The sequence below is a fragment of the Engystomops pustulosus genome, chromosome 4, assembly GCF_040894005.1.
Source record: "Engystomops pustulosus chromosome 4, aEngPut4.maternal, whole genome shotgun sequence".
Lineage (NCBI taxonomy): Eukaryota > Metazoa > Chordata > Amphibia > Anura > Leptodactylidae > Engystomops > Engystomops pustulosus.
The window spans coordinates 137,290,779-137,434,957 of NC_092414.1; the positions used below are offsets into that span (position 1 = coordinate 137,290,779).

The 144,179-nt window shown below is 41.4% G+C and overlaps 6 protein-coding genes and 1 long non-coding RNA gene across 17 annotated transcripts; 5 read left to right on the plus strand and 2 right to left on the minus strand.

Moving 5' to 3' along the window:
* The first annotated feature begins 6,377 nt into the window (after positions 1 to 6,377).
* LOC140127205 (uncharacterized) lies at positions 6,378 to 30,317 on the plus strand. Its single transcript, XM_072147607.1, has 16 exons — positions 6,378 to 6,699; positions 11,660 to 11,749; positions 13,256 to 13,354; positions 14,732 to 14,839; positions 17,100 to 17,195; positions 18,138 to 18,248; positions 18,348 to 18,467; positions 18,661 to 18,741; positions 20,615 to 20,818; positions 22,027 to 22,120; positions 22,211 to 22,374; positions 23,555 to 23,669; positions 25,351 to 25,499; positions 27,703 to 27,777; positions 28,132 to 28,245; positions 29,082 to 30,317. The coding sequence occupies exons 2-16, from the start codon at positions 11,720 to 11,722 to the stop codon at positions 30,297 to 30,299; spliced, it is 2,778 nt and encodes a 925-aa protein (XP_072003708.1). The 5' UTR covers positions 6,378 to 6,699; positions 11,660 to 11,719; the 3' UTR covers positions 30,300 to 30,317.
* A 5,889-nt stretch (positions 30,318 to 36,206) lies between these two features.
* LOC140127206 (protein tyrosine phosphatase domain-containing protein 1-like) lies at positions 36,207 to 57,236 on the plus strand. Of its 4 annotated transcripts, none has more exons than XM_072147608.1 (12): positions 36,207 to 36,309; positions 40,781 to 40,980; positions 42,497 to 42,577; positions 43,242 to 43,360; positions 44,205 to 44,342; positions 46,063 to 46,610; positions 47,621 to 47,737; positions 52,111 to 52,233; positions 52,835 to 52,933; positions 54,539 to 54,616; positions 56,749 to 56,859; positions 56,950 to 57,236. In XM_072147608.1, exons 2-12 carry the CDS (start codon positions 40,802 to 40,804, stop codon positions 57,118 to 57,120), a joined length of 1,764 nt encoding a protein of 587 aa, XP_072003709.1. In that variant the 5' UTR covers positions 36,207 to 36,309; positions 40,781 to 40,801; the 3' UTR covers positions 57,121 to 57,236. The 4 variants fall into 4 exon arrangements, with proteins under 4 accessions (XP_072003709.1, XP_072003711.1, XP_072003712.1 ...); XM_072147610.1 differs by having other exon boundaries at positions 43,242 to 43,357; XM_072147609.1 differs by having other exon boundaries at positions 36,237 to 36,309; positions 40,799 to 40,980.
* Positions 57,237 to 63,630: 6,394 nt separating this feature from the next.
* On the minus strand, positions 63,631 to 85,912 carry TYMP (thymidine phosphorylase). 2 transcript variants are annotated; one of them, XM_072147612.1, is made up of 11 exons: positions 85,609 to 85,912; positions 83,485 to 83,515; positions 81,830 to 81,955; positions 74,208 to 74,410; positions 73,714 to 73,812; positions 70,989 to 71,118; positions 67,844 to 67,962; positions 67,577 to 67,739; positions 66,632 to 66,844; positions 65,465 to 65,605; positions 63,631 to 64,763 (listed from the first exon to the last, which is right to left on the minus strand). In XM_072147612.1, exons 2-11 carry the CDS (start codon positions 83,513 to 83,515, stop codon positions 64,570 to 64,572), a joined length of 1,419 nt encoding a protein of 472 aa, XP_072003713.1. In that variant the 5' UTR covers positions 85,609 to 85,912; the 3' UTR covers positions 63,631 to 64,569. The 2 variants fall into 2 exon arrangements, with proteins under 2 accessions (XP_072003713.1, XP_072003714.1); XM_072147613.1 differs by lacking the exon at positions 83,485 to 83,515.
* Positions 84,051 to 86,039, plus strand: LOC140127209 (uncharacterized). The gene is made up of 2 exons (XR_011854963.1): positions 84,051 to 84,206; positions 85,845 to 86,039. It is a non-coding gene; the product is annotated as an uncharacterized lncRNA (long non-coding RNA).
* Positions 86,040 to 111,895: 25,856 nt separating this feature from the next.
* CIMAP1B (ciliary microtubule associated protein 1B) lies at positions 111,896 to 122,636 on the plus strand. Its single transcript, XM_072147614.1, has 7 exons — positions 111,896 to 112,041; positions 116,363 to 116,513; positions 118,681 to 118,884; positions 119,547 to 119,648; positions 120,662 to 120,783; positions 121,531 to 121,671; positions 122,454 to 122,636. Exons 2-7 carry the CDS (start codon positions 116,405 to 116,407, stop codon positions 122,544 to 122,546), a joined length of 771 nt encoding a protein of 256 aa, XP_072003715.1. The 5' UTR covers positions 111,896 to 112,041; positions 116,363 to 116,404; the 3' UTR covers positions 122,547 to 122,636.
* Positions 122,637 to 124,972: 2,336 nt separating this feature from the next.
* Positions 124,973 to 133,220, minus strand: NME6 (NME/NM23 nucleoside diphosphate kinase 6). 5 transcript variants are annotated; one of them, XM_072147620.1, is made up of 7 exons: positions 133,022 to 133,220; positions 132,392 to 132,523; positions 131,820 to 131,925; positions 130,740 to 130,842; positions 130,388 to 130,427; positions 127,510 to 127,670; positions 124,973 to 125,348 (listed from the first exon to the last, which is right to left on the minus strand). In XM_072147620.1, exons 3-7 carry the CDS (start codon positions 131,910 to 131,912, stop codon positions 125,200 to 125,202), a joined length of 546 nt encoding a protein of 181 aa, XP_072003721.1. In that variant the 5' UTR covers positions 131,913 to 131,925; positions 132,392 to 132,523; positions 133,022 to 133,220; the 3' UTR covers positions 124,973 to 125,199. The 5 variants fall into 5 exon arrangements, with proteins under 5 accessions (XP_072003721.1, XP_072003722.1, XP_072003720.1 ...); XM_072147621.1 differs by lacking the exon at positions 133,022 to 133,220 and adding an exon at positions 132,631 to 132,796; XM_072147619.1 differs by lacking the exon at positions 132,392 to 132,523.
* Positions 133,221 to 133,237: 17 nt separating this feature from the next.
* On the plus strand, positions 133,238 to 142,694 carry RABL2B (RAB, member of RAS oncogene family like 2B). Of its 3 annotated transcripts, none has more exons than XM_072147615.1 (9): positions 133,238 to 133,388; positions 133,752 to 133,923; positions 135,593 to 135,634; positions 137,851 to 137,930; positions 139,053 to 139,132; positions 140,146 to 140,257; positions 140,570 to 140,667; positions 141,356 to 141,439; positions 142,272 to 142,694. In XM_072147615.1, exons 2-9 carry the CDS (start codon positions 133,817 to 133,819, stop codon positions 142,350 to 142,352), a joined length of 684 nt encoding a protein of 227 aa, XP_072003716.1. In that variant the 5' UTR covers positions 133,238 to 133,388; positions 133,752 to 133,816; the 3' UTR covers positions 142,353 to 142,694. The 3 variants fall into 3 exon arrangements, with proteins under 3 accessions (XP_072003716.1, XP_072003719.1, XP_072003717.1); XM_072147618.1 differs by having other exon boundaries at positions 133,240 to 133,388; positions 135,605 to 135,634; XM_072147616.1 differs by lacking the exon at positions 133,238 to 133,388 and adding an exon at positions 133,507 to 133,654.
* The last annotated feature ends 1,485 nt before the right edge of the window (positions 142,695 to 144,179 follow it).

The following is a 144,179-nucleotide window of genomic DNA, read 5'->3' on the forward strand; positions in this document are numbered from 1 at the left end:
GAGTCATGTTTGTGTTGCAAAATCTACAGAAACAAGTCGTGGTCAGAAGAAGTTGACATCGCTCTTAGACCTTTATTTGTCACCAGATTTCCAGCAAGTGCTTGTCACGGGTGCTCCCGAGATCCCTGTCTCGGATCGCGGGCGCATCCGTGCTCCTCCGTGTGCCCCCGCTGCAGCCCAGTCTCCTCACTCACCTCTCCTGGCTCCTGCTCTTCCCCGGACTGCCGTGCGCGCGGCTCCTGCCGAAAATTTAAAGGGCCAGCGCACCGCTAATTGGTGCACTGGCTGAACACCTCACCTTTAAGAATCCTGCCTCTTCCTGTGTCCCCTGCCGGATCTTTGTGCCTCATAGCCTTAGAGAAAGCTTCCAAGCGAGTATTCCTGCGTTCCTGTGTATTCCTGCGTTCCTGTGTATTCCTGCGTTCCTGTATATTCCTGCGTTCCTGTGTATTCCTGCGTTCCTGTGTGTTCCCGTGTGGCCGTGTTACCCGAGTTCCTCCGTGTTGCTGTGTTCCGTGTGCCTGTGTTCCCGTTCCCACCTGCCTGGACCTCCTGTTGCTGACCCCGAACTTGGACTTGACGTTGCATCTCTGCCACCTGCCCTGACCCTGTGCCTGAACCTGAGTACGAGATTGTCATCCGCTAAGGTACCTCGACCTCGGCTGCCACCGTGGGCTAGTCACGCCTGGGAACGACCTAGTGGTATCCTGCCGCAGCAAGTCCAACCCGCTTTGCGGCGGGCTCTGATGAATACCAGGTGCCGCTGGGTTCCGGTTCCGGGTGTTGGCTAGTTCCAGAGGATCCACTGATCCTAACAGTGCTTGTATTACCCTCTGCTGCTGCATCTCCTCTGTGCTGTGATTTTTTATTTCTCTTATGAGGGAGAGCTGCACTAGAACTTTTGTAATTCAATCTTTTTGGTTCTTCTGCAGAATTTATGGGGTGTTATAGAACTGTCTTGGTCTTTAAATGAAAACCTTTAGATCTATAACTAAATAATCTATACAGGTAGATAAGTGAAAAATTTTATTACCGTATTTTTCGGACTATAAGACGCACAAAAAATCCTTTCATTTTCTCAGAAATCAAAGGTGCGCCTTACAGTCCAGTGTGAATTATATATGAACCATCCTGACAGACAACAGCTGCCTTGAACAGTGCACAGGTCTGCCACCTGCTGGTCATTCATCCTTATAATCAGGTGCGCCTTATAATCCAGTGCGCCTTATATATGAACCTAGACGTTTTAGCAGGCATTTATTGATGGTGCGCCTTATACTCCGGTGCGCCTTATACTCCGAAAAATACTGTAAAAAATACTGTAATTGAGGTTATAAAGTTGAAAATTCGAAATTAAATCAGAATTTTTAGTTCTCCCTCCTTAAAAAAAGGGAACCTGTTTGGAATAAACATTCCTATTAAGGTTTGTCTGGACTGATTTGGCAACTTCTGTGCAGCGCAGCGTAATCTGTGTGTGCTATATAAATAAAGGAATTATATTATGTCTGCTTATCATCTGCAGGGGCCACATTTGGAGGGGCTTGCACAAACATTGGGGCACATTTACTTACCTGTCCGAGGAGTTCACCCGAAGTGCATTGTTCTGACGATAATGCACTCGGGCGCGCTTCGCTAAGTTCATGCGCCCCATATCCTGCATCTGTCGTTTCCCCGCTCAGGTCCGCCGGAGGTCACCTTCTTCCTGGTGCATGACTTGCAATAAAATTTTAAAGTTAAATCCCGCGGATCCATCGGATCGTCAGACGACCCGTCCCCCGATTCTGGCGCATGAAAGCCGCCGCGATTGCACCAAAATCCGATTGTGTGCGACACAATCTCCTTCTAAATATCTGTCCCAGCCATGCAATCTCCGTAAACGCCAGGAAGTCCAACAGAAATGCGATCCGCAGACCCTTAGTAAATAAGCCCTATTATGTGCAAGCCCCTATGCTACACATTATTTGAGGATACACTGCTGACTACATCTGGATTGGTAATGGGGGGCTGCTCTGCTACTTTGCAATGTTACATATGAATTAATGGGCGTACTGCTTAGGTGAATGTAATAATGAAAAGGTGCTGGTGCTGTATATGAATTGGAACTGCCGCCTGTGTGCCTGTGTCTCCTCATGCATTCTCCCTCTCTTTCACGCCATCAGCTTCCCTCTCCTGTTTGCTTAATGCACATGACTCACCACACACTGCTGGGCAAATGTCTTAAAGGGGAGCTTCTGGTATATTCAACTTGCCTGCAGCATTGCAGTATTTTATCACCTTTTCACGCCCCTATACAGGTCATTTTCTTTTTATATATGCTGCTGTGCACTAATAAAGATTGTAAGTCTGATTTTTTTAATAGACTGGAGTGTGTGTCGTGGTTTCTGCTCTCATCCCGGTACTGGTAGCCATTTTCGTTATAGCAGTTAATTTGGAAATCATCTTACAACTGAGAAGGGCTGTTTGAGCTAGATAAAGATATTTAAAAATGGGGATTTAAGTCTATAGGAGAATTCCTTGTCATTGTTTGGGATAAAATAGAAGGTATAAAGAGAACAGTCCATGTCCCTAGGGTCTTGCAGTTAGCTTGGTGCCAGTCTACCTGAATAACCAGAAAAAGAAACTGAGATGGGGATACTCTACCATTGACCCTGTGCTCCTAGCAAAGATATAGCTAGGGGTTCAGTATAGGGCAATCTAGTGACTTATTGGAAACATCTCTGTACTCTTACACATGTCCTGTCGCTTCTGTCTGTCAGTGCCACTCTGACTTCTACCAGCACCATCTTGGATTTGTTAAAGAGAACCTGTCAGGTGGATTTGGGACACTAAACCGCCCACAGGGCCTTATGGGGTGTTTATACTGAGCTAGTTGTGAGTTTTACCTAGGACTGTCCGATGAGGCACAGCCCCAGAGTGCACGCTGCATACCTACAGTGCTTGTGCAGTGAAGCCAGGGCGCACTACTCCAGCCCCAGAGTGCACACTGCATACCTACAGTGCTTGTTCAGTGAAGCCAGGGCGCATTACTGCAGCCCCAGAGTGCACGCTGCATACCTACAGTGCTTGTGCAGTGAAGCCAGGGCGCATTACTTCAGCCCCAGAGTGCACGCTGCATACCTACACTGCTTGTGCAGTTTAGCCAGAGTGTACTACTCTGGCTTTACTTGCAGCATCACAAAGGTGATGAGAGCCCTGGACCAAGAGCAGCCACAAAGAGGGCAACACTAAACCACCAGGCCATAAAGGCCTGTGGGAGTTTAGTGTCCTGTATCCACCTGACTGGTTTCCTTTAAGTTTACAAAAATATATATTTAATGAAAGCAATAGTACTGAACTGTGCCCGTGTATATATGATAGGAGAAGTACTGCTGTTCTGTGCCCATATATAAAGGATAGGAGTAGTAGAACTGAGCTGTGCCCACAGTAGTAATAATAATAATATTTACAGATCATAATGGACATTTACAAATGAAATAGTACATTACAGAGTAGAAACATAGGAGTGAGGGGTTTGCATTCAAGAGCTTACAGTTTGCCAATTAAGCCTGCCTTATAGGTGTGTGGAGACTTATAGCCATTCATGCTAAGGGATTCTGGGAAATATGAAAATATGTTTTCAAGGGTGGGAAAAGGAAAACAATGCATCCTCTATCCACCTTGAAAGGCAGCTCCCCCTACACCAAGCATTACCCACAAGAAGCTCACTTACATGGTGTCGGACAAAGCCAAACCAGTACATCCACTCCAGAAGGAACAGACCCCCAACTGTACACAGCAGTGCATGGACCCAGCTAGACCTCCCCACCACAGTGCAGGGAACGGGCTTGGCTGAGTGAGAGGCTGGGCACCGACCAGGAATAGGAAGCAAGAGTTCTCCCAATGGAAAGCCCAACAACCAAGGCCTTAATTGGCAAACTCACAAGGAGTAATCCCAACCCCACAGGGCAGGATTATAGGGAGGGTGCACGGGGCGTGAGCCCCGGGGCCCCCACCACTTTGCCCTTAACGGGGGCAACATCCTCCCACCCAGCCAAACCAATATATAAAGAATATAATTAATAGTACTAAGCTGTGCCTACAGATACAAGATAGGTGTAGTAGTACTGAGCTGTGCCCATATATACAAGAAAGGAGTAGTAGTACTGAACTGTGCCTGTATATACAGGGTAAGAGTGGTAGTATTGAGCTGTGACCATATACACGGAATAAGAGTAATATTCCTGTGTTGTGTCCGTATATACAGGATAGGAGTAGCAGTGCAGATATATATATATATATATATATATATATATATATATATATATATATATACATACACAGTATTATTGCTCTGCTATACAGTATAGGAGTAGTAGTACTATGCTGTATACATATATACAGGATAGGGATAGGCGTAATGAGCTCATATATACAGGATAAGAAAAGTAGTTCAGTGCTCTGCCCATATACAAGATATGAGTAGTAGTACTGTGCTGTATAAATATATACAGGGGAGGAGTACTGTGTAGTAGTGCTGTAGTGTTGTTTAGGATATTTGTGGTACTGTTGTGCTATGATCTAGTGTAGGATAGGTGTAGAAGTAGTGGAGACAGAAACACATGTGCTCCGTCTCCCCTCAGCAGTGCTGCATGAGTATGACCTATCAATGACTTATCTCACAGGTCCTTAAAGGACATCTACCACCAGGATAAAGGGATTGTAAACCAAGTACACTGGCAGAATCCACTCTTCTTTAATTTTCCTATACTCTTGTTTTTAAGAAAAAAGGCTAAAAAAATATGCAAAAGGGGCTGAGGGGTACTAGTCTCCAGCTTGGAGCCCATCAGATTAATTTGCATAATTTAAAAAGACATTTTGTTGTAAAAACTAGGACATAAGAAGCTAAAAGAAGAGCAGATCCTACTAGAGTGAGCACACACCAGCATGTCATTGTGCTTTGTTTACAAGCCTTCATTCTGGTGGTAGATGTCCATTAAAGATCAATATTAATACAATTGTGTTGGGAACCAGCACACATGTATTACTATAGAGAGCAGAGTAGTGTTGCGATAGTCCATGCATTCAATTATGTGTCATAGGGACAAAGATAGAGCTGAAAGCTCCTCAGTAGGTCCCTCATAGTCCGGGGCCCCAGAGCAAGGGGTGCAGCTGCCATGAGACAAGTTGCGAATCTCACCTCAGGCGGCGTGCCTCAAGCTGCACAAGGGGGCGGTGTTGTGTTCCCCCTGCCGGCTGGCACATCACCCTGCTCCCGGCACATCCTCATTACTGCCAACACATCTACCCTCCCATCAGCTGGCACATCTACCCGCCGGCCGGAACAGCTATCCCACGGTTGGCCGGCACATCCTCCGTCCCGCCCGACGGCACATGCACCTGGCCGCCTGCTGGCACATCCTTCGCCCGACACATGCACCTGCTCGCCCCAGCCGTGGCCGTTGGCCAACACATCTACCTGCCTGCTGGCCGTAACAGCTACCCCCTGGCCGGCGCATCCTCCTTCCCGCCGGGTGGCACATCCCTATTATGGCCAGCACATCCGCTGGCACATCCACCCTCCAGCCAGCCGGCACATCCACCCTCCCGCCGGCCAGCACATGCACCTGCCTGCCCGAGCCCAAAGTGGCCCCAGCCCGGTGTGGCACGCTGTATGCATTTTATACTACATGGTGGCATGCTGTATGCATTTTATACTACATGGCGGCATGCTGTATGCATTTTATAGTACATGGTGGCACTCTGTATGCATTTTATACTACATGGTGGCACACTGTATGCATTTTATAGTACATGGTTCACCCCTGACCAGAGCCACCCTCCTCTCCCCCTCATGTAGCTATGCCTTTGGTTTCTAGCCTTTAGCCAGGGCTTTCCTGAGCATAGAGTACGTTTTCTGTCAGGGAGAAGATTTTAGAAGCTTTGCTATGCTTTGATTGTATTGCTTTGTACCTGAATTTCTTTGGTAATGAGGTTAACTGTTCACTGCGGACACTGAATCTTTGCATTTTGGGGTAGACCATTGGAGTGCATCACGCTTTACCATCCATTTGGATGGTGTCTGGCAGACCCAGCATAGTGTTGGGGCCATCTCTAATCAGGGCACTCCATTGGCAGGGAGTCATGAGATGATTCAGAATGATGACGGTAAAGGCATAAAAAAGCATAGCATTGGCTATTGGAACCTGTCACTAGCTAAAGATCACATTCCTAGTGACAGGTGCGCTTGAATGTCCCGTAGGCTAGGGAGGACAAGCACATACAGCAGGTGGAGCACCCAAGAATTTTGAAATGAAACCAAAATCTGGTAGGATAATCCACATGTTGAAGAAGATGCAGGGAGAAATACAGCAGGGAGAAATACTCCAGCTCTTACAAGAAATCTACAATGAAGAGCAGTCTGCAGCTATTACCCAACCCATAGCTGTGGTGTTCAGTTACAGGCAGAGGAAAAGGAAGTATGTAGAATCACTACTTTATTTCACCCATATATCTGTCACAACTGCTCACAGTACAGAAATACTGAAGCTTCCTCGGGCAATATCCTGCTAAGTGAGCAGGGCGGGAAAGTGAGAGGAAAGTCCCATCTGGGATACACTGCAGCACCCGCACTGAGATTGCTGAGGATCTGCTGAAGAGAACCTTGTTGGATCTTCTGCTGAGGAAGGTGCATTGTCACTGCAGGGACCACAGGCTGTCAAGGTAGGAGCTGTACAAAACCTGTATGATGTAGCTACATAAGACTTTCGAAGACCAGCCTTATTTGCGTCCACAATTTTACTCTTCTGTACGTGTGTATACATATTATCATGTTATTTGTCATTGTGGAATAATCGCAAATTCTCGCGCAGTAGCGAATACGCCACCTCCACGCTAAGTGGGCATGGAACGGCATAGCGGATCGCAGAGGCCGGTGGAGGGGGCCGACGTTCCCACACCGTGCCTGCGTTCTTTTGCAAAACCGCGAACTTTCGCATGCTGGTTTTTACGCAAAACTATGCCAGGTCTGACATGCCCTGCTGGCTAGGCCACCCGCCAGATATATCAAGGAGGGGGGCATGAAGCCTCTTGATGTAATCGGCTCAACGATGGGGGGGGGGGGCATGGCCTTTATCATCCTCCGTGCCCCTGATAAATCTGATAAATCTCCCACTATGACTATTATGTTTTTTTCATTAATTCTTTTATTAATCGGTATTGAATTACAGTACAATAAACTCTTACAGACAATAATGCAACCATCTTGAGATGCCATTTCTTATTCAAGAATATGGGGCACATTTACTTACCCGTCCCATTCGCGATCCAGCGGCGCGTTCTCTGCACAGGATTCGGGTCCAGACGGGATTTATGAAGGTAGTTCCTCCGCCGTCCACCAGGTGGCGCTGCTGCGCTGAAAATCATCTGAACGCACCGGAATACACCGAGCTGGACCAGGTGAAGGTAAGCGCTTCCCAAGCGACACATTTTCGGTTTTTAAATGCGGCGGTTGTTCCGAATACGTCGGGTTAGCATTGGCTATTGCGCCGATGGCCACAATCTGATCGTGTGCGCCAAAATCCCGGGGCAATTCAGGTACAATCGGCGCAAATCGGAAATTTGCGGGTAACACATCGGGAAAACGCGAATCCCCTATATCCTTTATACTGATAAAATGTTTATGATGTATTGCTGTACATAATGTAAAAAAACCCTATGCCCAGTTGATGCAAAGTATCAGTAGTTCCTAAACATGTATTTGGTCTTTTATAATTCTACGTATCTTCAAATCTGCCTTAAACACTCCTTTTTCTGAATATAAGGTTACATGTACACAATCTTTTTTTTTGGGGGGGGGGGGTTAGGACACTATCCCATGTATTTTAATGGGCTCAAACACACCGCTGTGGTTTTCACAGACCTGTGTATGAGCGGACTGTCGAAGCTGCAAATTATACAGCTGCAGGTCTTATCCCTGCCGTATTTGCTGTCTTTTTTATAGTCATTGTCGAGTGAGCGGACCTCAGATGCTGATTAAACATGGAGCACAAACAACAGGCGGGTAAAAAGACCTTTTTATATCCTGACATTCAGGCAATGAAGGATATCTAGCTGTATGAAGTGAACAGGACATACCTTCCAAGCCATTAACAGGAGACCTGCATATTAGAATCTAATCTAGCCCTAGTACTTTATCACAGAGTTGGGTTACAAAGTACGTATACATTTTGGTGGTGAAACTATTGACATGGTGTAATTCTAAGATATATGAACAAAGGTTATTTAGAAGCTATTTAAGAACTGAGAGTGTATGAAATTCCTCTTTCACATGCCCATGATCATATGTTGAGGTAACATTGCATTTATATTGCTTTAGCAATGTTACTTCAGCATGTGATCACTGTGATCACAAAACTCAATCAAATCGCACCCTGTGAACGGAGCCTTATGGAAGCTATCATCTGTGTTTGATCTCTTGCCCAAGAGCGAGTGTAGTCAGTGAAAACCGCTCAATGCACTGGAGGGATCTCCCTGACATGCTGAGTTCATTCCAGTGATCAGAGGTTCGGGTCGGCAGATCCTTTCAGCCCACACCGCAATTTTCACTGATGGAGGACTCTATGTACATGTTCAAGAGAGGCCTGGATGCCTTTCTGGAGAGAAAAAATATCACGGGGGTTTTGGGGATAAAACATTTATTTAATTCGTATGGACTTGATGAGTGTGAAAAAGCCCATTAAAAGAAGAAAAATCACTGAAGCCAGGAAGAGGAAAACAATCTGTATGTGTCCATAAGCCAGAATGGCTTTAGTGAAAAATCACTGATGTGAAAAAACGCTAATGTGATAGAGCCCTCAGCAGGGGCATTGCTAGGGTGGTAAAAGATCTGGGGCACGGGCCCCAATGCATTTGTATTAAATTGACAGTAGTGACCATTTTTATACATGACCCCCTCAAATGAGTTTCCCGCCAAAACCAATTGAAAATTCAGGAGAAATCCCTACTTATTCCATCGATTGCCTGCAGGTGATGTGTCCTCGGACTGTCGTTGTGCTCTATCTTCTCCATTAGCCCCAGCATCACCACGTCTCCTCTTCAGCCACATGTCCTCCCTGTAAAGTTTACCACACAGACATCTTATGTTCTTTATTGTTCCTATATCTTGGTCCCATAACACGGTTATCCTGCTGCTACCTCTAACACTCTACTTCCAAATACTGTAAGAAGACTACACGGAATACACAATTTATAGGCCTAAAATATTCTAGTTTACACATACTACACTATCCCCATTTTAGCCCCCACAATAACTGGCTCTCCACAATACATTGGCCCCATACGTTACATTACTTCCTCATTGTGCCACCCACCTGATAATGTTCCCTAAACATGGCCTAACACAGTGATGGCGAACCTTTTGGGGACTGAGTGCCGAAACTACAAGCAAAAGCCACATATTTTTCACAAAGTGCCAAATGCCAATTTAAAGTAACTAAGTACAGCAGAAAGAAGAAGAAATTCGGATTATTATTGTAGTTTCCCTCTAAGGTTCCTTAACAGGATCAATCACAGGTCCGGAGAAGGGTCTACAATGATAACACAGCTATGTCAGCACCTCCTGCACTTCTAGTGACTTTAAAATAGCGCTGAACATGGCACGTACTGGGCTGCCTGTGACTGCAGGAGAAGGTATTGAGTCCTAAATGGTGACCTGGGTGATGGCATGGGTGCCCACAGAGAGGGCTCCGAGTGCCACCTCTGGCACCCGTGCCATAGGTTCGCCACCACTGGCCTAACATGTAATAATGCACATAATACCAGTCGCCTCTGATAATGCCCCTGCAAAGTGACCCTTTCTAATTATCTAATTTGGAGCCACCGAATAATTCCCACACTAAATAATGCCCCCAAACACTGAATAAGGTATGTCCCCGCAGACCCCATTCAGTAATGTCCCCCACAAACCTCCAGTATATAATGTTATATATATAATGCGCAAATAACAATCCCCAAAGAAATTCATGTTCTCTGCAGCCCCCACGACAATGGATGTCCCTCCTGCCCTTTACACGAATTGATGCCCTCCCACCCCCTCCCAGTAATTGGTGTCCCCCAAAGCCCCCCAGCAATTGATGTACCCCCTTCAAAAAGGGATATCCCTCCCCAAAACCCCAACAATGGATACCCCTCAGAAATGGTTGTCCCCATCCCCAGCAATGCATGTGCCCCAAAGACACCCAGCAATTGATGTCCCCCCCACTTCAAGCAATTGATGTCTCCCACAAATCCCCCCAGAAATTAATGTTCCCATTAGCTCCCCATCAATGTATGTCATATACAGTCCCCCCAGAAATTAATATTCCACCCCAGCTCCCCAGAGCAATGGATGTCGTCCACACTCTCCCAAGCAATGGATGTCATTATCTGCCCATAACCTCCCAAGCAATGGATGTCATCCACAGCCTCCCCAGCCCCAGCAGGGATGCCCCCCCAGCAATGGATGTTCCTCAACCAGCCCCTCTCAGCAATCAATGTTCTCCCAGCCACCCCTTCAGCTATTGATGTCCCCCACATAACCCCCCCCCCAGAAATTAATGTTCCCATTAGCTCCCCAGTAATGGATTCCCCCCCAACAATGGATAATATCCCCACATAAATTGATATTCCACCCCCCCCCCCTCCCTTGAGAAATGGTCCATATACCCACATAAATCAAATTAATGTCCCCATAGCTTTCCAGAAATGATGCCCCCGGTCATTTAATGTCCCCCAGCCCCTGTCTCCCGAGCAAATTGGGGCCCCCTAGCAACTTCCTACACTGTGAATATAAAAAAAAACAACAACTTCATGCTCACCTGTCTTCTTACCTCTGTCCTCTTCTCGCTGTACGGGATTGAGTCGAGGTGACGTCATCACACCGCGTCTATGGCTCCCGGCACTGTAGTCAGCTGGTAGAAGCAGCAGACGGGTTTAATGACGTCACCTGCCTATGTGTAGTGAAGGACGGAGCTTATGGTTCCGTTCTCCACTGCAGCACTCGCCTCTATCTGTGTCCGGAAGGGACGCAGATAGAAGTAGGAGAGGGGTGAGGACCCGGACAGTGGAACAAGAGTCCCGCTGATCCTGGGCACAGGCCAAAAGATTTTAGCCTAGCGACGCCCCTGGCCCTCAGGCTGCGTTCACACGATGCGTTGCATCACATTGCGTCTCCTAAGGTTTCAGCCTTGATCACATGCTGAGGTTACATTGCGTTCCTTTACATTTGCTAAAACACAATATAACCTCAGCATGTCATGACGATTAAAGCCTTTGGAATGAACCAAAAACGCAACAAAGAACGCAATGCATTGTGTGAACACAGCTTCAGGCTTCAATGAGAATCACTGAAGCGCTGATGTGAAAAAGCAGATGAGCAAAAGAGCTCTTATCAAGGGAAAAAATGTGTTTGGAAATTTACTCCCAAATTATTACGAGGTTAAGGACCAAAAAGGGTGGTCATTAAGAGGTTAAAAAAGTTACAGATGCTCAAATGTAATGAGGCAAAAATAAAAAGACAAATATTCAGTCTGTCACATATTAAGTATGATAATCTTCAGTTTTCACGCCCTATTCTTGTTACTGGAGAATGTATACATTCATGGTTTTTCCTGTTATTAACCTACTGACTTATTCTCCTTTATAGATTCTTTTTTACCTCAGTTAGACCATATGTTGTGAAAACAGTAGAAATAAAAAGTGGAAGATGGACTGTATCAGCACTCAACCCGATCAGGTGGGGCTCTTCTTTAAATACCAGCAGCAGAATCATCCTCTGTGAATCTAGAATATTACTGAAAATACGTTAAAGGGGCCTTTAGGGCTAAAATATTAAAAACATATCCACAGAGTAGGTTCTCAATATCAGATTCTTGGGTTCCTAGTTTGGTTTCCTGTGTTGTGGTTAGACCAGAATGCTGCAAATCAGCTAAGCTACAGATACTCTGCTCCTGCCACTATACCAACAACACTGTTTTCCTGTGTCACTCAATGTTCATCAGGTGCTAATAACAGATTGGGGGTTACTGTGATACTTGGAAACAAATGCCAGATCTTCTAGGGTTATGCTAAGTTCATAACCATTACAAATGGCTTACATGCATTCTTGCTAGCTTGTTCCTCTGGTTTCTGTAGCTTGGGAACAAATATATAACTTTAAAGTAGTAAAATAAATTAAAGATAATGCTGTTTAATTGATGTTCAACGCATTTCAGAACGGTGCCAGTCTCTTCTCCTGTTGCTTACATCTGTTAGAGAAAAAAAGACAAGAATAACATCTTAAATCAGATAATTGTACAGCTGGATAAGGGGGTTGAGCTAGTTATCCTGTCCACTCCATCTTCATTTCACAAAGATAGAAGTTAAAGGGCTTGCCTCCTTAAATAATCGATATTGTTTGTGTACAATATATTTTACAGTTGAAATCAGAAGCTTACATACACATAAAAAAGACCCATATGCATGTTTTTCTCAGTATCTGACATGAAATAAGATTAACCCTTTCCCGTTTTAAGGTCAGTTAGGATTAACAAAAATATTTATATTTGCCATTTGCCAGAATAATGGCAGAGAGAGAATTTTCTAAGACATTTTTATTACTTTCTTCAAAATCAAAAGTTAGTTCATTAGTATTTGGTACCATTGACCTTAAACTGTAAGACTAGGGTCAAACATTGTGGATGTCCCGTTACCTTAGGGGTGATGGGGGACTCCTTCTGGCATGCTTCGGGCCGCGTTCTATAATTAAATATCGGCTTTTAAACTTTATGCAAATGAGACGGAGGCGTCCACATCTCGGCTAGCCGAGCATCAGGGCTGTCCTCGTCATTGGAAATCATTTCCTCAATACTCATTATGTAACCCAGATCATCCACCTACATGGAGGATCCTTAGCACAGCACAAAATGCTGTGCTAAGCCTCTTTTAACTGACTTATATGAGCTCTGGAAGATGGATAATAAGTCCACTTCAGGAACACATGGGATATCAGCCAGGAACAGACAAAAAGATAAGGAAAAAAACTCCAATAAACGCTTAACAGGGGGCACTCCCACCATATATGTAGCATAGAGCCACTGGAGACCATACACCTAAAATGCATCATATATACATTAGTAAAGCCTATCGCCATACTCACCACATGTGCTATACCCACATTTCATCTGTCCAGCAGCACAGGCATTTTCTATATTTTTCTGCTCACTCTTATGATGCACAATAAATTGTTTCTTTTCCTTTACAGTTTGGAAACACTCTACTACACTATGCAGCACATGCTGGAAACATTGATGAAGTTTATAGACTGATGCGTGATGGACATTGTGTCCTTAGCCCAAATGCAGTATGTATGGTTGCAGTAATTGAATTATGGATATGTAAAAGGAATTACGTAGAAAGGGCACCAAAGAAAGGGAATACAGGTAGTCCCCTACTTAAGGACACCTGTCTTACAGACGACCCCTAGTTACAGACGGAGTCCTCTGCCCACTGTGACCTCAGGTGAAGTTCTCTGGATGCTTTACTATTGTCCTAGATTGCAATAATCAGCTATAAAGTGTCTGTAATGAAGCTTTATTGATAACCGTTGGTCTCATTACAGCAAAACATTTTGAAACTCTGATTGTCACTGGGGCAAAAACATTTTTTGTCTGGATCTACAATTATAAAATATACAGTTTCGACTAACATACAAATTCAACTTAAGAACAAACCTATGGACCCTATCTTGTACGTAACCCGGGGACTGTCTGTATAGGGATCCCCGGGTAGATGGCAGAGGAATGTTAGTTGGAACCAGGGATCACACGAGGAGACAAGATGTAGAGCATCAGATGACAGTTCATTTAGTCCAGGACTTCAACGCAGCAACAATAAACAGGCTGAGGTAGTGTCCCATCTGTCAATTGTGGGGATCTTCATATATTTGTTATCCATGGTTCCTTCTAAAATAAACTTTTAAAATGATGCTAATGAACTATAAAAGGGCTTTGGAGGGCGTTACCAGAATTCCTTTGTGCTGTAGCTTCAAATGTTGCTACACTGTCTCACCTTCCCCCCTGCTCCCTTAGCACTTCCCCTTCTGCCTTCAAAAATCTCAGAGAAGCAGAGGAGGTTTCAGCACACAGATGGAGAGGGAAGTGCTCCTTGCTCACTGTAACAGCCTGTGAAGCTACAGTGCAGAGGGCTCTGGCAACCCTGGCCCTTATTTTAATAAATATGTGGCACAGCCTACCTCATTAGCTGATAGCAGAAGGTATCCCTCTTAGTAAATACAGTAGCAAACTGGGACAGTTCTGACTGGTAGACCAGGACTAAACTGGCTTAGTTTTTTGCTATAGAAGTTACTACTTGAATTGCAGTGTTGACACTTTGTAATAAATAAGTGGGTCTGGGTTGCAGTTTGGGCACTCAGTCTCTAAAATGTTCACCCTCGCCAGAGTATAGTAAATGTGGTGGACCATTCCCATCCCATCTCCGACCCCCACCTATTCCTCACTTACCCCCCACCTACTCCCAAAGTGGCATCTGGGTTGGAGAAGCATAAACACTGTCAGGGAGTGGGAGATTCATGTGCTTTCTTCACTAGGAAACTGGCAGAGAAGGCATAATGAATCTTCCCCAATGTCTTGCACCATTTGTGATGTTGAGTCGGAAGTGAGTGATGTATAAATGAGCACACATGAATTTTGTTTACACTTATTTGTATTTTTCCATACAGAGTGGTCTCACTCCTATCCACATGGCAGCCTTTGGTGGAAATGTGCAAGTACTAGAAATTCTTCTATCTTCACAGCCAGTCAACTCAATCAATCTAAAAAGCATTAAGGTATGTGTGTATATAACTGATACGTAAGGATATTTTATGAAGAAATAGGATTTACTTCACTTGTTTCATTTGTATCTTCTATTTTTTAGAGTAAATTATAATGCTGTTTGTTCAATGACTGTGTAGAGGCCTTTGAATTTACACAAGTATTTCCAATAGTCTTTTTTATGCAAAACTATGCAAAAATGGCAGGGATAGCACTGGTCTAAAAGGGGCGTAACTACAGTGGTAACAGCCATAGCAGCTTCTATGAGGCTTGCAGTGTCAGGGGGCCCCAGTATCTGACTTAACACATTAAAGAATGGAGGATGTGAACCATTATATACACGTTATGCTGCACATTATACAGAATAGTATGTATCTTCCACAGTACACAGCTTAGGCGGCAGCTCAGATAAGAAATGGGGAGAGGGAGGGGACTGCAGAACAACAGGACTAGGGATCTCTCATGTCTAATTCCTGGCATCTACTTCCCCCATGTGGTCAGCATCTACTGGGACAGATCTGTGTAAGTGTATAAATGTATATATCAGAGCATAAATGTGTATAAGAGAGTATAAATGTTTGAGTATACAAATATGCGTATTTTCTGAGAGGGCAGGGGGCCGCATTCAGAAGTCTACCTCTCCTAGTTACGCCACGGCAGGGACATACATGGAAAGATTGCTGTTTAGCTACAGTGGAAATAACGGTGGTAAATCTTCAGCTCTTTACATTAGAAAAATTATATAAATCTCATCCAAATGCTGCTGCAAAGAAAAACACATTGGCCTAAATATATTATTGTGTCTGCGCCAGTTTGCATGGCAAAAAGTGTCTTTGGATATGTGTTTGCACTACTATTGTGTTGTGGCTGCATTTTGTGTTTGTCTTTTAAATACTGTGCACCTAAAGGGGCGTGGCCGTGTGTTCCTTTTTTGCTCCACCTTTATCACTGCGCTGCTCCACAACAGCATGAAGCAAAACGCACCAAGGAAATAAAGGTACAACTGTTTGCACATCCTGAGAACAGACCAGATTAACTAAGAGTATAGGACACTATTAAATAATGTGGCGCAACGTGCACATTAGTGATGCAAACTGCACTAAAGCAGATTGCACCTGTTTTTATATATCTAGAGTAGAATGATTTACCACGCAAATATAGAATCTGCAGCATGCCAAATACTCCATGCACATTCTAACTGCAATGCAGACAAATAGGGGGTCATTTATTTTTAGCTTGGTAATTTGGGCCTGTTGCTGGGGTTGAGCTTGTGTCATTTATTTTACAGGGTGTTAAATCTGTCATTCAGTCTGTGATTGTTTATGACTTTCTTTAAAAGTCCAAATTTTTGCACAACCCATTCAACACTTTTCCCAAACTTTTTTTAAGCAAATCGACTCATTTGGATTAAGCCACATTTGAATTCTAGTGGTAAATCAGGCACAACAAAGGAAAACGCAGGCAAAACCAATTTTGCAAGGAGTATGTCTTTGCTGCAAAAAAATAAAAATAAAATGTAAATTCACCAATGCTCCAGAGAAGTTGCAGTAAGGAGAATAAAAGAAAATAAAGAGATAAATGCTTAGTATCCATTCGCAGATTATTTATACCATGCATCACCCACTCCTAATGACTTAATATTAATGGCCAGTCCTCAGAATAGTCCATCAATATACTGATTTCAGGAACCTTCTTCAAAAGAGTTGAGATATTGGGGGTCATTTACTAAGGGCCCGATTCGCGTTTTCCCGACGTGTTACCCGAATATTTCCGATTTGCGCCGATTTCCCTGAATTGAATCGGATTGTGGCGCATCGGCGCCGGCATGCACGCAACGGAAATTGGGGGGGCGTTGTCGAACGAAAACCCGACGGATTCAGAAAAACCGCTGCATTAAAAAAAAAAAAAGTGTTGCGGGACTCGCGCTCACCTTCACTCGGTCCGGCTTGGTGAAGATCAGTGCATTCCGGGGAACTTCAGCGCAGCAGCGCCACCTGGTGAACGTCGGAGGAACTGCCTTAGTGAATCCCGTCCGGACCCGAATCCACCGCAGAGAACGCGCTGCTGGATCGCGAATGGACCGGGTAAGTAAATCTGCCCCATTGTGCGTGAGATGCAACAATATCCACTTTCAGCATAGTGGATTGGACATGCTTGGTTTGATTCACAACATGTGATTTATTGCAGATTTCAACCAGTGCAATGTAAAAGCCCTGAGTAGCAATTAAAAAGATCTTCTGGGATTAGTTTATAGCTGTATATCCTTTTTTTCAGGACTTCACTCCTCTTCATGAAGCTGTCCGTGGTAGAAGCATTAAAACTGTTACGTTTCTCATAGAAAAAGGAGCAGACACTAATCTTCAAGACCAGGTATCTGAATTAAAGTCATATACATATCACTGTTATTCCAGGTCTGGCTGCTGGGGTCACTGCAGTTATCTAGCAGCCGGCTTCACAGATGCACTGCACATAACTTCTGTGCACAGCCCTGCTATGTGAGCTAGCTAACGGTGCTCGTGGCCTTCTACATCATATTCGCTTCCACTATACCGGCTGTTGCTGCCCAACCCCTGCTGTCGCTATAACACATAAGCTACGTTGGCATAGGTGCTGGGGGCGGGGTTAGAAGTCTGAGCGTCCGGGAGTAGATGGAGGGAGCTTAACTGCACCTTTGGGCTCCACTGCCTTCTTGACTTTATCTAAGAAAGAGAAAGCATGAATAAAATAGATTTTTGAAGGAATGTTTACCATCTATAAAAACAGAGACAGCAATTCAGAGTAGAAAACAAGTTAGTTTATGTGGATTGTAGGGGATATCCCCGTTCCCTTTAAGCATATTCAGAAGTTGCACAACTTTGCTTTTATATAGAACTTTGATTTAAAAAAAAAATGGAAAAGACGTTGCTGGGTATACACTGATAAAACTTGCCTGTGGCTAAGTCACAGTAATTTGCAGTCACAGCATAAGGGATGGAATGTATTAACTGCATGAAACTGTGGATGGTAAATTCACTACATATCCACTACATCCCAATACATTTTTATTCACATTTTCACTGATCCATTGATATACAAAATACATACCAAATTGATCAGGTTTTTTGACACTCATGAAAAATGGATGAACTCTTATGTAAAAGTGACATGAAAAACTGATTGAAATCTGATGGAAAATCATCACTGATTACTGCAACATTTGTGTGAAATTACATTTGTGTCGAACATACTAAACTTCCAGCTATTTTGTTGTTTTTTTCAATGCTGTTTATTTCATTTGATTTTGTATTGATATTTATTGTGTGTATTTTGTAGGAGGGTAACAGCCCTTTACACATGGCTTCTTACCTGAGACCAGCTTCTTTATCTACTGCTATTTGTCAAGCTCTTCTGAAAGGAGGTTCAGATCCAACCCTCAAAAATTTGGTACATATTAGATCAGAAAATGTAAAAGTCAGAAATTAAAAATCAAGCATCTAATTTAGATTTTCACATATATGTATCATTAATAAACTTTCTACACAGGCTGGAGAGAATTTTCTTTTTGCTGTATTGAGAGGAGCAGCAATGGAGGGATGCAAGGATTCACAGCTTCTCATTTCACTTGCCCTCAAACACAACCTGGACCTCCTGAGTCGAAACTGTGTAAGTATACATTCTGTTCTATGGGGGGGGGGGGGAGATTGCATCTTGTAGGTAATACTAACAGGTAGGTTTTGAGGTTTAGTTTGAAGGTTTGGAAGGTGGGGAGAGGCGGACACAGAGATTTGCAGTTTATGGGGGAAGCATCGGAGAACATAAACATAAAAATTGTGTATTTCTCTATATTTAAATTTAGAATGGTCTCACTGTCTATGATGAAGCAAGAAAAATATCTGCACCAATCACTGTTATCAGACTACTCAAGAAAAAGACCCAGGTATCAATAGTATGAAAGGATGTTGACATAGATATATATTTTTGTGAATTTACTTCCAGAACTGCCCTTTCTATCTCCTGCCAGTATAGTCATGGCCATAAGTTTTTGAGAATGATACAAATGTTAATTTTTACAATGTCTACTGCATCAGGTTTTATAATGGCATATAATTTGCATGTACTCCAGAATGTTATAAAGAGTGATCAGCTTAACAGCAATTAATTGCAAAGTCAATATTTGCCTAGAAAATGAACTTTTTTCCCCCAAAACACATTTCAACTTCATTGCAGGTCTGCCTTAAAAGGAGCAGCTAACATGATTTAGTAAGAATCACACCACTGGACACTTTAAAAGGAGGCTGGTGCTTGGCATCATTGTTTCTCTTCTGGTAACCATGGTTATCTGTAAAGAAACACATGCAGTCATCATTGCACTGCACAAAACTTGCCTAACAGGGAAGACTATCGCAGCTAGAAAGATTGCAACTCAGTCAACAATCTATCGCATCATCAAGGAATTCAAGGGAAGAGGTTCCATTGTTGCCAAAAAGGCTCCAGGGCACCTAAGGACCATCTCAGCTTCAGGATCAGGCTACCAGCAGTGCAGAGCTTGTTCAGGAATGACCGCAGGCCGGTGTGAGTGCATCTGCCTGCATTGTGAGGCGGAGACTCTTGGAGCAAGGCCTGGTGTCAAGGAGGGCAGCAAAGATGCCACTTCTCTCCAGAAAAAACATCAGGGACAGACTGATATTCTGCAAAAGGTACAGGGAGTGGACTGCTGAGGACTGGGGTAAAGTCATTTTCTCTGATGGGGTTGCTTCTCAGCCAAGGGAATCGATTCCCTCACATCTTGCCTAAAAACACATCCATGAATAAAGAATGGTACCAGAATGTCCTCTAAGAGCTATTTCTCCCAACCGTCCAAGAGCAGTTTGGTGATCAACAATGCCTTTTCCAGCATGATGGAGCACTTTGCCATAAAGCAAAGGTGATTAACTAAATGGCTCAGGGATCAAAACATAGAAATTTTGGGTCCATGGCCTGGAAACTCCCCAGATCTTGCAAGAATGGACTGCTATCAGTCAGGATTTGGTCCAGAAGTTAATTGAGAGCTGCCAGGGAGAATTGCAGAGGTCCTGAAGAAGAAGGGTCAACACTGCATATATTGACTTGCTACAATAACTCAATGGGGCAGATTTACTTACCCGGTCCATTCGCGATCCAGTGGCGCGTTCTCTGCGTTGGATTTGGGTCCGGCCGGGATTCACTAAGGTAGTTCCTCCGACGTCCACCAGGTGGCGCTGCTGCGCTGAAGTTCCCCTAGGCCCGCCGGAATGCCCTGAAGTGCACCGGCCTATTCCTGGTGAAGGTAAGCGCGAGTCCCGCGACACTTTATTTTTTTTAAATGCGGCGATTTTTCCGAATCCGTCGGGTTTTCGCTCAGCCGCGCCCCCGATTTCCGTTGCGTGCATGCCAGCGCCGATGCGCCACAATCCGATCGCGTGCGCCAAAATCCCGGGGCAATACAGGGAAAATCGGCGCAAATCGGAAATATTCGGGTAACATGTCGGGAAAACGCAAATTGGGCCCTTAGTAAATGACCCCCATTTTGTCAATAAAAGCTTGTGTTACTCATAATATGATTGCACTTGTATTTCTGTATGTGATAAAAACATCTGACAAACACACATAAAAACCAGGGGGCAACAGATCATGTGAAAATATAATATTTGTGTCATTCTCAAAACTTATGGCCATTGCTGTAGTTAAACAGCACCTTTTTAATAACTGTATAAAGGAATTACTGTACAAGTAACTGTGAAAACCAAGTCTTTTTTTGGTAGGTTACAAGCTTACCACTTCATTCTTTCTAGGAGCAGCAAAATGTTTTTCTAAATCAGCAAAACAGGAAATTATTAAACAATGTCACAATACAATATAACTGCAGACCAGATGAATCCCACAAAATGATTCCAATTCTGGATGTCGGCAGTTGGAAGCCTGGTAGAAAGGTTCGGCTCTTCATATGTGGACAAACTAGAGTAGGAAAAACTACCTTTGCCAACACACTGAAAGAGGTATTGTATTTTTTAATTGCTCTACTACTACTACTATAATTTCCCTGATGTGAGTGTATTTCTGGACTCTGTATAAATGCTTTTTCCCCTCTCTATTTACCATTATTACCATTATTGTATTATTACCATTTGTATTATTACAAATGGTATTATTATTATTATTGTATTATTACCATTATATGTATTATATACCATTATTGTATCAGCAAAAAGGTGTACCTGGAAAACAAAGTCCATAAAATACATCCACAGTGTATCGTTCAGCAAGAAAATGGTGGGTAAAAATTAAGTGCCTTTCGAGCAACTAAGGCTAAATTTACATGATGTATGCCTGCTGTACTGTAGTAAGGTGGGCATACATCGGTGCTGCTCACCCCCGCCCCTCTCCATAGGAATACACAGCGCACAGTGCCGTAATCCGGAGAAAGATAGGACATGTCCCGTACGGCGCCGTGAGGCTATAGAAGTGTGTGGGGGACGCATATACACTGTATATACAGCGGCCGTATATATACGTCCCCCATATGTTCGTGTGAATGTAGCCTAAGAAACGCTCTTACTCAAGGCAGTATAATTTAGGCCCCTTCCACACTTGCGTTTTCTGCACATGCTTTTGACGCGCAAAACTCGCATTGCACTCTGACCCATTATAATCAATGGGCTTTTTCAGACTTGCATTTTTTTTCAAGCACACACGCGCTGTTTTTTTAACGCGCATTTAAATCTCAGCATGCTCTACTTATGCAAGTCACGCGCATGAAAAACGCACCATACAAGTCTATGGAGACGCATCAAAAACGCATTGCACTCTGAGACACTTACAAGTGCAATTCGTTTTTCACGCATCAATTGCCATAGAAAAGATAGCGCTCAGTCCTGAGTCCTTTCACGCGCATTACCTGCACGTGAAAAACGCATTAAAAATTGCATTGAAGATGCATTGAAGACACTGAACAAACTCTGACTGAAAACTGATTGAACTCTGATGCAAAATGTCCCTTTTTCACTGACCAAACCCTGACAAATATTTGAAAGCTGTAAAAAAAAATCCCTTTTAATCAGCTAATTTTGAGCCATTGTAACAGGAAAGTAATGGAGGCCAGAAAGCAACAAGATACTTTTAATACATAATAAAAAGTCACAAAATTACCCAGATTTTTATCAAGATTTTTAATAACATGAGTTATGACTTTTTCTGTAATGAACAGACAGGGCCTCTGGCAACACTGCAGTATTACCTTACAGGTCCAAGAATCCCTTCTTCTACCAAAGGAGTTGTGTGTTCACAAGCTGGTTTGGAAGGTGAGGTTTTATGCATAAATCAATATGGCTGCTGTTGTTATAATATTAAAAATTAACTGCTATGTCTTTATTTTTCTGCCATTTGTGTAGGAACATCTTTGGTAATTTGGGATTTTGCCGGGCAAATGGAGTACTGTTTCACACACTCTCTACTCCTTAGTACTAGTGGACCCAATACAATATACTGTGTGATGTTCAGTTTAGAAGGAATTGAGAGTGATCAGTATGGAGGACAGAGGAGTGCTGTAGAACAGGTATGGAACAATTTAGAAAGTTGCGTGGTAAAAAGTTTATGGCCCCTGGAGCAATTCTGATCACTTCCTGGTGCCTCCAGCCTACAATTGAAAGCCACATTGACACATTGAAAAATTATACTAGGACTTCTAAGGTTTGCCTGAAACACTAGTAACTGATTACAGTGCTGATCAGACACAGGCAGAAGTGGGATCTAGCTAGTTATGGTCTATAATTCTGCCCCACTAGGTAAAGAACTTCATGTTAATGTCTCCCAGCCAGGACAGACAGGACATTTTCCAACACAGCATCTTTTTCATGAATACAGTCACTTCCAGTTTAGAGTGGCCGGGAATGCTCCACACTGTGTTCCAAAATATCAAATAATCATCACAATATACCTGCCATTTTTGTGTCCTCCTGCACAAATCACAAATTTCACTGACCATGTAGTCCCCTGATTATAAAACAAATACTGTGAACCTACAAAGCTTGACTTTAATGCTACATTCTCCACCTCCTTGACTTCATACAACCATTTTACATCTAACTTCCAAGATTATTTTATGCATGATGCCACCATGTAAGTCCATAAAAGGAGCATGATCTGGAAGGTATTACGCGGTTTCACAACAGACTGATTGCTTTATTAGGTCAATTTATGCCTAACGTTTCCCTTTAAATATAGTACTATAATAATATGGTATTATAATACTATTATATAGATATATATTTATATAATTTAGAAATATAATATACAGTATTATTATATTATATAAAGTTCCTCCCACCAAGATTAAATGTTATATACAGTACAATTCATAATATATAGCCCATTGAATTTACATATAGCAACCTCAAATTAGAATTGCTGCTATGCTGCTCTCACTAGCCTATCTAATGCACTGCCCACAGTGAAAAGCATGTAAAAGCATCTATAGCTTTTGTGCATGTAATGCACAGCTGTATTTAGATTTTTTACTTGTTTTTAAGGGTTTTGGGCTTATTGTGCAAAATACTAATGTATAAAATATCTTTTTAGTTTTGTTGGTATCTGAAAAGTAAAAAAATCTGAAAAAAAAAATTGTTGTAAAATATATATAACCCATTACAGCAGAGCAGCTGAGGGTGATGTATGTCCTACTTCAAATTTACTTTCCCAGAATTGCTTCTCTCAATTATTCACAATCTTATTTTCAGCTGTTGTTTTGGCTAAGATTCCTCAGTATAACTCACAGTTCTCAGTCGAAGCCTCATGTTATCGTGATTGGAAGTCACATAGATAGGCTACCACATGAAAACAGCACATTAATTGGTAGGTAAATATTTTTCTCTTTTGTCTTAATAGAACCTGACGCAACAAAAATGCTGTGTAACATGCTTTGCATGTTGTGGTGTAGATTGATGTATAGTTTTGAGAAGAGTACATGAAGGGCTGTCAGCCACTGGTAAGACCATCCCTTGACTTCAAAGCAGAGATTTAAAGAAAACCTACCACCACGGATCTATTAAGGTAGACCCGTTTGTAGGTGCATCGAACGTTTGTAAGGATAGCCCTTTTTAGGGCTAATCCTTTATACCAGTCTATCTTTTATAATCTTTTATCGGGGTGATATGCAAATTTTCTAAAAAGGTCTATCCTTAGATGCACCTACCACCGGATCTACCTTAACCCCTTAACGCTCTGCGCCGTAGCTCTATGGCGCAGAGGTATAAGGGATGGATGAAGAGGGCTCACGGGCTGAGTCCTGTTCATACAAAGGTGGGGGTTTTTGCATATTGCAGAAAACCCCCACCGCTAATAACCGCGGTCGGTGCTTGCACCGATCGCGGCTATTAACCCCTCCGTTGCCACGGGCAAAGTCGCCGGCGGCATTTAAAAGACGGCGGCGCGCGGGCGCCGCCATCTTTGTTATGATCGCCGCGCCCCTGAACGTCATCAGGGGGCGGCGATCGGTTGCCATGGTAGCCTCGGGTCTTCGTTTGACCCGAGGATACATGGCTTCTGCATATCCATTACAATGAGCCTGTGTAATGTATAGTGTGCAAAAATGCCATATATTGCAATACTGTAGTATTGCAGTATATGGTAGGAGCGATCTGACCATCTAGGGTTAATGTACCCTAGATGGTCTAAAAAATAGTGAGAAAAAAAAAGTTTAAAAAATAAAAAAAATTTATAAAAATGCCCGATCTATCAAAATATAATAACGGTTACGGGCGGCGGTGACCTCCGAGGCGGGAAATGGCGCCCAAATGTCCGAAATACGACTTTTACACCTTTTTACATAACATAAAAAATGAAATAAAAAATTATCAAAATGTCGCACAGACCTCAAAATGGTAGCAATGAAAACGTTGCCTCATTTCGCGAAAAATGACCCCTCACACATCTCCGTGCGCCAAAGTATGAAAAAGTTATTAGAGTCAGAAGATAGCAACATTTTTTTTCTTTTTTGTACACATTCGTTTAATTTTTGAAAATGTATTAAAACACAATAAAACCTATATAAATTTGGTATCACCGCGATCGCACCGAACCAAAGAATAAAGTAGGCATGTTATTTGGAGCGAAGAGTGAAAGTCGTAAAAACTGAGCCCACAAGAACGTGACGTGCATTTTTTTAAAAAAAAATTTATATTTGGAATTTTTTTTCAGCTTCGCAGTACACGGCATGTTAAAATAAATAACATTACGGGAAAGTAAAATTTGTTACGCACAAAATAAGCCCTCACACAGGTCTGTACACGTAAAAATGAAAAAGTTATGGATTTTTGAAGTTGGAGAGCGAGAAATGAGCCGAAAAACCCTGCGTCCTTAAGGGGTTAATAGACAGAATAAAAAAATAAAAGTGTTTTGTTGACAAATGCTACAAATGCAATGTTTCTTTTAGCTAGTTGCACAGATCTGCCCCATTGTATTTTTTGTGTAATGTATATATTTTTTAATAGTATTTAAAAAAAAATAGTAATTTTATTCACTCATTTCCATACAGCAAAACAGTTTTATGAAAATGTGATGAAACGAGAGATTGAGTTATTCAACTGTTTTCATGTGCAGTTTTTCCCCCTAAACTGCAGAAACTTGAGTGATGTCAATGCTATCAGAGAACCTCTTTCAAAGACAGTTTCACAGGTCCTGCAGGTAACAGAGTACACAAGTTTTTCTAAAAAGTTTTGTAGTGCAACTGTTTTTCTCCACTGTATTAACCACTTCTGGTGCGGTTGATTTAAAAGGTAGAAAAAAAACAAAATGCTGGTTGGTTGGTTTTTATTTGTCATCAGTGACGCGAGGGTTAACAATATAAAATAAAATGCGTGTTTTGTTTTTATGTCTATGCTATTATGATAATGCAGTGCCAATTTAAATGGGCGATATAAGCAACTTTCTAATATATCTGATATCCACATACTGAAACCTTTTCTCAAAGTTGTTTTTAGTGCTCATGTAACTCTTAATTAGAAAAACTGCCTCAGCAGCAAACAACATCTCCAAATTCTGCTCTCATAACCAACATTGAAAGTGTAAGGCCCCTTTCACACTTGCGTTTTTCACGTGCGTTTTCTGCGCGTGCTTTTGACGTGCAGAACTTGCATTGCACTCTGACCCATTGTAATCAATAGGTGTTTTCAGACTTCATTTTTTTTCACGCACCATACAAGTCTATGGAGATGCATCAAAAACGCATTGCACTCTGAGACACATGCAAGTCCAATGCGTTTTTCACGCATCAATTGCCATAGAAAAGATAGAGCTCAGTTCTGAGTCCATTTCACACGCATTTTCTGCGTGTGAAAAACGCATTGAAATTGCATTGAAATTGCATCAAAAACGCGCGTGAAAAACTGAGACACTGAACAAACTCTGACTGAAAACTGATTGCACTCTGATGCAAAATGTGCGTTTTTCACTGACCAAACCCTGATCGCACCCTGATCAAACTCTGACGTGATCTGCAACGCAAGTGTGGAAGGGGCCTTAGGCCCCTTCCACACTAGCGAGTGTGATGCGATGAACTCGCATCACACTCGCAACGCAAGCTGCCGGGAACGCACGGCCCGAACGCTGCACCGCGGGAGTGAACTCAGCATGTCAGTTCACTCCCGCGGTGCAGCGTTCGGGCCGTGCGTTCCCGGCAGCTTGCGTTGCGAGTGTGATGCGAGTTCATCGCATCACACTCGCTAGTGTGGAAGGGGCCTTACTCTCTCATGATTGTGACACTTTAGTAACTTGAATGTGATTTTAACTTTTGTTCTGTCTTCAGGATTTGGGTACTTATACAGATGTTGTTTGAAATAGAGCTCTGCATATGTCTCTTGAAACATTACTTGAATGTTTTCCACTTCTCAGCAATCTTTCTCGCTGTAGAATGATGCAATTCAAATGTTTGTAAATAAAAGTCTCCCAGATTGGTTCTCAATGGTCTTTCCTCCTTGACATTGGGTTTACAAACCCTCAGGGTGCGGTCACACGTTGCAGTTAAAACTGCATCGCAATTAGTTTTGGGTTGGTTTTAGGTGGTATTACTTATTTTAACAAGTAAAAGACATCAAATCAACAGGTGAATGACATTTGTGGAACAGCTTTCTCCTTCAAAATCAAATTCACCCATTCAGTCCATGTCTTTCACCTGTGAAATTGACAAAACTGCACCTAAAACCACCTAATAACTAATTGCGATGCAGTTTTTACTGCAACGTGTGACTGCACCCTCAAATGCTGCCGACCAACAAAATGCTAAATCTTCTCCTTTTACAGAGGTGGTTCCACTTGTTGATGATCAAGTCAAAGTAGTTGATGACCTGTATGCTGTGGTAACTTATTGACATCCCACCATTGCATGTGCACAGCTTCAGTGCTATCATCTTGGGGTCAAGTGTGTAAAGTGGCCTTTTTGTCAGACAATACTAGACATACAGTTGCATCATTGTTTTTTTGGCCCACAAGCAGATTTTCCGTAGGTGAGCCATTCTCAGAGTAGGGTATGAGTTCGGTTTGGTGGGGGTTTGAAATTTGGACCATTGTATAGTGATTGTACTTGTGTATTGCAGCTTCATTCCCTTTTCAGTTAATCCAAACAGAAATACAACTCCTTAATACGGTTGCCTTACAATGGAGCAGAGCTTTCTTGTATGACTATTGATTTCGGCACCCAGTGGCAGCTGAAGAAGGTGTTTAGTGCGGAGTCCAAGTTTCGAACCCCCAAGAATCACATCCTGATGACCTATCCCGAAGATGCTGCTTACTGGGCCTGGAAAACCAGTTGTGAAAGTTAATGTTGTAAATCAATTTTTATTAAAGCAGCAAGTTTGTGAATTTAAAAGTTATTCTATGTTTGCAATTATAGAATACAACAAAAGAAGTGATTCCTGAGATTTGCAAGCTGATAATGGAGCAGGTTTCTTATCTGCGCTTACAGAAGGTGGGTGAAAATCTGTGGTTGCTTCCAATTTTTTAAGGTCAAATGATTCAAACTATGGTAACATAAATGTGGCAATAATGTCAAATGCCAATGTTTCTATCAATGAATATACACTAAACATTGAAAAGCCTTAAAGGAACACTCTAGCCAAAGCTAATTCATTGAATAACGCATGGTGCAGAGCCTGAAGGGAGGTGCTTGACTAATTTTCATTTTATTCCTATAACCTGCAGTCATGCTCTTCCCTTCAGGCCCCACACAAAGGTACAATTTAATAAATCGGCTTTGACCGGAGTGTTACTTTGATGTGCCCATTTATCTTTGGATTACACCAAATACTTGTGTTTTTTTCAGGTGCGCTTTCAACGTTGGGAAGAATTTGCCAAGAGTATCCTACAGGTGTTGCCAAATCCAATTTACTCAACCACCCTTCTAACAGCTGTGGAATATCTACATAACATATCTGAGGTATCATCTGCCTGGTATTATTTTATCCAAGGCTAATTCAGAATAATGTTAGTTATGGGGGGGGGGGGGGGCACACCGCAAACTGCATATCGTCTGAAACTAGAAACACAGTTATAGTGTAATTTAAAATCCTCACATTTTGCACAAGAATTGTGTTTCTAGGTTCCAATGTTACATTTGTTGGGAATGTAATTTTCACATAGAACTCCCACTCCTGACTGTGTCTGTGGTATCTAAAACACGATCCTTTGCAATATAAAAGGGGAGGGTTTCCTTTTTAAAATGACACCAGAACTGTTTTCCCATGGTACAGAAGTATAGCTGTTTAAAATATCCCTCCTTCAGTCTGTCAGCTGAAGGCAGCATCTAGAAGGAAGTGAAAGAGGAAGCTGATAGATGCAGTTTGCTACAAGCAGAAACATACATGTTTATGAGGAGCTCTTTTAAAGAAAATACCATTTCTAGACATGTAACATTGGGGCAAATGATTATAAAGGTAATCGAGTAACAAGAAATTCACAATGGAATGGAGTTTGAAGAGTAAAAATTATGTTCCAGAAGATGATTGTAGGAGCAGCCTTTGATTTGGACCTTTGATTTGTTTGCACATAAGAACATATAGTTCTCCATCCCTATATCAGTACATTCACACCTGTGTTTGGAAAGCTCCATTAGACCTTCCTTTAATAGGTGCAAGAAGGTCCATTGAAGTCTATATTAAGTGGAAGGTGAACAGAACATTTCTTCAGGAATGAACAGGACTATCTAGATAGTTAGCCTGCAGTCTATAGTCACAATAGTATTTTTACTTACAATATGTGTATTCTTTCCAACAGCTGTTATTCCTGCCTCAGTACTTTTTACCAGGAAAACTGTTTGATACACATCCTGGGCAAAATATCTCTACTGAACTGCCTAATAATATGGTATCTGCCTTAATTATCTTGGACATGAACTGGTTACTTCAAGACATCTTTGGTGTATTTGGCAACTTTGCACTTAGTCCAGCATCTGGAACAAATAAGGAACGTTGGCATCGAGAAGAACTTGCCGCTGCCCTGAACTTAACAAATGGTGATGTAGAAGGTGCCCTGGATTTACTGGAAGCTTTTCAGCTAGTTTTTAAAACACAAGAAGGGGAATATGTAGTCCCTGGCTGGCTAAAGAAAGGAGGACCAGAAAGAAGTGGTGGATGTGAAAATATGCGAGGGATTGGATATCGCTGGAAAGATTGTAATAGGGGGATGTTTAGTCATTTTCTAGTGGGTCGACTTCAGATCCAGCTTATTTGCATGTTTGGAACAGAAAGATGTTCGTTTTGGAAGGGAGGAGCACTAGTTGTTACAAAGGCTCAGTTGAGGATTGAGGTCTCAGAGGACAGGAGAAATTTATACTTGATTGGGGGTTGGAGATTGAAAGATGCAGAAGGAGATTGTTACCACCTCCTGGAAAAGGTGGGAAAAGAAGTTGAAATTCTTCTTAGGAATGAACATGAGCAGCACTATGAGAAAATTCATCTTTGTCCTACTGAACTGCGGAATCTGACTGTCAGTTCTGAAGTTGCTGCACTTGTAGGCTTTGTCCGATCAGCAGGAATAATTGAAGAACTTAGTGGTTTTAGTTTTCAGCAAATCTTGGAAGCTGAAAAACAAAATGTACCTCTTTGTGGTAAGTGGAGTATGCAGCCCTGGGAGGTATTGTTCCCACAGCATGACACAAGAATATTGTCCAGTCTTGGAATGAGTTGTAGCTCACGCTGGCTTGAAGGCTCTACACTATCAACATTATGCAGTTTGCTAGACACCAGAAGTCCAGTAGAATTAGATTGGAAAAGGCTAGGAGAATTGCTTGGGAAAGCATCCAACAGTACAATAACAGAGGTCGAGGAAGAGGCAAGAAATAAAGGATTGTCCCCTACCAACCTTATATTAATTAAGTACCCTGTTATACTGTATCAACTTATACAATGCTTAACTCAAATGGACAGAGAAGATTGTGTAAGTGCAATTAATAACATGATGATGCAATTGAAAGATAAAGTTGAAAATCAATAAATTTATGTTCCGTACATGTATACGTTTTAAAGATTTTATTAGTAGTATTCTTTTTTAATTGAGAAAATAAATTAGCTTGTATAATAATGTTACAACCATGACAATAAAGGAATTCATCGAAGATAAAACAGTGCCTTATTTCTAAAGTAGATATTACAAAAATAAAGTAAACAAAGAAAAACATAGTGCTTTAATTTGCATAAATTCCATGGAATGAAAAATCCCCACCAATAATCCTGTCTAGTGCAGTATTCTTAGGAAAAACTGTCAAATGAGGAGGACAATGGAGAGTCACCACCTATCCCAAATTTCTCTGGGTGGTGCCTTTGAATATATACCACTTTCTAAAGAGGGACAATGGCATTGAGAAGTTTGATAACACTTAGGAGGGTTAGTATCCATCTAATAGCTAATAGCAACCACTTTACGTGCCAGTAAGAGTGTTTACTGTAAAATAATTCTGCTGTAGAGAGGCCGGAGTTTCTAGGAGGCCAAGGCTATGGACATGGCTATGTTGTGGACATAGACTATAAGGAAGAACTAAAATGCTACCGGATCTTTAATCAGTCCATTGATTTTGTTTCTGTTCTGTATGCTGGTCGCATATCCACATCACATGTCCTGCACCTGCCTGGGCAGGTCATGTAATCATCACTATGTTTGGCTGTAGTCTGTTGGTAGCAGTGCACCCAGGATGGCCAGGGTTGTGGCAAAATGTCATCTCATTGATGTAATGTGCAGTGATGGCAGTTACACATCATTACTATGGTAACAGAGCAAGGCTGTCTGTAAGATCATCACTGGGAGCAAAGCATAAGAGGGAGAAGCTGTTACTGAGAACTGCAGGATCATGGGACATGTAGTTGTATAACAAAATTAAATAATTGGGTTTGGGTCCCTTCTTACTTTATTTACATGTCTCACCACCAAGATTTTGTTTTCTTTTATGCATGTCACTAACTTTTGTCTTTATTTTCAAGTAAGTGATTTCTTGTTTGACCGGGAAATAATTTTTTATCACCACACCAAGATTGTTACCTTCATGGAAGCTCGATCTCTGAAGAACATCTGTCAAATATGCACAGTTATCCGTTTCTTTGATTCTACTTGTCCTCATTTTCTTTTATTATAGTGTAGTAAGTCAGGCGAGATTTCCTTATACTTATCCTTATACCTCTGTACATTAGATCTCTTGTTCTCTCTTGTAGCCTCTCTCTTGTCCATCGACATTCCTGTGCAGGAACGGTTCTTTTTCTATGTATTTTCATGTAGGTGACCCATTTAGCATGTTGGGTTTGCAATATTATAAATTCACATTTATTTATATGATTTGTTTTTCTACTTATTGGCTAATGTTTCATAGTTTGCTCTGGTGGGACGAAGGATTCCTTTTATACTGGCGCTTGCACATAAGAAATTATATTTTTTGTTTTGATATATGTTATCTAATATATTTTATTATTGCATATTAAAATTCCTCTAGACCACTTTTAGAAATTTGCACATCACAACTAGATATTTTAGTGTGAAGGTTTATATAGGAATTTGTTCATAGATAATTGTCATTTTTTGTGCATAGCATGTGATAGTCTGTACATATTGTGGGAGATTTGGCCCAGTAGAGACCGTGGTAGCGGTGATTCGTGATGCAGTCCAAGACAGTGACACCAAAGTTTAGTCCAAAACAGGTCTCGCCTGCGTTTATTGCAGCAGCAGGTACAAAATAAAACAGCTTTTACATTCAGGCATCAAACAAACAATATCCTACCCGTCTGGGTGCTAACTAAACAGAGTTCCTCTAACTCACCACTAAAACACAAAAGACGTCGCTGCTCCAGGCACAGAGGTCAGGGCTGTGTGCTCTCCAGCCTCCTTTCAGAGAGACAATGCTCTCAGCTCTGCTCAGCAGCTTTATGCAACCTGATTAAGCTGCTCCCACCAACTGTGTCCCAGGTGCTGGACAACACAAACTCAGCACTAAGGCCTTGCATAGTATGAAAACCTAGGGGAAACATATCGCCCATCCACAGTTAACCCCTTCAGTGTCTCACAATATCTACTTTTATGTTTTGATGCATCACATATTTGTTTATTATGTTTTCATTCGCTTTTTTATAAATTTTTTATGGCATGAATTTTCTGCAAATATGTGGATCTGTGCACACAAAGTGATCACTCGCACTTATTTATGTTTTGTTCTAATTAAATCACATTACTCATTTTACTTACCTCTGATAAATCACACTCTTTTACATGTATTGGCCGGTATATTATTGTAAAGCACATCACCTGTTTCTCCCTAGCGCTGCAATGCAGCGCTAAGAGTAATTGTTTTTTACCTCTATGCATTATTAATTGCACTTGCACTTTAGGTGACCTGGCACTTAATTTGCATATCAGTAGGACACACCATGTCCTAGACTAGTACTTACTTAGTTAATCCTTATCCAGGTCAGCCTGTGAATAAATATACAATTTGCATGCTTTATACTTTCCTTGATACTAAATATACTTATATTGTATTATTGTACTATTTCCCTGGGGAGTATTGAGCTGTCACACCCGAAGTGTGGGTGTTTTTAAGTGTTTTTTAATTTATCTTGTTAAGATTTAATAAAGTTGAGTCATTTTTTCCTCATACATCTATCTTTTTCTTTCATTTTGACATGTAGTTGTAGTTGGTGGCCATCTTGTAAATAACTCTGCCCATAAATTTTGTGAATCATAAAAGCAAACTATTTAAGCTCCATTTTGTGAATAATGACATTGAGTTCTGTTGTATGTATTATTTATAGCATTAGGGGTTTACCCTTTTAAGTAGAAGTGCAGCATACGAAACTTGCCTCACTGGTGAGGTGTCTTTACCTTGGTGAGGGGAAATTTGGAAAACAGTAACTTTTGAATTATTTTTGCTTCCCACTAGAATGAGATTAATTCAATTGGTAGTTTTAGGTAAGTCAACAAATGTAGGCCTCCCTGAACAAAACATAATGAGCCAGTGAATGGGACCCGCCAAGTTATATCATCGATTTCCAATCCTAAGGGTAAAACCCTAAACAATGTCTCAACTCCTGGAGTTTTCTCTTACTTATAAATTTGGAATTGGGGTAATGATTTCTAAAATTTTTCTTCAATTCATATGGGACCTTATGTGACCTCAGTTCTTGTAATCATGTTTAAACACATAAAGCTGGTTGTACACAAACTCACTACATAGTCACTCTGAGGGGTTTACCACCCGAATGTAGAACTACTAAACTGAACTGATATGTACTCGCTCAACAGCCAACCTGGGCATAAATTCTTGTTAATGCTTAAGGGATAATATAAATATACATTGATTGATTTTTGCAAGTAGAATTAAAAGTGAATGTAATCTGTATGTTTTTACCAACCAACAATCAAATGCAGTTAAGTTAATATGTGTGTTGTTAATAAACTGTTGGAAAATGAAACAGCAATCTAACATTTTATTGGCAATGGTAATAATAAACACACTGAATGTTCACTTAAAGCAAATCTGTCACCAGGAATGTCATTTTTAGTTGGTGACAGGTTCCAATAGCCTTTGATATGCTGATTTTAAAAATGCCTTTGTCAGCATTCTGAATCATTTCAGTACTCTAAAAATGTTTTTCTCACATTACCTAACACCCTGTCAGCAGCATGTGATGAGCAACAGGAGGCGGTCCCTCCCTTGCCTGCTTAATGCGCTTGACAGGATAAGGGAGCTTGCAGCTGTGAGCTGGGTGGGCGAATGGTGCAAAGGGAGCTGGATGCCTGAGGAGGAGAAGAATGAATGAGGAGACTGAGACACAGGCTGGTGGAGCTGCTCCTTACCTGGGGCTCACCACACACTGCTGGCAGGTATCTGTCCACGTGGAATCTGTTTGTCTGGAAGCTATGTAGTCTCCAAAGTATCTCCAAGGATTATCAGTGCTGGACACACTTCTTGATTTTCTTAATAAACTTATTTAATTCTTTTTTTTTAATCGTATCATCAAAAAAACATGATAATAAAAAGTCTCATAAAACATGGATGGGTTTAAATCTATACGCATTTCTAGTACTTTCCTGGACTCTTCCTCAGTTGCTATCTGGTCTCTGTCTGTTCCGCTGGATTTTTAGTCGTTCGTAATTCCCTCCCTTCAGCTAGCAGTCAATCTTGAGTGTTCCCTACCGATTGTGTGATATAACCCTCAAATTCATGATTTTTAAACTTATTTCTTTTTTTATTCCTTCTCACAGTTTAATGGGATATGTTATTTTTTGGAAATTTTTATTTTGTGTGGTTCTTTAGCGGCGATCTATCTGTGGGAGCCGTGTTTTTTTGACAGTGATTTATCTATGGAAGCCAACGTGGGACAAGGATAGGAGAAAACGAAGCCTCCCCTACACATCCCTGCACCGTCTCTGTCTCCTCAGCCTTATGTCTTTGAGTTTCCATTTAATTGGTAAGTATTAAATTAGCATCGTTTCTAATAACTCATTTAATCCTTCTGGTTGCAGAGTCTTTAATTTGAATATCTAGAAGATTTCTTGTCATTTTAATGTTTCAAATCTGTTTGTGTTTGTAACAGAAATAAGATCAATAGGGGTTATCCGGAATATATTTAGCCTTTGATGATGTTGAATGCAGTGACGGGTCAGACTGTGTTTTTTGTTTTTTTGACTTATATTGAACCTATGCTGGTTTAATCTACAATGAAGATGTTGAGTTGTTCGTCCAACATATTGTCGTTGACAAATGTAAAACCTGCTAACAGCTAAACACTAGATAGCTAAAGAATTTACTTTAAGTTTTTATACTTTACAGTTGTTCTTTAAGTTCAGTTTTTTCTCTATTGCATCAAATACCTATTTCATGTAGTAACATGCAAATTATTTATTTAAAAATCATACAATGTGATGTTCTGTCTTTTTTAGATTCTGTCTCTAACAGTTGAAGTGCACCTATGATACAAATTACAGACCCCTCCATTCTTTGTAGGCAGTGTATCAAATACTTATTTTCCCCACTAACGTATTGAGAAAAAATGTTCCCTTTAGCCCTAGTGTAGTGTATACTCTAGCCCCGTGGTGGCGAACCTATGGCACGGGTGCCAGAGGTGGCACTTGGAGCCCTCTCTGTGGACACCCAGGTCACCATTTAGGACTCAATACCTTCTCCTGCAGTCACAGGCAGCCCAGTACATGCCAAGTTCAGAGCTATTTTAAAGTGACTAGAAGCGCATAAGGAGCAGGGAGGTGCTGACAGAGCTGTATTATCATTGTAGACCCTTCTCTGGAGCTGCGATTGATCCTGTTAATGGACCTTAGAGGGAAACTACAATAATAATCTGAATTTCTTCTTCTTTCTACTGGATTGGTGTCCTCGGGACGCCAATACGTTTGAAACCTGTGAGTTACTTTAGTTACTTTAAATTGGCATTTGGAACTTTGTGAAAAATATGTGGTTTATGCTTTTAGTTTCGGCACTCAGTCCTCAAAAGGTTTGCCATCACTGCTCTAGCCCTACCCTGACAGTCAAGTTGTTAGACAAAGGCCGATTTTCTTTAATAGAAAAAACAGTCCTTCAAATGCCATAGTTCTGTTATTCTCTGACTTGTAAATCCAGCTGAGGAGAGGTTAAAGTATCTAAGAATTCTTAATTATCCCTGTCTGAATCTATGTAAATATAAGGTCCCCACTGCTTATATAGTTCATCAATATAAATACCCAACAGGTTGGTAGTCCATAAAGACAACACCCGCAGAACCTGATCATGTACTGCTGAAGGTGGGAGGGTATGAACATTTAGTCAAAGATGCTGTTGCATTTGTACAATCATAATATGTCCTTTATTAGGCCTGTTGGTTACAGTAACGCTGACAAGCTGAACCTACAGGCTAATGCATTATGCTAAGAAGATTACTTCAATCCAGCTGGAGGTTGAGATTTAGACTAGAAACCAGAGGGAAAGTGTCTAAGCAGAAAGTGCTTGAGATAGAAGAAAACCTAGCAATGCAAGGTAAATAACTTACTAACATTTCATTTTTGTACATTTTGTCTTTATTAATATAAATCTTTTAAAGAGAATGATAATGCTATTTTTATTTATAACGTATTACAAAGCTGATACATACATCATGTAATCAATCACGTAGTAAAGTTCAATAATATTTTATAGCCGTATTACAAAATGTTCAGTGTCCTATGAGCTTGTTTTTCAATGTGCATCCAAGATCATTTTGCCTGAACCTAATAAAATAATGTACACGATTCTTTATTATTTTTTACAGATTTACTTGCTTTTACATTATACAATAAGGATGTTGATTTTACTTTTATTGTTGCTTCATAAGTTTCAACAATTTTAAACAAATAATGAAACCCTTTTATATATTGATCTTCTCTTGCCCTTATAACCTTTATGATAATAATTTGTATGATGCACCTTGTTATGTTTTTGAGATGTTTTCCTAAGCGCAGTGTGGAAGGTTTACCATCCTTTCCGAATAGTAATACAGTGTAAACGTAGTTGGCTTAGACTGTTTGATACATTTGGTGCATCTTTAGACACTGTTAGTGATTGGCTTGCAAATACAATCCTTCCATTGTACTTTATTTTATGTTATAATAACCCATTGTCACATGCACTTTACTTTTACTATTTTTGTGCCCATGCTACTTTGTTTTTTCAAAATTGAAAATGATCATAATTAAACACTTCAAGCTAGACATAGGAGACACATTTTTTTTTGGTATAAAACTTGATACAAAATCTAGAAATATTATTTTGGTGCATACAATAAATAAGATTTAAAAGGAAGCATAATGGGCAAGATTTATCAAGAGTGTTGTAAAGTAAGATGCCAGATTTATGAAAGTGTGTGGTATAGTTTAAGAATGCCTCATTGCACTTATTAGCCAGCTTACATTAGCATAATTTTTGGTGAACAGTTTTTCAAGCAATATATTGCTAAAACCCTTGACAAATGTGGTGCAGACATTTTAAACAGAATTCTGTCATAAACAAATTGATAAATCTGCCACAGTGTTTTTCTATCATTGAACATTTGACAAGGTACATGGTGGATTAACGCACTGATTGGTAACAGTCTGACTTATCAATAGAATAAGGTTGTCATGTTCCTCCTATAAAATGATCAGTAAGCAGATTTTAACATTTGCAGAGGATCTATTACTTTCAAATCTAAATAAAGCCATACCTCATATTTACTTCCTTATTACACATGCATGTCACTGCTCTACGGAGATTACCAATCCGTGTGGATGAAGCAGCAATACACATGCATAAACTACTGAGGTAGGTCATAGAGGATAGGGGATGAGTGCAATCGTTGGACAATCCCTTTAAAGACAACTTAAAGGAGCATTCCCTAAGGAAGTTCACTCGCTGAGGGTTGAGAAGGTATATGATGTAAACTGTAGTGAAGATAATCTTCTTACCAGCTGAATTTGCAGAACGATCTGTTGTAGAATCTTATGGAAATCTGACCCTGCTCTGAATTGTCAAATCTCACAGATTTACACCTTAAACTTCATCTTTTGCAATATAGTGGGTTGAGGTCGGATAGTTACAGATATTTACAGTAGTATTCAGATTATCCACAGCCTCTGGACTTACCCTATTGACATTTATACAACTGTCTCCTGGCTCACTGCTTACATCGCTAGAGGAAGCGACAGAGGGCGACAGAGCCTTAGTGGGCCCCTTAGTGGGCCTCATCCTAGTAGCAAGACTGTTCCCCCCCGCAGAAACCACACTGTCCCGCACCCCGTAGACACACTGTCCCTCCTACACAGCCACGCTATCTCCCCTATGTAGCAACACATTCCCCCCATAAGCCACATTCCATTAGCCCCCCTGCCCCCCTATGTTGCCACACTGTCCCCCCATATGTAGCCTCACTTCCCCCCTACATAGCCACACTGTCTCTCCACATTCTATAAGTCACACTGTTCCCTTCCAATTAGTCACACTGTTCCCCCCATAGGTAGTCATACTGCCCCCCCTACATAGACACACTGTCCCCCCCCTACATAGCCACACTGCCCCCCCCACCCATAAGGCAAACTGCCCCCTCCCCCGTAGTCACACTCTCCCCCTAACCCATAAGGCACACTGACCCCCCCCCATAATAGCGACACTGTTTCCCCCACCCATAAGGCATACTGCACCCTACCCCTGTAGCCACATTGTCCTCCCCCACTCTGGGAAAGAAAAAAAGCTCACCTTTCATCGCTCCCCCTGCAGCTGCATTCTTTCTTCGGCATGCTCCTTCTGTATGCGCCGGCTCTGAAGCTGCCACACGTGATGACATCATCATGTGCCCCAACTTCAGAGGTGTCGCATACAGTGCGGAGCGCCGCTTTGGGGGGGACGAGGAAAGGTGAGTTATGGATTCTGTCTCTGTCCTGCTGCCTCCCGACAAGCGCAGCATAAAGGCAGAAAACTACACTATCTGAAAGGTGATCATTTGTACCAGTGTCTTAAAGCTACATGGTACAATTGATCCAGGGGCAGAAAAATTTTTCCGGCGCCCGAGTGGGCCCCTCCAGCACCCTTAGGTCCCGGCACTTGCCGGGGTAAGGTGGGTGCTGGCATCGATCCTGGGTGGACACAACAACATCATCTTTCATGGTAAAACCACGTTATTGGTCTGATGTGTATCCTGAGAGCTAGAGGGTTGAGAACCACTGATGTATGTTATTAGTAAAATATAAAAACATTGGTTGTGACTTACATTTTTCGTCCACTACTGGGGGGCATGGACAAGTACTAAATGAAAACCCTAATTGCAAGAGTGAACAAGTTTTACAAACTGGAGACTCGCAGGAAAACCAGCTGATTTGATATGTCTGCTTACTGCCTAGACAATGGGGTACAGATAGGGTCGGACTGGCCCTGCGTAGGACCGGAGGATCCTCCGGAGGGCCCCACTACCTGTCTCTGTGGCAGGGGCCTCTGTTCCCACAGACGTGTCACCTGTGAGGTAACAGATCCCATTGGAGCTGACATCTACATCCCTGGTCAAAGCTCAGCCCCAGCAGGGAGCCCAGGAAACCAGGAGTAAGGCTGCATTTACATGGACCTGTGCTCGCTGCAGTGGAGGAGGGATGAGTGCTGCTCAACCCTCCCCTCTGCATAGGAGATTGAAAAGCACAGCTGTTCTCAAGGCCAAAGATAGAAAAAGGTCTATCTTGTGTGCAGCCACGGCGCAGAACGGTAGTCACATGTTGTGCTCACCATATCAAGCCTGGGCGCCATAGCCGTCTATGGGAGACGTATATCTGGCCATAAATTTTCAGCCGGATATAAGTGTCCATGATGCTTGTGTGAATGTACCATAACTGTTATAACATCCCCCAACATTAATGCCCTGACATTTGGTCATTGCAGCCTCAGTTTACAAATAGAGAGCTGTGCACTGGAAGAGAGAGAAGGAGAATTCTGTATTAGGCATTTCACTTCCTGCCCACCAGTACCTAATAATTCCTGGATCTCAGACTCTTGCAATGGTAATGTTTCTATGTAGCAGTACGGTAGGCCCTCAGAATCAATTTCTCTGATGGGCCCTAGGCACCCGAGCCCGACCCTCAAAATCCCTGTCACCTACCTAACAGGCTTAGCAAATTGTAATGGTGAGGTACTTCTGATTGACATTCCCTTCGCTGACATTGGGGAAGGAACACAGGATCTTGATGACACCATAACAGGGTTCAGGTCATGTGTGGGGATTATGAATCAGACCGTTATATAGACAGGACATTGTTCTGGACAGGTTCTGTTACGCTTTCTGCTGGGGGTAAAGAGGATTCCGGTTCAGCCTGGGGGTACAGAAGGTTGAGGCTCAGGTTGGGGGTACACAGGATTCCAGCTCAAACTGGGGGTACACTTGGTTATGGCTTAGGCTGGGAGTACACATGGATGAAGCATAGGCTGGGGGTTACACAGGGTTCCAGCTCAGGCTGGGGGTACACAGGGTTTCAGATAAGGCCGGGGTTATACAGGGTTCCAAATCTGGAGGATACTGGTTCTTAGAACTGGCAGGATACAGGGTTCCAGAACTGGCAGGATACAGGGTCCCATATCTGGCTGGATCAGTGCTTACCACAGGTCACTGAAGAAAAAACGACCAGCCCTGAATGAACTGAGCGATAGCAATTTATCCTGAATGGCTGGGCCCTACATTACTCAACCCCCAGCTGAGAAAAACACAGAGCCTAGAGAAGGACATCACCCAGCTTTCCTGAGAACAGACACCCAGTTGAGGCCAGGCAATCAAATCTGCAAGTCAACTAACAAATACCTCACCACAGAGTAGTCCTGGGTGAGCTCAGCAAACAGAGGATACTGACACTACTATTAGAGTATACCCATTAATGCTTTAAGTTAAATATATTCTTAAACCTGTTTCTGTTTTCTGAAAGTAAAATATCAGTAAATGCTTCAGCCAATGATGTTGTTTTTGCAGTAAACCTCTTCTTCTCAGACCATGAATTCTGCAGGAGAAGAACCACGTCCATCTTATTCACAGACCCGTGAGCGAATTGTGCGGGTTGTACCTCCTCATTTAATATGTTCGCTTACATGTGGAGGTCGCGAGTGCCGGTATGAAGGCCCAGAGGACTGGACTTTAGAACAGCAAGCAATTCGAGGACTTTACTCATCTTGGTGAGAAACTGCAAAACAATAATTGAGTGAGTGGTGGCATAAATAATTCTGCCCTTTCTGCTTGATCTATGAGACTATGAGATTACTGGTGGTAGACTGTCCACACAAACTTGCACGTTACCTTAGGGGGTTGATGTCACAGTTTTTTCATTGTTTAAGGGGTAAGGTATAAGTAGGAAAATTATTTTATAAAAACATGTAAAAGAGCCTGAGGCGCTCAGGCTGACATCACCTTAGCGCCTCTTGGCTCCTCTGGCTGCTAAATATGGATGCCCAACAGCATATATTATTCAACCCTCTAGGGCCCCATATATTTGCAGACAGCCGGTGACTTCAGCTGGCTGCCTGCAAGTCTCTCACATGCACGAGAACTCCGCCTGCTGGTTACTAACGTCGCCCATAACCCTTCTATTAGTATAATTTAAAAAGTTTATTTTAGAAGGAAGTAGGCCATAGATAACAGATATGAGAAGAATGGGTCTATGAGTAAGTGTCCCTGGTATATCATGCTGGATTTTGATGATAGATTTCCTTTAACCTCTTAGTGGTCTGCATCCGATATATTGGACACAGAGCACTGGGCTTTGAAAATCAAGGTGAAAGCTGAAACGTTGCTATTTGATGGTGGAATAAAACCTGTTTTCTTTATCTTGGAGTGCTGCTTCATCGTGTGCCATTAGTTGAGCAGTGGGCTTTAACACTCAGCATCCGAGACATCGAACGCAGAGCTTATGCCGCCTCAGCTTGAAATCAGAGTTTAGCCTGTATCATAAAACATGGGGTGTCAGCTGTACCTAACAGCTGATACACCAGTATAACACCCGTGGTTGGAGTGTTTAATTGCCTGCCAGTGGTCTCTCTCCCATGATCAACCCCTCCCCCCAGGCTGACCGTGCTACCCCAGAAAGAGGAACCTGTCGGTGAGGACAATCTAAATGGTAGGGTTGATGGAGACACTGGGGCACATTTTCTTACCCGGTCCATTCGTGATCCAGTGGCGGGTTGTCCGATGCTGATTCGTGTCTTCCGCCGATTCACTAAGGTAGTACGCCCAATGTCCATCAGGTGTCGCTGCTGCGCTGAAGTCCGTCGGAGTTCACCAAGCTAGCCTGAGTGCAGGTAAGTGCGGTGGTCTTTCCAAATCCGTCAGAGTTCTTCACTCCTGTGGGAGGAAAATCTTCGATGTGGGAAAGATTATGATTTATTCAAGCAGGGTGCACCAGATTAATGAAGACCGTGCGCCAGTGTTTAATAGTGAGGCAAACTGCATGTAGTGCACTTTGCCTCACTAATAGTCAATCTGGAACTATGTTTTATCCATGTATGTGTTACATTTTAGAAAGCAGGAGAAGAAAGACAAGGATTTAAATTATAGCCAGTCTGGAATACTGGCTGATATTTAGGTGAGAGAAGTACTATAAGTGATAAATTATAGTTGGGTGCCTTGTAAAGATTATACACTTAGGTCCAGCACATACAAGTTAATCAACTGTATATATTCTTTCTTCTGTTTTAGGATTACTGATCAGATCCTGGCAACAAGCCGCCCATCTACTCGTCTTATTCAGAATTACAACATCACAGAGCAGTTTCACAAGTAAGAACATAAAAAGGAAGGATAATGTAATAATACAGATCAGTATTGCATCAAAAGTTCAAGGCTTTCTGTCAAAATATATTGTTCATAACAATATCTCACATGTAATACTTGTTGTCCACAGTTTTTTTGATAAAGTATGCACCATTTTTTTTTTAGATATTAGCTACTTTTGGTATCAGTAACCCATTAGGATGTTGGTTTGGTGCCTAGTTATATCCAAACATTGCTTTGCCTGTGCAATTTGCACATGAGACACACATTTATCAAAACCACTGCAGTCTATACTATGTGCAGTTTGCCTGTGGAGTGTGTAGAGTGCCCCAGATTAATCAAAACTGCCGCCAAGTCTTCATGAATCTGGTGCACCTTGCACGGCTCGGGAAGTGTGCACCATTTTTTTTCGGTGCACTTTGTACATGCTGTTGAATTGTGATGCAGACAGAGTTGTGGTGCACGTCAGTAATAAATGTGACGCACGGTCCAACTGAACACTAATGCGCCCCCTTAGGTGCACATTTTTTCTGTCTTGTCGGAGTACAGTGCAGTCGCGACACAAAACTGAGGCAGACACTTTATAAAAATACATGTGCAAATTTGGGCCATTATGTTCTTATGTATATTCTCTAATACTGTATTTAATATTTATGTGTGTTCATCAAAGGTATGGTGTACGGTCTTTGGTCAACGCACAGCTTCCTTGGGAACATGGCCACTGTGGAGACTCCCTTGATCCCCAGAGTGGTTTTTCATACAGACCTCAAGACTTTATGGACTCTGGTAGTAAGTTCAACTTTCAATATAGTATGTTAAGCAGTTTCTGTATATTGTTCCTTGTTATATGTTAGGAGATTTAATATATAAAGCTGTTTTTATTCATTTAGTGATATATTAAATCCCAGTGCCTTTTCCCATGACTCTGCATATGATGACACCAGGGAAAGCAATTTGAAGAACATGGAAGGCAGAACACATAGGCACACATTTATCAAAAACTGTGAAGTGTACATGGTGTGCCAGATTCATGATTTGTGGTGCATGTTATTTATAAATCTGGGGCTTCTTGCACTGCTCCGACAGAGTGGACCAACATTTTTTTGGTGCACCTTTAACATGCGACACAATTCTTTTGGACTTTGCATGATAAATGTGTCGCACGGGCAGACTGTGAACCGGAACCGCCCGTTGCAGTGCATAATTTTGTGTTGCGTCGGATATAATGCAGCCACGAAACAAATGTGTCACGGACACTCCTTAAATACATTTGTAAGCAGTTTGCACTGAAAAGAACCTGCTAAGTCAAACAGACTGGTGCAGGGCCATTTTTTTGTTACACTCATTGAAGGGGAGCAGAACAGGATCAAAAATTTGAAGACCTCTCTCCTCGTCTTGAAAGTGCTGGTTGTATTATGCTTTTATTACTGAGGTTGAAGCTATCAATAATGTGCTGCCTGTGAATAAAACAGCGACAGGCATAATGCATTGCATTAAAGAAGCACAGAGAGACGACTTATAAAAATAAAATTGTTCTAAAACTTAGTGTAAAAAAATACAAAGAAAAAATGTACCATGCACTTCAATACTAAATTGCCTATTATCATTCTTTATGTACTTTTGTCTCTTGCAGTCTCCTTTTATAATTTTGGGCTTCCTGATTTTGGAGTAGTTCCTGTGCCAAGAATTCTGGATGCTGTGAAAGTTATTGCATTTGCTTTAAGAGAGGGGAGAGTAGCTGTGCATTGCCATGCAGGCCTAGGCCGCACAGGTATTATTCATAAAATATCAGTACTGCAATGGATTAAAATTATTTGTGATTTTTTTTATAATTCTTTAGTTATATAACAAAATATAATCATTTGCCCAATATCCGGCCAAAGAACTCAGTAATTTCAAGATATAATATTCAAGTAGCAATTGACATATATTCAACACGCTGCATGAGAATCACTTCCAATAACAGTAGCAAACCATAACACCTATGGGGGTATGGAGAAAGGGACTGGCAGATAAGGAAAGCAAATGGAGGGAGGGGTAAGGGAGAGAGGACGGAATGGATAAAAAAATCAAGAAAGAAGAGAAAAGAATGGAGAGAAAATGAAAAAAGGGGGGTGGGGAGGGGAGCTATAGACTTCCTTAAAATTATTAGTATTTTTACAATTTTAAAAGAGGAGAGAATAATGAGAATAATAATCCTGTAATAATGCTCTAAATATAAAATCAGTTTGCACATGTATTTATGTAGTGTTTTCGCCAGTATTGTGGCTCGGTAGCACTCTGTGCGCCACAACATAATACTTTGCACCTAAAGGGGCGTTCACATTTGCTAAAGTGTTTTCTACACCCTCCCCACTTTCTAAAAAGATTTGTGTAGTGAGAGCGAGTTTATAACATGAAATTTCAATACAATTGACTACAGGCCCTTACTGCCAATTGCAGCCAGGTCTTCCTAATTTATGACGAGGGCTTTGTCCTTTCATATAATAGGTCCACACTGCAGTGGAGAAGAGAGGTATGAAGACCAGCATAACAGATGCTGATCTTGATATATTACCCGCAGGGGGTATATAACCACTGTAAATCCAAAATGTAAACATAGTGGGGCACATTTACTTATCCGGTACCTGCGCGATCCCCGATCTGGACTGTCCGACGAGGATGAACTCATGAAGATCATGCGCCCGATATCCTGCATGTGTCGTTTCCCCAATAAGGTCCGCCGGAGTTCACCTTCTTCTTCCTGGTGCATCTAAGTGCATGGCTTACGACACAAATTTAAATGTTAACTCTAGCAGCATTTTATTTCGACTGGGAATATAGCATGTAAAATGCAAGATGACCAAACTTCCAAACATTAAGGAATAACAACACACCCAATTTTATTCTGCCCTTTTAAATTTGGTGGGTTTTTTCTGCGATAAGATAATGGGGCAGATTTACTTACCCGGTCCATTCGCGATCCAGCGGCGCATTCTCTGCGGTGGATTCGGGTCTTCCGGTGATTCACTAAGGCAGTTCCTCCGACGTCCACCAGATGTCACTGTTGCGCTGAAGAGCATCGGAACGCACTAGAGTACACCGAGCAGGGCTGAGTGGAGGTAAGCGCATGCTGAGCGACACTTTTTTTTTTTTAAATGCGGCGATTTTTCCGAATCCGTCGGGTTTTCGTTCGGCCACGCCTCCCCATTTCCGTCGCGTGCATGCCAGCGCCAATGCGCCACAATCCGATCGCGTGCGCCAAAATCCCGGGGCAATTCAGGGGAAATCGGCGCAAATTGGAAATATCCGAGTAACACGTCAGGAAAACCCGAATCGGGCCCTTAGTAAATGACCCCCAATGTCTATAGACATCTTTAGTAAAAAGCTATGCTAGGGTTCATTGTTTATTTATATTGACCATAAAAATCTGTATATTTGGTATGTAAAATTTGGATTATTGTACTTCTTCTTGGAGTTTCAGTATTGTCTAACTCCTTTCTTTGTTTCAGGGGTTCTCATTGCATGTTACTTGATCTATGCGTGCCGTGTTAGTGCTGCAGATGCTATCCGTTTTTTGCGTCTTCGTCGTCCTGGGTCTATCCAAACAGGATCACAAGTTTCAGTTGTTTGTGATTTTTCCCTGTTTTTAAGTTCACAATGGACAGTTTTCTCAAATTTAACTCCTGGCTACCCTGCCTTTACATTGCCCCAGTATCTTGTACGCCAACGTCATCTTCTTCACGGACAAGAAGCCCGGAGTTTCCGTCATCTTCCAAAGCCTGTTGTAGTTATATGTCGCAGATTGGCCCAACTGGCAGGTGGAAGGAGAGCAAGAGGCCCATGGGTGGAATTGGAAAAGGAAACTGCACATAAACTTCTACGCCAGGTCATTATCAGGGTTGTTCATGAACGCCAGGGTAAGAAGTTTCAGTCGCCAATTTGTGAAAGTGAAGAAATTGAACCGGAAAGGAAAGGAAAAAAGAGACAAGGGCTTTTGCAAAGTCAGATCAGCTGTGATACAGGAATCCTGCAACTACTACTGACAAGTGACACGTCAGTAAGTAACAAGAAAGTCATATGTACTCCATGCAGGGCCTTATACATACACACAGGTACACACAGAAACCATCTGGCACAGTCATACGGAGTTGTAGACACCTTATATGATTCTGTATGATTCCCTATGTACACCACCTTTTTTCAGAGATATACAAACGATGCTTATAAGAAAATAGAGATTAAAATTGAGAAGGGGCGTAACTACTGTGGTAGCAGCAATAGCAGTCGCTCTGGGGCCCACAGTGTCAGGGGGCTCCGTCATCTGATCTGACACTAAAGAATGGAAGGTGTGAACCATTATATACATTGTACAGCATAATATGCATATAACATATATTTGATGTATATATGCTGTATATGTATATGGTGTATATATATACTGTATGTGTGTTTATATGCTGTATGTCTGTATATGGCACAATATGTGTGTGCATATGTGATGTGTACATGCTCTTAATGTGTGCACCTGTGTGAGTGTATAAATGTGTGTGCGAGTGTATAAATGTGTGTGTGTGTTTCTATAGTATGTGTGTATAAAGAACTGTGTGTTTATGTATATAAGTATATAAATATGTGTGTCTATATGAGTGTAAAATGTATATTTTTAAGGGGGATGGGGGCCCCATTCAGAATTCTGCTATGGGGCCCTGCCTTTCCTAGTTACACCCCTGAAATTGAGCATGTTACATTTTCCAAAGAAAAACTGGAGGCACACAATAAGGCCTGGTAGTCTTTGTGAACCATATTACAGCTCTCTGAAAGTGGGATGTTGTACAGTATTTTGAACAATTATTTTATTGCGACAGGAAAAGATGAGAGTTACAATGCCAGAAAAGTCACAAACAGCTATACGAGTGTACCACTTATAAGCAATATTGTCCCAGAGGAGCTAAAAACCCTGACTGCTCACATTTCTAAAAATTACAAAAATAGTGTAAGGGGAGGGAAAAATCCTACTGTGTCTGTTATGTGTTTTTGTAACTATTCTATAACCTATTGTTGACTTAGGTGGATACAATGAATAATGGTCTGTGTGAACTTGATCTTGGTAAAATGTCAGATTTTGAAGCATCCAAGTCAAAATTTCCAGAGACATTGGAAAAAGTGGAATCCAATGGTCCAAAGGTAAGATTTGCACATAGATTTGAGATTCATTCTCTTAATAAGGTTCTCATAAACACATAGGGGCTCATTTACTTACATTCCCACAGGAGTTCACAGAAAGTGCATTGTCTGACGATAAGTGCATTGTCTAAGATGGTGCGCCCGATATCCTGCATGTGTCGCTTCCCCGCTCAGGTCCAACAGAGTTTACTTTCTTTTTAATGGTGCATGTAAGTGCTTGCACTTGCGACACAACTTGAATCATAAATTCCACGCTCAGTCCGAATTAGTCAGATTGTCCGATGGCACGCCCCCAATTTGTGTTGCATGGAAGCCAACACAGCTGCGCCAAAAAATGGTCACGTGCGACACAATCCCAGCACAGATACCTGTTAAATACCTGTGCAAGCCATGCAATCCCCGACAAAGGCGCACAGTCCGACGAAAGTCCGATCTGTGACCCTTAGTAAATGAGCCCCATATACTTAAAGGAAATCTACCACGAGGAATCTATTACTGAAGTAGATCCAGATGTAGATTCCCATGGTAGCATCATCCCTAGAGTGTTTTTCATGTCCTAGTATGCAGTTTGTTTAGTTAAGAACATCATGGACTCCAGCGCGATTCACTAAGATCGTGTGCCCGATGTCCTGCTTGTGTCGCTTCCCTGATCAGGTCCACCAGAGTTCACCATCTTTTTCCTGGTGTATGTAAGTGAATTGTCTTGCGACACAATTTAAATGTTAAATTCTGCGCTCATTCCATCGGATCGTCCGACGACCCGCCCCCACGACTTCTGTTGCACCAAACTGCACCAAAATCCGATCATGTGTGCCACAATACCCTTTTAAATGCGGCGCCAATCGGTAATCGTCATGTATGTGCGGTCCGCGGACCCTTAGTAAATGATCCCCATTATTTTCTTAATATGCTAATATTTTATTAATGCCACTAGAGATGGGGAAATCAATGGGCAAAATGGAATTTGTTTAGAATTTCAGGAAAACTTTGGTTCGGCACAAATCTGAAGTTTACGGTGATTCGTGGGAACAATTTTTTCCCCCTTTATTAGCAAAATGGCCACGAGCACAACGTGTCACATGGAGCAGAGAAATCTGGGAAGAAGAAAGGAACACCCTCGATCACATGTGCAGACATGTAAGCCAATCAGCGACTGGCAGGCTTATGTGATGTCACAGCCTTATAAAAACAGACGGCCATTTGCAATTCCGTCACTTCACACTGCATGTGCTGCCTGTAGCATCCAGCTGCTTGTACTCAGTATCTGATGGAGTGATTTTTGTGCAATGTCCAGGGTGTCAGTTTTTGGGGTTCTGTATGCCCCAAATTTCAATTCTTTTTTATTTGCTAAAGTAGATATCAAGAAATCTGTGTCAAATCCACGTAGTTGCTGGGATGATTTTTTCTCACAGTCCATGGTGTCAGTTTTGGGGTTCTGTATTCCCCAAATTTCAATTCTTTTTTGTTGCTAAAGTTGATATCAAGAAATCTGTGTCAAATCAACATAGTTTATTAATCAATATGTCAGACAGAGAGGTGGCAGGTGGAGCAGACGCAGGTCGCAGCAAAGTAAGGGGACGTCGTAGCAGGGGTGACTGTGTGAGGCAAAAACTGCTGGTGTCATCTAGGGCAGTGTGTTGATGAACAACCCAAAGGTTCTCGATTGGTTGACTAGGTCATCCACTTCCTCCCATCTGACAACCTCAGCCAAGAGTCCGTGGGTTTGTCAGCTGGCCAAGGAGCAGGTCAGTGGCCCTCACCTGTCCTCAATCAGCCTCTGTCCTGTTCATTTCCCTCAACCAGAGATCTACTAGGTCAGTGATGGCTAACCTATGGCACTGGTGCCAGAGGTGGCACTCAGAGCCCTTTCTGTGGGCACTCAGGCCATCACCAGAGATGACTCCAGGCATCTTCCTGCAGTCCCAGACAGCCCAGGACTTGCTGTGCAGAGGTATCTTAAAGTGACAGCTCTACCAGGGACTATTTTCTGCTTTATTGGTGTCCTCAGTGTGCTGATATGAAAGAAAGCTGTGACAGAGAAGGGAGTATAAATTACAAATTAACTTTCTGTGTTGGCACTTTGCGATAAATAAGTGGGTCTTTGTAGTTTGGGCACTCGGCCTCTAAAAGGTTTGCCATCACTGTATTAGGTGGTCTGGGCTCATAGCCACTATACAGCGAGGACAAACTCTTTGAGGAAAGTCAGCAGCTGCTTGGCAGTGAAGAGGTGGGGCAGACATCCGCTGCTTCGTGCAGTAGGTGCGAAAGTAGAGATGTGGAGAGTGGCACAGAAGGTTATGTTGCACTTGCAAGTAGTCAGGCTGTGCATACTGAGGACGTTGAGGAGAATAGCAGTGACAGGGAAACACAAATCAATGATGTAGCCGATCGCACTTGAGAGCCGGGTGAAGAAGTGAAACAGGCAACAAGTCGCTATTGCAGCCATGAGTCAGCAGGGTGGCAGCAGTGCGAGGACGGGAGCCAAACAGCTGCGGGGTACAAAACCTGCTTTGAAGGTACAAGAAAGCAATGGCACAGGGGCTCAGTGAGGCAGCGGCGTTAGTAGTCATTCAATGCAGAGCGTTGGCAGTAAAATCACCAACTCGGCGCTGTGGCAGCATCAGAATAGCATCAAAATAGCTGCACAAACCGCCTGATGCCACACATCTGCTACCAGTTGCTCCATCTGCCTCCCACCATCTTTACCAGGCACTGGAATTGTCACCCACCTCCACACCCACCTGTCATTGTGCCACTTTCTGACCTCCTGCTGCCAGCACCTCCACACTCTGTCCTTGTGCCACACTGTGGCCTACCATAGTGCTGCCACCACCAGAATTTGTCATCGTGCCACTCTCTGGCCTCATGCTGCTGCTGCCCAGCTACACCCACTGTGATTCTGCCACTCTCTGACCTCCTGCTGCTTCTCCCAACCTCCACACGTTGTCATTGTGCCACGCTGTGGCCTACCATGTTGCTGCCACCACCAGAATTTGGCATTGTGCCACTCTCTGGCCTCATGCTGCTGCTACTGCTGCCTCCACCTCCACACTTTGTCATTGTGCCACTCTGTGGCCTACCATGTTGCTGCCACCTCCAGAATTTGTCATTGTGCCACTTTCTGACCTCCTGCTGCTGCTGCCGCCAGCTCCACACTCTGTCATTGTGCCACACTGTGGCCTACCATGTGGCTGCCACCTCCAGAATTTGTAATTGTGCCACTCATTGACCTCATGCTGCTGCCGCCAACTCCACACTCTCTCATTGTGCCACAGTGAGGTCTACAATGTTGCTACCACCTCCATAATTTGTCATTCTGCCACTTTGCGGCCTACTCATGCTGCTGCCAACTGACACCTGTCTCCCTGGAACACCCTGTGATTTCCATAAAGCCGTTTTCACCTTCCATCACCCTATGATGTTGCCACTATGTTTGGTTTTCCCTTTCATTTCATCTGTCAAAAGGAATGAAAAACTGAAGGATTAATAGCCAAAAGCAGGAGTGGATATAGAACACAGAGGACATGCCAATATCCTATTTACTGATCATCTCTGTTTTGGATCAACGCCTGTTTGTTTTTGGCTTTAGCAATACTGATGGATTACTGACCGATTGAAAGCGGACACTGATGGATGAAAAGAAGGGCAAAATGATCAGTGATGTCAATGCAAAATTACTGCCGACACCCTCTCCACTCTTTTGGGGGGTTTCTACATGTATCCGCATTTAACAGAACAGGTTCTGTCGTAATCTATGGAATCATCTGATGTCAGTGAAAAAGAGTGCACTCTTTGATGTTATAGTGCGATCTTGGCCCTCAGCTCAGTCCTTTCGAGCTGGCACAGATGTTACCTTGACTGGCTGTCTTCCCGCTTCGCTTTTTTGAGCATGGAACAACGTTCTACAACACCCTACAGGCTCTCTGCAGCCAGGAAATACCTGTTTTTTAACGTGATTTGCCATGATTCGATTCAGGTCTAATCGAATTCTGTCTGGAAATTCTTCAATCTCAGCAAATGGAATTTTTAAAAAATTTGCCCATCTCTAAATGCCACCTTTCACGGGTGTTAACTCCTTAAATGCAGCAAGCAAAGCCCCAGCACCATTTGAGTGTTAGTGGTAGGAGCGCTATTCAAATCCCAGCAGCTGCCATTATCCTGAGGATCTGCTCCCCGTGATGTCATCGAGGAGTGACAATCCATTGGAAATTACGGCAAAGCCAGCACCTATCATGGGTGTTACCAGTGGGGGTGAACAGTCATCCCTAAATAAGAGGATTTAAAAATCACATTCACTGTAATAGCACTTAGTTGTTTGACATCAGTGTATGTTATGTATGTGTAAGTGACTGATTGTTTCTGGATGTTAACAGAGAGAGCTTGTTGCAGAGCCATGTCAACCTATCACTCCACAACATGTTTTGTACATTGCAGAAGCCATGGCTGAACTGGAAACCCCAGAAACCATGGTAAAGCAGAGAGTGGATCATCTGCAGGTCAGAGTGCTCATTTATAAACATTTATCTACTTGGACTCTGTCCAAGGTGGAGGGCCTTACTCTATTAATATTGAATTTCTTAATATAAGAAACCCCCTTCAATAGTCCTGTATAGTCCAAATATTACAGATGTGTGCTACTATACCATTTTGCCTGTTTTCAGTCAGGGAAGGGATGAGATCCCTGTACACATTAGGAATATGAAAACATTTGCATCAGTTGGTTTGGTTAACCACCTTGTGTGTATGGTGCTTCCCAACTGATGTCAGATAACATGTCTGTTGTCTAGTAGCTTCCTAATTGTTTTGTTCTAGTGAGATAAGCCATTTGTCAGATGACTTCTTGGGCATTACCTAGGCCAATCTTGCAGAGTTAGCTGTCGTAGCAGCCTTCATCCTTTGGGGCTTTAAAAATAATGTTTTTTAGATAAAATATGAAAAGGAAACTTTATACAGCCAGACATTCCTCAGCATATACAGCAAAGGAACAACACAAATATGGTGTTAACCTTATTACTATGAAGAAAATAAATTACTTGTTCTATAGATTTGCTAATATTAACATTAATTTATTGATTCTTTTTTTATTTTAATATACAGAAACTTGTGAATGAGGAAGGAGCTTGGGCTGAGGTGTCCACGGAGAACAATCCCAAAATCCTCAGCACTCTGCTGTGGGATTGGCTACAACAGCTATCGGTGGGTGATTTATTAAACTGGGATTATGCAAAGACCTTTGGGAAGTCTGCATTGGAAGGTTTTAAAGGCAATTATGACAAATACATGATTGCCTTTTTCAAGAAATCTTTCCAACTTTTCTTTACATGTAATTTGAATCTTCTTTTCTTCCGGAAAATTAATATCCACATCATGTCTTTAGAGCAAATTTATATTTTGTTAAATAATTTGGCCTCATAGAATCCAGAGCTTTCCTTTCTGGTACCAAATTAAAACTCTCCTGATTCCTTTGTGCAGTTATAGAGGTAAGGTGGCATACACAAAATAGCAGAAGTCCGGTTTGTCCAGAGGCTTAAAGCGGTTTTCCCATATCCTCCTATCCAAAGAACAGTAGATAAAAGCCTGATTCTGGGAGCCCACACAAACAGCAAAACAGGGGCCAGTAAATCCCCTGTGATGCCTATTTCCAGTACCAGCTCATCCAGTGCGGTTCTATATCATTGAATGTAGTACAGAATTAAAATTGATAAAATGACAACTCAAAGGAGATCCAATATCTACCATATTTTTCTGACTATAAAACACCCTTTTAGCAAGAAAAAATCTTGCTAAAAAGGGCCAGCATCTTACAACCTGAAGGCCAGAAGGATGAAGCACTGCCAGACCCTCCTGACTTGTCCTGGAGATAAGTTGAAATGCTAATAAGTATTTCGCCCTAATTGCTAAAGAGCAGAGCCTCCTCACTACTCTCCCTGCCATCCGGATGTGAGGATTACTGCAGACTGATCACTGCCAGGTCCTTAAACCGTTTCATGCTGCCAAGGAATGGGGCCTGGAAGTAAGAAGTAGTTGCTTCTCGGATTGGGTATGAGGAAGATCTGTATGTGTGTAACAGAGAGGGAATGGATGTAGGAGCACTGAGCGTGTTTAATTGAGTAAATGTATGTAGCAGACCCGGTATAGATGTAGCAGAGCTGTGTGTGAGTGAATAAATGTAGCAAAAATGTATGTGATTGAATGGGTGTAGCAGAGTGCAGAGCTTGTGTGTGACCAAATTTAATTGGTATCAAATATATTTTCCTCTTTTTGGATGACTAAAATCTATAAGGTGCATCTTGTAGTATAGCCTGCAAACTACGGGAAATCCATATGCCATAAGCTTCCCCTGGTGATTACAGGTGAGGAAATTTTTACCATGAGGTAGATCATCCTCCCAAAACATTTGAAATAATGCTTAGAAAAGTATAAAAAAGATGTAATTCGGTACTAACAACCTGTCATACTATGCTGCTGCTTCATAGTTCCCATTTGATTTCTGTATCCTGCTTTTTGGCAAGAATGTCTCGACATGGAAATATGTAGGGCAGTTTATAATCTATCTGGACATATCTTTATTGCTCTTTATTCTCTGCTACCAGGGCAGATATGAAAGGAGAATTGCATAAATGATGGATTGCAGTGTGCCTATACATCTCTGCACATCACTTTCCAAGTAATGCAACTTTTTGGACCACCAATTGTTCCTTATTTTAATATCCTTATTTTGTTTTCTTAGTGACTAAATTGCACATTTATGACAATTCACATGCGCTGTTGTATTTTACTGGTTCCGTCTCTGCTTTCTAGGAACCTGTACTTAGTCAGAATGATGTAAGTGTCTTTTGTGATGGTAATTGGAGACAAAATCTGAAGAAACTGAGTAGGGTAAGTTCTCTAAAGTGGTTTATGGCTTAACACTTCTGACTTAAACCTTCAATACCAAATCAAACAATAACAAAATGTATCCGGTTTCTGATAATCCTTCACAGAAAAAGAAAAGGAAGTTAGATGCTGTTTAAAAAAAAAAGATTGCCGTTCTAGAATTTTTGTTTTAAACTCAAAAATATAATGTGTCAACTGCACATTACTGAACTAAAATGTTGTGGCATAACCATTGTTTCTGGTTCAAGCACATTCTGGCACCTCCAAATAGTTATTCCAGTCTAGTAAGATGGATTACATTTCATTTTTGAAATTTGCCTCATTAACTGTGCAACATCCCCCACCGGGGCCTAGCCTTTTCTTGGGGCCTGGAGGCAGCCGGGACCCAGAATAAACGAGTGGCTGACGGTTGCGGCCTAGGCACGCTGATGTCACCGTGCTTGGTATGGGGAACGGAGGGCTGACCTACAGTCTGGCAGGTCTCCAGCAGGTGGTGTTTGCAAGAAATATGGGGGGAGAGGCTGATGTACTGGTTCTCCCTGGGGTACCCCCTGTCTGTAAGATAAGTCCCTGGGTAATGGATGGGGAAGCCCTTGGTGGTGACAGCCCTATCCAGGGATCAGACGGAGGCAACGTTGTGCAAATCAACTCACGGTTCTTTATTGAACATCAGCAGGCAATGGGCCTAAACGGTCTCACAGCAGATTCGGATTACTGGAGTGGTCTTGGAGAAGAATAGGAATAGGGCACCAGCCTGGTAGTAGATGCAGACTGGGATGGAGCTGTGTCCAAGCTGTGGAAGCTACAGCTCTGAGTCTCCTGAGTCTGGTCCTGGGTTTAGGATAAGTGTCAGTACTGAAGGTGTACTAAACACTGTCTCTCTCTGTTCACTTTGTCCATGTGCTGAGAGCATGAGCTAAGACCTTGTGCTCTTCAAGAGAGCTGGTGGTAAAAGACCAGTTATGACTGGAATCCGACCACGTGCTTCTCCCTGCCCGGGGGTTTTATCCCCCTGGTCAGGTGGTAGGACTTCTTCAATCACTCTCCAGTTTACATGGCAGAAACATAATTGGTCAATAACTAACACCCACTTAACCATTGGATCTACAGCTGCTATTACGTAATGACCAGGTTCTAGAACCTTCATAGAGGGTTCGCGACTCCCCCAAACAGCTCTTAACCTGGAGAGGGCATTGTTTGCAACTACCTGCCTGCCTATGTATTGGCAGGGCTGTTGCAACTGCATTTTGGATGTAACGAGATTTTTATGTTATTGAGGTTGAGCTGTCCACTACATTACCTCAATTTTGTTTGTCTGTAAACAAAATGTCTTTCACTTACTAGTGTATAATTTCAAGGGCATAGGGAAACACATTTTCCTCAAATATTTTTGATGTATTCAAACTGATGCATGTTCCCTTGTATGTAATGAACAGCCCCATTGCCATGCAATTACAATGATATTCTGTCTGGCCTGGATGTCAGAGTTCTGCTCCAATCGTCCCCGAGGCCTGGATTCTGACATCACATAAGAGGTCTGCTTGCCTCTATCTGCTAAGACCAAATTTGTAGTAAGTTCCCGGTACCTTGGCATCCTGTTATTTCTGAACTTTGTATTCTGGTATGTTGGCCATCTTCCTGCATTCAGACTAACCTTACTGCCTTGGAATTTTGTACTACGTTTGTCCTCTTTGTTGTGACCTGGCTCTGCAGACTATTCTTCTGCGTTTGTATTCTCTTGTCTTCATCCCCATATTTTGCTGTTTGGTGCAGGAAGGGAACATCCACTTGTGGGCCCTTGCTTCTTAGGGTAGGCAGGCAAACAAATAGAAGACATAATTAGACTAGAAGTGCAACCAACTGACTTGAACCTTTTTTCACTTTCATAAAGCGATAGTTCAGGCAATAATGGTAAACTTTATAATATATTTTATTAAAGAAAAATGATTTTTTCTATTTTTGTTCCTTTCTTCCTGTATTTTGCAGTCTGTCTTAATATGTTTTCCCTCTATACTTACACGATAAGAAGTTAATTAAGTTTTCAATGACCTAACTCCATATAAGCAGCTGTTTGATTTACTTCTTTCATTAGAGAACTGATTCCTCAAGTGAAATATTTTTTTCTTATATTACAGTGTCAGGGGGAGACTCTCTGTTGTCTTTTGCAGTGTGTTGGCAAATTGCCTTTACTACCATCTGCTTTGGAAGAACTGGTTTTGTTAAGACTTGTCAAAGCACTAACAAAAGTAAGTTCAAAATAGGAGTACTCTTTAAATTGTTGTTTACTTTTAAAAACGTTGACTATTATAAATAATGTTTTGTCTTTTTTTTTACAGCAAACACTAAATACCTTTCAACTGTCCCCTATTGTTTTATTCCAATTGCGCTCCATTGTACATGAGATAAGAGCTCATGGTGTCAGCTCCAGGCTACAGCGCAGAAGTGCAGAATTATTACAACGGACAAAGCAGCTTAATGCTGAGATAATAGAAGGCAAGATCAGTTAATGGATGTATGGAAGCCTTTACATACTTTGGAGGGAAATTGAACATTTATATGTTTTGCTTTGAAGGATAAATTTTTGTGAAAATGGTACCCCCTGAAATAAACAGATTATAGAGTCTCCAGCTAATAGAATTGACACAATGGGGCAAATTTACTTACCCGGCCCATTCGCGATCCAGCGGCGCATTCTCTACGGTGGATTCGGGTCTGGCCGGGATTCACTAAGGCAGTTCTTCCGCCGTCCACCAGGTTGGGCTACTGCGCTGAAGAGCATCGGAATGCGCCGGAGTTCACCGAGGCCGGCTGAGTGAAGGTAAGTGCAAGCTCCGCGACACACTTTCCGTTTTTAAAATCGGCCACGCCCCCCGATTTCCGTTGCGCGCATGCCGGCGCCGATGCGCTACAATCCGATCGCGGGTGCCAAAATCCCGGTGCAATACAGGGAAAATCGGCGCAAATCGGAAATATTTGGGTAAAACACGTCGGGAAAACGCGAATCGGGCCCTTAGTAAATGACCCCCAATAAAACATTTATCTACTTTGTTGCGTTCAACAATATTCTACATACTCTGCATATTTTCTACATGCTCTGGTACAGGGGAAAGCTACCCCACATAGGTCATTAGCCCACTAAACTAAAATATTTTCATCAGTAAAACAAAAGGCGATTTTTCCCACAGAGAATGCATATATTTAATAATCCTATTACAATTTACATTATGTAGTGTCTTCCACTGTGAACATCATCATGTATGTATATATCCATTTTTGGTCTACAGAGTATTTATCAATACCTATGTGCATGGCTGGCGCCAGCACCCGGCTTGCCCGGGCAAGTGCTGGGGCCCCAGAGGTCTCAGAGGGGCCCAGAGCACACACTGGTAAGATTAGCATACTCAATTACATCGGCATGCTTATTGCCGATGTAATTGAGAGAAGCGCCTCACTCACACTGCCGGCGTGGCTGACAGGGGGTGGCACCGCAATTCGACCCCCACAGAACATAATTGCAATAATTGGCATAATTGCCAATGTATTTCTGGCGCACAGTGCCTATTGCTGTGCAGGACGCTGGCCGACGTGATGACTTCACGCCGCCAGCGTCCCTGGTGCTGCACAGTAGACGCTGTGCTGAAGATGTAGCAGAAGAGCGGTGAGCCCCAGAAGAGATGAAGAAGAAATCGCATGCAGGCCTTGAGGTAAGTTAGCGTTTATTTTTTTTTCCTGGCCACTAATAATGTGCATTTAATTAATTAATGGAGGCTGGGAAGGGGTGTATATTAATTAATGGAGCCGGGGGGGGGGGGGGGTCGTATATTAATTAATGGAGCCTGGGGGGTGTATATTAATTAATGGAGCCTGGGTGGAGTATATTAATTAATGGAGTCTGGGGGGTGTATATTAATTAATGGAGCCTAGGGAGTGTATATTAATGAATGGAACCTTGGGGGTATATATTAATGAATGGAGCCTGGGGTGTATATATTAATTAATTAATGGATCCGGGGGGGGGGGGGGTGTATATATTAATTAATGGAGCCTGGGGGGTATGTATTAATTAATTAACGGAGCCTGGGGGGTATATATTAATTAATGAAGCCGTGGGGGGGGGGTTATATATTAATTAATGGAGCCTTGGGGGGGGATATATACTAATTAATGGAGCCGTGGGGGGGTAGTTGTATATTAATATTTGTATCTTGAGATTCTGCCACCAAATTTCACTGCTAAGGGGCCCACTGAGGCTCTGTCGCCCAGGGGTCCACTGAAACCTGGAGCCGGCCCTGCCTATGTGTAATAGAGCCAACAACAGGGAGGGGTCAACTAATAAATTTGTGACTATTGACACTAAGGAAAACACTTCTTTCCTAAATTAGATAACTCTTGGCCAAGTCCACTCACAAATGTACTTGATCAACTTTAGTCTTACCACCCGAAAGGCAAGAATCTCCTTCATTGGTCAATCTTTTCGGTGTGAGATACCATCGTAGATGCATTTTTTAATTTGATCTATATGGTTTATGCAGGGAGAGCACTGGGCAATCCCTTTTCCCAATTCTTAGGGGGTCATTTATCTTTAGTCGGGACATTTGTGTGTATCTTTTCTTGTCTCTTTGACTTTTGGACTTGTTTGATTTATCGGAGATGTTGATATATCCGGCAGCTGTGCCTATAGGGTTTTTGCTACTTTTTATTCAAAAGCCGCACAAAAGTCTCAAACTCTTCTTCAACTTCTTCTAAAGTTTTTCATACGTCTGGTCAGGACTGGAGTTTATTTGCGACTTTTTAACCTCGATTTGCTCCAAAATTGTGACTTTTTTCATATGTTCACATCTGGATTTTAAAGATATATCAGGCGCAACACTGAAAAATTCTTGCACCGCTAGTTTTGCTAGGCGAGTGGAAATGTCAGATAAGATAAACAACACCCTTAAAGTCACATATCACATCTAGATCACTTTCCCATCTTAGTATATAGCCGAGCTTCTGTTTTCTTTGAGGGAGAACATTAAGGACCATATATGCTATTGATATTTTTTAGTGACACCTCAAACATGTGGCAAAGGGTTTCTAAGATCCCTTCCATGACCTTTTTCTCCTCTTTGAGAAAGAAATCGGATTTTAAGTGTGATCCTTCAAAGAGGTCTACAATAATAATGATTCCCTTTTCTACCCATAATTTTACACTTAAGTTTGGAATCAAGAACTCCAGAGTCCAGGTTGATATTTGTTCTCTACTAAGTCCAATACTCCTGGCAACTTTTCTTCTCATCATCAGGGTGTGCTGTAACATGGGTATCAGTGATGGCAATGCAATTCTCTTCTATCCTCAACCATTTATGTTCTGCTCTCAGGTTCCAACATTCTTTCAGGGAATCTAAGGCAACGGCGGAATAATAAACTTCTATATGTGGCATTGTCATACCTTCTTCCCTTACTGAGTAATACAAATATTTTCTAGCTTTTGGAGGCGTTTGTTTCTCCACACAAATTATTTAATATCAATTGGATATCCTTTAGAGCCCTTTTGGGAATTTCTACCGAAATACAGAAAAGCATATTTAAGATCTTGGGGGGAGCCAGCATTTTACAGTATTGAATTCTAGCAACCCAAGATTCAGTTTCATTCTTCAGTTCTTCCTGTTTCATTTACAAAAGGGCACCATAAAATGCCCAGATATTTGATTCCCTCTTCTCTCCAAACTATTCCTAAGGAATCAGTAATCTGACATTGGACCCTATAGGGCAGTGATGGCGAACCTTTTAGAGACAGAGTGCCCAAACTACAACCAAAACCCACTTATTTACCCTGATGTGCCAACGTGCCATTTTAAGCAGTAACTTATTGCTACCTGTTCTTCCACTTCGTTAATTGTATCGGCCGCCTGAGGCCACCAATACAGTTGAAATAAAGAGTACAAATTCAGACTATCATTATAGCTTCTCTCCAGGGTATCTCTGTTTAGAAAGAATGGTTGGTCCAGCAGGATGAACTCCAAAGATAATGCAGTTCTATCAACACCTTCTCACTTTTCCTGCAGTTCCAAACAGCCAATGAAGTGTCGCTGTAAAATAGTGCTGGGCGCTGCATCTCATAAATTGCCTAGGACTGCAGGAAGATTTAATGGATTTGTTCCTGTTGGGTGAACTTCGTTCTGGGCTGATGGCCTGAGTGCCCACAGAAAGGGCTCTGAGTGCCACCTCTGGCACCAGTGCCATAGGTTCGCCATCACTGCTATAGGGGATACTAAGTGGGAGAGCTACCAAATTCTTCAAATTTAGTTGCTAATAAGAGATTTTTGCAAACTGTGTTAATATTTGTAGGACTTTAGACAATCACTGTCCTGGATCATAACAAGTAATATTACATCGTCAGCATATAACGAAATTATATGTTTCTCCCCACCCACGGAAATCCCCAAAATCCTCCGCAAGGGGCTCCATCATCAACACAAAAATTTTTGGCGACAATAGGCACCCCTGACGGGTACCATCATTAGAGATATCAAAAGATGTGGAGAGAAAGCCAGAAAATAGAACCTTTGCAGAAGGTGCAGAGTATAATGCCCTAATGGCCCTTTGAAATGATGCCAAATTTATTCAGGCCTCTTCCAGGTAGCCCCAGTGCACCGTGTCACAGGCCTTCTCTGCATCCAATAAAAAGAGTGCATCGGAAGCTCCCAAAGTCCTAATCACATGAATGAGATAAATCATTCTGCTAGTGGCGTTGGTTTACACTCGTTGATCCTGGTGGTAGATTTCCTTTTACTTATTTTGTAGAAGTGGTTAATAAAAATCTACCTTTAATATGTCTTTCCATTTTTTCTATAATGTCTGGATTTTCATCAACCCCAATAATATCATGTCATGTACCATCTAACATATGAAATGTATACCAGCCTAACGTTCTTTTCTTTCAATAAATGCACAAGATTACATGATATTTAGAATGTTGTAACAAATCACCAGTTTATTATGTATTTTTCCTAATGTCTGGGATTGCTAAACCCCCTTCCTCCCATGACCTCATAAGATTTTGCAAGTTCAACCAAGATTTTTTTACACGTCTCCACACTATATCTCCAAATAAGTTTTCTACAGTCTTCAATGGGTTTGCCCATGAAAGAAAATTCTTAAATTTCCATCCCCTAGTGATGTTTACACAATAAAGATAATTTTTAACCCCTTACTTTACACCTTTACTCAGTTTTATTGCTGTTTTAGCTCCTATCCCTTTCTAGGCTGATCAGTTTGAAATTCCAGAGTGTGGGTGGGCCCTCTCTAACCAGACACTTTATGATTCCTCTAGTTCTGTGTGTTGACATTGTAATTAGATTATCAGTGAACAGTGTTTATATACACTGTCATCTGGCTTCTGAACATTCTACTAGTATCTCACACTTGTAAAGAGAAAGATAAGACAGATCAGAGATGATGAGATCCATGAGATGCATATTACACATGATATCTCCCCTCTGCTATCACAGCCATTACATAGTGTCCTCGAAATAAGAAACCTGATTGCTCCAGACAGCTAGTGTGAATTAAAAAACTGTAAAAAAGAATCACTGTTACATGATATCCAGAAAGTGTATAAACAGTGCATATGATATATATGCATATCCTAATATCTCCTTAAATACCACGCTAAATATGTGGCTTTAGAAATGGTTATGTTATAGGTTATGCCCAAAATGCTTAAAAGAAAAGCTCTCCAAAAAAGTTAAATAAAGTTTACATTTTTTCACCATAAAAAAATCTATATAAATCTGTATATTTACGTGATTAAAACCTCTTCAATCCAAATGACCTGTGTTGACGTGCTATTTCTCTTAGAAAACTGCAAATGTAAAATTGAGGAATTGTTTCTCATTTTCACCCCCAACAAAGTAATGATATTTACCCCAAAATGGTGTCCTTAAAAATACAGCTCATCCTGCACAAAACAAGCTTTCATACAGCTACAGTGATAAAATTGTTTATGGTCTTTGGAAAGTGATTTTGAAAAAAAAAAAAGTTCAGTGTTTAAGGAACAGAATAAGCTGCTCCTGAAGTCAGGAGAATCCCTCTGCCATCCCTTTGCAGCTTACTTCATGTTGAATCCAAAAACAGCCCCACCAAGATAACATAGGTCATGTTTGGTATTACATCTTGTCTACACAAACTAACAATGAGTATAATATACTGTATATACTGTTCATACTGTTGTTTCTAGTTATTTTAGGAATTGTTACATGTATAACAATTGCTAGGTTGCTCCCGTGTTCCTGCATGTGCCCCCGCTGCAGCCCCTGCGCTGGACTCACCCATCCTGGTTTCTGCTTGCCATCGGACTGCCGTGCGCGCGTCCCAGCCTCCTAGGGCGCACGTGTGCCGGCTGTCGCATATTTAAATGGTCAGCACACCGCTGATTGGTGCGCTGGCTGAACACCTCCATCTTATAATCCGGCACCTTCCTTCCTGCCTTGCCGGATCTTTGTGCTTATACCATTGAGAAAGCTTCCTTGGGACATTGCTGAGTTTCCCTGCGTTCCCGTATGTTCCTGCTCCTGAGTCCTGTGTTGCCAGAGTCACTCTGTGTTCCTTCGTTGCTGTGTTCCGTGTGCCTGTGTTCCCATTCCCATCTGCCTGGTCCTCCCGTTGCTGACCCGAATTGGACTTGACCTTGCATCTCTGCCGTCTGCCCTGGCCCTGTGCCTGGACCTGACCCTGAGACCATCTCCTGCTAAGGTACCTCGACCTCGGCTGCCACCGCAGGCTAGTTGCACCTGTGGAACGACCTGGTGGTACCCTGCCACAGCAAGTCCATCCCGCTTTGCAGCGGGCTCTGGTGAAGACCAGGTGCCACTTAGACTCCGGTCCCAGGTGTCGGCTAGTACCACCTCCCGCAGTAGTCCAGTGGATCCACACATCCCGTATCCAGAGATCAAGTTAGTTTCCGTATACTATAAGTGAACAATCTTTGTAAAAATAGAAGTAGTTCCTGTAATGTTTTTAGTAAAACATCCATACATAGTAAAAAGCTATTTATTATTTCAGAACATTAGACTGGGCAGAATTGATGTTATAACATGGAAGCAATGAAAATAAGATCTTTATTTTTATAAGATTTTAAAAGGTGCGGTTTTAGAAGCAGAGTTGAAGATGGTATTACTGTACATGTAATAGCCAAGCAAGACTTTATATGCTGAGATGAGTGAATCATTTTGCCAGATTTGCACATCAATAGAGTGAAATATAAGAACTGATTTGCTGCAAATTGAATTTCTAAAGGCATTCAAATGGAAAATTAATTTAGAGTGTTATTCTTTTTTACTTTGTTATTATAAGTAGAAATTGGGAATTTGTATTATTTAGCTAAATAGGGATCATTTTACTTCTCCCATCAACTCTTTTCATCTGGCCCTATAAATATAAGCATCACTAGTTGTAGGTTCTGGCTAAATTTGCACTTAAAGGGGTTGTAGCAAGTTCTCTTTTATTCCCTATCCACATTGTAGGGGATAACAATCTGATCCCTCATCTCAAGAACAGGGGTTCCGTTCACACACTCCACTAAGCAGCAGGTTGAACATGCGCCATGCTGTTGGAAATCACTAAATTGGATGGCCAATTTTATGATGCTCCCATACTAATGAATTGAGCAGCATGACGCATGCCCAGCATGCCACTTCATTTAGTGAGAATGGGACCCATGAATGAGAGTCCATTCTCGTGATTGTGGCAGTGCCAGCAGTTGGACTTCCACAATCAGATTGTTAACCCCTATCCTGTGGATAGAGGATAATAAGCGAGCTTGGTGCAGCCCCTTTAACACATTTCCTGCTCTGTCTACCCCTGAACTAAGTACAAAGATTTGCACAGAGTTCCACTTTAATAATTTATTTCAAGTTGTAAGATTTTGGTATAAAACTATGTACTGTAAATAAGGTAAAATTGTAAGCTGTCACTCAGCTGATCTCCCCTTCCCTGCGTACAGTATCACCATAATCTCCCTTCTTGTACTGAGCAAAAATAACATCCCTAATACGAGATTCAGGGGTAAAAGCAGGCTGTGCAGAAATACAAAGAGCATTCTGAAGAATCTGCCGTTGTGTGTCTTGAAGAAGTGTTTTCTCATAATGCACTCGTATCCAGGGGGCTCCTATCATGAGAAAAAGCAATAGACAATGTAAGTATTCCTTTCTTGAAAAGAATGGAGATGTGCAATATAAGAATATTATTTTAAAAGTGCATATATATACAGTACTATATATATATATAATATATATATATATAGAGAGAGAGAGATTTTCATTTAGATTTAAAGGGAACCTGTTGTTTTTACGTGACGATTGGTTCCAATAGCCTCTGGCGTGTTGATTTCAAATATACCTTTGTGGGGCATCTGAATTCCAGTGCCTTATAATTGTTTCTTTAACATTACCCTTCTAGCAGTGTGTGGTGAGTCATCTTCTCCTCAATTTCTCCTCCCCTCATCCTCACTCAATGCCCTCCCCCTTCCTCAGACTGTCCCTGCTTCCTCCCCCCACATACGTCAGCTAACTGGGTGAAGCATTTGCTAGACTGAGGAGGCCATGGAGCCAGGTAATGTTAAAGAAACAATTTAAAAGCACTGAAATTATTCAGATGCATGACAAAGGCATTTTTGAAAACAACATGCCAGGGGCTATAAGAATCTGTCATCATGTAAAAATAGCTTTCCTGATACCAGATTACCTGTAATATAGCTAATTTTAGATATATTATTAATTTTAGTAGGCTGCTGTTTCATGTATCAGTCACCCACTTCTGTTACTGGCAATGATATATATGTATAAGAGAGCTACATAGTATATGTTTTACCTTTCTCTACATGCTGCCCCACGCTCACAAGCAGTTCTGCCCCAACACTATGGTTAATAACATCTGTTGCATTCTTTCTCCCAGCCCCAAGTGCATTCAGGACATCAGCAATAGGTCTGGCTCGGATTAACTCCACTGTACCTAGATATATGTATAAAATCAAATTAGTAAATTCATTGGTTATTCAGAAAACTGACAAAATTCTTCTGTTTCACAGAGAAAAATGAAAAGAAAATTATTTAAGCTGCTGTAAAGTTTAAAGGGATTTTCCAGAGGGCATGTGGCAACAAAGCCCAGGGAGGGGGGACAGCGACTCGTTTAAGCCAATAAATGGCCTCCTTAGACAATGGAACGTAAGTTCTGTTGATCTTGGTAGGTTACTTCCTGTGTTTACTCGAGGTCCGAGGAGGCCACTAGTTGGCTGATGTAGGTCCTGTGGAACTTCAAGGCACACACACTACCTACACCTATAAACTTGAAGCGACACTGGAACAGGGGGCATACATTCTTTTTTTCCCAACCCCCTAAAGATTTTCAAGATTCAGAAGTTGACCTTTACTGGAAGTGTAAAAATCTCTCAAAGTGGGACAAAGACTAGGTTTTAGGCAGACATCATGATAATGGTGAGGAATTTGAGAGGACAAGATGCAAAATGACATCCCCTATTTCATTGATGATATGTCACAATTTGGTGTTTCTTTTCTTTAAATCCAGTCCAGAGACACTATATGAATAAAAGGTTACCTCCGCTTAGCTAGTATGAGCTCATTTACATGCAAATTTCCAGAGCCCATATCTTTCTAAAAGGCGGACAGACTTAGAAAAGAAAACACAAAATTGATCAAAGACACCTCAGTTATAAAAATTATTCCACAACAAATAATTATTATTTTTGGAACTTTATTTTGTCCATTGTTTTAGAAGTTTGCTAAATGGACATTATGTACACCACTCTTTAGCTTTGTAGGGGGCTGCAGAGCAATATACAAAGCTAGATACCTGAAGTATTTCTACTGCAACCATCGTTAAAAAAATCCTGCTTCCACATTATTATTTGTTTATGACAATATGATTGTTGTTTCTCCATATACCCACATCACATCTGAAATATTTCTATACATCATAGTATGCATTGAGGTGTAATTATAATCATAACAATATGCTGACCTGTTTTGGAAACTGTAAGTTCTTCACTATGAGATGCTTCTCCTAGTTTGCTGTTAGAGCTCAGAGTTCTTGCTATTTCAGGTTTTACACCCTGTGCTTCCACCATCTTTCGGAAACACTGGAGAGCAGATCCATCCTGTAAGACGTTGGAAATTTTCGCTGCCCCGTGTGTTTCTGAATCAGCCAGTCCACAGAGCCAGAGTAGATAGCCACCTGTACACAAAGGAAGACTTGACTTGTTCTGATGTGAGGTTAGAACCTAAGCTTTTCATTACTACATGAAAATCATGTATTTGCGTGATAAGCGTAAGCAATATCTTATGATTTCCATTAAAGAGAACCTGTCAAATCTTTTGAAATGTCTGTTTGAAGGATCCGTGAAGGATTGGATCATATTTTGTAGAGTTCTGTTGTAGCCCTTTAATCCCTTCTGAAATTTATAATAGACTGACAGTTGGATGGTACTAAGTCAGGATGTATGTCTCGAGCAATGTGACACTCCATATGGTAAATCTCAGCTATGAGTGTAATTATATTTTTTTCATGATGAGGGTTTAATTGCATCATGTAATTGCCATCATTGAAAAGTTCTAAAATATTTAATCTACTGTATGTATTACTTTATGCATCGTATACTTTGATGATATGTCCACATGTGAATGATATACTGGAGATTTAGGAGACCCTTCTGCATATATAAGGCTGCATTAACACTATCGTATGGACGGCAATGGCCCACGGAACAAAACCGTACTGCTCCGTACACGGGGAAAAGATAGGACATGTTCTATCTTTCCCTGTGTTACGGCCATATGCAATGCCTTTATATGGAGTGTGGAAGAGTCACCCCACCTCCTCTCCATGGTGCCGGGCGGGCATACCTTCATCTAAATGCAGCCTAACAATGTTTTGTAGCTGTATCAGAAATCATATACATTTTATTACCTGTCTGCAGCACAAGCTCTCTAAGGTCTTCAGGCCCTTGTCCCTCTAAACACTGCAGGGCTTCTATCACCTCAAGGCTGTTTCCCACACAACGACCAATGGGAGTATCCATGTTAGTAATAAGCGCAATTGTAGGGATTCCCAGAGAGACCCCAACATTTACCTGTTAAAAAAACCCTATATGAAAATTATACATTCATATACAGTTTTTGAAAACATTGAAAGATCTGTTAGCTTCTATGGGACCAAAAGCACACCTAGACTTACAAGACTATGTGCAAGATTCTTTGCCTCTTCTATTGTTGGACTCTGAGCTGCCGCACCAAACTTTACATCCAGTATTAATGCAGAAAGGTTCTCGGATACCTTTTTACTCATGATAGAAGCTGCATGAAAGCAAATCAGCACAAAAGACATTTTATTATGATTAACAAACTTTACTAAACTATTCATACACATGGGGGTCATTTACTAAGGGCCCGATTCGCATTCCCGGCGTGTTACCCGAATATTTCCGATTTGCGCTGATTTTTCCTGAATTGCCCCGGGTTTTTAGCGCACGCGACCGGATTGTGGCCCATCGGCGCCGGCATGCACATGACGGAAATCGGGGGGCGTGGCCGAACGAAAACCCGACGGATTTTTTTTTTAAAAAAGTGTCGCTGGACACGCACTTACCTTCACCAGAAATAGGATCGTGAACTCCGGCGGACCTCGGCGGACTTCAGCACAGCAGCGACACCTGGTGGACGTCGGAGGAACTGCCTTAGTGAATAGCCGGAAGACCCGAATCCACAGCAGAGAACGCACCGCTGGATCGCGAATGGTCCGGGTAAGTAAATCTGCCCCATAAACTTCTAGGTTTAAGATTTTTAGTTTAGCAATTTTTAGGGAGCTCTTACACTCTGCCTCTGCTCTAATATAAAATATATATTATAGATATGGCTTTAGTCATGGTGCCATAACTATAGGAGCCACAGCAGTCACAGTTGCGATTGGGAAGCCCATAAGTCACTTCAAAAACACTTTGATCAAGTTTGATGTGTGGCAGCATAAGTATAGTGAATCGTTTTCCTCTGATCTCTGCATTAAGATTGATGATACATAGGCTGCCAGACATACAGCCTTCCAGTTAGAAGATCTAATAAAATAAAAAATAATTAAAAAAATAATCTGTAAGTGTTACAGTATTTTCCAACTTGTTTTTTAAAGAGAGAATTGCTATATTTTATTAATTTAGCAGGTAAAGTATATATTTATTCTGGGGCTATTCTATATTAAATGAGTCAAGAAATATATTGTAGTATATATATTATAATAACATTCTATAATAACACATTTGCATGGGGCACAGTTGTATGATCAGTTAAAGGGGTTGTTTGTGGTTTAGAAAAATATACAGGTGGCTTGGAGGGAGTAGGCTGTAAAAAACCCAACTAATACCGTACTTACTTCCTCTGGCGCTCCCATCGCCCTGTGCCACCGCTCCTTTTGCCGTGCCCCTGCTTGTTTACAGAGGCAAGCACACTTTGCTATGACAACTTCCACCTGCCTGGCATGCCCACCAGTTCCCTGTTCCCACATCTAATACAGCATTCGTACAGCAGGGGACACGTGGGTGTGCCAGGCGGGTGGAAGTTGTCGGAGTAGAGTGTGCCTGCCTCTGTAAGTAGAGGGATGACAACTTGGACAACGGGAGCGCCGCTGTAAGTATGTGTGTTATTTTTTACGACTCCTGATGAAGCCTACTTGAGGACATGAGTCAGGTCTGGTCTTTTCATACTTCCAGTGTTGCAAGTGTATTTATTTGTTTCTCTATATTCTTCTGACTGTATTGTTAGGTATATCACTGTGTATTCCCCAACTATATCATGGAGATTACTATGAAATTGTAACATATTTATTTATTTATTTGATTAGAGGGTTACGCATGATTTAATCACCTATTTGTGTTTTGTTACACGGCATACTACATTTAATCCTTTTTCACAGTATCCTGTACTCTTGTCTGACTGTATTTTCTAAGCCCCATTGTGGACTTTTTTAATGGTTTTTCATATTCTCTGTAAGGACTTACAATAAAATATTTTCTGAGCTTATATAGGATATATGCATCGTTCTTTCTACTTTTAAGTGTATTGATCTTGCTGGATGCTAGCCACAACACTATAGCCCAATTCCAGCTTAGCTTACAATTATGTGTGTTATTTTTAACAGCCCCCTCCCCCCAAGCATTTATATTTTTTATTTAAACACTCGGACAACCCCTCTAAATTGTTATGGCAATTTTTAATTTAGGAGCACAATGTGGATTATAATTATTATTCATGGGACACTAAACTGTAAGCAACTCAGGAGCAAATCATCTAGAGGCAAATTCTGGAACAAGAGGTCACAGAAGTTGTCATGAAGTTGTGGTCCTGATAAGAAGTTATCACCTATAGTGATTTTAATACTCTAGTAACTTTATCAACTTATTGTCTAATGTGACAACTCAGTCTCGATGAATCAACTTTGCCTTCTTATTGAGGACCAGTGGGGTGTTATTTTCTATTACTGCTGTTAATACTTTTAGATTAGGGGGTTTTGAATATTTGCCAAGTAGTAGCTTTGGACATTGGGAATTCAGGTGTTTAGAGCTTTATCTATATGATTGAAAACTCAATTCCTATTAAACCCTGCCTGATAAATATTGCAGTATATTGTGTGAGCAATCAAACCTGTTAAGGTTGATACCTAGTGGACAAAAAAATACATTTAAAAAAGCCATGCATGAGTTCTGCAGCTGTAGATGTGCATCACTGCCAGACTGAGGATAAACAGAAGTTGTAGACACATGTTACCACCGGTCACTGTATACAAACAGTAACTGGCAGGGATGCAAGAACAGGAGCGTGGAGAGTGCTGGATATAAATTCTTTTTTATTTTTTTTAACCTATACCCGGACAACCTTTTTAAAATAAACACCATAAAATGTATCTCATTAAGAAATGGCCCAACTATGTTTATTTTTTCCAATTCACCCCATTTTAAATTATATTCCAGCTTTCCAGTACATTTCACAATATATTAAATGGTGCCATTTGAAATAGAATTTGCCCCACAAAAAAATAAATCCTTTGTAAATGAAATATTTAACATGTTATAGTTTTTGGAAGGTAGAAAGTAAAAAACTCAAAAATGGAAATGGGCTGTAATAGAAAGGGGTTAAAACAATTCTTTAAGTTTGCTGCCTCTGTAATCATCACATACTATCAAAAAATTGAAAGAAGGGATACGGCACAACCCATTAGTATTCTCTCCAGAGATACTCCCTTTCTGTATAGCCCCTTATTACATCTCATTTGTTAAATAGGAGCAAAGGTTTGAAAAAGCACCATAAAAGTGTAGGTGTAGTGTATAACATACTACCTGTTATGAGAGGCAGACTGTCCACTGTTGCTGTTACATCTCGCATCTCATAAAATATCTTATCGGCTGGTACAAGGTTCTTAGATTGTCCAACAATACAGCAACCAACAGAATTTAGGATTTTAAGCATCTGCAAACAAAATACATTATAGGCACGGCTGTGGACATTTACGGTCAGTTTGGCTTCAACTTCATAATACACTGCTTTAAAATAAAAGGAACACTATAATACTACATCCTAGATCTCAAAGAATGAAATATTCCAGTTGAAATCCTTTACTCATTACATACTGGAGTGCATTGAGAACAATAAAACCTAAAAATTGTCAATGAAAATCAAAATTAATATCCCAGATATTGAATGGTACTCAAAAATCAAAATTCAGGTCCAACTTCAGGGGAATGAAATGCCTCAAGACAAGGAAACGATGCTCAGTAGTGTGTATGTCCTCCACATGCAAGAACCTTCTCCTGTCCATAGCATGTGGACAGGAATGCCCACTATCACACCTTTATCATGCAGGAACTGCTAACATGAGGATTAGCAATGTCATGCATCAGAAGGAACCCAGGGACAACTAACTAATTAGTTAAATACTATATACTAATGTATCTATATATGGTCACACAATGGGGAAAATTTACTGAGGACTTTGCGTCACTTTGCACCACACTTTAGTCGGACTGTTCACGTTCTTCATGGCTAAAACAGCTTGCACAGGTATTTAAGAAGTGTGCACTGAGATTGTGTCGCAGCCGCCCTGGTCTGCATTCGACCAAATTAGGGGGCATGCCGTCGGACAGTCTGACTGATTCAGACCGAGTGCCGTATTGGACTTTTAAATTGTGTTGCATGCCCTATGTTTAAGATGCACTACAAAAAAGATGGTGAACTCTGTCAGATCTGAATGAGGAAGCGGCACATTCATGATTTCAGGCACACAATCTTAGTCAATCGCCGCACGCAGCATTATAGACGGACAATGCACTTTTGGTGAGCTTAAGTGTGCCCAAATGGGTCTGAGAATCTCATATGGGTACCTAATGGCATGTAGGGTACATATGGCTAGCACATCTGGATGAGCTGCCTCACCTGATCAACCGAAGTGGGTTTGCAGACAGCACTGTATGCTTCCACTAGGTTTGAGAGATGAAAAAATGCTAAAGTGAATAAAAATAGCCAAAAAGATGAGGAAAGAGAAATTGCCTTTGGTCACCCCCAACAGAACCACTTCTTTATAGGGGTTGTCTTTCTAATGATTTGTACCTGATGTATGATCCATTTGGACAGCAGGAGTATTCAGTGTTGATTCTTAAATTGATTTCACAGAAGTGATTTTATTGTGGAGTGTATGTATAAAGATCCATCTATCGTTATGCCACTGCATTGTCTAAACTGATATCTACAATAACCTTTATTTAGTACCAGCTGGCACTAGCTCCATCTTCCTTGGCATAATTTAGGTTTCAGGGGGACTGGGTAATGCAGCTTTATTTTGCACATATTGGTCACCTTCTGTTTTAAACGGACATCAGAGTGGATATGTAATAAATGCTTAAGGCCGGGGATATGTTTCAAGATCATGGTGGAATGTTCACTGAAGAAATTTTGCAGCAGTGTAGACAGTGGCTGAAATCATTTTAAATCATTAGATTTTAGTTTTTTGCAGCAATGTAGATGCAAATGGAAGTGTGGGGGAGAATGGATTTGCATTGCATTGGAAAGGCTGAATTCCACACTTAGAATCCGCAGAAATAATTGACATGTTCTGTAAACAAAACCTGCAGTGTATATCATTTTACATTGCAGGCTTTTTAAGCAACATCTGGATATATCACTGAAAATGCTGTGGGATGCTATCAGTAATTCTACTGCAACTAATCCCTAATGATTACGCCACATGTGACTCCGATCTTAAGGGCTTTCTGATTCTGACAACAGGGTCCTAGAAAGATTATATATAATATAATAAAATAAGTGTTATGAGTTTTCTCTGCTACCGCTTCTGGCATCAGTCACTGCTTTATTGGGAGCGTTGTTGTGAATATACCACATAACTGTAGAAGCGATCAGTATCCCACAAGTATATGGCAAGTAACTGCTGAGGCCTGCCATGGGGGTACAGGGTATAAAACTGATAGCTAGTGTTTTACTATTGAGTATATTAAGAAATTAAACTGTGCTTGCATATGTCCACTCTTTTTCTATTCAGCAGTATATGACTGATGAAGAACATTGCCCGGCTATATTCAGCAGTCTAGTAGAGCTAAATGGAGCAACAGGTTCTACCAACAAATCCTTTATTCAAAATCAATGGTGCTCCAAAGCATCAGGTGTCTATTTCCGTCCTTGAAAATGAGTATTTTTCTTTAAAGGGGTTCTCCCATTGCAGCAAGTTAGTCCCTATACATAGAGCCTAACTTGCTGATCGGTGGGGTCTCAGTGATGGGACCCCCACAGATCATGAGAACAAGGGGTCCAATGAACCCCCGTTACACCCTGATGTACCCCCGTTGGGAGTCACATGATTGAGATCCCCACTGATCAGTAAGTTAGGCACTATCCTGTGGGTAGGGCTTAACTTGCTTTAATGGGACAACCTCTTTAAGGGATAGGAAAGTCCTTTATAAAGCAAAAGATCAAACATGCTATAATTTATTTTTCACGCCTACACTTTGCATGTCCGCACATAACTCTTACACTTATTTATTATTATTTTCATACCTGTTCAGGACTCTGCTGTGAGCTGAAGCCTGGAATTGACTCTAACTTATCCAGTGTTCCCCCAGTGTGCCCTAGTCCTCTTCCACTGATCATTGGAACCTTACATGAAGACAAAATGGTTTAAAAGGCAATCATCATGCAAAAGAGCACTGGACTACATATCAGCACAGCTTCATGGTAAAAGCCTGTCAACCCCCCCCCCCCCTTCCACAAACCATACACAGTACCTTCGAGATGCCGAACACATGTTCCAATCAAACATGTATTAAGTGAACTGAAAATTACTCTGCTTGGTTTGTGAGGGCGATCAGTGGTGACATAATCCCTTAAAGTACATGGGTTTCAAACAAAATATAAATTAATAATAAAAATAAACTAAAATAAAAAGTTAAATATAAAAATACTGTTTGTAGAATATAGAGAATATATGAGTCATTTCAGTAACAATTTGGGTGAATCTACAGAGGATGTAGTGATGCACAGTGCACTAATACCTTGCAGCCACAAGCAGCGAGTGCTGGAGCAAGAGGTAGGCTCACTTTATCCCCAACTCCTCCTGTGGAATGTTTGTCCACCAACAAACCGCCCCATTCCTCTGGCCATTCAAGTACACAGCCAGAGGCCACCATTTCCTTTGTAAGTGTCATAGTTTCCTCTGGGTTCATTCCTTTAAGACGGATTGCCATAAGTAGAGCGCCTATAGATACAGATAAAATATATTACAGCATGCAACACGTTAAACACTAAGTTTCCTCCTAACTGAAAGATACAACACTGTCATATAATATTTAGCAACTTTATTTAAAGGGTTATTCCATGAATAAGAATAATTCATATACAAATGAGTCCTTAAAATCTAAGCTAATATTTAATTACCGTATTCACTTGAATATAAGCCTACCCGAATATAAACCGAAGCTCCTACTTTTACGACAAAAAAACTGGGAATACCTATTGACTCGAGTATAAGCCTAGGGTCGGAAATACATTGGTCACAGCCTACCCCCAAGTATATAGCCAGCCCCATTATAAAGCAAGCCCTCTGCTACTGCTTATAGCCAGTCCCTGTATGTAGCCTGCCGCTGTATATAGCATGCCTCTCTATATAGCCAGCCCCCTGCCTCTGTATATAGTCAGCCCCCTTCCCCAGTATATAGCCAGCCAGCATTCCCCCAGTATACAGCCCCATGCCCCTGTAGCCAGCCAGTATTTCCCCATTATATAGCCAGTCCCCTGCCTCATTATATAGCCAGTCCCCTGTCCCATTATATAGTCATTCCCCGGCCCCATTATATAGCCAGACCCCTGCCCCATTATATAGCCACTGGCACACACAACACTATAGCAGCAGCGGCCAGCGTGAGAGCCTGTGTCTTCACAGGCTCTGAAGCCAGCTGTCGCAGCCAATTATTTTTAAGAAGAATGCCCAAAAAAATAAATAATAACAATGCCGAAAAAACCCAATAACAAAACAACTCCACAAATTATCCACAAACAATCTATGTATACTGTATTTTAAACGTATTTTAAAGGAAACCTGACACCACATTTTTTTCACAAGGACAGCTAGTGACGGGTTCCCATAGAGCCCTATTAACTAACCAACATTTCTTTTAGCTAAAAATAGTTTCCCTCAGATCCCCATATAATAAACTTTTTAATTTTACCTGGTATCCAGGGATGTCTGTAGCCAATAAGTGGGGAGGTTGTGGCCTCCTCAGGCTGAATCCAGCAACTCACCCCCAAACTTTCTCAGCATACAGCATGTGACCAGGGTGACATCATTTCAGGTCCTTTAGCCTCCTAGTATTAGCAAACTGTACACCATGCATATATCTGATCATATGAAATCATAGCATTCCTGCATGGAGAGGATTAGAAGTCCACGGAGGGTGCTGTGACTTCATGTGATCAGATGTACACATGGTGTACAGTTTGCTAATGTTAGGAGGCTAAAGGACCTGAGATGATGTCACTCTGGTCACATAACATTACTGCTACATGCTGAAATAGCATGTCGATGAGTTATTGGATTCAGGCTGAGGAGGCCATGTTCCCCTTGACTATCCCGGTATACCAGGAAAAATTCTGAAGTTGATTATATGGGGTTCTAAAGGAAACCATTTTTAGCTAAAAGAAGGGTGTCAGTTAGCTAATAGGGCTCTATGGGAACCTGCCATTAGCTGTATTTGTGAAAAATGTGGTGACACGTTCCCCTTAAGGGCGATTCTATTTATAGAAATACATTTTTATTGCTTATTTCTATTTGTAAATGAAGAGGTTATCATTACTTTTTGTTACTATTTATTCTGGATAATTTATTGCCTGTGAGTTCAAGTTAAGTCAATCTGACTGCAAAACCAAACATAAATCCAACAAATATGAATAAAGTTAAGGCAACAATCACAGCTGTACATGTTATAATCTTTTATCCAGTAATATGATGGACACTGTGATGGAAACCCGATGTACCGTTTGATGTTTGCTTTTGGTTCCATCAAAAAGAAAAGAACAATAGAATTGACCAATGCAGATTTGAACAGAGATTTAATCTTTTTTAGGCTATATTCACACTGCCGTTGCCCGCCCGTACCGTACCGTAGCGGGCAACGGCAGTGTACGGGGAGCGCAGCTCACCCCCGCCCCTCTCCATAGGAATTAATGGCGCACGGCGCCGTACTACGGATAAAGATAGGACAGGTCCTATCTTTGTCCGGGTACGGAACGGTACGGTGCCGCACGTGTGCGGCACCGTACCGCTCCCGTAGGGTGCCGTGCGCCCATTGCTGCCTATGGGGGACGTATATCGGCCGTATATACGGCAGCCGTATATACGTCCCCCATATGTCAGTGTGAATATAGCCTTACTGTGTTGATTCCTCCACGTTTAATAGGAAATTTAGTAAGTTCATGTTTAACCCCTTAGCGCTCCGCGCCGTAGCTGTACTGCGCAGCTTCCCACGATTAGCGCTCAGCACAGTAAAGCTACTGCGCGAGCGCATACTATTTTAGAATTGTACATCGGGATGAGATTTGGGTGACAGAGGCAGGAGGAGTTCCTGTCTCCATCACCCGACCAATCAAATCGGTCCCGCCCGCCGATCGCCGTGATTGGCCAGTCAAACCTGACTGGCCAATTACAGCGATTTTAGGCTAAAAAACGTGTTTTTAGCCCCTTCCTCTTCCTCCAGCGGCACCATTTTGGTTTGGTATCGCTGGAGAGAGGAAAGAGCGTTACTGTGTGCACCAAAATACACTTTTACACTATAAATAGTGTTCTGACCCTTATCTGATCCCTATTGTTCCCTACAAATCCCTATCCCTATCTGTTTTTTCCTGTGTGTTCCCTGTGTGATCGCCTTGTGTGATCCCACGTGCCTTCCGTTTTTCCCTGTCTGTCCCTTCTGAACCCAAACGCACTTTTCAGTGCGCTGTGTTAGCGTTGTTCTGCACTGGATGCACTTTTCAGTGCGCCGCGTGAATAGCGCTGCACAGAATCTTTAGCAGTAGTTAGTCTTAGGGAAAGCTAGGTGCATTTGTAGCGCCTTTTTGCGCGGTGCACATAGGTTTTTTTTCGGTGCCTGGTAATATTTTTTTCCAGAGCGCCGTAGGTGTACCCGTAGTTGGGTGCACTTAGCTACTTTTTGTGTGTGCCATCTGTGCGGCTTGTCCGTGTGGTTTGGTGTACATTATCTTTTTTTTTGTGTGCTATCTGTGCGGCTTGTCCGTGTAGTTTAGTGCGCATTATTTTTTTTTGTGTGCTATCTGTGCGGCTTGTCCATGTAGTTTAGTGCGCATTATTTTTTGTGTGTGCCATCTGTGCGGCATGTCCGTGTAGTTTGGTGTGCATTACCTTTTTTTGTGTGTGTGCTATCTGTGCGGCTTGTCCGTGTAGTTTAGTGCACATTATTTTTTTTGTGTGCTATCTGTGCGGCTTGTCCGTGTAGTTTAGTGCACATTATTTTTTGTGTGTGCCATCTGTGCGGCTTGTCCGTGTGGTTTGGTGTGCATTATCTTTTTTTTTTTGGTGTGCTATCTGTGCGGCTTGTCCGTGTAGTTTAGTGCGCATTATTTTTTTTTGTGTGCTATCTGTGCGGCTTGTCCGTGTAGTTAATGCGCATTATTTTTTTTGTGTGCTATCTGTGCGGCTTGTCCGTGTAGTTTAGTGCGCATTATTTTTTGTGTGTGCCATCTGTGCGGCTTGTCCGTGTGGTTTGGTGTGCATTATCTTTTTTTTTTTGTGTGCTATCTGTGCCTGGGACTTCTGCAGGAGAAGTGCCTGGGACTTCTGCAGGAGAAGTGCCTGGGACTTCTGCAGGAGAAGTGCCTGGGACTTCTGCAGGAGAAGTGCCTGGGACTTCTGCAGGAGAAGTGCCTGGGACTTCTGCAGGAGAAGTGCCTGGGACTTCTGCAGGAGAAGTGCCTGGGACTTCTGCAGGAGAAGTGGCTGGGACTTCTGCAGGAGAAGTGGCTGGGACTTCTGCAGGAGAAGTGCCTGGGACTTCTGCAGGAGAAGTTTCTGGGACTTCTGCAGGAGAAGTTTCTGGGACTTCTGCAGGAGAAGCGTCTGACCCCACATGGGTAGCCCCAGATAATTATACCCCTCTGGTCCCTGACTTTTTGGGCCATCCTGGAATTAACTTTGACACGGCACGGCTCAGAGCTGTGGACTTTTTTAATTTTTTTTTTGATGAGGAGCTGCTGAATGTTATTATATTTCAGACAAATCTCTACGCTGCACAGCATATTGCCCAAAACCCCACTTCCTTTTATGCACAACCCTACAGGTGGACCCCTGTCACTGCAGCAGAGATGCACAAGTATTGGGGCATAATACTCCTTATGGGGATAGTAAAGAAGCCTTCAATCAGGGACTACTGGAGCACAGACATACTGTACCACACCCCCATGTTCCGCATGGCAATGAGCAGGATGCGCTTTGAAGCCATCCATAAGTTTTTGCACTACACTGACAACACACAGTGCCCACCCAGAGGTGACCCCAGTTATGATCGGTTATTTAAGGTCAGGCCCATATTAGATCATTTTAGTGCCAAGTTTGCCCAGGCATATACCCCCGCCAAACATGTGAGCATAGACGAGTCCCTGGTACAATTCAAAGGGAGACTTCACTTCCGCCAGTACCTGCCCAATAAGAGGGCAAGGTATGGTGTGAAGATGTATAAGCTGTGCGAAAGTTCATCAGGGTATACCTACAAGTTCAGGGTATATGAAGGGAAGGACTCCATTACAGTGCCCCCAGAATGCCCCCCCTTCCTGGGTGTTACAGGGAAGATAGTGTGGGATTTAGTGCACCCACTGCTGCACCAGGGCTACCACCTCTACCTGGACAATTTCTACACCAGCACCACCCTGTTCAAGTGCCTCTCTTCCAGAAATACTGCGGCATGTGGCACTGTACGCAGAAATCAGAGAGGTCTCCCTAAGTCACTGCTTGGGCAAAAACTTAAATGGCACGAAAGCAGGGCACTATGCAGCGACTCTGTATTGTGTGTAAAGTACAAGGACAAGAGAGAGGTCCTTGTATTAACCACAATACATGAGCACACCACCACCCCTGTCCCAGTACGAGGTGCCAGTACAGAAACCCCCAAGCCAGACTGTATTTTAGATTATAACAAATACATGGGATGGGTGGACTTGTCTGACCAGGTGCTTCAGCTGTACAATGCCATGCGGAAGTCGAGGGTGTGGTACAAGAAGCTGGCCGTGCACATCATGCAGATGGCATTGTATAATGCTTATGTGCTGCATATATATGCCGGCCAGAGGGGAACCTTCCTGGAATTTCAAGAGGTAGTAATAAAGTACTTTCTTTTTGGAGAGCAGGAAGGGGGGAGTGCTAGCACATCTGGAAGTGAGGCCACATGACGTATTGTACCAGGGCAGCACTTTCCAGGAGTAGTTCCCCAAACAGCCAGCAAGGGAAGGTCACAAAAGAGGTGCAGGGTGTGCTCCAAAAATGGCATTCGGAAGGACACCATTCATCACTATGAGACATGCCCAGAAAAACCAGGGTTATGTATGAAAGATTGCTTCCGAATTTATCATACATCCCTGGATTTTTAGAGTTCCCTGTTGTTACCCTGACGCACAGCTTATACATCATGCCGCATGCCGCACCTTCCCTTCTAAGCCCTGCCATGTGCCCAGCCTGTAGATTACTGCCCCGTATGCTTTACCCGGGAAAACATGCATCATGATTTTTAGGGTGTTTGTTTCCCATGGCAGCAGCTGGGCACAAAATGACATAATGGATATTTTTTACTATGCACTATCCATTATGCACTTTTTCAGGGGTCCACCTGTGGGGTTAAAATGCTAACTATACCCCTAGATTAATTCATGGAGGGGTGTAGTTTCCAAAATAGGGTCAGTTCTTAGGGGTTTCTACTGTACTGGCCCCTATTGGCATCTACAAATCTTTCATGATGCCAAAAAGAAAAAAAAAATGTACAATGTCTGTGCTCCAACAAGTTATTCCCTTTTGAGCCCTGCCGTGTCTCCATCCTACAGATTATTGCCTCCTATGGGGTATTGCCCTAACCGGGCTAACCCGCAGAATGATTTTTGATGTGTTTTTCCCCAGTGGCATGAGTTGGGCAAAATACCTTTGTCACTTCAATGACATATTTGATAAATTGCAATACAATTGTTTCTCTGCACTACTCACTTTGTATTACATTTGAGCCAGCACCTTAGGGGTTAAAATGCTCATACAAGCCTACATACATTCTTTGAGGGGTGCCCTTTCCAAAATGGGTTCAATACTTGGGGGTTTCTATTGTACTGGTACCTCGGGGGTACCCCCCCCATTACCAATCTAGTGAAAAAGGAGCTTGAAAACCTAAATTGTGCTTCTTTCTTCCTGACCCCTGCCGTGTGCCCAGCCTGTAAATTATTGGCACATGTGTGGTATTGCTGTACTCGGGACAACCCGCAGAATGATTTTTGTGGTGTTTGTCTAAAGTGGCATGGGTTGGGCACAGTATATGAGGCACTAAAATGACATTTTTGAGATAAAAACGCAATTTTTACTCTGCACCATTTACTTTGCATTAAATTTTGACCAGCATGTTGGGGGTTAAAATGCTCACCAGAACCACCGATAAATTCTTTGAGGGGTCTAGTTTCCGAAATGGTGACATTTTGGGGGGTTTTCTATTGTACTTTTACTTCAGGGGCTCTTCAATTACACTGTGGCACCACTAAATATTTGCAGCCAAATTGGCCTTCCAAATTCCCAGTATCGCTAACTCTGTTCTGGACATCGCTGTGCGGGGAAACAGCAGCTGACATCCACATGTCTGGTATTGCCGTACTCGGAAGAAGCAGGGCAAGAAATTAGGAATATATATTTACCTCAAATTCCTTCTGAATGTATCCATTTTAGGGCTAAATTAGAAAGATTGAAATCAAAAATTGAAATTTCAAAATTTCCACTCCATTTTCATATTCTTCCGGAAAAATAATTAAAGGGTTAACAGACTTCTTAAATGCTGATTTGAATAGGTTGAGATGTTAGGTTCATAAAATGTTACTTGTGGGGGTATATAGTACATAAGCCTTTATAGGGCACTTCCAAACTGAATTGATCACCAAAAAGTTCGCATTTTTCAAATTTCAAGAAAATCTGAGAAGTTGCTACTAAAACTTCAAACCTTCTCACATCCATAAAAAAAATGGAAACGTAAAACAAATAATGGATATAAAAAGAAGACCAATGGCAAAAGGTTTCTATCAAAAAAAATTTGTTGTATCACTTTTTGTCTAAAAAGTATAACATTTGAAACTTTGAAAATAGTCATTTTTTTCAAATTTTTCCTACATTTTTGAATTTTTACCCCCCAAAAAAGGAACGGATCACCGAAATGACACTACTAACATAAACTACAATGTCTCACGAGAAAACAATCTCAAAATCACAGAGATATCTTAAAGCGTTGAAAAGTTATTACCACAGGAAGAGACACTGGTCGAATTTCAAAAAATAGTAGCGAGCCGTAACGTGCAAACAGGCTGCGTCCTTAAGGGGTTAAAGAGTATTTTATATTGCAGCTATATTTCCATTAACATTTGGTAATGGTCTGGTTACCTAGTTGACAGTCTTGAACTTGGCCAGCCATTGCTGCTTTTACCACATGTCTGATCTCTTCTGGAGACAGTGCCAAGCCATCACGTTTCTTTGCAATGACATCAGCAATACGAAACTGGGAAACTTCTGAGAAAGAAATAAAGAAAAATAAATAACATTGGCAGGAAAACTGTTTCCTTTTTGCAGGAGGTGGGCTCATCTCCACCAGTATTAGCAAACTCTAAACTGCAGCTCAGGCTACAGTTTTTTTTCATGACGGCGACCTAATTGATACCAGCACCTGTAGAACTCCTTGAATCCATTCATCTACATGGTCTGACCTCCACAAATTACCCTTTTATCTTCTTATTGATGTATTTAGGGGGTATGATGATGCAGAAGATGCCTTACAGCATGATACATTTCAATATTGAGGACACAGTTCAGAACTATTTTGCCTTCAATAGCGGCACTTCAGAATCCTCACAAGCAACCCAGCAAATACCTGGAAGTAGTATGGGTAGAAATGTGGTATTTCTTGACCTGGGGACACCTCCCACTACTTTCCGAAATCTAACATCACCAGTCACTATATGCAAGCTTGGTATAACACCAATGTGCAAATAAGGTTTCCAGGATGGGATAAGGAAAACCATGCATCTTTTGCTACCTTATAAGGCAGCTCCCTTACCACCATGCATGACTTTCAGGAGGCCTAATGACATGATGTGAGATGAAAGCCAAACCAGTATATTTATTCCAGAAGGAACAGATTCAGCACTAGTTTCAAAATGGCTGTGTCTCTTCATTACAGTGTGGGGAAATAGTTTAGCAAGACTTTGCCAATTAAGACCATCTTGTAGGTGTGTGGAGACTGAGAGCAATTGATGTTCCACTAGGAGATTCTGGGAAATATGCAAATAAGTTTTCCTGGATAGGACAAGGAAAACCATCTTATTTTGCTACAGGCAGCCCCTTTACTATAAAGCACAACTTTCAGGAAGCCTAATGACATAATGTGGGAGTCAAGCCAAACCAGTTTATCTATTCCAGATATTTTATATTCTATCCTATACCCATTAGTAATGTCAGTCTACTGCCGCTCTATACAACTTTAGTGTTACAAAACAGTTCCAATGAACAGACTTCTTAAATAGGTTTTCTGAAATAACATGTACTTGACATAATAATACTTTAATCTCAGAAAATCTGTTTAAAGAAACATTACTGTGACAAACCTGACTACACCATGTAATCCTACCTAGCCACTTTACATTGCTGGTAGTACACAACACAACAGTGAACAGCAAAACATTCATATGGCATAGCAAAACATCGATAACCTGATGTTATTTCCACTGTCATGGGGTTATCATTTACATAACGTAACAATAAAGGTCAGAAAAGTAACATGCAGTGTAGAGGCTTTATATAATAATGCTAGCCCTTTTGTAAGAGCCTGATGGACCCATTTTTAAAAAAATTATCTTCCATACTTACCAATTACTTATCAATTATCAAAGTACAAGGTTGGAGCTAGGAGTTAGGAAGGCCTCATAAAAGAATGGGAAATGTAGACCCCTCTCCATCTATTTGGCTGTGACAGAAATATTTCCAAAACCTGAGCTCCTTATCTGCAATGTCTTATTTAATAATACAGGAATATTAAATCATACCTTCATCTTCAGAAACTAATATGGACGACATCTGAAAAGCAAGAGAAAGCAGTCATTTTTCCCAAGTGTAGTTTCAATAAATCCATCTTATTAGCCTACTATAAAAGTAGCAGAACCTTATACAAGTTGCCGAAATTTAACACATTTCTTCCTCAAAATTGGGGGAAGCTGGGTTCACATTACACTTATTGTGTACTTATAGCGTATACTTCCTGAAAGCTCCCGATGTATATGCTGAGTGTATACATTGACATATAGTGGCATAGTTTATGCCTCCATTTGACCACTATTTGTCAGATCCACTGAAAAAGGCAGAATGTAAAGACGCAGCAAGCTACGTCTTTTCATCCTGCTCCCGACGTGAAGTTTGCGCTCAGTGGAGGCAATAGAAGCCTATGGGGAGTGGATGCAGCGCATTGTGTCTCTTTAAGGAGAGTTGAGCACGTACAAAGCTCTGCTGGAGGGGGGACCCAGTGATGTCACTGTCCATATAAGGACAGTGACATCACTGGGGAAACACCCCCGTACATTGACAGCAGCCAATCTCCATCTGCTGCCAATCTACACTACACCCACATTCAGCCTAAGTCTGACCTAGTTAGATTGCCTGTCTGTGTTTTTTCTGAAGACTCCAAAGTTTTTGAAGCAGTTATTGAGCCAGATGAGTGCATCCAACAGGAAGGAGAGGTGCCTGGACAAGTGAGCTGAGCAGTGTGCACCAGGTATGTAACATTAAATCCTTTGCCAACTTTCACCACAGAAATTAACCATTTCACAAGACCACCTTGGATATAGAAACCAACCTTTTTACAGCTCTTGGATACCAAGTAAGTTACTATACCTTTTATTACTGTAGATCACCAGAAAACCCCACCACCACACGTTGCTCAGTCGCCTACCACAAAGTGCTGTCTTTAATGTGGATCTTTAATCACCTCCACCAAATACAACTATTAGCATATTTTATATATTTTAGTATATTTTCATGTATTCCAATGCAGTGAAAGTTTTTGCTTTAGATCTTTCCAGTCTTGCGCAATCAGCATTCTTGGTTTTGGTCCTCGATATGCTAATTAGGTCCCTCTACTGTTAGGTAAATGGTCCTTCCATCCTGTCTGCTGGAGTGGAGGAGATTAACCCCTTTGTTATCTTTTCTTTAGAGAAGCTAAATTTAACCACTTAGACATAGATGACACCACTGGGATGTTGGTTTTACATTGCTGCCATTAACCATTTAGCTATTATGAACCACCAGAAATATTATCACCCCCTCACCTCCACCAATTGAGCAACATTTTGTCTCCTCCGGGAACCAAGACATTCCTAAGACAGTATAAAAAATATTTATCTTGCTATATAGCCAATTTATTTTAGTATTAATGGCTGCATTTATTGTGTTATTATTAAACTATACTTCATTGGATTGCCTAGTTTAGTCTAGTGTCCAGGATTTTTACTGACCACTTTACTAGCAACAAAAAAAACATAATGGTGCCAGATTCATGAAATGTATCACACGTTCTTCATGAATCTGGCACCATCTGCACTTCTACCACAGAATGCACCATTATTTTCTAGTGAATTTTCTTAATGCTTTAGAATTGTGTAATCCAACTGTGCCCCGGAATGCCCCTTTGGGTGCAAATTTTTCTGTCTTGTCAGACACAGTGCAGCCGTAACACAAAACTGGGACAGACACTTCTTAAATACATGTGCAAGCATGTTTGAAGTTCTTTCTACTGCAAAGTCAGACAGACAACCGGTGCAAACACTTTAATAAATGTGGGCTACTGTATTTATCTGAAGGCAATCAATAAGGACATTATGGGCTATACTATTATTTAAATTCATACAACATAATTACAATATAATATAAGATTATATATATATGTATATAAACTATACATATGGTAACACTACAACAAAACATTCTAATATGTAACTTGAGTAAATGACAGTTCATTTCATAAAAAGTTTATATAAAAAGACAGAATGGTAAGTGGAGAAGAGGATGTAACAACTTCCTCTCTTGGTGTATCTTTTGGTTGGTTTACATTGCTGTTTAATGTGACAAGACATAAAATTTGCTGTACTGTATATCTAGAATCACATAGATCAACTTACCTTGGATCTCCAGATAGACTATCTGGAAACATATGACGTCGCTCCCCTCCGTTGTGGCAGGATGTGCCCCTTTCTATATTTCTTGCCTTCCCTTGTTAATAGGAAAGCTTTTATCCAGCACTTGTCTGTGGTTTTCCTTTCAGTGCAGTGATTTTTGTTTGTTAGCAGCTCACTTTTTTGGCTGCTTCTGCTATGTCCAACCCACTTTTTTCTGTGAGCTTTTAATTTTCTTTCAGGACCGTGCACAGTGTAGAAATGAAGAACTCTGCTCCTTCCTGTGAAAGTCTCCAGTGTGATTCTTGAGACTACATCTTCCTCATAATAAGAGGTTACTGTCCAATCCGGAGCTGGATGATGAGGGGCGGACATCAGTGACCATAGTACTCATTTGTTCTGATCTGTTCTGCATTAAAAGGCTGTGGATGATTTAACTGTCACGTTGCTTGTGTGTTTTTTTAAATGAATACATGGTTTTCTTCCAAAATCTTTGAATTTTGTGTAGATGATGTTTTAAGATAATGTTGAAGTGTTAATGCAATTTAACATGACACAAACAGGAGTTTTTATGACAACCCTTAAAATACGTAGACATGAATATGGAGTTGCTCACACCTTTACAGACACCTTTAAAAACTTTCACTCTTCTGGGAAAGCTTTCAACAATATTTTAGAGTGTGCCTGTGGAAATTTTTTTCACATACATTCGGAAGAGATATTTGAAATGTTAGACATTGAAGTTTGATATGATGGTCTTGTTCATACTCTACATTCTATTTCTTGACATTTAACTGCTATATGACCCTGTTAACTTTTCATGATCTGCTAATTTGTACTTTTGCAAATTTGGCTCCTTAACACTGATGTTTCTTATGCTGCTGCTAAAATCGCAGGAGCAGGACTGGTTCTTCAACTGTCTTTGAGGGAGAAGGTAGAAACAGTTTATTACCGCTTCTGCCTTGTCACTATAAAGTGCTGAATTAGTACTACACAGTGAATAGAGGAGTAAATCTGAGTTGCTCTGATTCAGATATCTACACCCAAGGCTTCAGTTGCAGTGGAAAACCATCACTTTTGTGGCGCATCTGGGCTGGCTTCCATGCAACACAAATTAGGGGGTCTGCCGTCAGACGATCTGACTGATTTGGACTGAGCGCGGTATTTAACTAAGGGCGGTTCCACACTTGTGAGTGTAATGCGATGAACTCACATCACACTCGCAACGCGTGTTGCAGGGATCTCCCAGCCCGAACGCTGCAAACCGGTAGTGAACTGACATGCTGAGTTCAGTTCCGGTTTGCAGCATTCGGGCCGTGTGATCCGGGCAGCATGCGTTGCGAGTGTGATGCAAGTTCATCACATCACACTCGCAAATGCAGAAGGGGCCTAAGATGGTGAACTCTGTTGGACCTGAGCAGGGAAGCATCACATGCAGGATATTGGGTGCACTATCTTAGTGAATCGCGGCAGAGTGCATTATCGTCAGACAATGAACTTTCGGTCAACTCTGGCGGGAATGTAAATAAATCGGCCCCATTAACCCCTTAGCGCTCCGTGCCGTAGCGGTACTGCGCAGCTTCCCACTATTAGCGCTCAGCGCAGTACAGCTACTGCGCGAGCGCATAGTATTTTAGAATGGTCACCACGTTGCGAAACGTGGTAACATCGGGATGAGATTTGGGTGACAGAGGCAGGAGGAGTTCCTGTCTCTGTCACCCGACCAATCAAATCGGTCCCGCCCGCCGATCGCCGTGATTGGCCAGTCAAACCTGACTGGCCAATTACAGTGATTTTAGGCTAAAAAACGTGGTTTTAGCCCCTTCCTCTTCCTCCAGCGGCACCATTTTGGTTTGGTATCGCTGGAGAGAGGAGAGAGCGTTACTGTGTGCACCAAAATACAATTTTACACTATAAATAGTGTTCTGATCCTTATCTGATCCCTATTGTTCCCTACAAATCCTTATCCTTATCTGTTTTTTCCTGTGTCCTGTGTGTTCCCTGAGTGATCGCCTTGTGTGATCCCACGTGTCTTCCGTTTTTCCCTGTCTGTCCCTTCTGAACCCAAACGCACTTTTCAGTGCGCTGTGTTAGCGTTGTTCTGCACTGGACGCACTTTTCAGTGCGCCGTGTGAATAGAGCTGCACAGAATCTTTAGCAGCAGTTAGTTTGTCTTAGGGCAAGCTAGGTGCATTTGTAGTGCCTTTTTGCGCGGTGCACATAGGGTTTTTTTCGGTGCCGGGTAATATTTTTTTCCAGAGCGCCGTAGGTGTACCCGTAGTTGGGTGCACTTAGCTATTTTTTGTGTGTGCCATCTGTGCGGCATGTCCGTGTAGTTTAGTGCGCATTATTTTTTTTGTGTGCTATCTGTGCAGCTTGTCCGTGTAGTTTAGTGCACATTATTTTTTTTGTGTGCTATCGGTGCGGCTTGTCCGTGTAGTTTAGTGCGCATTATTTTTTGTGTGTGCCATCTGTGCGGCTTGTCCGTGTGGTTTGGTGTGCATTATCTTTTTTTTTGTGTGCTATCTGTGCGGCTTGTCCGTGTAGTTTAGTGCGCATTATTTTTTTTTGTGTGCTATCTGTGCGGCTTGTCCGTGTAGTTTAGTGCGCATTATCTTTTTTTTTTGTGTGCTATCTGTGCGGCTTGTCCGTGTAGTTTAGTGCAGTGATTTTCAACCTTTTTTGAGCCGCGCACACTTTTTATACTTAGAAAATCCTGGGGCACACCACCAACCAAAATAGCACAAAATGACACTAAAACAGTCATAAAAGGCCTCCCTTTACTAATAAAAAACCCCTAGCGGCCTCCCTTTACTAATAAAAAACCCCTAGCGCCCTCCCTTTACTAATAAAAACCTCTAGCGGCCTCCCTTTACTAATCAAAAGCCCCTAGTGGCCTCCCTTTACTAATTAAGAGCCCCTAGCGGCCTCCCTTTACTAATTAAAAGACCCTAGCGGCCTCCCTTTACTAATAAAAACCCCCTAGCGCCCTCCCTTTACTAATAAAAACCTCTAGCGGCCTCCCTTTACTAATCAAAAGCCCCTAGTGGCCTCCCTTTACTAATTAAGAGCCCCTAGCGGCCTCCCTTTACTAATTAAAAGACCCTAGCGGCCTCCCTTTACTAATAAAAAACCCCTAGCGCCCTCCCTTTACTAATAAAAACCTCTAGCGGCCTCCCTTTACTAATCAAAAGCCCCTAGCGGCCTCCCTTTACTAATTAAAAGACCCTAGCGGCCTCCCTTTACTAATTAAAAGACCCTAGCGGCCTCCCTTTACTAATCAAGAGCCCCTAGCGGCCTCCCTTTACTAATTAAAAGTCCCTAGCGGCCTCCCTTTACTAATTAAAAGACCCTAGCGGCCTCCCTTTACTAATTAAAAGACCCTAGCGGCCTCCATTTACTAATCAAGAGCCCCTAGCGGCCTCCCTTTACTAATTAAAAGCCCCTAGTGGCCTCCCTTTACTAATTAAGAGCCCCTAGTGGCCTCCCTTTACTAATTAAAAGACCCTAGCGGCCTCCCTTTACTTATTAAAAGACCCTAGCGGCCTCCCTTTACTAATTAAAAGACCCTAGCGGCCTCCCTTTACTAATCAAGAGCCCCTAGCGGCCTCCCTTTACTAATTAAAAGCCCCTAGTGGCCTCCCTTTACTAATTAAGAGCCCCTAGCGGCCTCCCTTTACTAATTAAAAGACCCTAGCGGCCTCACTTTACTAATAAAAAAACCTAGCGCCCTCCCTTTACTAATAAAAACCTCTAGCGGCCTCCCTTTACTAATCAAAAGCCACTAGCGGCCTCCCTTTACTAATCAAAAGACCCTAGCGGCCTCCCTTTACTAATTAAAAGTCCCTAGCGGCCTCCCTTTACTAATTAAAAGACCCTAGCGGCCTCCCTTTACTAATTAAAAGACCCTAGCGGCCTCTCTTTACTAATCAAGAGCCCCTAGCGGCCTCCCTTTACTAATTAAAAGGCCCTAGCGGCCTCCCTTTACTAATTAAAAGGCCCTAGCGGCCTCCCTTTACTAATTAAAAGACCCTAGCGTCCTCCCTTTACTAATTAAAAGTCCCTAGCGGCCTCCCTTTACTAATTAAAAGACCCTAGCGGCCTCCCTTTACTAATTAAAAGACCCTAGCGGCCTCCATTTACTAATCAAGAGCCCCTAGCGGCCTCCCTTTACTAATTAAAAGCCCCTAGTGGCCTCCCTTTACTAATTAAGAGCCCCTAGTGGCCTCCCTTTACTAATTAAAAGACCCTAGCGGCCTCCCTTTACTTATTAAAAGACCCTAGCGGCCTCCCTTTACTAATTAAAAGACCCTAGCGGCCTCCCTTTACTAATCAAGAGCCCCTAGCGGCCTCCCTTTACTAATTAAAAGCCCCTAGTGGCCTCCCTTTACTAATTAAGAGCCCCTAGCGGCCTCCCTTTACTAATTAAAAGACCCTAGCGGCCTCACTTTACTAATAAAAAAACCTAGCGCCCTCCCTTTACTAATAAAAACCTCTAGCGGCCTCCCTTTACTAATCAAAAGCCACTAGCGGCCTCCCTTTACTAATCAAAAGACCCTAGCGGCCTCCCTTTACTAATTAAAAGTCCCTAGCGGCCTCCCTTTACTAATTAAAAGACCCTAGCGGCCTCCCTTTACTAATTAAAAGACCCTAGCGGCCTCTCTTTACTAATCAAGAGCCCCTAGCGGCCTCCCTTTACTAATTAAAAGGCCCTAGCGGCCTCCCTTTACTAATTAAAAGGCCCTAGCGGCCTCCCTTTACTAATTAAAAGACCCTAGCGTCCTCCCTTTACTAATCAAGAGCCCCTAGCGGCCTCCCTTTACTAATTAAGAGCCCCTAGCGGCCTCCCTTTACTAATTAAAAGGCCCTAGAGGCCCCCCGTTACTAATTAAAAGGCCCTAGAGGCCCCCCTTTACTAATTAAAAGGCCCTAGAGGCCCCCCTTTACTAATTAAAAGGCCCTAGAGGCCCCCCTTTACTAATTAAAAGGCCCTAGAGGCCCCCCTTTACTAATTTAAAGGCCCTAGAGGCCCCCCTTTACTAATTAAAAGGCCCTAGAGGCCCCCCTTTACTAATTAAAAGGCCCTAGAGGCCTCCCTTAACTAATAAAAAGCCCCACCCTCCCTTTACTAATAAAAAAAAAAAAAGACCCTAGCTTCCTTCCTTATACATATAATAACCTTATATACTTACCCTTGATGTCTTCTTCCACGTAACTTCTCTCCTAATGGCGATCCGCCCATCTTCTGTAGCTCCTGCACCTGACGTCAGGTCGCGTCAGTCACGTGACATGGGCCGCGCGGTGCAGGAGCTACAGAAGATGGGCGGATCGCCGACGCGGGGCTTGGAGGTAAGTATGGGGGCAGGGGGCAGCGCTTCAAAGGGGCTCCCCGCGGCACACTCAACCATGTGCCGCGGCACACAGGTTGAAAATCACTGGTTTAGTGCACATTATTTTTTGTGTGTGCCATCTGTGCGGCTTGTCCGTGTAGTTTGGTGTGCATTATATTTTTTTTTTTGTGTGCCTGCTAGACGGTTTATCCGTGTAGTTTGGTGCACATTATCTATTTTTTCTAGTTCTCTATTTTTTTTGTGTGCAATGTCTCAGAAGACGTACACCGTGTTGGAGGCATATAACATGCTTGCCTCTGACACCGAGTCAGCTAGTGGGGATGATGTCCCCTTTTACCTATCATCATCCTCCTGCTCATCTTCCAGTGACCTGGAAGGACCCCCAAGAAGGCGCCGTAGGGTTCCAGGGACTTCTGCAGGAGAAGTGCCTGGGACTTCTGCAGGAGAAGTGCCTGGGACTTCTGCAGGATAATTATACCCCTCAGGTCCCTGACTTTTTGGGCCATCCTGGAATTAACTTTGACACGGCAGGGCTCAGTGCTGTGGACTTTTTTAAGTTTTTTTTTGATGAGGAGCTGCTGAATGTTATTATATTTCAGACAAATCTCTACACTGCACAGCATATTGCCCAAAACCCCACTTCCTTTTATGCACAACCCTACAGGTGGACCCCTGTCACTGCAGCAGAGATGCACAAGTATTGGGGCATAATACTCCTTATGGGGATAGTAAAGAAGCCTTCAATCAGGGACTACTGGAGCACAGACATACTGTACCACACCCCCATGTTCCGCATGGCAATGAGCAGGATGCGCTTTAAAGCCATCCATAAGTTTTTGCACTACACTGACAACACACAGTGCCCACCCAGAGGTGACCCCAGTTATGATCGGTTATTTAAGGTCAGGCCCATATTAGATCATTTTAGTGCCAAGTTTGCCCAGGCATATACCCCCGCCAAACATGTGAGCATAGACGAGTCCCTGGTACAATTCAAAGGGAGAATTCACATCCGCCAGTACCTGCCCAATAAGAGGGCAAGGTATGGTGTGAAGATGTATAAGCTGTGCGAAAGTTCATCAGGGTATACATACAAGTTCAGTATGCCCCCCCCCTTCCTGGGAGTTACAGGGAAGATAGTGTGGGATTTAGTGCACCCACTGCTGGACCAGGGCTACCACCTCTACCTGGACAATTTCTACACCAGCACCACCCTGTTCAAGTGCCTCACTTCCAGAAATACTGCGGCATGCGGCACTGTACGCAGAAATCAGAGAGGTCTCCCTAAGTCGCTGCTTGGGTAAAAACTTAAAAGGCACTATGCAGCGACTCTGTATTGTGTGTTAAGTACAAGGACAAGAGAGAGGTCCTTGTATTAACCACAATACATGAGCACACCACCACCCCTGTCCCAGTACGAGGTGCCAGTACAGAAACCCCCAAGCCAGACTGTATTTTAGATTATAACAAATACATGGGAGGGGTGGACTTGTCTGACCAGGTGCTTCAGCCGTACAATGCCATGCGGAAGTCGAGGATGTGGTACAAGAAGCTGGCCGAGCACATCATGCAGATGGCATTGTATAATGCTTATGTGCTGCATCGATATGCCGGCCAGAGGGGAACCTTCCTGGAATTTCAAGAGGTGGTAATAAAGTACTTTCTTTTTGGAGACCAGGAAGGGGGGAGTGCTAGCACATCTGGAAGTGAGGCCACATCACGTATTGTACCAGGGCAGCACTTTCCAGGAGTAGTTCCCCAAACAGCCAGCAAGGGAAGGTCACAAAAGAGGTGCAGGGTGTGCTCCAAAAATGGCATTCGGAAGGACACCATTCATCACTGTGAGACATGCCCAGAAAAACCAGGGTTATGTATGAAAGATTGCTTCCGAATTTATCATACATCCCTGGATTTTTTGAGTACCCTGACGCACAGTTACCCTGACGCACAGCTTATACATCATGCCGCATGCCGCACCTTCCCTTCTAAGCCCTGCCATGTGCCCAGCCTGTAGATTACTGCCCCGTATGCTTTACCCGGGAAAACATGCTTTTTAGGGTGTTTGTCTCCCATGGCAGCAGCTGGGCACAAAATGACATAATGGATATTTTTTACTATGCACTATCCATTATGCACTTTTTCAGGGGTCCACCTGTGGGGTTAAAATGCTAACTATACCCCTAGATTAATTCATGGAGGGGTGTAGTTTCCAAAATAGGGTCAGTTCTTAGGGGTTTCTACTGTACTGGCCCCTATTGGCATCTACAAATCTTTCATGATGCCAAAAAGAAAAAAAAAATGTACAATGTCTGTGCTCCAACAAGTTATTCCCTTTTGAGCCCTGCCGTGTCTCCATCCTACAGATTATTGCCTCCTATGGGGTATTGCCCTAACCGGGGTAACCCGCAGAATGAGTTTTGATGTGTTTTTCCCCAGTGGCATTAGTTGGGCAAAATACTTTTGTCACTTCAATGGCATATTTGATAAATTGCAATACAATTGTTTCTCTGCACTACTCACTTTGTATTACATTTGAGCCAGCACCTTAGGGGTTAAAATGATCATACAAGCCTACATACATTCTTTAAGGGGTGCCGTTTCCAAAATGGGTTCACTACTTGGGGGTTTCTATTGTATTGGTACCTCGGGGGTACCCCCCCATTACCAATCTAGTGAAAACGGAGCTTGAAAACCTAAATTGTGCTTCTTTCTTCCAGACCCCTGCCGTGTGCCCAGCCTGTAAATTATTGGCACATATGTGGTATTGCCGTACTCGGGACAACCCGTAGAATGATTTTTGGGGTGTTTGTCTAAAATGGCATGGGTTGGGCACAGTACATGAGGCACTAAAATGACATTTTTGAGATAAAAACACAATTTTTACTCTGCACCATTTACTTTGCATTCAATTTTGACCAGCGTGTTGGGGGTTAAAATGCTCACCACAACCACCAATAAATTCTTTGAGGGGTCTAGTTTCCGTAATGGTATCATTTATTGGGGGTTTCTATTGCACTGGCACCTCACGGGCCCTGCCAACATGACATGGCACTCCAAATCCAAACGTGTGAAAACGAAGCTGGAAAATCAAAATTTCACTCCTTCCGTTCTCATCCCTACTGTGTGCCCAGTCTGTAAATTATTGGCACATGTGTGGTATTGCTGTACTCGGGACAACCTGCAGAATGATTTTTGGGGTGTTTGTCTAAAGTGGCATGGGTTGGGCACGGAATATGAGGCACTAAAATGACATTTTTGAGATAAAAACGCAATTTTTACTCTGCACCATTTACTTTGCATTCAATTTTGACCAGTGTGTTGGGGGTTAAAATGCTCACCACAACCACCGATAAATTCTTTGAGGGGTCTAGTTTCCAAAATGGTGACATTTTGGGGGGTTTTCTATTGTACTTTTACTTCAGGGGCTCTTCAATTACACTGTGGCACCACTAAATATTTGCAGCCAAATTGGCCTTTCAAATTCCCAGTATCGCTAACTCTGTTCTGGACATCGCTGTGCGGGGAAACAGCAGCTGACATCCACATGTCTGGTATTGCCGTACTCGGAAGAAGCAGGGCAAGAAATTAGGAATATATATTTACCTCAAATTCCTTCTAAATGTATCCATTTTAGGGCTAAATTAGAAAGATTGAAATCAAAAATTTAAATTTCAAAATTTCCACTCCATTTTCATATACTTCTGGAAAAATAATTAAAGGGTTAACAGACTTCTTAAATGCTGATTTGAATAGGTTGAGATGTTAGGTTCATAAAATGGTGTTACTTGTGGGGGTATATAGTACAGAAGCCTTTATAGAGCACTTCCAAACTGAATTGATCACCAAAAAGTTCGCATTTTTCAAATTTCAAGAAAATCTGAGAAGTTGCTACTAAAACTTCAAACCTTCTCACATCCATAAAAAAATGGAAACGTAAAACAAATAATGGATATAAAAAGAAGACAAATGGCAAAAGGTTTCTATCAAAAAAAAATTGTGGTATCACTTTTTGTCTAAAAAGTATAACATTTGAAACTTTGAAAATAGTCATTTTTTTCAAATTTTTCCTACATTTTTGAATTTTTACCCCCCAAAAAAGGAACGGATCACCGAAATGACACTACTAACATAAACTACAATGTCTCACGAGAAAACAATCTCAAAATCACAGAGATATCTTAAAGCGTTGAAAAGTTATTACCACAGGAAGAGACACTGGTCGAATTTCAAAAAATAGTAGCGAGCCTTAACGTGCAAACAGGCTGCCTCCTTAAGGGGTTAAGTAAAGAAAACACATGCACATAAAATAAAGAGATATGTTTATAAAAAATGACTATTTTCCAATAAAATTATAAAAAATCTCCCTCTACACCATAAAAAACATCTCCACAGTCACCCATAGATCATACAGTAAATATTATATGTCAATAGAAAATTCATTTATAATGATCAGTTCGAATTGATTTCAAAAGTAAAAAAAATATATACAGGCGGTCCCCTATTTAAAGGGAACCTGTCACCAGGGACCTCATTTTCACTAAAGACAGGTTACAAAGCCCATTACGGCTACATTGCTAATCTTCCTTTCTGCCTAGAGGTTGGGTTTTGGTTTGGATGCATTTCAATAAACAACATGTGACTTGTCTGTACTGAAGACCTTTGTGCTCCTGTACAGATCCTCCTTCTCCCACTGATGTCAGCTCACCAGGCTGTGACCAAGAGCTGAGCAGTCTGCATCACAAACAAGTCACATGTTGTTTTTTGAAATGTATCCAAACCAAAGCCCAACCCCTAGGACTACACAGAGGATTCTGTCAGGGTGCAAGGTTAGTTATAACAGACAATTATATTGTAATGCAATTGCTTAGAGAAAGCAGAATGCACATTTGCAATGCTGCTGTAATGGACTTTGGCAACCTGTCTTTAGTGAAAATGAGGTCCCTGGTGACAGGTTCCTTTTAAGAACACCTGACTTACAAACGTCTCCTAGTTAAATATGAACCTCTCTGCCCACTCTGACCACTGGTGAAGCTCTCTGGATGCTTTGCTTTAGTCCCAGATTGCAATGATCAGCTGTAAAGTGTCTGTAATTAAGCTTTAATGGTGTCATTACAGTAAAAAAATGCGAAACTCCAATTGTCACAGGGGCAAAAACATTTTTTGGATCTACAATTATAAAATATACAGTTTCTACTTACATACAAATTCAACTTAAGAACAAACCTATGGAACCTATCTTGTATGTAACCCGCTGAATGCCTGTATATAATACATAACAAAAAAGGCTTTTTTTTTAGTTTAAAGTAACGAGTGAACGAAGAAACAAGTGAAGTACTGGTCCTTGAAGGAAACCTACCATGTGGATCCCTCCTGCCTGCCTCTGCCCTAATCTATAAACCTGGAACCTAACTTGTTAAAAACTGTATTTTATTAATATGTAAATTAACTACAGAGGCTATTGGGGCGTGGAGTGGCCTTTGCTCCCGCTGCAGTTAATTTACATATTACTAAAATAAAGTTTTTAACAAGTTAGGTTAGGTTCCAGGATTATTAAAGAAACCTACCAGTTAGAATGCCAGGGGTAAGCAGTAAGTACCGAGCACCAGCTCAGGGTGAGCTGGTGCCGGTACTTACTTTCGTTAGTGTTATTAACCGCTGTATCGCGGTCTTAACATTTTTTAAACTGTAGAGCAGAAGAGGCTTCGGCGCTGCGTGCGGCGCGCGCCTACATAGGAAATGCCGGAGATGGAGTGAATAACACAGCCTACCTGAGTATTGTTGCTGACCATGTCCATCCCTTTATGACCACAATGTACCCAACATCTGATGGCTACTTTCAGAAGGATAATGCGCCATGTCATAAAGCTGGAATCATCTCAGACTGGTTTCTTGAACATGACAATGAGTTCACTGTACTCAAATGGCCTTCACAGTCACCAGATCTCAATCCAATAGAGCATCTTTGGGATGTGGTGGAACGGGAGATTCGCATCATGGATGTGCAGCCGACAAATCTGCGGCAACTGTGTGATGCCATCATGTCAATATGGACCAGAATCTCTGAGGAATGCTTCCAGCACCTTGTTGAATCTATGCCACGAAGAATTGAGGCAGTTCTGAAGGCAAAAGGGGGTCCAACCCGTTACTAGCATGGTGTACCTGATAAAGTGGCCGGTGAGTGTATATATATATATATATATATATATATATATATATATACTTATATATATAATCTTATACTTATCATTAAGATTTATTTGTTATTTACTCTGTGTCAATTCGCTCCATCTTAGGGTATGTATGTCAGATCGCTTTTATAAAAAGTCACCAGTTATTAACCAAACTTTAGCTGTATATTGATTCACTGAGCAGCAAGACCTTGAACTTTACTTTTTCTATTGTGTTTATCTAGTTGGGTGTGAAAAACTGCAGTTGTATCAGCCTACTAGAGGGTTTGCTATCCATGGTACTGACTGGCTGTTTTCTATTCAAGATTCTTAGCTTTTATTCCAAATCATAAATATATGAGTTTATAATAATAATCTTTATTTATTTAGCGCCATCATATTCTGGGATTCACAATCAAAATTTAGCAGCATTAATTGTTGATTATTGTGACTGCATTGGTTGTTATCACTATGATAGTACAAATGTTCTACCATTCTTGTTGCCAGAACTCTGAACATAGCCTTATCAGGTCACAATACTCCACTAAATTAATAGGTTTGAGAATTTACTTTGATGAATAGTAACAGGAGTAAAATAAATTGATTAAGATGTATATATGGGCCTGTGTAAACCCTCTACATTTCTAGGCTAACCCAAGTAATGTATACTCTCTACATTGTTATATATATAATCATACCATGAACCAGTACACATTGAACTCAGGACCAATTCCAAACCGGGCCAAAAGATGCCGCCTCACACACTAGTAGTCAGTCAATGACACAGACATTAGTCTCTAGTACCTAGTATCTAGTACCTTACAGGTGATGATCTGCTCTATCAGGAAGAGGACTTCTTTATGATTTCTCCTGAGGATGGTTTATCTCTGCTGTATTCACAGTCAAATGTCTTCAGCTCCAAGCAGTACAATTTCACATGGCGCGTATAAAAAACCAGAGTCACTTACAGTATAATGGATTGTGTTCCTAAATATATATTATCCACTATTCCATACATAAAACATTTTTATATAGTCCCCCAAATAAATTATCGTACATACGATCCCCAGAATTATATATACCACACGCCCTGAACTACAGTATACAGCTAATGTATATACACACTCGTTTTATTTATACACAGTTCCCATAATTTATTTAGAACAGCCCCCATATACATACTCCAAAATGAAATTATATACAGTTCTCCATAGAAGGCTACCCAGTCTAATTCCAATCCAGCCCCTATAATAATAATAATAACTCTTTATTTATATAGCACACACAGATTACGCAGTGCTGCACAAAGCATGTCAAATTGGTCCCTGTCCCCATGGGGCTCACAATCTAAACAACCTAGCAGTATGTTTTGGAGTGTGGGAGGAAACCCACGCAAACACAGAGAGAACATACAAACTCTTTGCAGATGTTGACCCGGGTGGGATTCGAATCCAGGACCCCAGTGCTGCAAGGCAGAAGTGCTACTCACTCAGCCACCGTGCCACCCTATATACAGGTCACCTTATAGAATAGTATACAGAGCCACACCCAGTAGTACCTACAGCCTCCCCCAGTATGCACATTTTCCCCCAGTATGCACAACCCCCAGTATACACAGCCTGCCCCATATGCAAAGCCTGCCCCATATGCACAGCCTCCTCCAGTATGCACAGCCTCCTCCAGTATGCACAGCCCCCCAAGTATGCACAGCCTCCCCAGTAATACACAGCCTCCCTACACTATGCGCAGCCTCTCCCCTGGTATGCACCACCTCCTGCTGTATACACAGCTCCCCTGGTATGCACAGCCCCAGCAGTATACACAGCCTCCCCCAGTAATACACAACACCCACCATTATGCACAGCCATCCCTAGTATACATCCCCCCAGTGTACAACCCCCCAGTATGCACAGCCTAACCCAGTATGCAAAGCCTTCCCCAATATACTTGAAAATTGTCGCGAGAAATAAAAATAATTATTCAGCTACTTAGCTCCAGTCACAGCTGCTGCCGTCCCCATCTCTTCTCCTGCCAAAATGACGTTATCACATGCCGCCTGGTACCTTCAGAGCAAAAGAGTGGCGCAGCTCTGTATGTTAATAGTGGCTGTGTTCTTAAAGAAACAGATGTGATTGATTTCATGGTGGGTGATTTGGGAGGCAATGGGCGCCCGAATCGCCCGCAATACATTCTCTCAGGCTGCCGCCCCCATCAGGGCTTGGAAATCTGCCCCCTTTGGGCGAGATTCTCATTTCGCCTCATGGCAGATTAGGCCCTGATTTTATGCACTATAGGACTTTGTATATTAGATTTACCACATTTATCATTGTGTTATTTTCAATATATATTATTGGCACACTTTGTATGCATTGTATTTAACCCTGGCTTTTAACCCACGATTGATCTACCATAGTATTATATTTATATCAATTATAATTTTTCTATCCAGAATTTCTTATTTTTGAAAGGTGGGGGTTTTATGGTATTTTACACATTGGTGTATTTTTAATTGTTGTTAACCTCATTTTTTGATTTTGGAATAACGTTTGTATTGATTTGCCTATTAGCACATCTTTTTGTCCTATATTTTCTGTATATATGGGTCTGTTATGTGATATTGTGAAATATATATTGTAAAAAATATAAAAAAAGATACAATACATGGAAAAGTGAGAAAAAGATGCACTTTTTCTCTTCTGTATTGTTTGATACCGTAATATACAGACTCCTGCATATTTTTAAGATGCCCACTATACATTTGTTACCCTGTAAAATAGAACAGTTTACTGTAAGTCAAACATACACCACTTACTACTAGCCTATACATTTCTCTGCTGACATACATTCAATGTGTGACAACATATGAGCTGGGAGGAATGTCCCTTGGGATACAGATCCTGTGTTCATGATGTGCTCCATAGCATACCAACAGGTCAATGACATTGCACATGAACTCATACACTGTGGTCATCTGTGTGAATGAACCTTTTACCTTCACATGTATAAAAAAAATGGTCTCTGTGTAAACATGTGTATGTATTGTTGCATGTGTATCTAATGTAAAAATGGATTTACTATACCTTATAGGTCAAAGTTTCAAATATTAATTCTATAGGATACTGACTAGACTAGATTGTATGTTTGTTTTATTGATGCAATTAAAAAAATGTCATCTACAATAATTTTTATGTGGACATTAAAACCTTTTTAAAATTTTCTTTTTAATTATTGAATTAAAAAAGACCAGCAGCATTAAATTAATGGGATGAAAGAGGCCACACATTGTGGCCTTTCCCAGCCCAATATTAAGGCAAATTATATAGGCTGGAGGAAAAAGGAGACACAGCAACATGTATCTTTAACATAAAGGATAATGTTTTAATCTCCAAGATTCTGAGTGCTTGCTTCTTCTGATCTATAATTGCAGCCCAATAATAGCAGCCTGTGGCCAGCCCAGTGCTACAGATGGATTGTACTTAGTTCTTCCCAGCACACCTAGTGAAAATTGGTACCAAGGTAATGGTAAGGGGTTTAATGTTAGACATTTTACTGGCTAACATTAAGTCCTGACCCCAATAATGGGCCCTGTCTGCTGAGGTAATTAATAAAAACTACAACTTTGTAAAAGAAAAATTTTTATTGAAATGAAAACTCACTCATATAATATATTATAAAAAATACCAGTCATCAATTATTATATTCCTAGAATCAGGGTAGGAATGTAGTTAACAGAGGTTTTTGAGGTCCAGAGGCATAAGGCAGGACTAACCCATTTATGATTTGCCCTATTTATAGAGCCACTTGCTTTAAAGTGTAGTTATAATCAAGATATAAAGGGGTTCGCATGTGGCGGTACGAATGATAAGCTGCTTTTGTATGCAGATAATCATCATCGCAAAAGGGGATTCATCTTATAGAAGAGTTTGAAACTTTGTCGGAGTTAGAAGTTAATTGGGATAAGTACATATTATTACTTTTGATGATAATGGCCGGGAATATGCCAATATCAGATAGAGGATATTCAATTAAATTTCGGGTAACTGGCTAAATATGTTTTAATTGTTGGAGTCGGGAATGATTGGCCTGTGAGCCCTCTCCATAAACTTCTTGATGCATGCCAATGAAATATTGTAGGCTTATAGGGCCGCACATGTTAACGAATGGGAGAATCAATATGATAAGAAATAAGAGTGAATATAGTGACTTAGAAAAGGAAGTAGAATGGAAAAAGTTATGGCTTGTTTATTGTTAAAATATATATTTATTCTTTCTCTTCTTTTTCTTTTCCCTAGAAAGGGGAGGAGGGTGGAATGGTTGTAGGGGGGGGGGAGTTGTGTATGAAGAGAGTTAAAATGATAGGATATATATCCTAGTGTGATGCTGATATTGACATATGTTAAATATGCAGGCAAGATATGTACAAGATAAGTTCTTTAGATGTGTTCTAAAGTTGAATTTGTATGTAAGTCGGAACATGTATATTTTATCATTATAATTTCAGACAAAATTTTTTTAATCCCTGGATTTTCAAAATGTTGGGCTGTCATGACAAGAAGGATATAAATAAATAAAACTTAATTACAGATACTTATATAAATCGTTACTACAGTTTCACCAGGGGTAAGAGTGGGCAGAGAGGTCCGTCTGTAAGTCAGGTTTTCTTAAATGTTTACATGGGCATTTCATTAAAAGGGGCCTCCGCAGTGGACATTACATTAAAGGGGGGCTCAGCAGCGGACATTACATTAAAGGGGGGCTCTGTAGGGGACATAACATTAAAGGGGAGGACTATGCAGGGGACATTACATTAAAGGGGGGTTCTGCAGTGGACATTACATTAAAGGGGAGTTCTGCAGAGGACATTACATTAACGGGGACTCTGCTGAGGACATTACATTCAAGGGGGTCTAAGCTGTGGACATTTCATTAAAAGGAGGCTCTGCTGTGGACATTACATTAAGGGGGGACTCTGCCAAGGACATAACATTAAAGAGGGTCTCTGCAGTGTGTGGGGGGGGGGGGTGATAGGGGGTTTTCCTTTAATTCGCCTAAGGCAGCAGAGAGGCTGGGTACGCACCTGTATATATATATATATATATATATATATATATATATATATATATATATATATATTCTTCTGGGACCAGTGATGCTTTCCTGAGTTCTAAGGGTTTATCAGTTTAATACGCTGATAACTATGTGTAGCCCAGTCAATTCAAATGATTGTCTAGGGGAACAGTGCGTTAACAGCAAATGTCATTCACTTACTCTTTTGCAATGACTGGTAACCACAGAGAATGATGGCAGGCGCTATATTAGCATGAAATACCGCACCAGCAGTGAAAGTGGAGATGGCCACATCTGTACATCATCTGTACATTGATAGAAAAGGATGAGAGTGCACATCAATAACTGTGCTCGCTATCTCCCTGAATGCTGCAATAGAAGATCCTCTGTTCTAGGTACAGTCAACAAGCTGCTAGCAAGGATACCTGCATGCGAATGTGTGTACTTGTGGGTCACAAACAATGGACGGTTTGTTTGCAGGCTGTGTGTCATCAGCAAATCTGCCCATATGCCAAAGACAAAAGAAAAGACTACTTGAGCTGCAAACTTGGGCATGAATAGGACCTGCTCTATAATTTGTGCCCTGGGTAAAACAGCAATATTCTGGGTTTCAGCTATGTATAGTTTTTGATAGGGTTAAGTCTTTCAGATTTAAAGAGTTCCTGTCTGTATACTTCCTCCTAATGATTAGTACATATAAACCGCTGCCAGTTACATCAAATATGCCTTTCTTGTGACACCCTTCTTGGAACTAAATTTGTTGCAATACAGAGAAAATGATGGCGCTATATAAATAAAGATTATTATTATAATTGCAAATCTGGAATAACTTTGACTGGTTAAATGTAAAGTCTGAAATATATATAAAATTTATAGTAGTAGTACACATACCTCATAGAATTACAGATACGGTAGTTTAACTCTGAAGTGTTCAATCAACAGATACTTTGGGAGATATTTATCATAGGTATGATAACCCGGCCACTGCTCTTTCGCAGCCCGATAGGCTCCGGCCTCTTGATGTATCTAGCAGGATCCTGCGCAGCGTGTGTTTCTATGTATAGAAATGAACAGCGTCTATTTCTACATTAGGAAGGACTGTAGCTGGCATATGTTCATATCTGAAAATTCGCCGGCTACAGCGAGTGCACAGGTATAGGGAGAGTAACGCCCCAGGCCCATCTTTATGCCCCACTGGCGTGAAGGTGGCGGATTGGGGTAAATAATCGCTAGTCCTAGCAATAAGATAGCATTCACAATTATTTCTGGGCTTCTAAGTCACTGACGTGGCGCAGAAGCCCTGATAAATACCCCCCTTTATGTATGTGGCTAGCTATACTCACAATAGTTACTCTGGAGTTATTGGGTGCCAGGGGCCAACATTGATTTCAAACAAAGTTCCTAGGTCCCCCCTCTTTTATGTTCCAGCCTGCAATCAGGTTCACAGAATACCTTGGATGAAATTATGAGGATAGGTTGCTTCCCTCAGGCTGCACTGGAATTGTGTTTTGAAACGCATGAGGAAAGCGCAGGTGTTCAGTAAGTAGCAACATATGTTTCTCCGGTTAACACATGTTGCTACTTGCCAACCGGAAGCATTTTAGCCTAATTGCATATTCATTCGGGAAGGAGTAAATCCTAATGCGCTTGAAGTGCATTTTATAACACATTTCAAGCGCGTTCAGTATATATCACTGTAGTGGCAGGCTGGGGCTGTATAGGCTAACTCATTTCATGCTAGTCATTTTTAGGACAACCAAATTAGGATACTTTGGATGGGTCAATACTGGAGCCCCCTTAAAGTGAGCTGATTGTGGTCAATAGGTATAATAGTTAGCTGAGTAAGTGACTTTAAATGCAAGTCCATGTAACTCCAGCACAATAACATGTACTCCTAAGGTCATAAACAATGGTCTGTGGTGCATTGTTTGTTACCTGTTTGTCATCAGTGTGTACGGTCTGCTCACATGCCCATGACAGAATAAAAGCCTGTGTGTGCCGCAAACATGGGCAGAAATAAGACTTGCTCTGAATTTTGTGGCTTTGGCTAATACAGTTGGTAGTGGTAACCATGGCTGTGTGTGTCTGGTTTCCAGTGAATCAACATATAGCAAAAAACATTGACCGTGTACATGTGGCCTTAGGCCAATGGCACAGGACCACGGATGGGCTGGATTTCATGGAACGAGAGTATGCCTGTTATTGCTGACGGCAGGTAAGGTCCTTCCATTTTCTGTTCAGTTTTATTGAAAGCAGAGCGAAAGTGGGGTCCCTGCCCTTCCCTGTCAGGATAGTGGACTTGGGTTGGTGTGGTCAACTGTTGAGACACCTGAATGCAACCTCACCCTGTGATACCTATAATACAAGTTGAGCAGGATTTCACATCTGCAGCAAGCTCCCCGCATTTTACATTGGATTTCACCCTTTGCATACCCCTCATCTTTTGTGAAGATGAAAGTGAGACAAAATCAAAATAATTTTTTTTGCCTTTAGTCTCAACTTTTGGCCCACCTCCACAAAGTATAATTCCCCCCTTAGTGACGCCTCCCAATATCATTGTTTTCTCCACAGCCCCTTGTCACTTTTTTAAATGAAATCGCTTTATTGGCACAGAAATGAACGGTACAGCATCACAAAACAAGGAGCATTAGCTGAGGTACATCAGAGATAACAACATGTATCTTTATGCAATTATTTGTCATGTGTAATAACATCTGTACAAAAACAGCGATCTAGTAAACCCCTACCCGCCCCTTGTCACTTTGTGCCCCCCCTCACATTGTGCCTCTGCCTGCTTTCTCTCACATTGTGCCCCCCATCTCCCCCTAATATTTTACCCCATAACTCTGCCTGATATTGGGGAACCTGACACTGTGCCCCCCAAGTCCCCTAATATTATGTTTCCTCCCAGCTCCCCCCCAAGCTCTCTCACCTTAGTCCCACGTCCCCCTGTTTCCCCGCAGCCTCTACTTCTGCTGTGTGATGTTCAAGGTTCACTACATTATTACTGTATTCAACTCCTTTAGAGTTGATTTCGTATGACAACCCCCCCCCCCCCCGCGCTGCAGGGGACAAAGCCCAAAATCCAGGACTGTAATCCCCAGATCTTGGATAGTTGTGTGGTTTGCCTTTGTATTGTAGTTATGCAGATTTTAATATATTATTAGGGTTAGAGGCACCTCATTTTACCACAAATAACTGGGTAAAATTATTGACTTGAGTATAAGCCTAGGGTGGCAAATGCAGCTGCTACTCTTAGATAAAATGTCTAGCACTGGCCTCCCTTCACTAGTACAATGTCCAGCAGTGGCCTCCCTTAACCCCTTAAGGACGCAGGGTTTTTCCGCTCATTTCTCGCTCTCCAACTTCAAAAATCCATAACTTTTTCATTTTTATGTGTACAGACCTGTGTGAGGGCTTATTTTGTGCGTAACAAATTTTACTTTCCCGTAATGTTATTTATTTTAACATGCCGTGTATTGCGAAGCTGAAAAAAAATTCCAAATGTGGAAAAACTGAAAAAAATCACGTCACGTTCTTGTGGGCTCAGTTTTTTCGACTTTTTATATTTATATAGGTTTTATTGTGTTTTAATACATTTTCAAAAATTAAACGAATGTGTACAAAAAAGAAAAAAAAAATTTTGCCATCTTCTGACGCTAATAACTTTTTCATACTTTGCTGCACAGAGATGTGTGAGGTGTCATTTTTTGCGAAATGATGCGACATTTTCATTGCTACCATTTTGAGGTCTGTGCGACATTTTGATCATTTTTTATTTCATTTTTTATGTGATGTAAAAAGGTGTAAAAGTCGCATTTCGGACATTTGGGCGCCATTTCCCGCCTTGGAGGTCACCGCCGGCCGTAACAGTTTTATATTTTGATAGATAGGGCATTTTGGGACGCGGCGATACCTAATATGTTTGTGATTTTTACTGTTTATTGTGTTTTATATCCGTTCTAGGGAAAGGGGGGTGATTTGAACTTTTAATATTTTATTAATTTTTTTTATTTTTTAAACTTTTTTTTTTCTTTTTTTTTCACTATTTTTTAGACCATCTAGGGTACATTAACCCTAGATGGTCAGATCGCTCCTACCATATACTGCAATACTACAGTATTGCAATATATGGCATTTTTGCACACTATACATTACAATGAGCCACAGGCTCATTGTAATGAATATGCAGAAGCCATGTATCCTTGGGTCAAACGAAGACCCGAGGCTACCATGACAACCGATCGCCCGCGCGCCAACGTCTTTTAAATGCCGCCGGCGACTTTGCCGGCGGCAACGGAGGGGTTAATAGCCGCGATCGGTGCAAGCACCGACCGCGGTTATTAGCAGTGGGGGTTTTCTGCAATATGCAAAAACCCCCACCTTTGTATGAAGAGGACTCAGCCCGTGAGGCCTCTTCATACATCCCTTATACCTCTACGGCGCAGAGCGTTAAGGGGTTAATGATAAAATGCCCAGCAGCGGGTTCCTTTCACTAATGCAATACCCTGGGCCTCCCTTAATAATGGAAAGTCCCAGCATGGCCTCAAATAATAATAAAATGTCCCAGCAGCGGCCTCTCTTAAAAATAATAAACTTATATACTTACCCTCCGGCTCTCCCTGCAGCTCCTTTGCTGCTTGCCACTCCTCCTGGCTCCAAGCGGCTGCTTCAGCCAAGGCAGTAGGGGCACATCTATTTGTTCTGCCCTCACACACACACTATGACAACAGCAGGTGGTGACACCGCTGCATCACAATGTGAGGCTGCATTGAGCCGGGAGGAGCGATGCAAAGAAGAGGAGTGCTGCAGTTTAATATTTTTATACACTCATGTATAAGCAGAGTAGCACACAGCATTACTGAGTGTATACTGTACAGTAGTTTATATACTGCATTCAGGTTTCAGCTATAGTTTTAACTAGAACAAACTCGGAAATGATTGCAGATGAAATTAATTTATAGAATTATAAATAAATATTGTAGCTATTCTATATGATACTTGCATACTATAAACACTGCCTGCTTGTCAAACATTGCCTGTAGCATAGGAACAGAATGACCCTCGTGTAAATGTCTTTCCAAGAACACATTCCACTACAAGCTTCAAATAAAAAGTAAATAAGTAATTTTAATGTTATCTTAGTTCATTGTGCATTAATATTTAGCCAGACATGGAGCAGGGAAACAAAGATTAAAAGAGCACTGTACATCCACAGGAGGTGTGAGGAAGTGACTGTTAGTGAAGTGCTGGTCTTGGGTCAAGTTTTAAGTCCAGTAACTTTTAGTGAATTGCTGGTTTGGGTCAAGTTTTAAGTCCAGTAAAAGTAATACACAAGGGATCATTTATCATAGTGAGATCTCTTTGTTCTTGTTTCTTTTTTTTCTTATTTATTATATCTTTTTTGCACAATGTTAAATGTATTCAATTTTGACAAAACACCACCACTTTTTTCCACCTAGCTAACTCACTAAATGTACAAATAACCAATGCTTCTGGAAGTAGCTTTGTAGACTCCTGTGATATTGAGGTCTCTCTGCAGATGGTGGCCTAGGCTACTGACTGGGACCTTGATGTCGCATTACTTAATGGTGTACGAGTAACACCTCCCCTCTTCTTTGGGTAGATGACTCTGTTAAACGGTTGTATTAATGTGTTCTGTTATGTTTAACTTACTTAGTATACTTTCTCGGACCCTCCCGGAGGACTGTGACAGCCTGGTCCGCCCAAGGGTCCTTTCTGCTGTGTTCACACACTCTACCTTCCAGGCGGGACTCTTAACCCATGGTATATGTGCTCTATGACATGTTTTGTGGTGGTCCAAAAGTATGAAAAGGTAAGGAAACACAAATGAGATTCTGTGTATACAGATAATTTGTAAAATTATGTATATGACTCAACCTCTTCTGTTTGTTGTACTAATGTTTGGCTTTATAAACCTAATAATAACTTATGAAACTTATGAAACTAAATGTTTTAAATCTCATGTTTGGTTTTAGTTTAGCGCAAACTGTGCATTTTAATCAAAAAGTCGAAATTTGCGCCTTTTTCCTTCTTACATAAAAGAATCATGCTAATTCCAACATTTGCTGGTATAGCTTTGTGCATTTTTTGCTTCAAAAGAAGAGCAAATCAATCAAGCACATCTGACCTGCTTAGATAAACAGGGCAAACCTGGGGAAGCAAAGAGATTCTCAAATTTTAACCTCTTATAGACGCAGGGTTTTTTCGCTCATTTCTCCCTCTCCATCTTCAAAAATACATAAATTTTTCTTTTTTCTGTGTACAGAGCTGTGTGAGGGGTTATTTTGGGCGTAACAAATTTTACTATTCCGTGATGTTATTTATTATTCCATGCCATGTACTGAGAAACTGGAAAAAAATTCCAAATGTGGAAAAATTTAAAAAAAACTGTGCGTCACATTTTTGTGGGCTCAGTTTTTACAACTTTCACTTTGCGCTTCAAATAACACCTCTGCTTTATTCTTCAGTTCGGTATAATCGCGGTGATACCAATTTTATATAGGTTTTATTGTGTTTTAATACATTTTCAAAAATTAAACACATGTGTACGAAAAAAAAAGAAAAAAAAATTGCCATCTTCTGACACTAATAAATTTTTCATACTTTGGTGTGATTTGTAATTTTTTGCAAAATGAGCGAAGTTTTCATTGCGACCATTTTGAGGTCATTTTGATCACCTTTTATTACATTTTTTATGTCATGTAAAATGGTGTAAAAGTCGCATTTTGGACATTTGGGCGCCATTTTCCATTATGGAGTTTTTATGCCCTGTGAAGCAAACATATCATAGCTGTAGCTACACTGTTGCAGAAACATATCTTGTTTAATCCCTGATCTGAGTGGTTTTGCTCAAAAAACAATTATAAAATTCATCACCTTTGGAAAGCTGGGTGTACACTGGCTGCTGTGTTTCACAGAGCTTCCTGAACTGTCCAGACAGGACAAATCAACCTGAGCTGGATGACTTATACACAGCAGCGATTGATTACTTCTGCCTGTTGGGGACAACATAGTGAATACAGCGTTCTCTGAAGCAGAGCATAATTAAGAGGAGGAGCAACAGAGCCTCACTATCACAATTTTATAATAGTTTATTCAGCAAAACTACCCAGTTCTGCAATTAAACAAGATATATTTCTGCATCAGTGTAGCTACAGCATTCTCAAGGTATGTTTGGTTTATAATGCATGAAAGCAAATGGTAGATTTCCATTAAAGAAACCATGGAATAGGTAAAAAAAGGTGCAAAACACCTTAGTCACTAGTCATACCTGACCCCATAGTGCTGTTAAATGCCATACATAGTTTCATTAACCCCAATGGTAGAAAGGCAGAAGGCATGTAACGTAGCTTGGAATGTCACATGATCAGAACAGTGGAGTTACAAAGAACAAAATACCTGGAAGGATTACATGTAAGTTAATGTATGTATAATCGAGCATAGATTAAAGGGAACCTGTCACCAGGAGACCCATTTTTAGCACTCCCCCAGTCCCCACAGAGCATAGTACATACGCTGCCAAAGTGTTTTTGTATAAAAAATTGGTTTTACAGAAAAAAGATATGTTATATTGTATCTTTCATTAGCATCTGCTGTGTGACTAGGCAGTTGCCTTATGGGAGGGGCTGAAAAGGAGCAGCCCCCCCCCACCCTTGAGGAACAGCTACTCCATGTGACCTTTTCAAATATATGAAAACACCCATCACTTGGCTTAGCGACGCCCCCTGCTCCTCTACAGCCAATCCCGAGTGTTGGGAGTTATTCATATATTTGAAAAGGTCACATGTTTCCCAAGGGTGGGGGGGAAACTGCTCCTTTCCAGTCCCTCCCATTAGGCAACTGCCTAGTCACACAACAGATGCTAATGAAAGGTACAATGTAACATATCTTTTTTTCTGTAAAAACTATTTTTTATACAAAAACACTTTGGCAGCGTATGTACTATGCTCTGTGGGGACTGGGGGAGTGCTAAAAATGGGTCTCCTGGTGACAGGTTCCCTTGAACAAGTTTTGTAGTCCTCAGATATGAACCATATGTAGTTGGTCATAATATACTATAAATATACATCTATACAACCCTAGTTTTTAATCATCCCTCGTTTTTTAACCAAGGCATTGGAACAAAGTTTCTCTACATTATTTGTATTTGAGTGTGATTACAGCATTTGCACATTCAAATAAAACAACTACCACCAGTCAGTCTTCAGTCTAGTATAATCACTGCCACCAGTCAGTCTTCAGTCTAGTATAGTCACTGCCACCTGTCAGTCTTCAGTCTAGTATAATCACTGCCTCCAGCCTTCTCTCAGTCTAATGAAATAACTGCCACCAGTCAGTCTTGAGTCTAGTATAGTCACTGCCACCTGTCAGTCTTGAGTCTAGTATAATCACTGCCTCCAGCCTTCGCTCAGTTTAATGAAATAACTGCCACCAGTCAGTCCTCAGTATAGTGTAATCACCACCACCAGTCAGTCCTCACTGCCACCTGTCAGTATGTTTGGACAGGTGGCTGCGGAAGAGGCAATCAGTGTGGGGCATGGAGACAAATGGATACAGGAGGGCCAATGCCGGTTAATAAAGATGGAATGCACCTGCTGACTATATAGAGTGCAGTAGGTAGCAGCTGGAAATTTGACAACTACCCGCCCACAATCACTGACCTAACAAGAAATAATCCTTTCTATATTTCCAAGCAAATGGAGGAAAGATGAAGATTTCCCTTCTCGTACTCTTCCTTTCTCTCTATCCAGCTACTCAATGATATCAGCACCCTTCAGTCCTGGGAGGCTGTAACATCACTGTCCTGTGCTGCAACCTACTGGACACAATAATTATCTCTCCTCCAGAACTGATGGGAGATAAATATTGGAGCTTTCTGACAGCTCCTGTTGTTCCGCCAAACTACCATACAGAAGAACAGAGAGAATTGTAACCACATCATGTTCTGCTTCATTACTGCCTGTTTTATCCTACGGTGCCCAATGCTGGGTCGGATAATAAGTATGATCCTGCAGCTCTGGTCGAGACCCCAATCTCCTCAGCATTGGTGGAGACGTTAGGTCAAGAGTTGAGAATTCATGAATGTGTCCTACTCCCAAGCAGGATCTTGTCTATATTCTTCATATTTCGTAATAAGAATACATCCACTACTATAATATTGGCTCAGTAGTGCAGTCTTCCACCCTCACCCGTCTATAATAGTGCAGTCTGTCACCCTCACCACTATTATATTGGATCAGTAGTACAGTCTACCTCTCGATCCAACTATATTGAATCACTTGTACAGACTAGTAGTACAGTCCCCCCCCCCCCATTATATTGGACTAGTAGTGCAGCCTCCCCCATTATATCGGACTAGTAGTACAGCCCCCCTATTATATCGGACTAGTAGTACAGTCCTCCCCCCTATTATATCGGACAAGTAGTACAGCCCCCCCCCCCCCCATTATATCGGACTAGTAGTACAGCCCCCCCCCCATTATATCGGACTAGTAATACAGCCCCCCCCCCCTTTATATCAGACTAGTAGTACCCCCCCCCCCCCATTATATCGGACTAGTAGTACAGCCCCCCTATTAAATCGTACTAGTAGTAAAGCCCCCCCCCTACCCTATTATATCGGACTTAGTGGTACAGTCCGCACAGACTATAGGCCACGTGCCCGAGCACTAGTCTTCTCAGCCCTGGAGCTGGTGGCAGCGTCGTTACTATAGCAGCGGTTACTACGTGACTGGTTACTAGGAGACTACAAACAATGGAGGGGGATAAGCCTGGAGCCAGTAGGTAGAGCAGTCAGTGCAGCAGCCGGCGCCGCGGACACAGGACGGCAGGTCAGACATTACCATAGCATCTCCGCGCAGTGCATGCTGGGAAATGTAGTCTCTAGACAGGGAGCAGTGATCTGTAGCTGGGAAGGAAATGCATCTAATTCCAAGTGTTACAGGTCCGGAGCACCTGTGCTATAGGGGTCACTGGTGGGGCTGCAGCATTATGAGCCGGTGTACAGAGCTCTGCTGCCCTGTCTCCAGTCCGCATGTAACACTGATCCCCCATATACAATATGAGGGCAGAGTCAGACAACCCTGGGGGGTCCATTAATCCCAGGACGTTCAGTGTCTTGGGACACTTGGGACTCCGCGCATCATAGTGATTTATGATGTAAGGAGTCCATTCTTCCCGGCAGGACAGCAGCACTGAATTGTAATCATGCTTACAGCGGGGAAAGTGGTATATCACTGTGATACTCGGAGTCCTGTCCTCTGCTCTGTGGTTACAGCGATTAAAATAGGATTAAAATAGCAGACAGATTATTTCTTATTAGGGCTCAGTTTACATAATAGTCTGAGTACTGTATGCATTAGTATATAATGTCACAGTGCCTACATTACATGCCATCTCATGGTAGCAAAGTCACAGCATCTGTAATATTTTAGGGGAGAAGAGACATGAAAACGTATTTAAGGAAACAATGATTTCTTATTATATATTCTTTCATCTTAAAAAGGGAATAAAGAAATGTGCTACCAGACATGAGAGGTCACAAACAACTGAGGAGCACATGAAAATCCCCACTCAGATGATCAAAAGAGATGTCTTAGTGTTGTATCTGATAGTACCTAAGCTATGCCTACAGGAATGGGCGGGAAGACACCGGTGATTTGGACATATTTTTGGTTGTAATTAAAGTTGTGTACCATATAGAATAATGGGAACATAAGAGCAGTGGCCCAGAGGTTACCAATATAGTTCACAATCAATGAATAAATCAATCAGTCTTGGGCTTTTGTGTAAAAGCTCATCTGCATACTATGTAGGGTGTGTAGACTAAAGATATATTCACATGTGGACAAATTGAACAGATTTTATTGAAGAGGACTCCCCTCGCCACACAGTTTAGCATCATATAATTTTAAAGCCCAATATCTGCAACCTTGGGGACCACTAAAGTGGGCACCCTTCTAGATTACTGGGTGTCTGCAAACTCTAAAACTGTTGTAAATGTCTGCCCCTGTTTCTGTGTGATGAGTAGTTGTTTTTTAGGTAAATTCCATCAAACTGGTCAACCCTCACCAGTGCCAGGCAATAAGGGGGGGGGGGGGGGCATGAAGGCTTTCATCTCTGTGCTCAGTACATGGTGGGCCATGCTATTTATCTTAGCTTCATGGACTTGCTCAGCGAAGCAATCCACCTCCCTGGCTACCATGACGCTGAACTTTTATAAGGAATTAATGGTAAAAAAAAAAATCTGATTCCTGCTCAGTATGTAAGTAATGCGGCGTGGAGGATGTGCTACTACCTAGTCACATTGCACAGATTGTGTTTGTTGTATGTTACTATGTTACACTCAGAGGCCTGCACGGGAGCTCAAGACACAAAAAGTTAGGAGATTTTCTAAAGAAGGCAGAGTTTCTTGCCTTATGTTTCATTGTAGATGCACTGGAGTCAAAATAAAACATTTACAAATAACATTTTAATAGCCAAAAATCAATAACTTGAATTACATCACTGAGAACATAGACCTACTCTGTACCACGACTGTCGCAAATCACCCACGTGGCATAAGAACCCTGCCAGGGCCAAAGCCACTTTAATAAATTTGACTGCCTTAAAACTCCAAAGACAGACAGAGAACTGTCGTAAGGATATGGTCCAATGATGAATTGAATGATTATTTTATAATGGAGTAGGGCATTTTCTCACTCCTGTACGGTATCTGCAGCATTTTGGGCTCTGCGATCATTTTGGTTCTTTGTATTGAGCTCTGTTGCTATGCTCCTTTTGGCTTCTTCAATGAATGTAGTGAATACAGTTTGTTTTAGTAACAGCCTAACACATTTCCTGGTAACCCAGGACACATTGTTTTGGTGAAGATGCTGGGAATAATAAAGGCTTTATCATTCTGGCACTCTATATCAAGCCTGTGGTAGATTCAGTCTATGAGATATTGATACATTTTTATGGACTAACAGCAACCACCTGCAGCCATTATATATTAAACATATCTGGCAATTATATTATCACCTATTATCAAATATAACATTTGTTCCTCCAATAATAAAGTACTATGTACTGCCCCCAAGAGCAGAATACAGGCACCAGTAATGGTGAATTTAACGGTTATTCCGGGAAGAGGAACGTCTGATACAAAAACCCATGACACTCAATGTCATTAGTTACAAAGTGGAGCTTAAATAGTTTGATTTTATGATTCACAAAATTTTATGGCCTCTCTAAAGCAGGTGAAGTTATAACCAAGATGGCTGCCACTGGAAACTACAAGTCCCATGATCCTTTACTTCTCAGTAACTCCTCCTCCCTCTCATCCTCTGCTCCCGGTGATGATATAACAGGTTTTCTTGCTCTGTTACCATAGTAATGATGTATAACTGCCATTACCAAAACACTGACCATACCGGATGCCCTGCAACCAACTGGCTACAGCCAAACATAGTGGTGATCACATGACCTGTCCAGGCAGGTGCAGGACATGTGACCAGCGGCCATCTTCTGTCCTGTGTCTGCTCCGTGCGGAGGAAATTAACGGACTGATTAAAGGGCCAGTAGCATTTTAATTCTCCATTACAGTCTATGCCAGCAGCATTTTTCTGCTAAGGGGAGCAAAATATTAAATAACAACTAATTACATATTTTACCGACTTATTTGCATATGAATTATGCTGATTCCTGGAATACTCCTTTAAAGGAAATCTACCATCAAATTCCAGCATGGTAAACCAGGAACACTTACTCATAGATCCATGCAATGTGACTGTGGTAATCTTCTTATATTAGTTATCCATGGCCTACTTCCTTCTAAAGTCAAGTTTAAAAAATGATGCTCATGAGCCAGAAGGCTCTGGGGGTGTTGTAGGTTGCACAGGCTGTTACACTGTATAGCAGCAGCACAGAGGCTCTCTGGAAAAAAAAAGCTCCAGAGTGCAGGTGGATCATTAGCATAATTTAAAAAGTAGATTTTAGAAGGAAGGAGGCCATGGAAAACAAATGTAAGAAGATTAGCACAGTCACTGTGCCTGTATCTATCAGTAAGCACCCCTGGTTTATCATTCTTGATAGTAGATTTCCTGTTAAGGAAATCTACCACATGATATGGTAGGTGTAAGATGGAAATACCGAACACCAGCTCAGGGTGAGCTGGTGCCAGAGCTTATCGCGGTTTAAAACACTTTTAAATCTTTATAGCTGAAGGAGCTTTGGCGCACCAAGCGCGGGACCTTGCATGCGGCTCTCCTTCACTTCCTATGTAGGCGCGCGCGGCATGGTGCGCCGAAGCTCCTTCAGCTATAAAGATTAAAAAGTGTCTTAAACCGCTATGCAGCGGCTTAGGACACTAACAAAAATAAGCTCCGGCACCAGCTCACCCTGAGCTGGTGCTCGGTATTTCCATCTTACACCTACCATATCATGTGGTAGATTTCCTTAAAAGCAGCAAAATGATACTACTAACATATAGTAAGTGCTGAGTATATTGCTTGGAATACATTAGATAAGTGATGGTGAATTTTTTAGAGACCAAGTACCCAAACTACAAACAAAATCCACTTATTTACCCGTGCCAACATGGAATTTAAAGCAGTAACTTATTGTTACCTGTTCTTCCACATCTTTCAATTGTATCGGCTCCCTGAGGCCACAAATACAGTTGACAGAAGGAAGGCAAATTCAGACTCTCATTATAGATTCTCTCCAGGGTCTCTCTATAGAGGAAGAATGGTGGTCCAGCAGGATGGCCTCCAAAGATATTGCAGTTCTGTCAACACCTTCTCACTTTTCCCACGGTTCCAAACAGCCAATGAGAGCAACAGCGCTGAGAGCATCATCTCTTAAGTTGCCTGTAGGAAGATTCAGTGTTTGGTAAACTCTCTCCTGGGGTAATGGCCTGGGTGCCCGCAGAAAGGGCTCTGAGTGCCACTTTTGGCACCCGTGCCATAGGTTTGCCACTGCTGCATTAGATCAAGCCACACCATGTTTTAACATAGTGATTCTTTACTTTTCATTGGGAGCCAGAACCTTGTGTGGTTTCATTATCCACAGATTGATCTTTAAACATTTTCATTTTTCATGAATTATTATGTACATTATATATCATTATATTGACCAGTTATGTCAGCTTTCTCCTGTTCTATCTTGCAGACTCCACCCCTTTGTATAATAGCTGCCGTCCATTAGTAAACTATGACTACTGAGGTACAAATTGGACCTTGGAAACCGCACAGGCCTCGGGGGCCAATTGCAGCTTTATACAGCAGCCCAGGACCTAAGTATGCATTGCCTGGAAACACAGGTATATTTATGGATTAATCCTGTAACCAGAAAAACTTAAATGGGTTGTTGTCAGGTTTAGGTAATTTTTCTACTGTGGTTCCCAGGTGCTCTAAAAAAAAAAAAAAAAAGACAACTGATATATGTGAATAGAGCCTTAGCTCTAGTTTCTGTAACATCTTAATTGAAATCTTTGCTACAACTTTTATATTTTCCATTCTTTTAGGGCTCATTCAGACAGGCTTTTTTTAACTTCAGTATGCTATCTGTTTTTAAAGGGCATCTACCACCAGGATGAAGGATGAAGGATTGTAAACCAAGTACCATATATACTCGAGTTTAAGCCGACCTGAGTATAAGCCGAGAGCCCTAATTTTACCACCAAAAACTGGGAAAACCTATTGACTCGAGTATAAGCCGAGGGTGGGAAATGTATTGGTCACAGCCTCCCAGTATATAGCCAGCCAGCCACCTGCAGTATATAACCAGACAGCCCCCTGTAGTATATAGCCAGCATATACTAATGCCAGTAATGTGCAGCCTGCAGTTTGCCAAGCACATTAAAAAAAAAACAAAAAAACTTACATACTCACCTTCAGGCGGTCCCGCAGGTCTCCTCTTCTTTCTTCCCTCTGCTGTAACAGCAGGGTGAGACGCGCTCATGCAATCTGCCGGGCAGTGCACACTATGACTATTATCAGCGGCGACACTGCCGCATCATAGGGTGCGCTGGCCGACAGATCGCATAGACGCGTCTCAGCCTGCTGTTACAGAATATAGAAAACAGAAGAGGAGCTGCACCGAGCATTGGGAGCCACGCTGAGGATCGGGGCGCTGTAGGGTGAGTATGTAAGTTTATTTGTTTATTGACTCGTGTATAAGCTGAGGTGAGGTTTTTCAGCACATTTTTGGGGGGATAAGAAGCTAAAAGAAGAGCAGATTCTGCCAGAGGGAGCACACACCAGTATGTCAGTATGCTTGGTTTACAAACCTTCATCCTGGTGGTGGATGTCCTTTATGTAAAGCAGACTGATCCATTGATTTCTTTGCGTCTGTTCAAATGTCAGTTTTTTTTCACAGATTTTCAGCATGCACTGTTTTTTTCTCACTTGCAGACCATGCAGACAGTTTTACAAAGAAATCCTCTGCTTAGGAGGATTGTGGAAAAACTGCTAAAAACTTTCATTTTTCACACCTAATATCAGCTCAGTCGTGTTAATAAAGCTGACCAGTTGTCTATAAGAGAGCTGTGAAAAACGGCTCAGACTACGACATGTGATACTTTTTAAAGGAGTGGATATGTGGTGCTTTGAAAAAGAAAAGGGCTGTGTGAATTGTTCACTTAAAAAGTACAGCATCTTGTAATCTGTGTAGCCATGTCCAGCTGATAAAAAAAAGTTAGACTGCACAAAGGTGTCATGTGAATAAAGCCTAAATCTAGACAGCACTTCTAGGAGAAGTGACACGCATGGGACAAGAGCCATGCGTGTCGCTTCCTGTAGTCTCGTATACCAGAGGGTAGGGCTAGTTGGAAATATTGATGAGGTCATCACGGAGAATGCATAACAAACACAAGAAAAAAGGTTGATGTGCAAATTGGACAACAAATTACTTTACTTTGTTACACAAACCAAATGGCATTTAAAAACAATCCATTCTGGCTCGGACTGAAAGTCATTTGGTTTTACCTGGTAATGTAACCTGTTACTCCATGATATCCCATTGTATTATGCCATGTACTGCACTTTGTATCTTGTTACCTTTTCTTACCATACATATAACTTGCATCCTGGCAGTATTACTACAAGGATCTAAATCTTCTTTTTTGTTAGAGCCACATGGTTACAATCCCTATGTTTTATACATGCCTTTTGCACTCCGAGCACGTTTTTTGTATTTGTTATCCAGTTTTTAAATGCCATTTGCTTTGTGTAATAAAATAAAGTAATTTGTTGTCCAATTTGCACATCAACCTTTTATCTTGTGTTTGTTATCTCTTCTTGTAGTCATCAGGATTTACTTTGATTTTCACATACAAATCCTGCAACAAGTCACATAAACCTAAAATGGAACTTGGCTCCCCCCCAAAATCATAAGCGTAAAAAAAAGTGTTTGTTTTCTTTGTCTCAGAATGATTGATTTTTTTTTTTTCAGAATGGTAGTGATTGTGCCTAAATTTTACTCTTTAGGTTATGTGCAGCATGACCCCTGTAAATATCGAGCACCTGCATTCAGCTTTGGTAGCCGCCGATTCAAATTCGTTGATGATTGCTCTCCGGGACCAGGGTACTTGGTGCCAGCTAACATCACCATCAGGGGAAAAGATGGCACCCCGGCTTATTCAGTTTATGGAAGACCAAGGGATCTGAATAGCTTCAGGACTCCAGGACCAGGTGCAAATTCTAAGATTCAATCTTTGTATTGTTTAGGGAGGATATTCTGGGTAACGCACTGGCCTAAAAAGCAAGTTTTATGTGTGCACAACTTGGCACCATTTAGTATGGGATGTGTGCTTGTTTTGTTTACCTGCTCCAAAATCACCCAAAGTAAAATCAACATGAAGTAAGGTACTTTATAAGCTTTCCAGGCCTAGTCTTTCTGTTTCCCAGCAAATGGGTGCACCAGCAGGTCCATACACTTTGGACAGACAAGATTATTTGCATATATGTATATATATATATAATATATATACACGCAGAGAAAGTCCAAACGGCACACAAATGCATAAGGTGATAGCGGGTGCAAGCTCACTAGAACCAGGCCTCACAAGAGGTAAGCAGCACTCCAGAGACATCCAATGTGGGGTGAAACAAGTGGTCTTCTTTATACAGCTGTACTTTATTGTACCTTTGCTTAAACATGGAATAAAGAAGACCACTTGTTTCACCCCACATTGGATGGTGTGTCTCTGTCCGGTGATCTTCCTTTAAGTCATACAGAACCAACTTCCAAAATACATTGTACCAAACCAAGTTATCCAGGTTATGTTACATTAATATAGAATGCACATTACTTCTTTATTATATTAAACACTTGTGTTTGTTTCATAAAATAGGTTGCTACTCTCCTGAACGGGCTGGTAAATCTGCCTATCGATCAGCGCCAATTTATTCATTGGGGGCTAGAACCAAGACATTCAGCAATGACCAAACCCCAGGTAAATATGTAGCACATGACCTTTGACATTACTGTAGGCATTACATAATAACTGGGCATGCAGCAAACAGGGAATTCCCTGCATCCTCGACACCAAGGTTACAAAAAGCCTTTAAAGCACTTAAGGTTCCTAAGAACTGGAAGAAGTTTGGGACGACCACACCTCCTCCTTGACCTGGCCATCCAGCCAAACTAAGCAATCATGGGAAAAGAGGCTTTGTGAGAGAGTTAAAGAAGAACCCCAAGATAACGGTGGCTAAGCCACACCAATTGGGGCTTTATGGCAAAGTGTGCCAATGGAGACCTCTCTTCAGTGCAAGACATATGAAAACTGCATATCCAGACTATGAGAAATAAGAATCTTTGGTCTGGTGAGACAAAGATTTATTTATTTTTTTTTTTGTGTTAATTCTAAGCGGTATGTGTGGAGAAGACTCATCACCTGCCAAATATAATCCCAACAATGAAACATTGTGGCAACAGCATCATGCTATAGAGTGTTTTTCAGCTGCAGGGACAGGACAACTGGACGAAGGAAAGATGAATGCGATCAAGTACAGAGATATCCTGGATGAAAACCTCTTCCAGTGTGCTCTGGACCTCAGACTGGGCTGAAGGTTCCCATTCCAACAAGACAATGACCCCAAGCATACAGCTAAAATAACAAAGCGGTAGCTTCAGAACAACTTTGGGCCATTATTGACCTAAACCCAATTGAACATCTCTGGAGAGACTTGAAAATGGATGTCTGCCAGTGTTCACAATCCAACCTAAGGGAACTGGAGAGGGTCTGCAAGAAAGATTGGCAGAGGAACTTTTTTGATCTTACCAATTGGCTGCAATGAAACAGAGTGAAAAATTTTGGTCTTAATACTTTGTGTACCCACTGTATCTGCTTAGTCTCAATGCTTACATTGCTATAAATGCTATATTTTCTATAATATATTGCTTGTGACAAATTCATTTCTTCAGATGCTTCATATGATATTCCCACATGTTGTGTTACCTCACCAGGTCCTGCAGCATATCTGCTTCCATCCGTGCTAGGACCTAGAGTTGTAAACAGATCATCTGCACCAAACTATTCCATGACTGGAAGAAGCAAGATTGGAAGTTTCCATGAAGATCTGCAAAAAGTGAGTTTCTACTATTTATTAACCCCTTACCGACATGTGACATAATACTACGTCACATGCCAGGTGAGCCCTCTCCATAGCCGATAAGTCTTTGCTGCATATTGCAGCAAAGGCTTACCGGTAACACCCGCTGATCGCCGCCGGTGGCTTCAAAAAGATGGCGGCGCCCAAAGTCGAAAATGGCACTTTTTTTGCCATTTAAAAAAACATTAAAAATACTATAAAAAGTGATCAAAAGTTCGTACAGTCCTAAAAATGATAACATTGTAAACTTCCTCAAAATCCACAAAAAACTCCCAAAGCTCTGTACACCAAAATATAAAAAGGTTATTAGCGCCAGAAGATGGCAAAATCCCCAAAAAATCGTAATCGTACCGACCCAAAGAATAAAGTAGACATGTCATTTGGGGCATACAGTGAAAAATCTGTAAAATCCAAGCCCACAAGAATACGGCACAAATGCGTTTTTTTTTACCAATTTCACTGCATTTGGAATTTTTTTTCCTGCTTCCCAGTACACGGCATGGAATATTAAATACCATCTTCTTGAAGAGTAATTTGTTATTCAGAAAATAAGCCATCGCACAGCTCTGTACATGGAAAAATAAAAGTTATAGATTTTTGAAGGTGAGGAGTGAAAATTGAAAACGCAAAAACTAAAAAGGGTTGCGGCGGGAAGGGGTTAAAATACTACAGAAACGTTTTACTTGGCCTGTTAACGTTTTTGTGGAATGTTTTTAATTTTAGACTCCAGGTCCTGGAACATATCGCGTTGTTGATCCAATAACATATAAATACAAACCTCCTCAATACAGCATGACCGCCAGAAACTCTCTGCCTGGAGACACCACACAAAAGCCAGGACCAGGGGCCCACAGTCCTGAGAAGGTGAGATTTAACACATATATATCTGCTATCACATTAACTCTTGTTGTATGCAGAAACGGTACCAGACTATACATATTTTTTTTTAATGGTGTTTTAATATGTTGTCAATTATACTTTTTCCAAAGAGGAACAACTCCCCTGGTGTGCCATGTGGACCTAGACCCCCTCCCCTACTAAAGCAAAGTTTCCCTTTGTCTAGAATATGCACAGGTGCAATTTGGCTTGTCACAATAAACATTAATTGGCCCAGGTCCCATAAAAGCCATTTTAAATGGATCTTTTGCAAGATTTTAACCAATTAAGCTACTAGCATATCCTTTCTAGGAATTTTTTATGTGAATGTTATCCATTAACCTATAAATAAGCTAGTAAATCACCTCCAAAGTCATGTAAAAAAGAGCAAAGAAGAGTGGAAAAGGCAAGTCAAGTTTAGAGGCTGCATGGAGAATGTCACTTCAGGCGCCCTATCTTTAGTTCTATAGTACCTAGAAATATGCTTTTGGTTAAATATTATAGATAAGAATATTCAGTACCAAAAATATGGGCGTCTTTACTTAACCTTTTTCAGGCAAATGATTCTCTGCTTATTTTCACATGGAGAAGAACAGGAGAGATTTCACATAAATGTGGGAATTCTAGAATGATTATACCCTACCTGAGGATGCTAGTAGTTTAATGGGGTCAAATATAGTGACAATATCCCTTTGAGCTATTCTAATAATCTTTGTGTTTTCTAACAGTACAAACCTGTACATAACCCTAAACCTTGACTTTTCTTCTAGGTTGTGTTCACCCGGACTCAAGCACCTAACTTTTCTTTTGGAATCAGACATTCTGAATATGTTGCCCCCTTGATTGTGGACGTAGCAGATTAAAAAACAGATGAAAAACAAACCAGCAAGACCCACCTTTAAAACCAGTGGGTGGGGCAGGGATGGCTATAAAGACAACATATGACATGGCCATTCCAGATGTTTTTTCTCTGCTTTAAGAGAGTACATAGATATCATTCGCTCATATTACAAAGACTTTAAGTTGTGTTTCAGTGGAAAAGGTCCAAAACTAGAATACAAATGCCTGTTAAAGGGAATTAATCCCCATTATATAACATTGACCTGTCAGTAAAAAAAAATAACGCTGTGCAGCAACATTTGAAGCAGTAGCTGAGCAGACTGTACAAAGTACATCATCAGCAGGAAGAATGTTATAACACAAGAGGAATTTTTATACATTTATGTTTATCAGTGATAGACACACATCACTATATGCACACCAATACATAAAGGGTTGTCAGACATAGATAGGACCATCCCCTCCAACATGAAGAGGACAAGGATTCAAGTATACAAAATACAAGTTTTACTGAATATTTATACATCAATCTGCTCAGCTACTGCTGCTCTATAACATGCTGCTTGCAGATTTCAATTCAGTTCAATTTATGTTGAAATGCTGACAGAAACACAAACAAAATAAATTTACATTAGTAGAGGGAATCTGTCATCAGGAAGAACCTGTCACCACATTTTCACATATACAGCTAGTGACAGGTTACCATGGAGCGCTATTAACTGACACCCTTCTTTCCCTTACATCAGAGAAGGCTTGCTCTGCTTGACCGACCACTCCCATCTCTCACCTCAGCATGTCGTGTGACCAGAATGACATCAGCACAGGTCGTTTAGACTCCTAACATTAGCAAACTGTACATCATGCATATCTGATCACATGAAATTACAGCAGCCTTCTTGGACTTCCACTCCCCCCAATCCTCCATGGATGTCTACTCCTCCCCATCCTCCATGGAGGCATGCTATGATTTCATGCGATCAGGTTCATACATGGGGTAGATCTTGCAAATGTTACAGGACCTTGGTTACATGACTTCAAGTGCCCAATCATGTAAAAGAGCTCTCCCTACAGCAGAATGTCATAGCCAGTCAATCAGGGACAAGGAGCAATGCAAGTAAATATTAATATGCAGGACTCATAGTGTGATTGGACTCACATCAGATGAGTTGCATACAAGTTTTCAAACTGATTTCTGTAACATTGCAGCCATAAAAAGGAACCATTTAAGGATAAGGACAATGCTTTTTAATCATAGTTTTTAATGAAGTCTTATTTTGGGTGGGTTAATTTACATGATAGGTTCTCTTCAAGTAGGCCATGCTTTTTAGATTTTTAAAATTGCATGATTAGGACTTTCCAACATGCATAAGGCAGGCATGCTTTAAGAGAACCAGCCATCATACCTACAGCATATTGTAGGGAAGGGGAAGCTAAGAAGACAAATGTATAGTTTTATGGGTAAAGACTAAGTATGCACAAGCATAAAAGATAGGCCCTGCCACTATATCCAACCATAAAAAAGGACCTTCATCATTGTGACATTTATCTACCAATCTCAATTTAAAAAGCATGTATGTTTGACCAAGCTGAACATGCGTATGTATATGTATGAGGAAATTAGCTGCAGGCCATCTAATGTAACAGATTTTGGATGAGAAGGATTGGGCAGTTGGATTTTCACATGACTAAACATTCCCTCTTGCCATTTAGAGCATATGGGAAGTATGCAGGGGGTGTGTGATAGCTGTTGGCTGATCTGAAATGTATTCCCAGATCTGAATTAACAGAACGAGCATGTTATCAACTTTTTGCACTATATGTCATCTAATATCATAGAAGAAAGAGAACCAGTAACTAGTAATCACTCTGGATGAATGGAAAGTACTGATATTTTCTCATTAAAACATTTATGGGTTTAGATCATTTCAAACATTATCAAATTAAATTCATTGTATTATCTGATGCAACAAAAGTACCTGTTAGTTTACAAGAGCAGAAGACTATATTAGGATTAAAAACAAAGTAGCAGCTCACAATGGTAGGATTTACTGTGCAGTTTGTACATATCATTCAAGGTTAATGCTTACATCTTTAACACAACTAATGGAGTGAACTGGTGTACAAGACCACACCAGTGCAACATCCTGGGTATACGCTGTGTACTACTGCATCTGGTTACCTTTGGACATTCCCTTCTAATACCCTCTGTGCCTTACCATGTGCCAAAAGCAATATTTTCACTTTGGTAAATATCTGAACCCTTCCATCTCTATGTGACTTTCTATATCTCATGTAAATCAATGTGCCAACATTAAATCTGAACTGGTAAACTCTGCCTTCAACCTGTTCTATAGTCCCTTGCTACCGACCGCATAAAGACCAGCACCCATCTTCATTTATTTCTGCTTTAGATACAAGCATTTAGTTTACATGCATAGAACATCCAGACAAAATAAAAAAAATGACTTGTCATTTCGGAACAGGTTGTCTTATGATGGCTTTCTACCATTTTCGAAGCATTAAGATAATATCAGTCTTTTTTGGCAAACTCCCTCTTTTAAGGTCCTCCACGTCTGAGAGTGGTCCCTTGTAGCCGCAGAGTTACAAACAATTCACAGACACCGTTTGGTTTTAGACCACAGAATATTCGACCATTGCAGAATCTGAATATCTGGATCACTCTTTGACAATCCGGTGCTCAAGTATCTCTTCATCATAGCATATTGGCCCAGCGCGATATAGAGGCTCCTGCTCTTCATACCAGCGGCTTACATCAAAATCAGGGAAAAATATTGAGATTTCTCGGCAGGCGGATTCCACCGAATCTAGATGAGGTAAAATCATATGTAAGGTCAGGATAAAGGCAACATGAAGATAGCATGAAAAAGCATGTACAACTTTTCTACCCATCTTCTTACACCATGATATTTTAAAATCAATATTCTGTGCTGGCTACCTTATTAATACATCCTTGTATGGCCCTGAGCTGTGTGAGCACAAAGCCTACACCTACAGGAGTACAATACAATGGTATCAACCTGACCAAGTGACTAACTGTGGAGTCTGTAAACCAAACTTATGACTCCAACTGAGACTGCCAAATTTCCTGACCCAACACCAACAAAATTGTCACCGACTGCAACCCCATGGCTCAGACTTTACAGCCTTGTTTTCTTTGTTGATCTAGCAGCCCTTAGGCTACATTCACACGACCGTATGATTTCTCCAGTCCCGTATTTACGGGCCGTATATACGTGACGTTTTTCATCCGTATGCAGCACGTATGTAACCCGTATGTAACCCGTATTTTATACGTCCCCATAGACTTCTAGGGCATACGGAACTGAAATACGGGAGAAAATAGGACATGCTCTATATTTTTATACGGCTAGTATACGGTACGGTACGGAACGGATTTAACAACGGCAATATAAATGGTCAGACGTATTGTCCATTGAAATGAATGTGGCTGTATGTAATCCGTAAAAAAACGGTACGGTACGGTACGGTACGGCCGTTTTCATACGTCCGTGTGAATGTAGCCTTAGACTAATAAAAGTTGTTTACCCCTGGCCTAAATCCTACGATCAGGACCATTACGGGGAATGTAATTTTTTAAATAATTTATTATATATTTGTGGAGTCAGTCCATTTTATCACGATTTCAACTCCACAGCCCTGAACTGGTCACACAAATAGTTCAGATAACAGATTAATAAAATTGAATGTTACAATGTCTATGTTGAAGGGTTAGAGCATCAGGACCTTCAAAATCCTGATGCTCACCAAGCATTTTGCATTCAAAATTATTTTACTTTCTCAAGAAGCGCCTCACCAAAATCAGGCACAAAATCTGCAAAAAGTTTCAAGCAATATTTTCTCTATCCAACTAGAGCAAGCAGAGAAGCCTTAGGAGCTAGTGTGTCAGCAAGCCATCAGGAAAGTGCAATGTTTCGGGAACAAAGTTTACCACCTGCTCTATATTGTCAGTATAAAGTCTTTTATTTATGAATAGAGCATCAGGACTTCACATAACTAACATTAAAGGGGCTTTCCCCCCTCTTTGGGAAATTTATCAATTCATTTCTATAAGTACCTTCAGAGTTGTTAAAGAAATTGGTAGGAGAAAGATGAAGCCATTTACAGGCGGTCCCCTACTTAAGAACACTCGACTTACATATGACCCCTAGTTACAAACGAACCTCTGGATATTGGTAATTTATTGTACTTTAGTCCTAGGCTACAATAATCAGCTATAACAGTTATCACAGGTGTCTGTAATGAAGATTTAGTGTTAATCCTGATTCTTATAACAACCCAACATTTTTAAAATCCAATTGTCACAGAGACCAAAAAAGTTTTGGCTGGGATTACAATGATAAAATATACAGTTCCGACTTACATCCAAATTCAACTTAAGAACAAACCTACAGACCCTATCTTGTATGTAACCCGGGGACTGCCTGTATAGGCCAAATAAACACTGGAGGAGAGCATTGCAACAACAATGACAAGATCTTTCATTACCACATTTTTAGAAACTCAAAAACACCTTTTTACCAAGACACTGCAACACTGTACCTACAATACCATAGATACATGTTATGTACTGTTAGCTCAGGGTACATCTCGATTATATAAAGACTAAAGGACACCCCACTTACAGATAACTTATGTAACAGACAGACCACGGTGGCCAGTGGTAAAGCTCTCTCGATGCTCTACTTTAGTCCTAGGCTGTAATGATCAGCTGTCAGGTGACTAAAGAAGTTTTATTGATAATTCTTTTTACCATGAAAGCAAAAAATTTTGAAGCTGGGACAAAAAAAAAAAAGTTTGCCTGGAGCTACAATTATAAAATATACAGTCCCGACTTACATGCAAACAACTTAAGGACAGACCTAAAGGACCTACCTTGAGAGTAACCGGGGGACTGCCTGTATATCTGTTCATCTTATAAACTCATAAATGATGGATGAGCCGTACCTGATCCATGTGTTGTGTTACGTGTATCAGTCAATCCCAAGTGCCCCCGGATAGTGTCCGGTGCTGTAATACGGGATCTGTATACTTTAGTTGGACCCATTATTTTCCTCCACAGTTGAATTGCATCCTCATGAGCTAGTATGTACGCACGCACTGGACCACTGCCACAAAATATTATTTAAAAAATGTTAGAAGAGTAAAGTAGTTGTACAGGTTACAATGCATTAAAACAAAGGAATAAACAAGGTAAGTGCTAGTTAGTCAAAATAAAAACAATACAAATCTGGCAATCCCTATAACCCCTACAGGACTCATTTCATTTTTGTGTTTTTTTTACTTCCCCCACCCCTTCTAAATGACATAACTGTTTTATTTTTCCCCATTTACAGAGATGTTGAGGGCTTGTGAAAGTTTTTAACATTTCATGCAATAACTGGAAAGGAGGAAAAAAAAATCCAAATCCTCCAAAATGGGTCAATACGATCAGAGATACCAAAATTTTTATGGGTTTTATTATTTTTGAGTAAATTTTTTTATAAAAAACTAATCTTTTGTGCAAAAAGAATTTTGTCGGATTGTCGTTTTCTGATGTTAATAACTTTTTCATTCTTTAGTGTACGGATTTTGTACAAAGTTCAGTTTTCGCGGGAAGACACAGGGTCTTCAATTATCAAATCAATTCTGGACCTTTATGATAATTTGATCACTTATAAGTCAGAAAAAGTGGTACTTCATACATGTTTAGGATTTTTTTCTGTCTATTTTTATATAGGGAAAAGGGGGGATTTAAACCCTAGGGCAGAGTACTCTAGGGTAGTGGTGGCAAACATATGACACAGGTGCCAAAGGTGGCACTCAGAGCCCTCTCAAAGGACACCCAAGTCACTGCCCCAGCACAGAGTTCACCAGACAGAATCTTCCTGCAGTCCCATCCAACTTAAGATATATACTGCTCTCAGCGCTATTTTAAAGCAACACATCATTGGCTGCTTGGTACTGCTGCAGTGAGGTGTGGAAGGGGCCGTATTATCTTTGGAGGTCCTCCTGCTGGCCCCATAAATATTCCTGTGCAGAGGAACCCTGGAGAGAAGCTACAATTTACCGTCCAAATTTCCACGTCTTCTTTTAACTGTGTTGGTGTCCTCAAGGGGCCAATATGATACGATTGAAAGTGGTTGAAGGACAGAGAGCAATAAATTAAGGATTAAAGGGAACCTGTCATCAGCCCATTACAGCTGCATTGCAAAAAAAGTCTGCCTTTTAAAAAAAAAATTTGCATTACAATATAATTGCGTGTTATAACTTACCTTGCACCCTGGCTGAATCCTTTGTTTAGTCTCAGGGGTTGGGCTTTGGTTTAGATGCATTTCAAAAAACAACATGTGACTTGTCTGCTTCTCACTACTCAGCGCGTGGCCCCACCTTTGTGCTCCTGTACAGCTGGGAGAGTGAGGAAATGTACAGGAAAACAAAGGTGGGGGCCAAGAGCTGAGCAGTATGCAGCACAGACAAGTCACATGTTTTTTGGAATGCATCCAAACCAAGGCCCAACCCCTGGAACTAAACAAAGGATTCTGCCAGGGTGCAAGGTAAGTTATAACACACAATTATATTGTAATGCAAATGCTTAGAGAAAGCAGAAAGGCATATTTACAATGCAGCTGTAACGGGCCTCTGTAACCTGTCTTTAGTGAAAATGAGGTCCTTGGTGACAGGTTCCCTTTAAATTGCTGTGTAATTTGTGATAAATAAATGTGTTCTGGTTTTAGTCTGGGTACTCGTTCTCTCAAAAAGGTTCACCATCACTGCCCTATGGGTTCTGATTGCGCACACAAATACTGAAATACTACTTTATATTGCAGTGTATTGTAAATCTCTAGGTTGTTGTGGCAACGGATTCTCTAGTCTCGAACCACTTCAATCAGCATTCAATGATTGGCAACGCCCACCGGCAACAGCTATAGGAGCAGCTATAGGCATGTGTCAACTGTGTAATATAGCAGACACCATCCCAGTATGGAGAGAGCTTAGCCTGTGAGCTCTCTTAATACAGCCCCTACCACACAACAATATAATATATAGTTGTGATGCATGTAGGGGTTCACTTTCTTATGAACAAGGGTCACTGGCACATGAATGTCAAGATAAATGTTTGCCTTTCTGTATAGAATTAGCAGACAATTCACTAAAAATGTGATAAAAAAATGTTTTTGTCATTTTCCCCTTAAAGATTTTTTAATAAGTAGTAAAATTTAATAAGCCATTACCAAAACATGTTAAAAATATGTATGGTGTCAATCTGTTGCCCTTCCCCAGTTTCAGCTACATATGCAGATTGTGCATGTACTTCTAAAAACGCTCAACTCTACAGCTCCTTCTCTATTCTGCCTTCAGCTGATAAGATGGATGGGGAGGGAGAGACTTCCAAAGGCTTTATCTTCTGAACCATGGCATCTGGCAGTATAGTTCTGTATATTTACTAAAAGTTACAAAAAAAAAATAAATCATGTTTTTACTGCAACTTTAACAGTGGATAGCTCTGGTCCTGTGGCATCCAGATAGATAATCCTGATGTCATATTAAATTATTAAAACTTACAAGAACGGTTTTCTTTATAGAGAGGGTTAAGAGATACTTTACAAACTAAAGATGTGAATTTTATTTTACAGGACAGCCCCTTTAAATGTCCCTTCTAATAAATCTTACATTCACACACTCTTTGAAAGCTGGCCCTTTAAAAGCCTGTATAAGACGTCTCTTTTTGCATTTTGTACACACTATGACTTTATGAAATGGTAAAATTGTGATCTTTATGATACAGAATAGTGAAGGCATAGCAGTTGCTGGCTAAAACACAATAAGAAGAATATGTTTTCACCTTGACATGAACTCAACCAACCGCTGGTAGAAGAAGCGTCCTACAAAGATAAAAAAAATGCATGACTTGTAACTATGAAATAACTTGCGTATCAGAAATACTTCTAGAACCAGACATTGTCACTGATACTTTAACCAAGAAAACAGATGTAAAGTAGACTAGTAAGCACTTGGTCTCTGTTCTAGTAATCTAGGGGTTCGGTCAGTCCTAACACACATTATAACCCCCTATTTATTTGTAAGAATATGTGTATGCTAAACTACAAGGGTCATAATAAAAGTTATAATGCACATGCTGCTGGGTAGGTCTGTGAAATATTCACAAGACCAATGAGGTTTAAAAGCCTTCTCACCTGCATGTTCTTCATAAAAATGCTGACAATCTTTTGCTCTCCACTGCAGTTCCCTACTCCGTACTATAAGAAATTTGTTGTCTAGAATCCTCTGATGTACGGCCTAGGGAATATAAAAGAATGTTTTTAGACAGAGCACATAGCAGTCACTTGCACACAATGCATTGGGAAGAGTGGTAGCAGAAGAATATTTGTGGATACCATTGGCCTTTGATTGCGTTTCCAATCCTCCTTTTAGTTGAGATGAATGTGGCTGCACTTTATGTACATGCTCAGTAGTGAAGCTCCTCTGCTATAAATCAGTGGAATAAGGCACTCGGAATGAATTCCTACATTTATCTCAAGCACTGCTAGAGTGACCAGGAAAACAGGACTGTGCAGTCGGTGACCATTTTTGTGGATCTGGCGTCAAAGTTTGGGAGGTTTGGATTACCAACTCCACAGCCCTGGTAATTAGGCAAATCTCCTCTCCACAGGTGTAGAAATGCATTTTAAAGCGCAATGTATACACTGCATGTGAATGTGCCCCTTAACGGGTATTCCCATCTGGGCATTCACATTTGATTGAAATTCATTTCCCATATGTAAACTTTTCTTAAATTAGATGTTATTAAAAAAAAATGTTCCTGTGTGAAGATAATTTCTCATAAATGTAGCCATGTTGTCCCTTAGAAACGAGATAGCTTCCTCGGATACGACCACCTCACATTTGGGCAGCGTTGGCCAGATATGCGTTATTGAGTCCTGCCTGGCCACATGGATTCAGCGTTCATTATTACAAGATGGCTGTGGGACCTGCAGTAACTCCCGGACATTTCATATACAAAAATCTTTTGTTTCTTTGTGCAATCCCTCCAGCAGAGGTGGCCGTATCCAGTGACACAGTCTTGTTTCTAAGGGACCAGATCACTACATTTATGGGAAATTATCTTCACACAGGAACAATTTTTAATAATTGATCTAATTGAAGAAATGTTTAAATATGGCAGATTAGTGAATCTGAATGTGACTGCACAGATGAGAATACCTGGAAAAGCATGGAGTGTGGTCTCACCAGCTAAAATACTATAAAATACTTACATCAGATATTATTGGATGGGCCACTGCATCTGGCTTAATGATAGCCAAAGTCAGCTGAAGAGAGCGAGTCCAGCGAAGTGGGGACATGATCATATTCAGGAACAAGCTATGGAAACAAAATTAAAAAGAAGAAACATCTGAAATTACATGAAAGGCCCCTGCCAGCAGTCATGCCCTGCATGCAGACCTTCAAAACCCTGATGGTGCATTCACACGTTGAAGTTAAAACTGCATCGCAATCAGCTTTGAGGTGGTTTTAGGTGCAGTTTTGTCAATTGAACAGGTGAAAGACATGAACTGAACGAGTGAATTTGATTTTGAAGGGGAAACCTGCTCCACAAACGTCATTCACCCGTTCAGTTCAGTTTAGGGGGGAAAGAGCCCCCAAAGGCAGGTAAAATACCCGCAATCGCAGCCCACTCCAACCACGGGTGTTACACTGGGGCACCCAGTGTATCCCGATGCCGGTTCGGCTCATATCATGAGCTGAACCGGCATCAGTTCTGCGTCCAAGCGCTAAAAGGTTAAAGGAAATCTACCATTTGTTTTATGCATTACGAAACCAAACATACCTTGAGAATACTGTAGTGACACTGATGCAAAAAGGTAAGGGATGTAAGGTGCTTTAGATCCCACATTCAGTGCTGACCTTGGGATATAAATGCTTTGCGAAGGAGGGGGATTTCCCTCATCCTAGCAGACCCCTGCAATATGATCGCCAGGTGGCAAATTAGCCTCCCGATTTAGATTAAAGAACTGCAATACAAACTAGTCATAGCTATGATAGACCAGGGATTGGCTGATACTACACCTCTCTTTTTGCTCCACTCCAGGTTTGGACAACAGAAACTGCATCTAAAAAACTGAACATGTGAACGCACCCTCAGTGGCCAACCCCTTTAAGGTCCAATAAAGGCTTATGCAAAGAGTTGGTGTTTATGGTCACGGTGTGGAATAAAGGTCCTCTTTGTGTAGGGTTATGTTCACACCTGCTCTAATATATGTTCCCGTTTCTAAGTGGTCGCATGTGGACTGTACTGTGGCCTATTATGAAACTCGGCATAGCACCAGCCACTGGGTAACATGGTGGCTTTTATATAGACGAAGCTCAGGGACACGCAAGATCAAAACCAAGTATCTCCTCATGTGGTAACTAGATATAGAAACGTGCGCAGACATTATGGTGGATAGTCACGTCTCACCTGTCACAGCGCCGCTGCCCGGCTTCTCTATGGTAACGCAGGACGCCTCCAGCCACTTCCGTCCCCCTGTGATTAGCGCGGCACTCTGCGCGGCTCCGGTTGCAGGGTCGCTAGAGGTCGCCGCTCTACGAAGTAAGCGCCATTTTGTTGGCGTCCAAACTCTATAGAAGTTGTAATTATTGACTACGGTAGCGTGGCTGTCAGCATGAACGTAACGCCGAGGAATTGGAGACTTTCCACATTCTGTTTAACTCTTGTACATGGAATGATAGCCCAGCGTTGACATAGTACAGCGCATGCGCGGAGTAATAATAATAGCTGTGCGCTGGAGACACAGCGGTTGCTAAGCAGAGGGAAGCGGATTGAGGTGAGTGCAGCTTCAGGCACATTGTGTGGTGACAGTGGGCGCGGGCTGGAGATGTCTTGCGGTATTAGTGCGTATAAATACACCACACTTATGTCCTGGACCCTTCTCTCAGGTCTGCTCATGTGGTGAAGGGTTTTCTGATACCACAGCTTTGCTCCCCAGTGGATGTGGCCTTCTCCTGATGCCAAACTATCCTAGCGCCCATAAGTGTGCATTGCCCTCATTCAGAGGCTGAATTTAATGGAACAACCGTTATAGGCAATGGGGTCTGTTATATCCATCTGTCCCTTCTATTACAACCAAATATCCATTGTACATGTATTGTTTTCTGTTTACTAAAATGTCCTTTTTCCTTCTTTATAGGAACACCTCTATAGCCATGCTCTGCTGTTTATAAATTGTAAATTTTGAGGCTTCCCGTCATCACTATGGCTGGAGACGAACCTGGAGTCACTGAGGTTGACCAAGAGAAGTATGATGCAGACGAAAATGTTAAAATCATCTGTCTTGGGGACAGTGCTGTCGGAAAATCCAAGTAGGTGGCTAAAGGAGACCGGTGAAAGAATTGCAATAGTTGTGTTGAGGAAGCCGTAACGCGATGCATACTTTTAGACTGCATTCAGCTATTGTATGGTTCCATAAGAATGCCCAAAGGACCGGCCTTCAGTGCAGAGCTTGAAAGTTTTTATTAAATATAACACAAAACCAAACATAACCTGTAGTGAAGCGCTGTCTTGATTCTATCCAATTCACTCATGGGTCTAGAAATGGATTGTTTAAAAATTGGGCATAATAAACCAGGGACACTTGCTCATAGATCCAGGAACTTTGAGTGGTAATCTTCTTATATTTGTTATCCATGCCCTTCTCTTTCTAAAATCAACTTTTTAAAATTATGCTAATGAGCTAGTCGAGCTCCAGGGGATGTTACTACTTGCTGCAGCTTCACAGGCTGTTACAATGTGCAAGGAGCACTTTCCTCCTCCCACTGTGTGCTGAAACGTCCTCTACAGTGCTGACATTACATCAGGCAGAGAGAGGGGAAGTGCTGAGGCGGCAGAGGAGGAGACAGTGTAACAGCCTGTTAATATATATCGTGGAGAGGCTCTGGTGACACCCTCTAGAGTCCTTTGGTCTCATTAGCGTAATTTAAAAAGTTGATTTTTGAAGGAGGCAGTGGATAACAAAATATACTTATTAACCAGAAAGGCTACCAGGGCCCCTCTGTGGTGCAGCTTCACAGGCTATTAGACTGTCTCCCCTCCCTTGCTCTCTCTGTGTGATGTTATCTCATTGCTGCAGAGGAAGTTTAAGGACAGAGTGGGAGGGGGAAGTGGTCCTTGCACAGTGTAAGAGCCTGTGAAGCTGCAGTAGAAGGGGCTCTGGGAGCACACCCAGAGCCATTCTGTCATTCATTAGCATTATTTTATAATGAAGGAGACCGTGTCTCGATCTTATGGTAGTTTTCCTTTAAACAGATGTATGTACAAGTTAGATAAGTTCTTAAAGTATAGAGATGTCTTTTCCTTCAATGTACTGTATATACCGCATTCTCAACTCCCACCCCTTATATTCTCTTGGTGTTTTCTGTTTAGGATGTCCTAAAATAGAAAGCTTTGAGTTTGAGGGACAGCATTGAGAAACCTTGTTCTGTTGATTCAAATGATGCGCTCATGTTTAAGGGGAATTCCCATCTGGGCATTCACATGTAATTTAATTAATATGCCTTATATACACATTTATTCAATTGAGTGTTATACGCTTTTCTGTGTGAAGATAATTTCCCATAAATGTAGCCATGTTGTCCCTTAGAAACAATGTAGGTGTCCTTGGATTCGACCACCTCTGCACTTTGGCAGCAGTGACCACACATGCGTTATTGAGGCTCCTGACAACCTGGATTTGGCGGTATGACAGGATGGCTGTGGGACATTAAGTACCTCTCAGTCATTTCATACGCAAAAAAATATTTGTTTTTCGGTGCTATCACTCCAGTAGCTATGGTCGTTTCCAAGGACAACCTGGTTACTTTTATGGGAAATTATGTTCACACAGACTTTTTTTCTAACATCCAATTGAAGACATGTATGTATGTGGCAGTTGAATTAAATTAAATGTGAATCTCCAGTTTTGAATATCCCCTTAAAAACTAAAATACAATGAAGGTGAATAAAGGGTGAAACCTTGTTTTTTTTTTATAACTGGTTTCTTTGCAGGTTGATGGAGCGTTTCCTGATGGATGGATTGTATCCTTTTTTTTAATAACATTGTTTCTATTACTTTTATGATATAATGCGTTGTATATCTACATCAGTAGGTCAAAGGGGCTTTTAGGAAAAATAATATGGCCCAAATGCTGTACAATGATTGGAACCAACATCCCAGCTTCTGCCGCAAAAGACTGCCACTGAACATCCAACAGAACTGTTGTATCTAGCCTTCTAGATTTCCACTTATACACAGTAGCACTAGAAAATAATTTAGAGGAAAGAATATAACCGTTATATAACATGTTTAAATATATTTACAGCTCTGTTAAAGGAACTTTCAACACTCAAGATATTGATTTGGCTTTATTGTTTACATTGATCCATTCACCTGAAAGCCGACTACTTAGTAGCAGTATTTGTTGTGGGTATTCTAGCTTTGTCCCATCTACTGGAATCGGATAAGGCTACAGTCTCCAGAAAACCCATTAATTTTACAACCTTGTGTAAAGCTATGACCACAGGGACCAGCTGTGAAAAATGGACACTTTCATCCATTTGTCAGTGACAGTAATTTTATACAATGTACCGGGATGCTGGAAAAAAAACTTCAAATATGGTGCAATAGTTAAATACATAGTTGATCTTTTTTCTTCCTATTTACAACTTTCACTGTACAGCCCAAATAACACCTCCCTTTTATTCTTTTGTTCAGTACTATCCTATAAAGATTGTGTAGTCTTTTTTTTTTTTTTTTATGTTTTAACACCTTTAAATAAAAATAAAGATGTCATTTTTTTGCGGGACGATATGACATTTTCGTTGCTAGCAATTTGGAAGAATGTAAGACCTTTAGATTCCTTTTTATTAAATATTTTATATGTTGCGAAATGAAAACAAATGTACCCCTCAGACAGAGGTGAGAAATGAGGATCGACTAAAAAGGTGCATATGGAACAAAAAGTCTTTATTGGTGACACTTTACAATTTATCAATAAAATGCAATAAAATCATGAGTGGTGAAATACAAAAAGAGAGAAGAGGCAGACCGATCTGGACAGGATGGGGTAACATGTAAATAACAGAGAGGCATTGGTGAGAGACTAGCCAAATGCAGGCAAAGTGGCCCCAGACGAAGGCTCATCCCGAGCCGAAATGTATGTCGGGGACGCGGCCCTTTCTGGACAGGGGAATTTTAACATCATAACGATTTGGTAAGAGCGTACATTCTCTTCTTAAACCACCATAGGTTATACTACAAACATGGTCTAATAGTAGCCACTTTGCCTGCATTTGGCTAGTCTCTCACCAATGCCTCTCTTTTATTTACGTGTTACCCCATCCTGTCCAGATCGGTCTGCCTCTTCTCTCTTTTTGTATTCCACCACTCATGATTTTATTGCATTTTATTGGTAAAGTGTCACCAATAAAGACTTTTTGTTCCATATGCACCTTTTTAGTCGGTCCTCTTTTCTCCCCTCTGTCTGAGGGGTACATTTGTTTTCAATATATTGCTTTTCAGGACTAATATGACTAAGTGTGTCATTATAAAGGGTGACCGAATGGAGAGCCACACATTTGGCCCAGATTTGATCCTAATCTCCCCAAAAACCCTATTACCTGTATCCATTCTTCTGTTTTATGTTGCGAAATGTCAGAATCAATATTTTTGCCATTCTGGCGTTATTTTCTGTTATGGAGTTCACCACCAAGAATTACTGTTTTTATATTTTAATAGATCGTGTGTTTTGGGATGCGGCAATACCTAACAAGTTATTGATTTTTTTTTATTTTTAGGATAAGGGGGGTGATTTAAATTTTTTTTTTTTTTTACTGTATTTTTGGCCCCCTAGGGTACCTGAACACTAGGGTGTCAGATCACTCCCACCATATACTGCAATACTACTATATTGCAGTAAATTGGGATTTTACTCTGTATCGGTCTGTTACTAACAGATCGTTACAGCTGCTGCCGAAAGACAGGCCTTGGAGACTACAGACTGTCAAACGTATCACTTTCCCACAATGATGCCATAGGGAATAACAATTTGAACTAATATGGCAACGCCAAAAACTCTGTGTCAGTGTCAACATGCCCCCAAAATCCACAATAAAGTTTATAAACAAACAGAGTATGAATATATATGTTTGCATTATCTTCAGAGGAAATATTTACATGTGTGTACAGTAACATAATATACTTCAGTAGATATTTACCAGAAATGTATCTGTTTTGTAGCCTTAACTTTTCCCAGTCGTCCTCAACAGCTTTCAACGTTTGCTCTAACATTATATAAATATACAACAACTGTGGATGGCAAGACAGTCCTGGTTGGTAAGTAACATAATTGTCTTGTCAGAAAATTCAGACTTGCAATTGAATGGTTAAGCTTCTACTAGTCAGAGATGAAACTTTGATTCTCATCCTTACTAAAGGGGTTATTCTAACAAACAACATGATAGACGATGAAAAAGAATTATACACGACACGCCAGTAGGGTCTTTAGGTCTGGACCTGCTCACCTACGTTATTGTAATCCGTTCCTTGTAGGTGTAGAGCTGCAGCATCTCCTGATGTACAATGCAAACTTCATTGGTAGATGTGCATATAGGTGTGTAAACAAATGTTCAGCTGAGGAATTGATGTGCTTCTCAGACAAGGATGCATTTTTTGGATCGTGAGGCATTAATTGAAATAAAACAGTGGTTTACTTGTTTTGGCAAAGAATACATTGAACAAAGAATTCCACCAGGCACCTGCTAATTAATTTCACCTGAAACATGTAGACCACTGTTTTATTACAATAAACGCCTTGTGATCCAAAAAAATTCATCCTCGTCTGAGCAGCACATCAATTCCTCTCCTGAAATTTTTTCTACACACCTATATGTAGATGATAAATGTAACATACCGTATATACTCGTGTAAAAGCCAAGTTGTACAGCACAAAGAATGTACTGAAAACCCCCAACTCGGCTTATACACGAGTGTATAAAAGAAATTAAACTTGCATACTCTCCTTCCGATGCTCCCCACAGCTCCTCCTCTTTCTTCTCTGGACTCTTAACAGAGCAGGGAGAGCGCATGGATGCATCTATGCCCACTCTGTTCCGAATGAAGGAAAGAAGTTGAGTATGTAAATGTATTGTTTTACACACCGAGGGGCTGCAGGGCATTTCAATACTATGGGGGTGCGTGGAGCAGTTTACTGGGGGAGGGCTGCATGGAGTATTTCATTACTGGGGGAGGCTGCTGGGCATTATTTGTGGTAAAATTAGGGGCCTCCGCTTATACTCGGGTCAGCTTATACTCTACTATATACTGCTTCTTCTCCCCGTAGTTGTAATTTGCAGGGTAGTTTAAGTGGTACAGTGCTCAGCGTGTGCCCTTTTTAATGTTTGTCTGTAGAGCATTCACTGTTGAAGGTGAAACTGCTGTGATTTTGTATGATTTCAGATTTCTGGGATACAGCTGGACAAGAGAGATTCCAGAGCATGCATGCCTCCTATTACCACAAAGCTCATGCTTGTATCATGGTATGTGTTGTTTTTGGTTAAGGTTGAAAAAAAGACACTGGACAAGTGTAACCTAACCTAGCATAACATAATACAGTGTTAATCCAGAGGAAGGCAAAAAAAAAAAAATCTCCAAAAGGCTGATGCCAATGGAATGGATAAATTCCTTCCTGATATGGCATTGAAACAGAAATCACACCTCCAGTCCAAATAAGAATTGCAGTTCGATGCTTATCTTGGGAAAACAGAAATAAGGGTTTGAGATTTCATCTCTGGTGGATTCTTTCTGAACACACCAGACTGCACTGCATGAGAAAATTTGCAGGTTGCAGAGTATGGGAACTGTAACGAAAAACCTATTTGGAAATATATTCTACACAGAAGACCAATTCAATAATGATTTCAAACCAATGCCTCTGAAGGTATTCATCATTTTAATGGCAATCTGTCAGCAGGTTTGACCATTCAAAGCTGGGGTCAGTGTTAAGTAGAAGCCCTGGATATCAGTGTAACTATTCGTGTTTCATTTGTTGTTAGTAGCAGTTGTACAATAAAACATGCATTGATACTCCAAGATTTTAGTGGAAGGGACTTGGAGTCCTGGGATCAACTCCTCAAACTTCTGTAATCAAAACCCCTCCCTGCTCTGAGTAAAAGCTGAAGTGGGCTTCTGGTGGATTAATACAGTTGTTTACAGAAATCAGTTCAGCCAGGAGAGACGGCTACTGTGGGAATATGCTAAACTGAGGAGGATAGCAAAGAAACTGTTGGACATAGATCATCACGAAAATGGGAACAGCTATTGATTTTTGAAAAAAAATAATTATCATAGTTGTGTTTTAATAAAATTTAATTATACTAAAACCTCTTCTGAAAAAACTATATAGTAATCTGTTCAGCTCTTCCTGCTCTATAAAATTTTGCCTTCAGTTCTTACAGATCCCCTCTTGGAAATGTCTTTGGTCTCTTATGTCCCATAAAAAATCCTAATTTTTAATTGCCTTTTAAATGATTAACGTCTTTTTATTTCTTAGGCTTTTGATGTGCAGCGCAAAGTTACGTATAAAAATCTGTCGAATTGGTACCAGGAGTTGCGGGAGTACCGTCCAGAAATCCCTTGTATCGTTGTGGCAAACAAGATTGATGGTGAGGAAAGAATTTTATTTCTATGTAAACTATAGAGAACTAAAATGTATGCTGACCTTAATCACAGTGTAAGTGTAACTGGTGTAGGGCAGAACATGGAAAGGGAGCCTCTCAACAGTAGAAAAGGGTATTTCGGCCTCAAGAAGCAGGACCGTGATTGAAGTGAAGGTCTTTGAGGAATATGGTTGAAACTTGTGTGTGCATCTGTGATTGAATTCCATGAGTTCTTATGGATTCTACAGATTAGTTTTATTCTATATAAGACTATAACTGACTTATCAGTATTGTCTTTTTTTCCCTTTCTTATTGTAGCTGATCGCCGTGTGACCCAGAAAGGTTTTAATTTTGCTAAGAAGCATAACCTTCCATTTTACTTTGTTTCGGCTGCCGATGGTACCAATGTAGTAAAGGTATACAGCAAATTGTATTGTCATAGTTTTGCTAAGAACTTACTTCCATAAAATACTTTCCATGAAACATACAATATTGTTCAGGTGCCCACACACAATTATATAGCTGAACTTTCTGCAGTTGAAGAGCCACTGATAACTGAGCAGCTTTAAGGCCAGTTAATGGGGTTTATTTACATAATATTTTACACCCCCGGTGTTCTTCATACACTACCCCTTCCATGGGGCTTCCTCTGAAGCCGATGACACAGACCTCCTCTGCACGTCTGGCTTCAGTGGACATTGCTTACACAGAAGGGGGCATGTAAGTAGTGCATCGGGGGAGAGAGAAGGCTTAAATTTACTTCTAAAGAACACAGCCAGAATCACAGTGCCTTAGGGAATTTTCCACTGGACCTACTCAGGTTCATTCCTGATGATAAATTTCCTTTAAACCTGGCTGACTTACAGAAATGCCTCTTCCTTGTACTTGTCTTCATTTTCAGGCTTTCTCTTCTCTGTTTTGGATGTTGGAGTTAGTTTTTGTAATTGATCCCACGCAGTACAAAAACAGTTTTCTTATTAGGTTCATTGCCAATAAATCACAATTCATTTTGGGGATAAAAAAATATTTGCTGGTTTAGTTATTAATATGAAGCCATTGTTTACTTTGTGCTGTGAATAAACGCTTACTTCTTTTACTACTTAGCTGTTCACAGATGCCATCAAACTGGCTGTTTCTTACAAGCAGAATTCAAGGGATTTTCTGGATGAAGTAATGCGGGAGTTGGAGGTATTACCTACCATGTATTAACACATTTCTGCTAATGATTGCTTGGACATAAGTTTGTAACTTGTGTGATGTAACGTCTTGATTATTTGCATCATGGAGGCTTAACTAGTATAACTATTTAACCCCTTCACGACTGCACTACGGCTATATACATCCTTTTTGCACATACCCCGTGCAGATAGTTTAATACAGTAAATAGTGGGTAGGGAGGAGGGTATGCAGAACTGTAGTTTCACTCGGGGTTTTGATTGTGTGCAATATACTGCATTATTTATTAGAATACCTTGCCTCTAAGAGTAATAGAGGTTGGAAGCTCCTGGCTGCCTTAGCAACCAATGCATTCCCCACCATTTTCAGTAGGTGGATGAGGGGCACCGATCGCAGCATCTAAGAGGTTAACAGCTGCATTCTGTGTATAAAACTACAGACACCTGATCTACATGGAGACTACTATGCAGACAGCATGATATGGTACTGAAAATCTTTTGGGACCGACTAAATTAAGTCCAACAGCTAACAAATCAATCCATAAGTAAAAATAATAAAGTTTTTAGATCCATCTTTCTGCCAATCTGCTTCTTGTGCATGGGTGTACCTATCTTATATGAATGTTTCCTAGAACCACCTGTTTATACATGGATTTAAATATCCTATAAAATACACTTTTTTCAAAAAATTGAAAAGTGGCAGATCACAGGGAATGTCTTGGAAAGCTTATAGAGCGGATCACCCAATGATGTTTTCACTAATTTGGGAGCTGGTAGACTACTTTTGTTGCTGGAATAGGTTAATGTTTCATGTCATGTTCATAAAATGAACTTTTTCTCTACAGAACTTTGAACTGGAGAAACCTGAGGATACATCTGATAAAGAAGAAACCTCAGAGGGAACGGAGTCGCCAAAAACGGTTTGAGATGCTTCATTAAGGATTTGTTGGAACAATGCCATTTATCAAGGTCCCTTTTCTGTTAGGAGCCTTTGTAAGACACTAAATTTGAAGAGACCAGGCGTTACAACATCAATTTATAGACTGATCCTGAATAACTGAGCCCCCTGCTGTTATTTTTATTACTACATTGTTTGGTTGTTAACGGCAGACAGCACATACACCTTCAATGTGATCTCATTACAATTTAGCTTTTCATACTTCCTGACAAGTGATGCTTTTACAGATTTATTTTTTTTAGTATCTGCTATTGTATTTACTGGTTTCATATGTCTTTAGATACCTTATTAAATTATACTTGGTAAAGATTCTTGGTGATTTGTCTTTCTATCAATCGTTGGTTTTTATAGTATTCATAGTTTATATGGTTGAAAAAAGACATGTCCATCGAGTTCAACCAAGGAAGGAAAGGATTGATCTAAATGAGCAAGTGTCAAGGCTGCGGGCAATTGACAATATGGAGCGAAGTTTGCTGCTCCTGGAGCACAAACTCTCTGGGGAAGATGGGTGTGGGGAGGGAAGTATGGAGGTGCAGAGTGAGGGGGCAGCTAGTTGGGTAACATGTAGAGGGAAGAGTTGTAGGGAGTCTAGTCCTGATCTGGTGCACCCCAATAAGTTTGCCAGGCTGGCGGATGAGGGGGATATCAGCTCTGGGGTAGCAATGCTGCAGCAAGACATGGCCTCTAGCAACCAGGGGACTGTCTGCTCCAGTAAGAAGGGTAATGGGAGCACAGGCAAGGTCAGACAGGTGCTGGTAGTGGGAGATTCCATTCTTGGGGGAACACACAGGGCAATCTGTCACAAAGACCGTGCATACCGAACAGTGTGTTGTTTGCCGGGTGCTCAGGTTCGGCATGTTGCGGATCGGGTTGACAGATTACTGGGAGGGGCTGGTGAGGAACCCGCTGTTATGGTCCACATTGGCACTAATGACAAAGTAAGAGGTAGGTGGAAGGTCCTTAAAAATGATTTCAGGGATTTAGGCCATAAGCTCAGGGCAAGGACCTCAAAGGTAATTTTCTCCAAAATACTACCTGTACCATGTGCCACACCAGAAAGGCAGAAGGAGATCAGGGAGGTAAATAAGTGGCTCAAAAGTTGGTGTAGGAAGGAAGGTTTTGGGTTCATGCAGAACTGGGCTGACTTCTCTGTCGGCTACAGGCTCTACAGTAGGAATGGGCTGCACCTCAATGGGGAGGGTGCAGCTGTTTTGGGGGAAAAAATGGCTAGAAGGTTGGAGGAGTGTTTAAACTAGAGACCTGGGGGAAGGGCAACTACACTTGTGCAGGGCAAATAGACAGTGTAGATAGAGAGCTGGGAAGAGTCATAGTCCATGGGGGAGGAAGGGGGGCTGGAATGAGATTGGGGAATAAGGGCAAAAGGAATAGGGATAGGGAAAACCATATAAAGTGTATGTACACAAATGCCAGAAGCCTCACAAACAAAATGGAGGAACTGGAACTCTTAATGTTGGAACGGAAATATGATATAGTGGGTATCAGCGAGACATGGCTGGACAGTAGCTATGACTGGGCTGTTACTATAGATGGTTATAGTCTTTTTAGAAAGGATTGTATAAATAAAAAAGGGGGGGGTGTTTGTTTATATGTGAATTCTTGCCTCAAGCCTGTCCTGCGAGATGACACCGGTGACGCAAATGCAAATGTGGAGTCCCTATGGGTGGAGATAAGGGGAGGGAAAAAGAATAATAAAACATTACTAGGGGTTTGTTATAAGGCTCCAAATATAATGGGGGTGGCAGAGGAAATGCTGATAAGTGAAATGGATGCGGCT

Excerpts from the sequence above, each read along its gene's own strand:
- RABL2B (XM_072147615.1), top strand. The coding sequence starts at position 133,817 with ATGGCTGGAGACGAACCTGGAGTCACTGAGGTTGACCAAGAGAAGTAT. Across the intron at positions 137,931-139,052 it reads TGGCAAGACAGTCCTGGTTG|ATTTCTGGGATACAGCTGGA; the intron begins GTAAGTAACATA and ends GTATGATTTCAG. Across the intron at positions 141,440-142,271 it reads AAGTAATGCGGGAGTTGGAG|AACTTTGAACTGGAGAAACC; the intron begins GTATTACCTACC and ends TTTTCTCTACAG.
- TYMP (XM_072147612.1), bottom strand. The coding sequence starts at position 83,515 with ATGTCGTCCATATTAGTTTCTGAAGATGAAG. Across the intron at positions 71,119-73,713 it reads CACAGCAGAGTCCTGAACAG|ATGCTTAAAATCCTAAATTC; the intron begins GTATGAAAATAA and ends TTTTGTTTGCAG. Across the intron at positions 67,740-67,843 it reads AGAATCTTGCACATAGTCTT|GTAAATGTTGGGGTCTCTCT; the intron begins GTAAGTCTAGGT and ends TTTTTTTAACAG.
- LOC140127205 (XM_072147607.1), top strand. The coding sequence starts at position 11,720 with ATGGACTGTATCAGCACTCAACCCGATCAG. Across the intron at positions 14,840-17,099 it reads TCAATCTAAAAAGCATTAAG|GACTTCACTCCTCTTCATGA; the intron begins GTATGTGTGTAT and ends CCTTTTTTTCAG. Across the intron at positions 22,121-22,210 it reads TTCACAAGCTGGTTTGGAAG|GAACATCTTTGGTAATTTGG; the intron begins GTGAGGTTTTAT and ends CCATTTGTGTAG.
- LOC140127206 (XM_072147608.1), top strand. The coding sequence starts at position 40,802 with ATGAATTCTGCAGGAGAAGAACCACGTCCATCTTATTCACAGACCCGT. Across the intron at positions 40,981-42,496 it reads CGAGGACTTTACTCATCTTG|GATTACTGATCAGATCCTGG; the intron begins GTGAGAAACTGC and ends CTTCTGTTTTAG. Across the intron at positions 47,738-52,110 it reads TGGAATCCAATGGTCCAAAG|AGAGAGCTTGTTGCAGAGCC; the intron begins GTAAGATTTGCA and ends GGATGTTAACAG.
- NME6 (XM_072147619.1), bottom strand. The coding sequence starts at position 131,912 with ATGATCATGTCCCCACTTCGCTGGACTCGCTCTCTTCAGCTGACTTTG. Across the intron at positions 130,428-130,739 it reads TTTTTATGAAGAACATGCAG|GACGCTTCTTCTACCAGCGG; the intron begins GTGAGAAGGCTT and ends TTATCTTTGTAG. Across the intron at positions 127,671-130,387 it reads TTGGTTGAGTTCATGTCAAG|TGGTCCAGTGCGTGCGTACA; the intron begins GTGAAAACATAT and ends ATTTTGTGGCAG.
- CIMAP1B (XM_072147614.1), top strand. The coding sequence starts at position 116,405 with ATGACTACTGAGGTACAAATTGGACCTTGGAAACCGCACAGGCCTCGG. Across the intron at positions 118,885-119,546 it reads CTTCAGGACTCCAGGACCAG|GTTGCTACTCTCCTGAACGG; the intron begins GTGCAAATTCTA and ends TTCATAAAATAG. Across the intron at positions 119,649-120,661 it reads CAGCAATGACCAAACCCCAG|GTCCTGCAGCATATCTGCTT; the intron begins GTAAATATGTAG and ends TTACCTCACCAG.